We start from the raw sequence: 131,270 nt of genomic DNA, 5'->3' as shown, positions 1-131,270 counted from the left end.
CCCCTCTGTTTCTCGCCCTCTGTTTCAGCCCCTCTGTTTCTCGCCCTCTGTTTCAGCCCCTCTGTTTCACGCCCTCTGTTTCAGCCTCTCTGTTTCTCGCCCTCTGTTTCAGCCCCTCTGTTTCAGCCCCTCTGTTACAGCCCCTCTGTTACAGCCCCTCTGTTTCTCGCCCTCTGTTTCAGCCCCTCTGTTTCCCGCCCTCTGTATCAGCCCCTCTGTTTCAGCCCCTCGGTTTCAGCCCCTCTGTTTCTCGCCCTCTGTTTCTCGCCCTCTGTTTCAGACCCTTTTTCTCGCCCTCTGTTTCAGCCCCTCTGTTTCAGCCCCTCTGATTCAGCCCCTCTGATTCAGCCCCTCGGTTTCTCGCCCTCTGTTTCAGCCCCACTGTTTCAGCCCTTCTGTTTCAGACCCTCTGTTTCAGACCCACTGCTTCTCGCCCTCTGTTTCAGCCCCTCTGTTTCAGCCCCTCTGTTTCAGCCACTCTGTTTCAGCCCCTCTGTTTCAGTTCCTCTGTTTCAGCCCCTCTGTTTTTCGCCCTCTTTTTCAGCCCCTCTGTTTCAGCCCGTCTGTTTCAGCCACTCTGTTTCTCGCCCTCTGTTTCAGCCCCTCTGTTTCTCACCCTCTGTTTCAGCCCCTCTGATTCAGCCCCTCTGTTTCTCGCCCTCTGTTTCAGCCCCTCTGTTTCTCGCCCTCTGTTTCAGCCCCTCTGTTTCTCGCCCACTGTTTCAGCCCTTCTGTTTCTCGCCCTCTGTTTCAGCCCCACTGTTTCAGCCCCTCTGTTTCAGCCCCTCTGTTTCAGCCCCTCTGTTTCAGCCCCTCTGTTTCTAGACCTCTGTTTCAGCCCCTCTGTTTCTCGCCCTCTGTTTCAGCCCCTCTGTTTCAGCCCTTCTGAATCAGCCCCTCTGATTCAGCCCCTCTGTTTCAGCCCCTCTGTTTCAGCCCCGCTGATTCAGCCCCTCTGTTTCAGCCCCTCTGATTCAGCGCCTCTGTTTCAGCCCCTCTGATTCAGCACCTCTGATTTAGCCCCTCTGATTCAGCCCTTCTGTTTCTCGCCCTCTGTTTCAGCCCCTCTGTTTCAGCCCCTCTGTTTCTCACCCTCTGTTTCAGCCCCTCTGATACAGCCCCTCTGATTCAGCCCCACTCATTCAGCCCCTCTGATTCAGCCCCTCTGTTTCCCGCCCCTCTGTTTCAGCCCCTCTGTTTCTCGCCCTCTGTTTCAGCCCCTCTGTTTCAACCCCTCTGTTTATCGCCCTCTGTTTCAGCCCCTCTGTTTCTCGCCCTCTGTTTCACCCCCTCTGTTTCTCGCCTCTGTTTCAGCCCCTGTGATTCAGCCCCTCTGATTTAGCCCCTCTGATTCAGCCCCTTGATTCAGCCCCTCTGATTTAGCCCCTCTGATTCAGCCCCTCTGTTTCAGCCCCTCTGTTTCTCGCCCTCTGTTTCAGCCCCTCTGATTCAGCCCCTCTGTTTCAGCCCCTCTGTTTCTCCCCCACTGTTTCAGCCCCTCTGTTTCAGCCCCTCTGTTTCTCGCCCTCTGTTTCAGCCCCTGTGTTTCTCGCCCTCTGTTTCAGCCCCTCTGTTTCTCGCCCTCTGTTTCAGCCCCTCTGTTTCAGCCCCTCTGATTCTCGCCCTCTGTTTCTGCCCCTCTGTTTCTCGCCCTCTGTGTAAGCCCCTCAGTTTCTCGCCCTCTGTGTAAGCCCCGCTCATTCAGCCCCTCTGTTTCATCCCTTCTGAATCAGCCCCTCTGATTTAGCCCCTATGTTTCTCGCCCTCTGTTTCAGGCTCTCTGTTTCAGTCCCTCTGTTTCAGTCCCTCTGTTTCAGCCCCTCTGTTTCTCGCCCTCTGTTTCAGCCCCTCTGATTCAGCCCCTCTGTTTCAGCCCCTCTGATTCAGCCCCTCTGTTTCTCGCCCTCTGTTTAAGCCCCTCTGTTTCTCGCCCTCTGTTTCAGCCCCTCTGTTTCTCGTCCTCTGTTTCAGCCCCTCTGATTCAGCCCCTCTGTTTCTCCCCCTCTGTTCCAGCCCCTCTGTTTCAGCTCCTCTGATTCAGTCACTCTGTTTCAGCCCCTCTGTTTCAGCCCCTCTTTTTCAGCCTCTCTGTTTCTCGCCCTCTGTTTCAGCCCCTCTGTTTTTCGCTCTCTTGTTCAGCCCCTCTGTTTCAGCCCGTCTGTTTCAGCCACTCTGTTTCTCGCCCTGTGTTTCAGCCCCTCTGTTTCTCACCCTCTGTTTCAGCCCCTCTGATTCAGCCCCTCTGTTTCTCGCCCTCTGTTTCAGCCCCTCTGGTTCTCGCCGTCTGTTTCAGCCCCTCTGTTTCTCGCCCTCTGTTTCAGCCCCACTGTTTCAGCCCCTCTGTTTCAGCCCCTCTGTTTCAGCCCCTCTGTTTCTCGCCCTCTGTTTCAGCCCCTCTGTTTCTCGCCCTCTGTTTCAGCCCCTCTGTTTCAGCCCCTCTGTTTCTCGCCCTCTGTTTCTGCCCCTCTGTCTCTCGCACTCTGTTTCAGCCCCTCAGTTTCTCGCCCTCTGTTTCAGCCCCGCTGATTAAGCCCCTCTGTTTCAGCCCCTCTGAATCAGCCCCTCTGATTCAGCCCCCCTGTTCCAGCCCCTCTGTTTCAGCCCCTCTGTTTCTCGCCCTCTGTTTCAGCCCCTCTGTTTCTCGCCCTCTGTTTCAGCCCCTCTGATTCAGCCCCTCTGTTTCAGCCCCTCTGATTCAGCCCCTCTGATTTAGCCCCTCTGATTCAGCCCCTCTGTTTCTCGCCCTCTTTTCCAGCCCCTCTGTTTCAGCCCCTCTGTTTCAGCCCCTCTGTTTCTCACCCTCTGTTTCAGCCCCTCTGATTCAGCCCCTCTGATTCAACCCCACTCATTCAGCGCCTCTGTTTCAGCCCCTCTGTTTCTCGCCCTCTGTTTCAGCCCCTCTGTTTCAGCCCTTCTGTTTCAGTCCCTCTGTTTCTCGCCCTCTGTATCTCGCCCTCTGTTTCAGCCCCTCTGTTTCTCACCCTCTGTTTCAGCCCCTCTGTTTCTCGCCCTCTGTTTCAGCCCCTCTGTTTCACGCCCTCTGTTTCAGCCTCTCTGTTTCTCGCCCTCTGTTTCAGCCCCTCTGTTTCAGCCCCTCTGTTACAGCCCCTCTGTTACAGCCCCTCTGTTTCTCGCCCTCTGTTTCAGCCCCTCTGTTTCCCGCCCTCTGTATCAGCCCCTCTGTTTCAGTCCCTCGGTTTCAGCCCCTCTGTTTCTCGCCCTCTGTTTCTCGCCCTCTGTTTCAGCCCCTGTTTCTCGCCCTCTGTTTCAGCCCCTCTGTTTCAGCCCCTCTGATTCAGCCCCTCTGATTCAGCCCCTCGGTTTCTCGCCCTCTGTTTCAGCCCCACTGTTTCAGCCCTTCTGTTTCAGACCCTCTGTTTCAGCCTCTCTGTTTCTCGCCCTCTGTTTCAGCCCCTCTGTTTCAGCCCCTCTGTTTCAGCCACTCTGTTTCAGCCCCTCTGTTTCAGTTCCTCTGTTTCAGCGCCTCTGTTTTTCGCCCTCTTTTTCAGCCCCTCTGTTTCAGCCCGTCTGTTTCAGCCCCTCTGTTTCTCGCCCTCTGTTTCAGCCCCTCTGTTCCTCACCTTCTGTTTCAGCCCCTCTGATTCAGCCCCTCTGTTTCTCGCCCTCTGTTTCAGCCCCTCTGTTCCTCACCTTCTGTTTCAGCCCCTCTGATTCAGCCCCTCTGTTTCTCGCCCTCTGTTTCAGCCCATCTGTTTCTCGCCCTCTGTTTCTCGCCCACTGTTTCAGCCCTTCTGTTTCTCGCCCTCTGTTTCAGCCCCACTGTTTCAGCCCCTCTGTTTCAGCCCCTCTGTTTCAGCCCCTCTGTTTCTCTCCCTCTGTTTCAGCCCCACTGTTTCAGCCCCTCTGTTTCAGCCCCTCTGTTTCAGCCCCTCTGTTTCTCGCCCTCTGTTTCAGCCCCTCTGTTTCTCGCCCTCTGTTTCAGCCCCTCTGTTTCAGCCCCTCTGTTTCTCGCCCTCTGTTTCTGCCCCTCTGTCTCTCGCACTCTGTTTCAGCCCCTCAGTTTCTCGCCCTCAGTTTCAGCCCCGCAGATTCAGCCCCTCTGTTTCAGCCCCTCTGAATCAGCCCCTCTGATTCAGCCCCCCTGTTCCAGCCCCTCTGTTTCAGCCCCTCTGTTTCTCGCCCTCTGTTTCAGCCCCTCTGGTTCTCGCCCTTTGTTTCAGCCCCTCTGTTTCTCGCCCTCTGTTTCAGCCCCTCTGTTTCTCGCCCTCTGTTTCAGCCCCTCTGTGTCAGCCCCTCTGTATCAGACCCTCTTTTTCAGCCCCTCTGTTTCTCGCCCTCTGTTTCTGCCCCTCTGATTTAGCCCCTCTGTTTCAGCCCCTCTGTTTCAGCCCCTCTGTTTCTCGCCCTTTGTTTCAGCCCCTCTGTTTCGCGCTCTCTGTTTCAGCTCCTCTGTTTCAGCCCCTCTGTTTCTCGCCCTCTGTTTCTGCCCCTCTGTTTCTCGCCCTCTGTTTCAGCCCCTCTGTTTCTCGCCCTCTGTTTCAGCCCCTCTGATTCAGCCCCTCTGTTTCAGCCCCGCTGAATCAGCCCCTCTGATTCAGCCCCTCTGTTTCAGCCCCTCTGTTTCAGCCCCTCTGTTTCTCGCCCTCTGTTTCAGCCCCACTGTTTCAGCCCCTCTGTTTCAGCCCCTCTGTTTCAGTCTCTCTGTTTCTCGCCCTCTGTTTCTGCCCCTCTGTCTCTCGCCCTCTGTTTCAGCCCCTCAGTTACTCGCCCTCTGTTTCAGCCCCGCTGATTCAGCCCCTCTGTTTCAGCCCCTCTGAATCAGCCCCTCTGATTCAGCCCCTCTGTTTCAGCCCCTCTGTTTCAGCCCCTCTGTTTCAGCCCCTCTGTTTCTCGCCCTCTGATTCAGCCCCTCTGTTTCAGCCCCTCTGTTTCTCGCCCTCTGTTTCAGCCCCTCTGTTTCAGCCCCTCTGATTCAGCCCCTCTGTTTCAGCCCCTCTGATTCAGCCCCTCTGATTTAGCCCCTCTGATTCAGCCCCTCTGTTTCTCGCCCTCTTTTCCAGCCCCTCTGTTTCAGCCCCTCTGTTTCAGCCCCTCTGTTTCTCACCCTCTGTTTCAGCCCCTCTGATTCAGCCCCTCTGATTCAACCCCACTCATTCAGCCCCTCTGTTTCAGCCCCTCTGTTTCAGCCCTTCTGTTTCAGTCCCTCTGTTTCTCGCCCTCTGTATCTCGCCCTCTGTTTGAGCCCCTCTGTTTCTCGCCCTCTCTTTCAGCCCCTCTGTTTCTCGCCCTCTGTTTCAGCCCCTCTGTTTCACGCCCTCTGTTTCAGCCTCTCTGTTTCTCACCCTCTGTTTCAGCCCCTCTGTTTCAGCCCCTCTGTTACAGCCCCTCTGTTACAGCCCCTCTGTTTCTCGCCCTCTGTTTCAGCCCCTCTGTTTCCCGCCCTCTGTATCAGCCCCTCTGTTTCAGCCCCTCGGTTTCAGCCCCTCTGTTTCTCGCCCTCTGTTTCTCGCCCTCTGTTTCAGACCCTTTTTCTCGCCCTCTGTTTCAGCCCCTCTGTTTCAGCCCCTCTGATTCAGCCCCTCTGATTCAGCCCCTCGGTTTCTCGCCCTCTGTTTCAGCCCCACTGTTTCAGCCCTTCTGTTTCAGACCCTCTGTTTCAGACCCACTGCTTCTCGCCCTCTGTTTCAGCCCCTCTGTTTCAGCCCCTCTGTTTCAGCCACTCTGTTTCAGCCCCTCTGTTTCAGTTCCTCTGTTTCAGCCCCTCTGTTTTTCGCCCTCTTTTTCAGCCCCTCTGTTTCAGCCCGTCTGTTTCAGCCACTCTGTTTCTCGCCCTCTGTTTCAGCCCCTCAGTTACTCGCCCTCTGTTTCAGCCCCGCTGATTCAGCCCCTCTGTTTCAGCCCCTCTGAATCAGCCCCTCTGATTCAGCCCCTCTGTTTCAGCCCCTCTGTTTCAGCCCCTCTGTTTCAGCCCCTCTGTTTCTCGCCCTCTGATTCAGCCCCTCTGTTTCAGCCCCTCTGTTTCTCGCCCTCTGTTTCAGCCCCTCTGTTTCAGCCCCTCTGATTCAGCCCCTCTGTTTCAGCCCCTCTGATTCAGCCCCTCTGATTTAGCCCCTCTGATTCAGCCCCTCTGTTTCTCGCCCTCTTTTCCAGCCCCTCTGTTTCAGCCCCTCTGTTTCAGCCCCTCTGTTTCTCACCCTCTGTTTCAGCCCCTCTGATTCAGCCCCTCTGATTCAACCCCACTCATTCAGCCCCTCTGTTTCAGCCCCTCTGTTTCAGCCCTTCTGTTTCAGTCCCTCTGTTTCTCGCCCTCTGTATCTCACCCTCTGTTTGAGCCCCTCTGTTTCTCGCCCTCTGTTTCAGCCCCTCTGTTTCTCGCCCTCTGTTTCAGCCCCTCTGTTTCACGCCCTCTGTTTCAGCCTCTCTGTTTCTCGCCCTCTGTTTCAGCCCCTCTGTTTCAGCCCCTCTGTTACAGCCCCTCTGTTACAGCCCCTCTGTTTCTCGCCCTCTGTTTCAGCCCCTCTGTTTCCCGCCCTCTGTATCAGCCCCTCTGTTTCAGCCCCTCGGTTTCAGCCCCTCTGTTTCTCGCCCTCTGTTTCTCGCCCTCTGTTTCAGACCCTTTTTCTCGCCCTCTGTTTCAGCCCCTCTGTTTCAGCCCCTCTGATTCAGCCCCTCTGATTCAGCCCCTCGGTTTCTCGCCCTCTGTTTCAGCCCCACTGTTTCAGCCCTTCTGTTTCAGACCCTCTGTTTCAGACCCACTGCTTCTCGCCCTCTGTTTCAGCCCCTCTGTTTCAGCCCCTCTGTTTCAGCCACTCTGTTTCAGCCCCTCTGTTTCAGTTCCTCTGTTTCAGCCCCTCTGTTTTTCGCCCTCTTTTTCAGCCCCTCTGTTTCAGCCCGTCTGTTTCAGCCACTCTGTTTCTCGCCCTCTGTTTCAGCCCCTCTGTTTCTCACCCTCTGTTTCAGCCCCTCTGATTCAGCCCCTCTGTTTCTCGCCCTCTGTTTCAGCCCCTCTGTTTCTCGCCCTCTGTTTCAGCCCCTCTGTTTCTCGCCCACTGTTTCAGCCCTTCTGTTTCTCGCCCTCTGTTTCAGCCCCACTGTTTCAGCCCCTCTGTTTCAGCCCCTCTGTTTCAGCCCCTCTGTTTCAGCCCCTCTGTTTCTAGACCTCTGTTTCAGCCCCTCTGTTTCTCGCCCTCTGTTTCAGCCCCTCTGTTTCAGCCCCTCTGTTTCAGCCCTTCTGAATCAGCCCCTCTGATTCAGCCCCTCTGTTTCAGCCCCTCTGTTTCAGCCCCGCTGAATCAGCCCCTCTGATTCAGCCCCTCTGTTTCAGCCCCTCTGTTTCAGCCCCTCTGTTTCTCGCCCTCTGTTTCAGCCCCACTGTTTCAGCCCCTCTGTTTCAGCCCCTCTGTTTCAGTCTCTCTGTTTCTCGCCCTCTGTTTCTGCCCCTCTGTCTCTCGCCCTCTGTTTCAGCCCCTCAGTTACTCGCCCTCTGTTTCAGCCCCGCTGATTCAGCCCCTCTGTTTCAGCCCCTCTGAATCAGCCCCTCTGATTCAGCCCCTCTGTTTCAGCCCCTCTGTTTCAGCCCCTCTGTTTCAGCCCCTCTGTTTCTCGCCCTCTGATTCAGCCCCTCTGTTTCAGCCCCTCTGTTTCTCGCCCTCTGTTTCAGCCCCTCTGTTTCAGCCCCTCTGATTCAGCCCCTCTGTTTCAGCCCCTCTGATTCAGCCCCTCTGATTTAGCCCCTCTGATTCAGCCCCTCTGTTTCTCGCCCTCTTTTCCAGCCCCTCTGTTTCAGCCCCTCTGTTTCAGCCCCTCTGTTTCTCACCCTCTGTTTCAGCCCCTCTGATTCAGCCCCTCTGATTCAACCCCACTCATTCAGCCCCTCTGTTTCAGCCCCTCTGTTTCAGCCCTTCTGTTTCAGTCCCTCTGTTTCTCGCCCTCTGTATCTCGCCCTCTGTTTGAGCCCCTCTGTTTCTCGCCCTCTGTTTCAGCCCCTCTGTTTCTCGCCCTCTGTTTCAGCCCCTCTGTTTCACGCCCTCTGTTTCAGCCTCTCTGTTTCTCGCCCTCTGTTTCAGCCCCTCTGTTTCAGCCCCTCTGTTACAGCCCCTCTGTTACAGCCCCTCTGTTTCTCGCCCTCTGTTTCAGCCCCTCTGTTTCCCGCCCTCTGTATCAGCCCCTCTGTTTCAGCCCCTCGGTTTCAGCCCCTCTGTTTCTCGCCCTCTGTTTCTCGCCCTCTGTTTCAGACCCTTTTTCTCGCCCTCTGTTTCAGCCCCTCTGTTTCAGCCCCTCTGATTCAGCCCCTCTGATTCAGCCCCTCGGTTTCTCGCCCTCTGTTTCAGCCCCACTGTTTCAGCCCTTCTGTTTCAGACCCTCTGTTTCAGACCCACTGCTTCTCGCCCTCTGTTTCAGCCCCTCTGTTTCAGCCCCTCTGTTTCAGCCACTCTGTTTCAGCCCCTCTGTTTCAGTTCCTCTGTTTCAGCCCCTCTGTTTTTCGCCCTCTTTTTCAGCCCCTCTGTTTCAGCCCGTCTGTTTCAGCCACTCTGTTTCTCGCCCTCTGTTTCAGCCCCTCAGTTACTCGCCCTCTGTTTCAGCCCCGCTGATTCAGCCCCTCTGTTTCAGCCCCTCTGAATCAGCCCCTCTGATTCAGCCCCTCTGTTTCAGCCCCTCTGTTTCAGCCCCTCTGTTTCAGCCCCTCTGTTTCTCGCCCTCTGATTCAGCCCCTCTGTTTCAGCCCCTCTGTTTCTCGCCCTCTGTTTCAGCCCCTCTGTTTCAGCCCCTCTGATTCAGCCCCTCTGTTTCAGCCCCTCTGATTCAGCCCCTCTGATTTAGCCCCTCTGATTCAGCCCCTCTGTTTCTCGCCCTCTTTTCCAGCCCCTCTGTTTCAGCCCCTCTGTTTCAGCCCCTCTGTTTCTCACCCTCTGTTTCAGCCCCTCTGATTCAGCCCCTCTGATTCAACCCCACTCATTCAGCCCCTCTGTTTCAGCCCCTCTGTTTCAGCCCTTCTGTTTCAGTCCCTCTGTTTCTCGCCCTCTGTATCTCGCCCTCTGTTTGAGCCCCTCTGTTTCTCGCCCTCTGTTTCAGCCCCTCTGTTTCTCGCCCTCTGTTTCAGCCCCTCTGTTTCACGCCCTCTGTTTCAGCCTCTCTGTTTCTCGCCCTCTGTTTCAGCCCCTCTGTTTCAGCCCCTCTGTTACAGCCCCTCTGTTACAGCCCCTCTGTTTCTCGCCCTCTGTTTCAGCCCCTCTGTTTCCCGCCCTCTGTATCAGCCCCTCTGTTTCAGCCCCTCGGTTTCAGCCCCTCTGTTTCTCGCCCTCTGTTTCTCGCCCTCTGTTTCAGACCCTTTTTCTCGCCCTCTGTTTCAGCCCCTCTGTTTCAGCCCCTCTGATTCAGCCCCTCTGATTCAGCCCCTCGGTTTCTCGCCCTCTGTTTCAGCCCCACTGTTTCAGCCCTTCTGTTTCAGACCCTCTGTTTCAGACCCACTGCTTCTCGCCCTCTGTTTCAGCCCCTCTGTTTCAGCCCCTCTGTTTCAGCCACTCTGTTTCAGCCCCTCTGTTTCAGTTCCTCTGTTTCAGCCCCTCTGTTTTTCGCCCTCTTTTTCAGCCCCTCTGTTTCAGCCCGTCTGTTTCAGCCACTCTGTTTCTCGCCCTCTGTTTCAGCCCCTCTGTTTCTCACCCTCTGTTTCAGCCCCTCTGATTCAGCCCCTCTGTTTCTCGCCCTCTGTTTCAGCCCCTCTGTTTCTCGCCCTCTGTTTCAGCCCCTCTGTTTCTCGCCCACTGTTTCAGCCCTTCTGTTTCTCGCCCTCTGTTTCAGCCCCACTGTTTCAGCCCCTCTGTTTCAGCCCCTCTGTTTCAGCCCCTCTGTTTCAGCCCCTCTGTTTCTAGACCTCTGTTTCAGCCCCTCTGTTTCTCGCCCTCTGTTTCAGCCCCTCTGTTTCAGCCCCTCTGTTTCAGCCCTTCTGAATCAGCCCCTCTGATTCAGCCCCTCTGTTTCAGCCCCTCTGTTTCAGCCCCGCTGAATCAGCCCCTCTGATTCAGCCCCTCTGTTTCAGCCCCTCTGTTTCAGCCCCTCTGTTTCTCGCCCTCTGTTTCAGCCCCACTGTTTCAGCCCCTCTGTTTCAGCCCCTCTGTTTCAGTCTCTCTGTTTCTCGCCCTCTGTTTCTGCCCCTCTGTCTCTCGCCCTCTGTTTCAGCCCCTCAGTTACTCGCCCTCTGTTTCAGCCCCGCTGATTCAGCCCCTCTGTTTCAGCCCCTCTGAATCAGCCCCTCTGATTCAGCCCCTCTGTTTCAGCCCCTCTGTTTCAGCCCCTCTGTTTCAGCCCCTCTGTTTCTCGCCCTCTGATTCAGCCCCTCTGTTTCAGCCCCTCTGTTTCTCGCCCTCTGTTTCAGCCCCTCTGATTCAGCCGCTCTGTTTCAGCCCCTCTGTTTCTCCCCCTCTGTTCCAGCCCCACTGTTTCAGCCCCTCTGATTCAGCCACTCTGTTTCAGCCCCTCTGTTTCAGCCCCTCTGTTTCTGCCCCTCTGTTTCTCGCCCTCTGTTTCAGCCCCTCTGTTTTTCGCCTCTTTTTCAGCCCCTCTGTTTCAGCCCGTCTGTTTCAGCCACTCTGTTTCTCGCCCTCTGTTTCAGCCCCTCTGTTTCTCACCCTCTGTTTCAGCCCCTCTGATTCAGCCCCTCTGTTTCTCGCCCTCTGTTTCAGCCCCTCTGTTTCTCGCCCTCTGTTTCAGCCCCTCTGTTTCTCGCCCTCTGTTTCAGCCCCACTGTTTCAACCCCTCTGTTTCAGCCCCTCTGTTTCAGCCCCTCTGTTTCTCGCCCTCTGTTTCAGCCCCTCTGTTTCTCGCCCTGTGTTTCAGCCCCTCTGTTTCAGCCCCTCTGTTTCTCGCCCTCTGTTTCAGCCCCTCTGTTTCTCGCCCTCTGTTTCAGCCCCTCTGTTTCTCGCCCTCTGTTTCAGCCCCACTGTTTCAACCCCTCTGTTTCAGCCCCTCTGTTTCAGCCCCTCTGTTTCTCGCCCTCTGTTTCAGCCCCTCTGTTTCTCGCCCTGTGTTTCAGCCCCTCTGTTTCAGCCCCTCTGTTTCTCGCCCTCTGTTTCTGCCCCTCTTGTCTCTCGCCCTCTGTTTCAGCCCCTCTGATTCAGCCCCTCTGTTTCAGCCCCTCTGTTTCAGCCCGTCTGTTCCAGCCACTCTGTCTCAGCCCCTCTGTTTCTCGCCCTCTGTTTCTTGCCGCTGTTTCAGCCCCTTTGTTTCTCACCCTCTGTTTCAGCCCCTCTGTTTCAGCCCCTCTGATTCAGCCCCTCTGATTCAGCCCCGCTGTTTCTCGCCCTCTGTTTCAGCCCCTCTGTTTCAGCCCCTCTGTATCAGCCCCTGTGTTTCAGCCCCTCTGTTTCTCGCCCTCTGTTTCAGCCCCGCTGATTCTGGCCCTCTGTTTCAGCCCCTCTGTTTCTCGCACTCTGTTTCAGCCCCTCTGTTTCTCGCCCTCTGTTTCAGCCCCTCTGTTTCTCGCCCTCTGGTTCAGCCCCTCTGATTCAGCCCCTCTGATTCAGCCCCTCTGTTTCTCGCCCTCTGTTTCAGCCCCTCTGTTTCAGACCCTCTGTTTCTCGCCCTCTGTTTCAGCCCCTCTGTTTCTCGCCCTCTGTTTCAACCCCTCTGTTTCAGCCCCTCTGATTCAGCCCCTCTGTTTCACCCTCTCTCATTCAGCCCCTCAGATTCAGCCCCTCTGATTCAGCCCCTCTGTTTCTCGCCCGCTGTTTCAGCACCTCTGTTTCAGCCCCTCTGTTTCAGCCCCTCTGTTTCTTACCCTCTGTTTCAGCCCATCTGATTCAGCCCCTCTGATTCAGCCCCTCTGTTTCCCGCCCCTCTGTTTCAGCCCCTCTGTTTCAGCCCCTCTGTTTCAGGCCCTCTGTTTCTCGCCCTCTGTTTCTCGCCCTCTGTTTCAGCCCCACTGTTTCTCGCCCTCTGTTTCAGCCCCTCTGTTTCCCGCCCTCTGTTTCAGCCCCTCTGTTTCAGCCCCTCTGTTTCAGCCACTCTGTTTCAGCCCCTCTGTTTCAGTTCCTCTGTTTCAGCCCCTCTGTTTTTCGCCCTCTTTTTCAGCCCCTCTGTTTCAGCCCGTCTGTTTCAGCCACTCTTTTTCTCGCCCTCTGTTTCAGCCCCTCTGTTTCTCACCCTCTGTTTCAGCCCCTCTGATTCAGCCCCTCTGTTTCTCGCCCTCTGTTTCAGCCCCTCTGTTTCTCGCCCTCTGTTTCAGCCCCTCTGTTTCTCGCCCACTGTTTCAGCCCTTCTGTTTCTCGCCCTCTGTTTCAGCCCCACTGTTTCAGCCCCTCTGTTTCAGCCCCTCTGTTTCAGCCCCTCTGTTTCAGCCCCTCTGTTTCTAGACCTCTGTTTCAGCCCCTCTGTTTCTCGCCCTCTGTTTCAGCCCCTCTGTTTCAGCCCCTCTGTTTCAGCCCTTCTGAATCAGCCCCTCTGATTCAGCCCCTCTGTTTCAGCCCCTCTGTTTCAGCCCCTCTGTTTCAGCCCCGCTGATTCAGCCCCTCTGTTTCAGCCCCTCTGATTCAGCCCCTCTGTTTCAGCCCCTCTGATTCAGCACCTCTGATTTAGCCCCTCTGATTCAGCCCTTCTGTTTCTCGCCCTCTGTTTCAGCCCCTCTGTTTCAGCCCCTCTGTTTCTCACCCTCTGTTTCAGCCCCTCTGATTCAGCCCCTCTGATTCAGCCCCACTCATTCAGCCCCTCTGATTCAGCCCCTTTGTTTCCCGCCCCTCTGTTTCAGCCCCTCTGTTTCTCGCCCTCTGTTTCAGCCCCTCTGATTCAACCCCTCTGTTTATCGCCCTCTGTTTCAGCCCCTCTGTTTCTCGCCCTCTGTTTCACCCCCTCTGTTTCTCGCCTCTGTTTCAGCCCCTGTGATTCAGCCCCTCTGATTTAGCCCCTCTGATTCAGCCCCTCTGTTTCAGCCCCTCTGTTTCTCGCCCTCTGTTTCAGCCCCTCTGATTCAGCCCCTCTGTTTCAGCCCCTCTGTTTCTCCCCCTCTGTTCCAGCCCCACTGTTTCAGCCCCTCTGATTCAGCCACTCTGTTTCAGCCCCTCTGTTTCAGCCCCTCTTTTTCTGCCCCTCTGTTTCTCGCCCTCTGTTTCAGCCCCTCTGTTTTTCGCCTCTTTTTCAGCCCCTCTGTTTCAGCCCGTCTGTTTCAGCCACTCTGTTTCTCGCCCTCTGTTTCAGCCCCTCTGTTTCTCACCCTCTGTTTCAGCCCCTCTGATTCAGCCCCTCTGTTTCTCGCCCTCTGTTTCAGCCCCTCTGTTTCTCGCCCTCTGTTTCTCGCCCTCTGTTTCAGCCCCACTGTTTCAACCCCTCTGTTTCAGCCCCTCTGTTTCAGCCCCTCTGTTTCTCGCCCTCTGTTTCAGCCCCTTTGTTTCTCGCCCTGTGTTTCAGCCCCTCTGTTTCAGCCCCTCTGTTTCTCGCCCTCTGTTTCTGCCCCTCTTGTCTCTCGCCCTCTGTTTCAGCCCCTCTGTTTCAGCCCCTCTGTTTCAGCCCCGCTGATTCAGCCCCTCTGTTTCAGCCCCTCTGAATCAGCCCCTCTGATTCAGCCCCTCTGTTTCAGCCCCTCTGTTTCAGCCCGTCTGTTCCAGCCACTCTGTCTCAGCCCCTCTGTTTCTCGCCCTCTGTTTCTTGCCGCTGTTTCAGCCCCTTTGTTTCTCGCCCTCTGTTTCAGCCCCTCTGTTTCAGCCCCTCTGATTCAGCCCCTCTGATTCAGCCCCGCTGTTTCTCGCCCTCTGTTTCAGCCCCTCTGTTTCAGCCCCTCTGTATCAGCCCCTGTGTTTCAGCCCCTCTGTTTCTCGCCCTCTGTTTCCGCCCCGCTGATTCTGGCCCTCTGTTTCTCGCACTCTGTTTCAGCCCCTCTGTTTCTCGCCCTCTGTTTCAGCCCCTCTGTTTCTCGCCCTCTGGTTCAGCCCCTCTGATTCAGCCCCTCTGATTCAGCCCCTCTGTTTCTCGCCCTCTGTTTCAGCCCCTCTGTTTCAGACCCTCTGTTTCTCGCCCTCTGTTTCAGCCCCTCTGTTTCTCGCCCTCTGTTTCAACCCCTCTGTTTCAGCCCCTCTGATTCAGCCCCTCTGTTTCACCCTCTCTCATTCAGCCCCTCAGATTCAGCCCCTCTGATTCAGCCCCTCTGTTTCTCGCCCGCTGTTTCAGCACCTCTGTTTCAGCCCCTCTGTTTCAGCCCCTCTGTTTCTTACCCTCTGTTTCAGCCCATCTGATTCAGCCCCTCTGATTCAGCCCCTCTGTTTCCCGCCCCTCTGTTTCAGCCCCTCTGTTTCAGCCCCTCTGTTTCAGGCCCTCTGTTTCTCGCCCTCTGTTTCTCGCCCTCTGTTTCAGCCCCACTGTTTCTCGCCCTCTGTTTCAGCCCCTCTGTTTCCCGCCCTCTGTATCAGCCCCTCTGTTTCAGCCCCTCTGTTTCAGCCCCTCGGTTTCAGCCCCTCTGTTTCTCGCCCTCTGTTTCTCGCCCTCTGTTTCAGCCCCTGTTTCTCGCCCTCTGTTTCAGCCCCTCTGTTTCAGCCCCTCTGATTCAGCCCCTCTAATTCAGCCCCTCTGTTTCTCGCCATCTGTTTCAGCCCCTCTGTTTCAGTCCTTCTGTTTCAGACCCTCTGTTTCAGACTCTCTGCTTCTCGCCCTCTGTTTCAGCCCCTCTGTTTCAGCCCCTCTGTTTCAGCCACTCTGTTTCAGCCCCTCTGTTTCAGTTCCTCTGTTTCAGCCCCTCTGTTTTTCGCCCTCTTTTTGAGCCCCTCTGTTTCAGCCCGTCTGTCTCAGCCACTCTGTTTCTCGCCCTCTGTTTCAGCCCCTCTGTTTCTCACCCTCTGTATCAGCCCCTCTGATTCAGCCCCTCTGTTTCTCGCCCTCTGTTTCTCGCCCTCTGTTTCTCGCCCTCTGTTACAGCCCCTCTGTTTCTCGCCCACTGTTTCAGCCCTTCTGTTTCTCGCCCTCTGTTTCAGCCCCACTGTTTCAGCCCCTCTGTTTCAGCCCCTCTGTTTCAGCCACTCTGTTTCAGCCCCTCTGTTTCAGCCACTCTGTTTCAGCCCCTCTGTTTCAGTTCCTCTGTTTCAGCCCCTCTGTTTTTCGCCCTCTTTTTCAGCCCCTCTGTTTCAGCCCGTCTGTTTCAGCCACTCTGTTTCTCGCCCTCTGTTTCAGCCCCTCTGTTTCTCACCCTCTGTTTCAGCCCCTCTGATTCAGCCCCTCTGTTTCTCGCCCTCTGTTTCAGCCCCTCTGTTTCTCGCCCTCTGTTTCAGCCCCTCTGTTTCTCGCCGACTGTTTCAGCCCTTCTGTTTCTCGCCCTCTGTTTCAGCCCCACTGTTTCAGCCCCTCTGTTTCAGCCCCTCTGTTTCAGCCCCTCTGTTTCAGCCCCTCTGTTTCTAGACCTCTGTTTCAGCCCCTCTGTTTCTCGCCCTCTGTTTCAGCCCCTCTGTTTCAGCCCCTCTGTTTCAGCCCTTCTGAATCAGCCCCTCTGATTCAGCCCCTCTGTTTCAGCCCCTCTGTTTCAGCCCCGCTGATTCAGCCCCTCTGTTTCAGCCCCTCTGATTCAGCCCCTCTGTTTCAGCCCCTCTGATTCAGCACCTCTGATTTAGCCCCTCTGATTCAGCCCTTCTGTTTCTCGCCCTCTGTTTCAGCCCCTCTGTTTCAGCCCCTCTGTTTCTCACCCTCTGTTTCAGCCCCTCTGATTCAGCCCATCTGATTCAGCCCCACTCATTCAGCCCCTCTGATTCAGCCCCTCTGTTTCCCGCCCCTCTGTTTCAGCCCCTCTGTTTCTCGCCCTCTGTTTCAGCCCCTCTGTTTCAACCCCTCTGTTTATCGCCCTCTGTTTCAGCCCCTCTGTTTCTCGCCCTCTGTTTCACCCCCTCTGTTTCTCGCCTCTGTTTCAGCCCCTGTGATTCAGCCCCTCTGATTTAGCCCCTCTGATTCAGCCCCTCTAATTCAGCCCCTCTAATTCAGCCCCTCTGTTTCTCGCCCTCTGTTTCAGCCCCTCTGTTTCAGCCCCTCTGATTCAGCCCCTCTAATTCAGCCCCTCTGTTTCTCGCCATCTGTTTCAGCCCCTCTGTTTCAGTCCTTCTGTTTCAGACCCTCTGTTTCAGACTCTCTGCTTCTCGCCCTCTGTTTCAGCCCCTCTGTTTCAGCCCCTCTGTTTCAGCCACTCTGTTTCAGCCCCTCTGTTTCAGTTCCTCTGTTTCAGCCCCTCTGTTTTTCGCCCTCTTTTTGAGCCCCTCTGTTTCAGCCCGTCTGTCTCAGCCACTCTGTTTCTCGCCCTCTGTTTCAGCCCCTCTGTTTCTCACCCTCTGTATCAGCCCCTCTGATTCAGCCCCTCTGTTTCTCGCCCTCTGTTTCTCGCCCTCTGTTTCTCGCCCTCTGTTACAGCCCCTCTGTTTCTCGCCCACTGTTTCAGCCCTTCTGTTTCTCGCCCTCTGTTTCAGCCCCACTGTTTCAGCCCCTCTGTTTCAGCCCCTCTGTTTCAGCCACTCTGTTTCAGCCCCTCTGTTTCAGCCACTCTGTTTCAGCCCCTCTGTTTCAGTTCCTCTGTTTCAGCCCCTCTGTTTTTCGCCCTCTTTTTCAGCCCCTCTGTTTCAGCCCGTCTGTTTCAGCCACTCTGTTTCTCGCCCTCTGTTTCAGCCCCTCTGTTTCTCACCCTCTGTTTCAGCCCCTCTGATTCAGCCCCTCTGTTTCTCGCCCTCTGTTTCAGCCCCTCTGTTTCTCGCCCTCTGTTTCAGCCCCTCTGTTTCTCGCCCACTGTTTCAGCCCTTCTGTTTCTCGCCCTCTGTTTCAGCCCCACTGTTTCAGCCCCTCTGTTTCAGCCCCTCTGTTTCAGCCCCTCTGTTTCAGCCCCTCTGTTTCTAGACCTCTGTTTCAGCCCCTCTGTTTCTCGCCCTCTGTTTCAGCCCCTCTGTTTCAGCCCCTCTGTTTCAGCCCTTCTGAATCAGCCCCTCTGATTCAGCCCCTCTGTTTCAGCCCCTCTGTTTCAGCCCCGCTGATTCAGCCCCTCTGTTTCAGCCCCTCTGATTCAGCCCCTCTGTTTCAGCCCCTCTGATTCAGCACCTCTGATTTAGCCCCTCTGATTCAGCCCTTCTGTTTCTCGCCCTCTGTTTCAGCCCCTCTGTTTCAGCCCCTCTGTTTCTCACCCTCTGTTTCAGCCCCTCTGATTCAGCCCCTCTGATTCAGCCCCACTCATTCAGCCCCTCTGATTCAGCCCCTCTGTTTCCCGCCCCTCTGTTTCAGCCCCTCTGTTTCTCGCCCTCTGTTTCAGCCCCTCTGTTTCAACCCCTCTGTTTATCGCCCTCTGTTTCAGCCCCTCTGTTTCTCGCCCTCTGTTTCACCCCCTCTGTTTCTCGCCTCTGTTTCAGCCCCTGTGATTCAGCCCCTCTGATTTAGCCCCTCTGATTCAGCCCCTCTGTTTCAGCCCCTCTGTTTCTCGCCCTCTGTTTCAGCCCCTCTAATTCAGCCCCTCTGTTTCAGCCCCTCTGTTTCTCCCCCTCTGTTCCAGCCCCACTGTTTCAGCCCCTCTGATTCAGCCACTCTGTTTCAGCCCCTCTGTTTCAGCCCCTCTGTTTCTGCCCCTCTGTTTCTCGCCCTCTGTTTCAGCCCCTCTGTTTTTCGCCTCTTTTTCAGCCCCTCTGTTTCAGCCCGTCTGTTTCAGCCACTCTGTTTCTCTCCCTCTGTTTCAGCCCCTCTGTTTCTCACCCTCTGTTTCAGCCCCTCTGATTCAGCCCCTCTGTTTCTCGCCCTCTGTTTCAGCCCCTCTGTTTCTCGCCCTCTGTTTCAGCACCTCTGTTTCTCGCCCTCTGTTTCAGCCCCTCTGTTTCAGCCCGTCTGTTTCTCGCCCTCTGTTTCAGCCACTCTGTTTCTCGCCCTCTGTTTCAGGCTCTCTGTTTCTCGCCCTCTGTTTCAGCACCTCTGTTTCTCGCCCTCTGTTTCAGCCCCTCTGATTCAGCCCCTCTGATTCAGCCCCTCTGATTCAGCCCCTCTGTTTCAGCCCCTCTGTTTCAGCCTCTCTGTTTCAGCCCCTCTGTTTCAGCCCGTCTGTTTCTCGCCCTCTGTTTCAGCCCCTCTGTTTCTCGCCCTCTGTTTCAGGCTCTCTGTTTCAGCCCGTCTGATTCAGCCCCTCTGTTTCAGCCCCTCTGTTTCTCACCCTCTGTTTCAGCCCCTCTGTTTCTCGCCCTCGGTTTCAGCCCCTCTGTTTCTCGCCCTCTGTTTCAGCCCCTCTGTTTCAGCCCCTCTGTTTCAGCCCCTCTGTTTCAGCCCCTCTGTTTCAGCCCCTCTGTTTCAGCCCCTCTGTTTCTCACCCTCTGTTTCAGCCCCTCTGTTTCTCGCCCTCTGTTTCAGCCCCACGGATTCAGCCCCTCTCTTTCAGCCCCTCTGATTCAGCCCCTCTGTTTCAGCCCCTCTGTTTCAGCCCCTCTGTTTCAGGCCGTCTGTTTCTCGCCCTATGTTTCAGCCCCTCTGTTTCAGCCCCTCTGTTTCAGCTCCTCTGTTTCTCGCCCTCTGTTTCAGCCCCTCTGTTTCTCGCCCTCTGTTTCAGCCCATTTGTTTCTCGCCCTCTGTTTCAGCCCCTCTGTTTCAGCCCCACTGTTTCTCGACCTCTGTTTCAGCCCGTCTGTTTCTCACCTTCTGTTTCAGCCCCTCTGATTCAGCCCATCTGTTTCAGCCCCTCTGATTCAGCCCCTCTGTTTCAGCCCCTCTGTTTCAGCCCCTCTGTTTCAGCCCCTCTGTTTCTCGCCCTCTGTTTCTCGCCCTCTGTTTCTCGCCCTCTGTTTCAGCCCCTCTGTTTTTCGCCCTCTGTTTCAGCCCCTCTGTTTCAGCCCCTCTGTTTCTCGCCCTCTGTTTCTGCCCCTCTGTTTCTCGCCCTCTGTTTCAGCCCCTCTGTTTCTCGCCCTCTGTTTCAGCCCCTCTGTTTTTCGCCCTCTGTTTCAGCCCCTCTGTTTCAGCCCCTCTGTTTCTCTCCCTCTGTTTCTGCCCCTCTGTTTCTCGCCCTCTGATTCAGCCCCTCTGTTTCAGCCCCTCTGTTTCTCCCCCTCTGTTCCAGCCACTCTGTTTCAGCCCCTCTGATTCAGCCCCTCTGATTCAGCCCCACTCATTCAGCCCCTCTGTATCAGCCCCTCTGTTTCAGCCCCTCTGTTTCTCGGCCTCTGTTTGAGCCCCTCTGTTTTTCGCCCTCTTTTTCAGCCCCTCTGTTTCAGCCCGTCTGTTTCAGCCACTCTATTTCTCGCCCTCTGTTTCAGACCCTCTGTTTCTCACCCTCTGTTTCAGCCCCTCTGTTTCAGCCCCTCTGAATCAGCCCCTCTGATTCAGCCCCTCTGTTTCAGCCCCTCTGTTTCAGCCCCTCTGTTTCTCGCCCTCTTTTTCAGCCCCTCTGTTTCTCGCCCTCTGTTTCAGCCCCTCTGTTTCAGCCGCTCTGTTTCAGCCCCTCTGTTTCTCGCCCTCTGTTTCAGCCCCTCTGTTTCTCGCCCCCTGTTTCAGCCCCTCTGTTTCTCGCCCTCTGTTTCAGCCTCTCTGTTTCTCGCTCTCTGTTTCAGCCCCTCTGTTTCATCCCCTCTGTTTCAGCCCCTCTATTTCAGCCCCTCTGTTTCAGCCCCTCTGTTTCAGCCCCTCTGATTCAGCCCCTCTGTTTCAGCCACTCTGAATCAGCCCCTCTGTTTCAGCCCCTCTTTTTCAGCCCCTCTGTTTCTCGCCCTCTGTTTCAGCCCCTCTGTTTCTCGCCCTCTGTTTCAGCCCCACTGTTTCTCGCCCACTGTTTCAGCCCCTCTGATTCAGCCCCTCTGTTTCAGCCCCTCTGAATCAGCCCCTCTGATTCAGCCCCTCTGTTTCAGACCCTCTGTTTCAGCCCCTCTGTTTCTCGCCCTCTTTTTCAGCGCCTCTGTTTCTCGCACTCTGTTTCAGCCCCGCTGTTTCAGAAGCTCTGTTTCAGCCCCTCTGTTTCTCGCCCTCTGTTTCAGCCCCTCTGTTTCTCGCCCTCTGTTTCAGCCTCTCTGTTTCTCGCCCTCTGTTTCAGCCCCTCTGTTTCATCCCCTCTGTTTCAGCCCCTCTGTTTCAGCCCCTCTGTTTCTCGCCCTCTGTTTCAGACCCTCTGTTTCTCGCCGTCTGTTTCAGCCCCTCTGTTTCTCGCCCTCTGTTTCAGCTCCTCTGATTCAGCCCCTCTGTTTCAGCCCCTCTGATTCAGCCCCTCTGTTTCAGCCCCTCTATTTCAGCCCCTCTGTTTCAGCCGCTCTGTTTCATCCCCTCTGTTTCTCGCCCTCTGTTTCTCACCCTCTGATTCTCGCCCTCTGTTTCAGCCCCTATGTTTCTCGCCCTCTGTTTCAGCCCCTCTGTTTCAGCCCCTCTGTTTCAGCCCCTCTGTTTCTCACCCTCTGTTTCAGCCCCTCTGATTCAGCCCCTCTGATTCAGCCTCACTCATTCAGCCCTTCTGTTTCAGCCCCTTTGTTTCTCGCCCTCTGTTTCAGCCCCTCTGTTTCTCGCCCTCTGTTTCAGCCCCTCTGTTTCAGCCCCTCTGTTTCAGCCCGTTTGTTTCAGCCACTCTGTATCACGCACTCTGCTTCAGCCCCTCTGTTTCTCACCCTCTGTTTCAGCCCCTCTGATTCAGCCCCTCTGTTTCAGCCCCTCTGAATCAGCCCCTCTGATTCAGCCCCTCTGTTTCAGCCCCTCTGTTTCAGCCCCTCTGTTTCTCGCCCTCTTTTTCAGCCACTCTGTTTCTCGCCCTCTGTTTCAGCCCCTCTGTTTCACCGGCTCTGTTTCAGCCCCTCTGTTTCTTGCCCTCTGTTTCAGCCCCTCTGTTTCTCGCCCCCTGTTTCAGCCCCTCTGTTTCTCGCCCTCTGTTTCAGCCTCTCTGTTTCTCGCTCTCTGTTTCAGCCCCTCTGTTTCATCCCCTCTGTTTCAGCCCCTCTATTTCAGCCCCTCTGGTTCAGCCGCTCTGTTTCAGTCCCTCTGATTCAGCACCTCTGTTTCAGCCACTCTGAATCAGCCCCTCTGATTCAGCCCCTCTGTTTCAGCCCCTCTGTTTCAGCCCCTCTGTTTCTCGCCCTCTTTTTCAGCCCCTCTGTTTCTCGCCCTCTGTTTCAGCCCCTCTGATTCAGCCCCTCTGTTTCAGCCCATCTGTTTCTCCCCCTCTGTTCCAGCCCCTCTGTTTCTGCCCCTCTCTTTCAGCCACTCTGTTTCAGCCCCTCTGATTCAGCCCCTCTGATTCAGCCCCACTCATTCAGCCCCTCTGTTTCAGCCCCTCTGTTTCAGCCCCTCTGTTTCTCGCCCTCTGTTTCAGACCCACTGTTTCTCGCCCACTGTTTCAGCCCCTCTGATTCAGCCCCTCTGTTTCAGCCCCTCTGAATCAGCCCCTCTGATTCAGCCCCTCTGTTTCAGCCCCTCTGTTTCAGCCCCTCTGTTTCTCGCCCTCTTTTTCAGCGCCTCTGTTTCTCGCCCTCTGTTTCAGCCCCTCTGTTTCAGCCCCTCTGTTTCAGCCCCTCTGTTTCTTGCCCTCTGTTTCAGCCCCTCTGTTTCTCGCCCTCTGTTTCAGATTCTCTGTTTCTCGCCCTCTGTTTCAGCCCCTCTGTTTCATCCCCTCTGTTTCAGCCCCTCTGTTTCAGCCCCTCTGTTTCTCGCCCTCTGTTTCAGCCCCTCTGTTTCTCGCCGACTGTTTCAGCCCCTCTGTTTCAGCCGCTCTGTTTCATCCCCTCTGTTTCTCGCCCTCTGTTTCTCACCCTCTGATTCTCGCCCTCTGTTTCAGCCCCTATGTTTCTCGCCCTCTGTTTCAGCCCCTCTGTTTCAGCCCCTCTGTTTCAGCCCCTCTGTTTCTCACCCTCTGTTTCAGCCCCTCTGATTCAGCCCCTCTGATTCAGCCCCACTCATTCAGCCCTTCTGTTTCAGCCCCTTTGTTTCTCGCCCTCTGTTTCAGCCCCTCTGTTTCTCGCCCTCTGTTTCAGCCCCTCTGTTTCAGCCCCTCTGTTTCAGTCCCTCTGTTTCTCGCCCACTGTTTCTCGCCCTCGGTTTCAGCCCCTCTGCTTCTCGCCCTCTGTTTCAGCCCCACTGTTTCTCGCCCTCTGTTTCAGCCCCTCTGTTTCAGCCCCTCTGTTTCAGCCCCTCTGTTTTAGCCCCTTTGTTTCTCGCCCTCTGTTTCAGCCCCTCTGTTTCTCGCCCTCTGTTTCAGCCTCTCTGTTTCTCACCCTGTCTTTCAGCCCCACTGTTTCAGCCCGTCTGTTTCAGCCCCTCTGTTTCAGCCCCTCTGTTTCTCGCCCTCTGTTTCAGCCCCTCTGTTTCTCGCCCTCTGTTTCAGCCCCTCTGTTTCTCGCCCTCTGTATCAGCCCCTCTGTTTCGGTCCTTCTGTTTCAGCCCCTCTGTTTCAGCCCCTCTGTTTCTCGCCCTCTGTTTCTCGCCCTCTGTTTCAGCCCCTCTGTTACTCCCCCTCTGTTTCAGCCCCTCTGTTTCAGCCCCTCTGATTCAGCCCCTCTGTTTCAGCCCTTCTGTTTCTCGCCCTCTGTTTCAGCCTCTCTGTTTCTCGCACTCTGTTTCAGCCCCTCTGTTTCAGCCCCTCTGTTTCAGCCTCTCTGATTCAGCCCCTCTGTTTCTCGCCCTCTGTTTCAACCCCTCTGTTTCAGCCCCTCTGTTTCTCGCCCTCTGTTTCAGCCACTCTGTTTTTCGCCCTCTTTTTCAGCCCCTCTGTTTCAGCCCGTCTGTTTCAGCCACTCTGTTTCTCGGCCTCTGTTTCAGCCCCTCTGTTTCCCACCCTCTGTTCAGGCCCTCTGATTCAGCCCCTCTGTTTCTCGCCCTCTGTTTCAGCCCCTCTGTTTCTCGCCCTCTGTTTCAGCCCCACTGTTTCTCGCCCTCTGTTTCAGCCACACTGTTTCAGCTCCTCTGTTTCAGCCCCTCTGTTTCAGACCCTTTGTTTCAGCCCCTCTGTTTCTAGCCCTCTGTTTCAGCCCCTCTGTTTCTCGCCCTCTGTTTCAGCCCCTCTGTTTCAGCCCCTCTCTTTCTCGCCCTCTGTTTCTGCCCCTCTGTTTCTCGCCCTCTGTTTCAGCCCCTCAGTTTCTCGCCCTCTGTTTGAGCCCCGCTGATTCAGCCCCTCTGTTTCAGCCCCACTGAAACAGCCCGTCTGATTCAGCCCCTCTGTTTCAGCCCATCTGTTTCAGCCCCTCTGTTTCTCGCCCTCTGTTTCAGCCCCTCTGTTTCTCGCACTCTGCCTCAGCCCCTCTGTTTCAGCCCCTCTGTTTCAGCCCCTCTGTTTCTCGCCCCCAGTTTCAGCCCCTCTGCTTCTCGCCCTCTGTTTCAGCCTCTCTGTTTCTCGCTCTCTGTTTCAGCCCCTCTGTTTCATCCCCTCTGTTTCAGCCCCTCTATTTCAGCCCCTCTGTTTCAGCCGCTCTGTTTCAGTCCCTCTGATTCAGCCCCTCTGTTTCAGCCACTCTGAATCAGCCCCTCTGATTCAGCCCCTCTGTTTCAGCCCCTCTGTTTCAGCCCCTCTGTTTCTCGCCCTCTTTTTCAGCCCCTCTGTTTCTCGCCCTCTGTTTCAGCCCCTCTGATTCAGCCCCTCTGTTTCAGCCCATCTGATTCTCCCCCTCTGTTCCAGCCCCTCTGTTTCTGCCCCTCTCTTTCAGCCACTCTGTTTCAGCCCCTCTGATTCAGCCCCTCTGATTCAGCCCCACTCATTCAGCCCCTCTGTTTCAGCCCCTCTGTTTCAGCCCCTCTGTTTCTCGCCCTCTGTTTCAGACCCACTGTTTCTCGCCCACTGTTTCAGCCCCTCTGATTCAGCCCCTCTGTTTCAGCCCCTCTGAATCAGCCCCTCTGATTCAGCCCCTCTGTTTCAGCCCCTCTGTTTCAGCCCCTCTGTTTCTCGCCCTCTTTTTCAGCGCCTCTGTTTCTCGCCCTCTGTTTCAGCCCCTCTGTTTCAGCCCCTCTGTTTCAGCCCCTCTGTTTCTCGCCCTCTGTTTCAGCCCCTCTGTTTCTCGCCCTCTGTTTCAGCCTCTCTGTTTCTCGCCCTCTGTTTCAGCCCCTCTGTTTCATCCCCTCTGTCTCAGCCCCTCTGTTTCAGCCCCTCTGTTTCTCGCCCTCTGTTTCAGCCCCTCTGTTTCTCGCCGACTGTTTCAGCCCCTCTGTTTCAGCCGCTCTGTTTCATCCCCTCTGTTTCTCGCCCTCTGTTTCTCACCCTCTGATTCTCGCCCTCTGTTTCAGCCCCTATGTTTCTCGCCCTCTGTTTCAGCCCCTCTGTTTCAGCCCCTCTGTTTCTCACCCTCTGTTTCAGCCCCTCTGATTCAGCCCCTCTGATTCAGCCCCACTCATTCAGCCCTTCTGTTTCAGCCCCTTTGTTTCTCGCCCTCTGTTTCAGCCCCTCTGTTTCTCGCCCTCTGTTTCAGCCCCTCTGTTTCAGCCCCTCTGTTTCAGTCCCTCTGTTTCTCGCCCACTGTTTCTCGCCCTCGGTTTCAGCCCCTCTGCTTCTCGCCCTCTGTTTCAGCCCCACTGTTTCTCGCCCTCTGTTTCAGCCCCTCTGTTTCAGCCCCTCTGTTTCAGCCCCTCTGTTTTAGCCCCTTTGTTTCTCGCCCTCTGTTTCAGCCCCTCTGTTTCTCGCCCTCTGTTTCAGCCTCTCTGTTTCTCACCCTCTCTTTCAGCCCCACTGTTTCAGCCCCTCTGTTTCAGCCCCTCTGTTTCAGCCCCTCTGTTTCTCGCCCTCTGTTTCAGCCCCTCTGTTTCTCGCCCTCTGTATCAGCCCCTCTGTTTCGGTCCTTCTGTTTCAGCCCCTCTGTTTCAGCCCCTCTGTTTCTCGCCCTCTGTTTCTCGCCCTCTGTTTCAGCCCCTCTGTTTCTCCCCCTCTGTTTCAGCCCCTCTGTTTCAGCCCCTCTGATTCAGCCCCTCTGTTTCAGCCCTTCTGTTTCTCGCCCTCTGTTTCAGCCTCTCTGTTTCTCGCACTCTGTTTCAGCCCCTCTGTTTCAGCCCCTCTGTTTCAGCCTCTCTGATTCAGCCCCTCTGTTTCTCGCCCTCTGTTTCAACCCCTCTGTTTCAGCCCCACTGTTTCTCGCCCTCTGTTTCAGCCACTCTGTTTTTCGCCCTCTTTTTCAGCCCCTCTGTTTCAGCCCGTCTGTTTCAGCCACTCTGTTTCTCGGCCTCTGTTTCAGCCCCTCTGTTTCCCACCCTCTGTTTCAGGCCCTCTGATTCAGCCCCTCTGTTTCTCGCCCTCTGTTTCAGCCCCTCTGTTTCTCGCCCTCTGTTTCAGCCCCACTGTTTCAGCCCCTCTGTTTCAGCCCCTCTGTTTCAGACCCTTTGTTTCAGCCCCTCTGTTTCTAGCCCTCTGTTTCAGCCCCTCTGTTTCTCGCCCTCTGTTTCAGCCCCTCTGTTTCAGCCCCTCTTTTTCTCGCCCTACTATTCTGCCCCTCTGTTTCTCGCCCTCTGTTTCAGCCCCTCAGTTTCTCGCCCTCTGTTTGAGCCCCGCTGATTCAGCCCCTCTGTTTCAGCCCCTCTGAAACAGCCCGTCTGATTCAGCCCCTCTGTTTCAGCCCATCTGTTTCAGCCCCTCTGTTTCTCGCCCTCTGTTTCAGCCCCTCTGTTTCTCGCACTCTGCTTCAGCCCCTCTGTTTCAGCCCCTCTGTTTCAGCCCCTCTGTTTCTCGCCCACTTTTTCAGCCACTCTGTTCCTCGCCCTCTGTTTCAGCCCCTCTGTTTCTCGCCCTCTGTTTCAGCCCCTCTGTTTCAGCCCCTCTGTTTCCCACCCTCTGTTTCAGGCCCTCTGATTCAGCCCCTCTGTTTCTCGCCCTCTGTTTCAGCCCCTCTGTTTCTCGCCCTCTGTTTCAGCCACACTGTTTCAGCCCCTCTGTTTCAGCCCCTCTGTTTCAGACCCTTTGTTTCAGCCCCTCTGTTTCTAGCCCTCTGTTTCAGCCCCTCTGTTTCTCGCCCTCTGTTTCAGCCCCTCTGTTTCAGCCCCTCTCTTTCTCGCCCACCTATTCTGCCCCTCTGTTTCTCGCCCTCTGTTTCTGCCCCTCAGTTTCTCGCCCTCTGTTTGAGCCCCGCTGATTCAGCCCCTCTGTTTCAGCCCCTCTGAAACAGCCCGTCTGATTCAGCCCCTCTGTTTCAGCCCATCTGTTTCAGCCCCTCTGTTTCTCGCCCTCTGTTTCAGCCCCTCTGTTTCTCGCACTCTGCTTCAGCCCCTCTGTTTCAGCCCCTCTGTTTCAGCCCCTCTGTTTCTCGCCCACTTTTTCAGCCACTCTGTTCCGCGCCCTCTGTTTCAGCCCCTCTGTTTCTCGCCCTCTTTTTCAGCCCCTCTGTTTCAGCCCTTCTGTTTCAGCCCCTCTGTTTCATCCCCTCTGTTTCTTGCCCTCTGTTTCAGCCCCTCTGTTTCTCGCCCTCTGTTTCAGCCCCTCTGTTTAAGCCCCTCTGTTTCTCACCCTCTGTTTGTGCCCCTCTGTTTCTCGCCCTCTGTTTCAGCCCCTCTGTTTCTCGCCCTCTGATTCAGCCCCTCTGTTTCAGCCACTCTGTTTCAGCCCCTCTGTTTCAGCCCCTCTGTTTCGCACCCTCTGTTTCAGCCCCTCTGATTCAGCATCTCTGATTCAGCCCCTCTGTTTCCCGCCCCTCTGTTTCAGCCCCTCTGTTTCTCACCCTCTCTTTCAGCCCCTCTGTTTCTCGCCCTCTACTTCAGCCCCTCTGATTCAGCCCCTCTGTTTCAGCCCCTCTGTTTCTCCCCCACTGTTCCACCCCCTCTGTTTCAGCCCCTCTGTTTCAGCCCCTCTGTTTCTCGCCCTCTGTTTCAGCCCCTCTGTTTCTCGCCCTCTGTTTCAGCCCCTCTGTTTGTCGCCCTCTTTTTCAGCCCGTCTGTTTCAGCCCGTCTGTTTCAGCCACTCTGTTTCTCGCCCTCTGTTTCAGCCCCTCTGTTTCTCACCTTCTGTTTCAGGCCCTCTGATTCAGCCCCTCTATTTCTCGCCCTCTGTTTCAGCCCCTCTGTTTCTCGCCCTCTGTTTCAGCCCCACAGTTTCAGCCCCTCTGTTTCAGCCCCTCTGTTTCAGCCCCTCTGTTTCAGCCCCTCTGTCTCTAGCCCTCTGTTTCAGCCCCTCTGTTTCTCGCCCTCTGTTTCAGCCCCTCTGTTTCTCGCTCTCTGTATCTGCCCCTCTGTTTCAGCCCCTCAGTTTCTCGACCTCTGTTTCAGCCCCGCTGATTCAGCCCCTCTGTTTCAGCCCCTCTGAATCAGCCCATCTGATTCAGCCCCTCTGTTTCAGCCCCTCTGTTTCAGCCCCTCTGTTTCAGCCCCTCTGTTTCTCGCCCTCTGTTTCAGACCCTCTGTTTCTCGCCCTCTGTTTCAGCCCCTCTGTTTCTCGCCCTCTGTTTCAGCCCCTCTGATTCAGCCCCTCTGATTTAGCCCCTCTGATTCAGCCCCTCTGTTTCTCGCCCTCTGTTTCAGCCCCTCTGTTTCAGCCCCTCTATTTCAGCCACTCTGTTTCTCACCCTCTGTTTCAGCCCCTCTGATTCAGCCCCGCTGATTCATCCCCACTCAGTCAGCCCCTCTGATTCAGCCCCTCTATTTCCCGCCCCTCTGTTTCAGCCCCTCTGTTTCTCGCCCTCTGTTTCTCGCCCGCTGTTAGCCCCTTTGTTTCTCGCCCTCTGTTTCAGCCCCTCTGTTTCAGCCCCTCTGATTCAGCCCCTCTGATTCAGCCCCTCTGTTTCTCACCCTCTGTTTCAGCCCCTCTGTTTCAGCCCCTCTGTTTCAGCCACTCTGTTTCAGCCCCTCTGTTTCTCGCCCTCTGAAATCAGCCCCTCTGTTTCTCGCCCTCTGTTTCAGCCCCTCTGTTTCTCGCCCTCTGTTTCAGCCCGTCTGTTTCAGCACCTCTGTTTCTCGCCCACTGTTTCAACCACTCTGTTTCTCGCCCGCTGTTTCTGCCCCTCTGTTTCTCGCCCTCTGTTTCAGCCCCCCTGTTTCAGCCCCTCTGATTCAGACCCTCTGTTTCTCGCCCTCTGTTTCAGACCCTCTGCTTCTCACCCTCTGTTTCAGCCCCTCTATTTCTCGCCCTCTGTTTCAGCACCTCTGTTTCAGCCCCTCTGTTTCTCGCCCTCTGATTCAGCCCCTCTGTTTCTCGCCCTCTGTTTCAGACCCTCTGTTTCTCGCCCTCTGTTTCAGCCCCTCTGTTTCAGCCCCTCTGTTTCAGCCCCTCTGTTTCTCGTCCGCTGTTTCAGCCCCTTTGTTTCTCGCCCTCTGTTTCAGCCCCTCTGTTTCAGCTCCTCTGATTCAGCCTCTCTGATTCAGCCCCTATGTTTCTCGCCCTCTGTTTCAGCCCCTCTGTTTCAGCCCCTCTGTTTCAGCCGCTCTGTTTCAGCCCCTCTGTTTCTCGCCCTCTGTTTCAGCCCCTCTGTTTCTCGCCCTCTGTTTCAGCCCCTCTGTTTCTCGCCCTCTGTTTCAGCCCCTCTGTTTCAGCGCCTCTGTTTCTCGCCCTCTGTTTCTGCCCATCTGTTTCTCGCCCTCTGTTTCAGCCCCTCTGTTTCTCGCCCTCTGATTCAGCCCCTCTGTTTCAGCCCCTCTGTTTCAGCCCCCCTGTTTCAGCCCCTCTGTTTCGCACCCACTGTTTCAGCCCCTCTGATTCAGCCCCTCTGATTCAGCCCCTCTGATTCAGCCCCTCTTTTTCTCGCCCTCTGTTTCAGCCCCTCTGTTTCAGCCCCTATGTTTCGCACCCTCTGTTTCAGCCCCTCTGATTCAGCCCCTCTGATTCAGCCCCTCTGATTCAGCCCCTCTGTTTCCCGCCCCTCTGTTTCAGCCCCTCTGTTTCTCGCCCTCTGTTTCAGCTCCTCTGTTTCTCGCCCTCTGTTTCAGCCCCTCTGTTTCAGCCCCTCTGTTTCAGAACCTCTCTTTCAGCCACTCTGTTTCTCGCCCTCTTTTTCAGCCCCTCTGTTTCAGCCCCTCTGTTTCAGCCCCTCTGTTTCTCGCCCTCTGTTTCAGCCCCTCTGATTCAGCCCCTCTGTTTCAGCCCCTCTGTTTCTCCCCCACTGTTCCAGCCCCTCTGTTTCAGCCCCTCTGTTTCAGCCACTTTGTTTCAGCCCCTCTGTTTCAGCCCCTCTGTTTCTCGCCCTCTGTTTCAGCCCCTCTGTTTTTCGCCCTCTTTTTCAGCCCCTCTGTTTCAGCCCGTGTGTTTCAGCCACTCTGTTTCCCGCCCTCTGTTTCAGCCCCTCTGTTTCTCACCCTCTGTTTCAGGCCCTCTGATTCAGCCCCTCTGTTTCTCGCCCTCTGTTTCAGCCCTTCTGTTTCTCGCCCTCTGTTTCAGCCCCTCTGTTTCTCGCCCTCTGTTTCAGCCCCACTTTTTCAGCCCCTCTGTTTCAGCCTCTCTGTTTCTCGCCCTCTGTTTCTACCCCTCTGTTTCAGCCCCTCTGTTTCTCCCCCTCTGTTTCAGCCCCTCTGTTTCAGCCCCTCTGTATCTCGCCCTCGGTTTCTGCCCCTCTGTTTCTCGCCCTATGTTTCAGCCCCTCTGTTTCTCGCCCTGTTTCAGCCCCGCTGATTCAGCCCCTCAATTTCAGCCCCGCTGAATCAGCCCGTCTGATTCAGCCCCTCTGTTTCAGCCCCTCTGTTTCAGCCACTCTGTTTCAGCCCCTCTGTTTCTCGCCCTCTGTTTCAGCCCCTCTGTTTCTCGCCCTCTGTTTCAGCCCCTCTGATTCAGCCCCTCTGATTTAGCCCCTCAGATTCAGCCCCTCTGTTTCTCGCCCTCTGTTTCTGCCCCTCTGTTTCAGCCCCTCTGGTTCTCACCCTCTGTTTCAGCCCCTCTGATTCAGCCCCTCTGATTCAGCCCCACTCATTCAGCCCCACTGAATCAGCCCCTCTGTTTCCCGCCCCTCCGTTTCAGCCCCTCTGTTTCTCGCCCTCTGTTTCAGACTCCCTGTTTCGGCCCCTCTGTTTCAGCCCCTCTGTTTCAGCCCCTCTGTTTCTCGCCCTCTGTTTCAGCCCTTCTGTTTCTCGCCCTCTGTTTCAGCCTCTCTGTTTCTCGCACTCTGTTTCAGCCCCTCTGTTTCAGCCCCTCTGTTTCAGCCTCTCTGATTCAGCCCCTGTGTTTCTCGCCCTCTGTTTCAACCCCTCTGTTTCAGCCCCTCTGTTTCTCGCCCTCTGTTTCAGCCACTCTGTTTTTCGCCCTCTTTTTCAGCCCCTCTGTTTCAGCCCGTCTGTTTCAGCCACTCTGTTTCTCGGCCTCTGTTTCAGCACCTCTGTTTCCCACCCTCTGTTTCAGGCCCTCTGATTCAGCCCCTCTGTTTCTCGCCCTCTGTTTCAGCCCCTCTGTTTCTCGCCCTCTGTTTCAGCCCCACTGTTTCTCGCCCTCTGTTTCAGCCACACTGTTTCAGCCCCTCTGTTTCAGCCCCTCTGTTTCAGACCCTTTGTTTCAGCCCCTCTGTTTCTAGCCCTCTGTTTCAGCCCCTCTGTTTCTCGCCCTCTGTTTCAGCCCCTCTGTTTCAGCCCCTCTCTTTCTCGCCCTCTGTTTCTGCCCCTCTGTTTCTCGCCCTCTGTTTCAGCCCCTCAGTTTCTCGCCCTCTGTTTGAGCCCCGCTGATTCAGCCCCTCTGTTTCAGCCCCTCTGAAACAGCCCGTCTGATTCAGCCCCTCTGTTTCAGCCCATCTGTTTCAGCCCCTCTGTTTCTCGCCCTCTGTTTCAGCCCCTCTGTTTCTCGCACTCTGCTTCAGCCCCTCTGTTTCATCCCCTCTGTTTCAGCCCCTCTGTTTCTCGCCCACTTTTTCAGCCACTCTGTTCCTCGCCCTCTGTTTCAGCCCCTCTGTTTCTCGCCCTCTGTTTCAGCCCCTCTGTTTCAGCCCTTCTGTTTCAGCCCCTCTGTTTCATCCCCTCTGTTTCTTGCCCTCTGTTTCAGCCCCTCTGTTTCTCGCCCTCTGTTTCAGCCCCTCTGTTTAAGCCCCTCTGTTTCTCGCCCTCTGTTTCTGCCCCTCTGTTTCTCGCCCTCTGTTTCAGCCCCTCTTTTTCTCGCCCTCTGATTCAGCCCCTCTGTTTCAGCCACTCTGTTTCAGCCCCTCTGTTTCAGCCCCTCTGTTTCGCACCCTCTGTTTCAGCCCCTCTGATTCAGCATCTCTGATTCAGCCCCTCTGTTTCCCGCCCCTCTGTTTCAGCCCCTCTGTTTCTCACCCTCTCTTTCAGCCCCTCTGTTTCTCGCCCTCTACTTCAGCCCCTCTGTTTCAGCCCCTCTGTTTCAGCCCCTCTGTTTCTCGCCCTCTGTTTCAGCCCCTCTGTTTCTCGCCCTCTGTTTCAGCCCCTCTGATTCAGCCCCTCTGTTTCAGCCCCTCTGTTTCTCCCCCACTGTTCCAGCCCCTCTGTTTCAGCCCCTCTGTTTCAGCCCCTCTGTTTGTCGCCCTCTTTTTCAGCCCGTCTGTTTCAGCCCGTCTGTTTCAGCCACTCTGTTTCTCGCCCTCTGTTTCAGCCCCTCTGTTTCTCACCTTCTGTTTCAGGCCCTCTGATTCAGCCCCTCTATTTCTCGCCCTCTGTTTCAGCCCCTCTGTTTCTCGCCCTCTGTTTCAGCCCCTCTGTTTCTCGCCCTCTGTTTCAGCCCCACAGTTTCAGCCCCTCTGTTTCAGCCCCTCTGTTTCAGCCCCTCTGTTTCAGCCCCTCTGTCTCTAGCCCTCTGTTTCAGCCCCTCTGTTTCTCGCCCTCTGTTTCAGCCCCTCTGTTGCAGCCCCTCTGTTTCTCGCTCTCTGTATCTGCCCCTCTGTTTCTCACCCTCTGTTTCAGCCCCTCAGTTTCTCGACCTCTGTTTCAGCCCCGCTGATTCAGCCCCTCTGTTTCAGCCCCTCTGAATCAGCCCGTCTGATTCAGCCCCTCTGTTTCAGCCCCTCTGTTTCAGCCCCTCTGTTTCAGCCCCTCTGTTTCTCGCCCTCTGTTTCAGACCCTGTGTTTCTCGCCCTCTGTTTCAGCCCCTCTGTTTCTCGCCCTCTGTTTCAGCCCCTCTGATTCAGTCCCTCTGATTTAGCCCCTCTGATTCAGCCCCTCTCTTTCTCGCCCTCTGTTTCAGCCCCTCTGTTTCAGCCCCTCTATTTCAGCCACTCTGTTTCTCACCCTCTGTTTCAGCCCCTCTGATTCAGCCCCGCTGATTCATCCCCACTCAGTCAGCCCCTCTGATTCAGCCCCTCTGTTTCCCGCCCCTCTGTTTCAGCCCCTCTGTTTCTCGCCCTCTGTTTCAGCCCCACAGTTTCAGCCCCTCTGTTTCAGCCCCTCTGTTTCAGCCCCTCTGTTTCAGCCCCTCTGTCTCTAGCCCTCTGTTTCAGCCCCTCTGTTTCTCGCCCTCTGTTTCAGCCCCTCTGTTGCAGCCCCTCTGTTTCTCGCTCTCTGTATCTGCCCCTCTGTTTCTCACCCTCTGTTTCAGCCCCTCAGTTTCTCGACCTCTGTTTCAGCCCCGCTGATTCAGCCCCTCTGTTTCAGCCCCTCTGAATCAGCCCGTCTGATTCAGCCCCTCTGTTTCAGCCCCTCTGTTTCAGCCCCTCTGTTTCAGCCCCTCTGTTTCTCGCCCTCTGTTTCAGACCCTGTGTTTCTCGCCCTCTGTTTCAGCCCCTCTGTTTCTCGCCCTCTGTTTCAGCCCCTCTGATTCAGTCCCTCTGATTTAGCCCCTCTGATTCAGCCCCTCTCTTTCTCGCCCTCTGTTTCAGCCCCTCTGTTTCAGCCCCTCTATTTCAGCCACTCTGTTTCTCACCCTCTGTTTCAGCCCCTCTGATTCAGCCCCGCTGATTCATCCCCACTCAGTCAGCCCCTCTGATTCAGCCCCTCTGTTTCAGCCCCTCTGTTTCAGCCCCTCTGATTCAGCCCCTCTGATTCAGCCCCTCTGTTTCTCACCCTTTGTTTCAGCCCCTCTGTTTCAGCCCCTCTGTTTCAGCCCCTCTGTTTCAGCCCCTCTGTTTCTCGCCCTCTGAAATCAGCCCCTCTGTTTCTCGCCCTCTGTTTCAGCCCATCTGTTTCTCGCCCTCTGTTTTAGCCCGTCTGTTTCAGCACCTCTGTTTCTCGCCCACTGTTTCAACCACTCTGTTTCTCGCCCGCTGTTTCTGCCCCTCTGTTTCTCGCCCTCTGTTTCAGCCCCTCTGTTTCAGCCCCTCTGATTCAGCCCCTCTGTTTCTCGCCCTCTGTTTCAGACCCTCTGTTTCTCACCCTCTGTTTCAGCCCCTCTATTTCTCGCCCTCTGTTTCAGCACCTCTGTTTCAGCCCCTCTGTTTCTCGCCCTCTGTTTCAGCCCCTCTGTTTCTCGCCCTCTGTTTCAGACCCTCTGTTTCTCGCCCTCTGTTTCAGCCCCTCTGTTTCAGCCCCTCTGTTTCAGCCCCTCTGTTTCTCGTCCGCTGTTTCAGCCCCTTTGTTTCTCGCCCTCTGTTTCAGCCCCTCTGTTTCAGCTCCTCTGATTCAGCCTCTCTGATTCAGCCCCTATGTTTCTCGCCCTCTGTTTCAGCCCCACTGTTTCAGCCCCTCTGTTTCAGCCGCTCTGTTTCAGCCCCTCTGTTTCTCGCCCTCTGTTTCAGCCCCTCTGTTTCTCGCCCTCTGTTTCAGCCCCTCTGTTTCAGCGCCTCTCTTTCTCGCCCTCTGTTTCTGCCCATCTGTTTCTCGCCCTCTGTTTCAGCCCCTCTGTTTCTCGCCCTCTGATTCAGCCCCTCTGTTTCAGCCCCTCTGTTTCAGCCCCTCTGTTTCAGCCCCCCTGTTTCAGCCCCTCTGTTTCGCACCCACTGTTTCAGCCCCTCTGATTCAGCCCCTCTGATTCAGCCCCTCTTTTTCTCGCCCTCTGTTTCAGCCCCTCTGTTTCAGCCCCTATGTTTCGCACCCTCTGTTTCAGCCCCTCTGATTCAGCCCCTCTGATTCAGCCCCTCTGATTCAGCCCCTCTGTTTCCCGCCCCTCTGTTTCAGCCCCTCTGTTTCTCGCCCTCTGTTTCAGCTCCTCTGTTTCTCGCCCTCTGTTTCAGCCCCTCTGTTTCAGCCCCTCTGTTTCAGAACCTCTCTTTCAGCCACTCTGTTTCTCGCCCTCTTTTTCAGCCCCTCTGTTTCAGCCCCTCTGTTTCAGCCCCTCTGTTTCTCGCCCTCTGTTTCAGCCCCTCTGATTCAGCCCCTCTGTTTCAGCCCCTCTGTTTCTCCCCCACTGTTCCAGCCCCTCTGTTTCAGCCCCTCTGTTTCAGCCACTTTGTTTCAGCCCCTCTGTTTCAGCCCCTCTGTTTCTCGCCCTCTGTTTCAGCCCCTCTGTTTTTCGCCCTCTTTTTCAGCCCCTCTGTTTCAGCCCGTGTATTTCAGCCACTCTGTTTCCCGCCCTCTGTTTCAGCCCCTCTGTTTCTCACCCTCTGTTTCAGGCCCTCTGATTCAGCCCCTCTGTTTCTCGCCCTCTGTTTCAGCCCTTCTGTTTCTCGCCCTCTGTTTCAGCCCCTCTGTTTCTCGCCCTCTGTTTCAGCCCCACTTTTTCAGCCCCTCTGTTTCAGCCTCTCTGTTTCAGCCCCTCTGTTTCTACCCCTCTGTTTCAGCCCCTCTGTTTCTCCCCCTCTGTTTCAGCCCCTCTGTTTCAGCCCCTCTGTATCTCGCCCTCGGTTTCTGCCCCTCTGTTTCTCGCCCTATGTTTCAGCCCCTCTGTTTCTCGCCCTGTTTCAGCCCCGCTGATTCAGCCCCTCAATTTCAGCCCCGCTGAATCAGCCCGTCTGATTCAGCCCCTCTGTTTCAGCCCCTCTGTTTCAGCCACTCTGTTTCAGCCCCTCTGTTTCTCGCCCTCTGTTTCAGCCCCTCTGTTTCTCGCCCTCTGTTTCAGCCCCTCTGATTCAGCCCCTCTGATTTAGCCCCTCAGATTCAGCCCCTCTGTTTCTCGCCCTCTGTTTCTGCCCCTCTGTTTCAGCCCCTCTGGTTCTCACCCTCTGTTTCAGCCCCTCTGATTCAGCCCCTCTGATTCAGCCCCACTCATTCAGCCCCACTGAATCAGCCCCTCTGTTTCCCGCCCCTCCGTTTCAGCACCTCTGTTTCTCGCCCTCTGTTTCAGACTCCCTGTTTCAGCCCCTCTGTTTCAGCCCCTCTGTTTCAGCCCCTCTGTTTCTCGCCCTCTGTTTCAGCCCTTCTGTTTCTCGCCCTCTGTTTCAGCCTCTCTGTTTCTCGCACTCTGTTTCAGCCCCTCGGTTTCAGCCCCTCTGTTTCAGCCTCTCTGATTCAGCCCCTCTGTTTCTCGCCCTCTGTTTCAACCCCTCTGTTTCAGCCCCTCTGTTTCTCGCCCTCTGTTTCAGCCACTCTGTTTTTCGCCCTCTTTTTCAGCCCCTCTGTTTCAGCCCGTCTGTTTCAGCCACTCTGTTTCTCGGCCTCTGTTTCAGCCCCTCTGTTTCCCACCCTCGGTTTCAGGCCCTCTGATTCAGCCCCTCTGTTTCTCGCCCTCTGTTTCAGCCCCTCTGTTTCTCGCCCTCTGTTTCAGCCCCACTGTTTCTCGCCCTCTGTTTCAGCCACACTGTTTCAGCCCCTCTGTTTCAGCCCCTCTGTTTCAGACCCTTTGTTTCAGCCCCTCTGTTTCTAGCCCTCTGTTTCAGCCCCTCTGTTTCTCGCCCTCTGTTTCAGCCCCTCTGTTTCAGCCCCTCTCTTTCTCGCCCTCTGTTTCTGCCCCTCTGTTTCTCGCCCTCTGTTTCAGCCGCTCAGTTTCTCGCCCTCTGTTTGAGCCCCGCTGATTCAGCCCCTCTGTTTCAGCCCCTCTGAAACAGCCCGTCTGATTCAGCCCCTCTGTTTCAGCCCATCTGTTTCAGCCCCTCTGTTTCTCGCCCTCTGTTTCAGCCCCTCTGTTTCTCGCACTCTGCTTCAGCCCCTCTGTTTCAGCCCCTCTGTTTCAGCCCCTCTGTTTCTCGCCCACTTTTTCAGCCACTCTGTTCCTCGCCCTCTGTTTCAGCCCCTCTGTTTCTCGCCCTCTGTTTCAGCCCCTCTGTTTCAGCCCTTCTGTTTCAGCCCCTCTGTTTCATCCCCTCTGTTTCTTGCCCTCTGTTTCAGCCCCTCTGTTTCTCGCCCTCTGTTTCAGCCCCTCTGTTTAAGCCCCTCTGTTTCTCGCCCTCTTTTTCTGCCCCTCTGTTTCTCGCCCTCTGTTTCAGCCCCTCTGTTTCTCGCCCTCTGATTCAGCCCCTCTGTTTCAGCCAATCTGTTTCAGCCCCTCTGTTTAAGCCCCTCTGTTTCGCACCCTCTGTTTCAGCCCCTCTGATTCAGCATCTCTGATTCAGCCCCTCTGTTTCCCGACCCACTGTTTCAGCCCCTCTGTTTCTCACCCTCTCTTTCAGCCCCTCTGTTTCTCGCCCTCTACTTCAGCCCCTCTGTTTCAGCCCCTCTGTTTCAGCCCCTCTGTTTCTCGCCCTCTGTTTCAGCCCCTCTGTTTCTCGCCCTCTGTTTCAGCCCCTCTGTTTCTCGCCCTCTGTTTCAGCCCCTCTGATTCAGCCCCTCTGTTTCAGCCCCTCTGTTTCTCCCCCACTGTTCCAGCCCCTCTGTTTCAGCCCCTCTGTTTCAGCCCCTCTGTTTCTCGCCCTCTGTTTCAGCCCCTCTGTTTCTCGCCCTCTGTTTCAGCCCCTCTGTTTGTCGCCCTCTTTTTCAGCCCGTCTGTTTCAGCCCGTCTGTTTCAGCCACTCTGTTTCTCGCCCTCTGTTTCAGCCCCTCTGTTTCTCACCTTCTGTTTCAGGCCCTCTGATTCAGCCCCTCTATTTCTCGCCCTCTGTTTCAGCCCCTCTGTTTCTCGCCCTCTGTTTCAGCCCCTCTGTTTCTCGCCCTCTGTTTCAGCCCCTCTGTCTCTAGCCCTCTGTTTCAGCCCCTCTGTTTCTCGCCCTCTGTTTCAGCCCCTCTGTTTCAGCCCCTCTGTTTCTCGCTCTCTGTATCTGCCCCTCTGTTTCTCACCCTCTGTTTCAGCCCCTCAGTTTCTCGACCTCTGTTTCAGCCCCACTGATTCAGCCCCTCTGTTTCAGCCCCTCTGAATCAGCCCATCTGATTCAGCCCCTCTGTTTCAGCCCCTCTGTTTCAGCCCCTCTGTTTCAGCCCCTCTGTTTCTCGCCCTCTGTTTCAGACCCTCTGTTTCTCGCCCTCTGTTTCAGCCCCTCTGTTTCTCGCCCTCTGTTTCAGCCCCTCTGATTCAGCCCCTCTGATTTAGCCCCTCTGATTCAGCCCCTCTGTTTCTCGCCCTCTGTTTCAGCCCCTCTGTTTCAGCCCCTCTATTTCAGCCACTCTGTTTCTCACCCTCTGTTTCAGCCCCTCTGATTCAGCCCCTCTGATTCATCCCCACTCAGTCAGCCCCTCTGATTCAGCCCCTCTGTTTCCCGCCCCTCTGTTTCAGCCCCTCTGTTTCTCGCCCTCTGTTTCTCGCCCGCTGTTAGCCCCTTTGTTTCTCGCCCTCTGTTTCAGCCCCTCTGTTTCAGCCCCTCTGATTCAACCCCTCTGATTCAGCCCCTCTGTTTCTCACCCTCTGTTTCAGCCCCTCTGTTTCAGCCCCTCTGTTTCAGCCACTCTGTTTCAGCCCCTCTGTTTCTCGCCCTCTGAAATCAGCCCCTCTGTTTCTCGCCCTCTGTTTCAGCCCCTCTGTTTCTCGCCCTCTGTTTCAGCCCGTCTGTTTCAGCACCTCTGTTTCTCGCCCACTGTTTCAACCACTCTGTTTCTCGCCCGCTGTTTCTGCCCCTCTGTTTCTTGCCCTCTGTTTCAGCCCCTCTGTTTCAGCCCCACTGTTTCAGCCCCTCTGTTTCAGCCCCTCTGTTTCTTGCCCTCTGTTTCAGCCCCTCTGTTTCAGCCCCTCTGTTTCAGCCCCTCTGTTTCAGACCCTCTGTTTCTCGCCCTCTGATTCAGCCCCTCTGCTTCAGCCCCTCTGTTTCAGCCCCTCTGTTTCAGCCCCTCTGTATCTCGTCCTCTGTTTCAGCCCCTCTGTTTCTCGCCCACTGTTTCAGCCCCTCTGATTCAGCCCCTCTGTTTCAGCCCCTCTGATTCAGCCCCTCTGATTCAGCCCCTCTGATTCAGCCCCACTGTTTCTCACCCTCTGTTTCAGCCCCTCTGTTTCAGCCCCTCTGTTTCAAGCCCCTCTGTTTCGCACCCTCTGTTTCAGCCCCTCTGATTCAGTCCCTCTGATTCAGCCCCTCTGATTCAGCCCCTCTGTTTCCCGCCCCTCTGTTTCAGCCCCTCTGTTTCACGCCCTCTGTTTCAGCCCCTCCGTTCAGCCCCTCTGTTTCAGCCCCTCTGTTTCTCGCCATCTGTTTCAGCCCCTCTGTTTTTCGCCCTCTTTTTCAGCCCCTCTGTTTCAGCCCGTCTGTTTCAGCCACTCTGTTTCTCGCTCTCTGTTTCAGCCCCTCTGTTTCTCACCCTCTGTTTCAACCCCTCTGATTCAGCCCCTCTGTTTCTCGCCCTCTGTTTCAGCCCCTCTGTTTCTCGCCCTCTGTTTCAGCCCCTCTGTTTCTCGCCCTCTGTTTCAGCCCCACTGTTTCAGCCCCTCTGTTTCTCGCCCACTGTTTCAGCCCCTCTGTTTCAGCCCCTCTGTTTCTCGCCCTCTGTTTCTGCCCATATGTCTCTCGCCCTCTGTTTCAGCCCCTCTGTTTCTCGCCCTCTGTTTCAGCCCCGCAGATTCAGCCCCTCTGTTTCAGCCACTCTGAATCAGCCCCTCTGATTCAGCCCCTCTGTTTCAGCCCCTCTGTTTCAGCCACTCAGTTTCAGCCCCTCTGTTTCTCGCCCTCTGTTTCAGCCCCTCTGATTCAGCCGCTCTGTTTCAGCTCCTCTGATTCAGCCCCTCTGATTTAGCCCCTCTGATTCAGCCCCTCTGATACAGCCCCACTCATTCAGCCCCTCTGTTTCAGCCCCTCTGTTTCATCCCCTCTGTTTCTCACCCTCTGTTTCAGCCCCTCTGTTTCTCGCCCTCTGTTTCATCCCCTCTGTTTCTCGCCCTCTGTTTCAGCCCCTCTGTTTCTCGCCCTCTGTTTCAGCCCCTCTGTTTCTCGGCCTCTGTTTCAGCCTCTCTGTTTCTCGCCCTCTGTTTTAGCCCCTCTGTTTCAGCCCCTCTGTTTCAGCCCCTCTGTTTCTCGCCCTCTGTTTCAGCCCCTCTGTTTCTCACCCTGTGTTTCAGCCCCTCTGTTTCTCGCCCACTGTTTCAGGCCCTCTGATTCAGCCCCTCTGTTTCAGCCCCTCTTTTTCAGCCCCTCTGATTCAGCCCCTCTGTTTCTCGCCCTCTGTTTCAGCCCCTCTGTTTCAGCCCCTCTGTTTCAGCCCCTCTGTTTCAGCCCCTCTGTTTCTCGCCCTCTGTTTCAGCCCCTCTGTTTCTCGCCCTCTGTTTCAGCCCCTCTGTTTCTCGCCGTCTGTTTCAGCCCCTCTGTTTCAGCCCCTCTGTTTCAGCCACTCTGTTTCAGACCCTCTGTTTCTCGCCCTCTGTTTCAGCCACTCTGTTTCTCCCCCTCTGTTTCAGCCCCTCAGTTTCTCGCCCTCTGTTTCAGCCTCTCTTTTTCAGCCCCTCTGTTTCAGCCCCTCTGTTTCTCGCCCTCTGTTTCAGCCCCTCTGTTTCTAGCCCACTGTTTCAGCCCCTCTGTTTCAGCCCCTCTGTTTCAGCCCCTCTGTTTCTCGCCTCTGTTTCAGCCCTTCTGTTTCTCACCCTCTGTTTCAGCCCCTCTGTTTCAGCCCCACTGTTTCTCGCCCTCTGTTTCAGCCCCTCTGTTTCTCACCCTCTGTTTCAGCCCCTCTGATTCAGCCCCTCTGTTTCTCGCCCCCTGTTTCAGCCCCTCTTTTTCTCGCCCTCTGTTTCAGTCCCTCTGTTTCTCGCCCTCTGTTTCAGCCCCTCTGTTTCAGCCCCTCTGTTTCAGCCCCTCTGTTTCTCGCCCTCTGTTTCAGCCCCTCTGTTTCTCGCCCTCTGTTTCAGCCCCTCTGTTTTTCGCCCACTGTTTCAGCCCCTCTGTTTCTCGCCCTCTGTTTCAGCCCCTCTGTTTCTCGCCCTCTGTTTCAGCCCCTCTGTTTCAGCCCCTCTTTTTCAGCCCCTCTGTTTGTCACCCTCTGTTTCAGCCCCTCTGTTTCTCGCCCTCTGTTTCAGCCCCTCTGTTTCTCGCCCTCTGTTTCAGCCTCTCTGTTTCTCGCCCTCTGTATGAGCCTCTCTGTTTCAGCCCCTCTGTTTCAGCCCCTCTGTTTCTCGCCCTCTGTTTCTCGCCCTCTGTTGCAGCCCCTCTGTTTCTCGCCCTCTGTTTCAGCACCTCTGTTTCAGCCCCTCTGATTCAGCCCCTCTGATTCAGCCCCTCTGTTTCTCGCCCTCTGTTTCAGCCCCTCTGTTTCAGCCCTTCTGTTTCAGCCCCACTGTTTCAGCCCCTCTGTTTCTCGCCCTCTGTTCCAGACCCTCTGTTTCTCGCCCTCTGTTTCAGCCCCTCTGTTTCTCGCCCTCTGTTTCAGCCCCTCTGTTTCAGCCCCTCTGTTTCAGCCCCTCTGTTTCTCGCCCTCTGTTTCAGCCGCTCTGTTTCTCGCCCTCTGTTTCTGCCCCTCTGATTTAGCCCCTCTGTTTCCGCCCCTCTGTTTCAGCCGCTCTGTTTCTCGCCCCCTGTTTCAGCCCCTCTGTTTCGCGCTCTCTGTTTCAGCCCCTCCGTTTCAGACCATCTGTTACTCGCCCTCTGTTTCTGCCCCTCTGTTTCTCGCCCTCTGTTTCAGCCCCTCTGTATCTCGCCTTCTGTTTCAGCCCCTCTGATTCAGCCCCTCTGTTTTAGCCCCTCTGAATCAGCCCCTCTGATTCAGCCCCTCTGATTCAGCCCCTCTGTTTCTCGCCCTCTGTTTCAGCCCCTCTGTTTCAGCCCTTCTGTTTCAGCCCCTCTGTTTCAGCCCCACAGTTTCAGCCCCTCTGTTTCAGCCCCTCTGTTTCTCGCCCTCTGTTTCAGCCCATCTGTTTCTCGCCCTCTGTTTCGGCCCCTCTGTTTCAGCCCCTCTATATCAGCCCCTCTGTTTCAGCCCCTCTGTTTCTCGCCCTCTGTTTCAGCCCCTCTGTTTCTCGCCCTCTGTTTCAGCCCCTCTGTTTCAGCCCTTCAGTTTCAGCCCCTCTGTTTCAGCCCCTCTGTTTCTCGCCCTCTGTTTCAGCCCCTCTGTTTCACGCCCTCTGTTTCAGCCCCTCTGTTTCAGCCCCTCTGTTTCATCCCCTCTGTTTCAGCCCCTCTGTTTCTCGCACTCTGTTTCAGCCCCTCTGTTTCTCGCCCTCTGTTTCAGCCCCTCTGTTTCGCGCTCTCTGTTTCAGCCCCTCTGTTTCAGCGTCTCTGTTTCTCGCACTCTGATTCTGCCCCTCTGTTTCTCGCCCTCTGTTTCAGCCCCTCTGATTCAGCCCCGCTGTTTCAGCAGCTCTGAATCAGCCCCACTTATTCAGCCCGTCTCTTTCAGCCCCTCTGTTTCTCACCCTCTGTTTCAACCCCTCTGATTCAGCCCCTCTGTTTCTCGCCCTCTGTTTCAGCCCCTCAGTTTCTCGCTCTCTGTTTCAGCCCCTCTGTTTCAGCCCCTCTGTTTCAGCCCCTCTGTTTCAGAACCTCTGTTTCTCGTCCGCTGCTTCAGCCCCTCTGTTTCTCGCCATCTGTTTCAGCCCCTCTGTTTCTCGCCCTCTGTTTCAGCCCCTCTGATTCAGCCCCTCTGATTTAGCCCCTCAGATTCAGCCCCTCTGTTTCTCGCCCTCTGTTTCTGCCCCTCTGTTTCAGCCCCTCTGGTTCTCACCCTCTGTTTCAGCCCCTCTGATTCAGCCCCTCTGATTCAGCCCCACTCATTCAGCCCCACTGAATCAGCCCCTCTGTTTCCCGCCCCTCCGTTTCAGCCCCTCTGTTTCTCGCCCTCTGTTTCAGACTCCCTGTTTCAGCCCCTCTGTTTCAGCCCCTCTGTTTCAGCCCCTCTGTTTCTCGCCCTCTGTTTCAGCCCTTCTGTTTCTCGCCCTCTGTTTCAGCCTCTCTGTTTCTCGCACTCTGTTTCAGCCCCTCTGTTTCAGCCCCTCTGTTTCAGCCTCTCTGATTCAGCCCCTCTGTTTCTCGCCCTCTGTTTCAACCCCTCTGTTTCAGCCCCTCTGTTTCTCGCCCTCTGTTTCAGCCACTCTGTTTTTCGCCCTCTTTTTCAGCCCCTCTGTTTCAGCCCGTCTGTTTCAGCCACTCTGTTTCTCGGCCTCTGTTTCAGCCCCTCTGTTTCCCACCCTCTGTTTCAGCCCCTCTGTTTCTCGCCCTCTGTTTCAGCCCCACTGTTTCTCGCCCTCTGTTTCAGCCACACTGTTTCAGCCCCTCTGTTTCAGCCCCTCTGTTTCAGACCCTTTGTTTCAGCCCCTCTGTTTCTAGCCCTCTGTTTCAGCCCCTCTGTTTCTCGCCCTCTGTTTCAGCCCCTCTGTTTCAGCCCCTCTCTTTCTCGCCCTCTGTTTCTGCCCCTCTGTTTCTCGCCCTCTGTTTCAGCCCCTCAGTTTCTCGCCCTCTGTTTGAGCGCCGCTGATTCAGCCCCTCTGTTTCAGCCCCTCTGAAACAGCCCGTCTGATTCAGCCCCTCTGTTTCAGCCCATCTGTTTCAGCCCCTCTGTTTCTCGCCCTCTGTTTCAGCCCCTCTGTTTCTCGCACTCTGCTTCAGCCCCTCTGTTTCAGCCCCTCTGTTTCAGCCCCTCTGTTTCTCGCCCACTTTTTCAGCCACTCTGTTCCTCGCCCTCTGTTTCAGCCCCTCTGTTTCTCGCCCTCTGTTTCAGCCCCTCTGTTTCAGCCCTTCTGTTTCAGCCCCTCTGTTTCATCCCCTCTGTTTCTTGCCCTCTGTTTCAGCCCCTCTGTTTCTCGCCCTCTGTTTCAGCCCCTCTGTTTCTCGCCCTCTGTTTCTGCCCCTCTGTTTCTCGCCCTCTATTTCAGCCCCTCTGTTTCTCGCCCTCTGATTCAGCCCCTCTGTTTCAGCCCCTCTGTTTCTCGCCCTCTGTTTCAGCCCCTCTGTTTCGCACCCTCTGTTTCAGCCCCTCTGATTCAGCATCTCTGATTCAGCCCCTCTGTTTCCCGACCCACTGTTTCAGCCCCTCTGTTTCTCACCCTCTCTTTCAGCCCCTCTGTTTCTCGCCCTCTACTTCAGCCCCTCTGTTTCAGCCCCTCTGTTTCAGCCCCTCTGTTTCTCGCCCTCTGTTTCAGCCCCTCTGTTTCTCGCCCTCTGTTTCAGCCCCTCTGTTTCTCGCCCTCTGTTTCAGCCCCTCTGATTCAGCCCCTCTGTTTCAGCCCCTCTGTTTCTCCCCCACTGTTCCAGCCCCTCTGTTTCAGCCCCTCTGTTTCAGCCCCTCTGTTTCTCGCCCTCTGTTTCAGCCCCTCTGTTTCTCGCCCTCTGTTTCAGCCCCTCTGTTTGTCGCCCTCTTTTTCAGCCCGTCTGTTTCAGCCCGTCTGTTTCAGCCACTCTGTTTCTCGCCCTCTGTTTCAGCCCCTCTGTTTCTCACCTTCTGTTTCAGGCCCTCTGATTCAGCCCCTCTATTTCTCGCCCTCTGTTTCAGCCCCTCTGTTTCTCGCCCTCTGTTTCAGCCCCTCTGTTTCTCGCCCTCTGTTTCAGCCCCACAGTTTCAGCCCCTCTGTTTCAGCCCCTCTGTTTCAGCCCCTCTGTTTCAGCCCCTCTGTCTCTAGCCCTCTGTTTCAGCCCCTCTGTTTCTCGCCCTCTGTTTCAGCCCCTCTGTTTCAGCCCCTCTGTTTCTCGCTCTCTGTATCTGCCCCTCTGTTTCTCACCCTCTGTTTCAGCCCCTCAGTTTCTCGACCTCTGTTTCAGCCCCGCTGATTCAGCCCCTCTGTTTCAGCCCCTCTGAATCAGCCCATCTGATTCAGCCCCTCTGTTTCAGCCCCTCTGTTTCAGCCCCTCTGTTTCAGCCCCTCTGTTTCTCGCCCTCTGTTTCAGACCCTCTGTTTCTCGCCCTCTGTTTCAGCCCCTCTGTTTCTCGCCCTCTGTTTCAGCCCCTCTGATTCAGCCCCTCTGATTTAGCCCCTCTGATTCAGCCCCTCTGTTTCTCGCCCTCTGTTTCAGCCCCTCTGTTTCAGCCCCTCTATTTCAGCCCCTCTGTTTCTCGCCCTCTGATTCAGCCCCTCTGTTTCAGCCCCTCTGTTTCAGCACCTCTGTTTCTCGCCCTCTGTTTCAGCAGCTCTGTTTCTCGCCCTCTGTTTCAGCCCCTCTGTTTCTCCCCCTCTGTTTCAGCCCCTCTGATTCAGCCCCACAGTTTCAGCCCCTCTGATTCAGCCCCTCTGATTCAACCCCTCTGATTCAGCCCCTCTGTTTCTCGCCCTCTGTTTCAGCCCCTCTGTTTCAGCCCCTCTGTTTCAGCCCCTCTGTTTCGCACCCTCTGTTTCAGCCCCTCTGATTCAGCCCCTCTGATTCAGCCCCTCTGATTCAGCCCCTCTGTTTCCCGCCATTCTATTTCAGCCCCTCTGTTTCTCGCCCTCTGTTTCAGCCCCTCTGTTTCTCGCCCTCTGTTTCAGCCCCTCTGTTTCAGCCCCTCTGTTTCAGCCCCTCTGTTTCTCGCCCTCTGTTTCAGCCCCTCTGTTTCTCGCACTCTGTTTCAGCCCCTCTGTTTCTCGCCCTCTTTTTCAGCCCCTCTGTTTCAGCCCGTCTGTTTCAGCCACTCTGTTTCTCGCCCTCTGTTTCAGCCCCTCTGTTTCTAACCCTCTGTTTCAGCCCCTATGATTCAGCCCCTCTGTTTCTCGCCCTCTGTTTCAGCCCCTCTGTTTCTCGCCCTCTGTTTCAGCCCCTCTGTTTCTCGCCCTCTGTTTCATCCCCACTGTTTCAGCCCCTCTGTTTCAGCCCCTCTGTTTCAGCCCCTCTGTTTCAGCCCCTCTGTTTCTAGCCCTCTGTTTCAGCCCCTCTGTTTCTCGGCCTCTGTTACAGCCCCTCTGTTTCAGCCCCTCTGTTTCTCGCCCTCTGTTTCTGCCCCTCTGTTTCTCGCCCTCTGTTTCCGCCCGTCTGTTTCTCGCCCTCTGTTTCAACCACTCTGTTTCTCGCCCTCTGTTTCAGCCCCTCTGTTTCAGCCGCTCTGTTTCAGCCCCTCTGTTTCAGCCCCTCTGTTTCAGCCCCTCTGTTTCAGCCCCTCTGTTTCTTGCCCTCTGTTTCAGCCCCTCTGTTTCAGCCCCTCTGTTTCAGCCCCTCTGTTTCTCGCCCTCTGATTCAGCCCCTATGTTTCAGCCCCGCTGTTTCAGCCCCTCTGTTTCTCGCCCTCTGTTTCAGCCCCTCTGTTACTCCCCCTCTGTTTCAGCCCCTCTGATTCAGCCCCACAGTTCCAGCCCCTCTGATTCAGCCCCTCTGATTCAGCCCCTCTGTTTCCCGCCATTCTGTTTCAGCCCCTCTGTTTCTCGCCCTCTGTTTCAGCCCCTCTGTTTCTCGCCCTCTGTTTCAGCCCCTCTGTTTCAGCCCCTCTGTTTCAGCCCCTCTGTTTCTCGCCCTCTGTTTCAGCCCCTCTGTTTCTCGCACTCTGTTTCAGCCCCTCTGTTTCTCGCCCTCTGTTTCAGCCCCTCTGATTCAGCCCCTCTGTTTCAGCCCCTCTGTTTCTCCCCCACTGTTCCAGCCCCTCTGTTTCAGCACCTCTGTTTCAGCCACTCTGTTTCAGCCCCTCTGTTTCAGCCCCTCTGTTTCTCGCCCTCTGTTTCTCACCCTCTGTTTCTCGCCCTCTTTTTCAGCCCCTCTGTTTCAGCCCGTCTGTTTCAGCCACTCTGTTTCTCGCCCTCTGTTTCAGCCCCTCTATTTCTCACCCTCTGTTTCAGCCCCTATGATTCAGCCCCTCTGTTTCTCGCCCTCTGTTTCAGCCCCTCTGTTTATCGCCCTCTGTTTCAGCCCCTCTGTTTCTCGCCCTCTGTTTCAGCCCCACTGTTTCAGCCCCTCTGTTTCAGCCCCTCTGTTTCAGCCCCTCTGTTTCAGCCCCTCTGTTTCTAGCCCTCTGTTTCAGCCCCTCTGTTTCTCGGCCTCTGTTACAGCCCCTCTGTTTCAGCCCCTCTGTTTCTCGCCCTCTGTTTCTGCCCCTCTGTTTCTCGCCCTCTGTTTCAGCCCCTCTGTTTCTCGCCCACTGTTTCAGCCCCGCTGATTCAGCCCCTCTGTTTCAGCCCCTCTGAATCAGCCCGTCTGATTCAGCCCCTCTGTGTCTCGCCCTCTGTTTCAGCCCCTCTGTTTCTCGCCCTCTGTTTCAGCCCCTCTGTTTCAGCCGCTCTGTTTCTCGCCCTCTGTTTCAGCCCCTCTGTTTCTCGCCCTCTGTTTCAGCCCCGCTGATTCAGCCCCTCTGTTTCAGCCCCTCTGAATCAGCCCGTCTGATTCAGCCCCTCTGTTTCTCGCCCTCTGTTTCAGCCCCTCTGTTTCTCGCCCTCTGTTTCAGCCCCTCTGTTTCAGCCCCTCTGTATCTCGCCCTCTGTTTCTGCCCCTCTGTTTCTCGCCCTCTGTTTCAGCCCCTCTGTTTCTCGCCTTCTGTTTCAGCGCCTCTGTATCAGCCCCTCTGTTTCAGCCCCTCTGATTCAGCCCCTCTGTTTCAGCCTCTCTGTTTCATCCCCTCTGTTTCTCGCCCTCTGTTTCTCACCCTTTGTTTCTCGCCCTCTGTTTATGCCCCTCTGTTTTTCGCCATCTGTTTCAGCCCCTCTGTTTCTCGCCCTCTGTTTCAGGCTCTCTGTTTCAGCCCGTCTGTTTCAACCCCTCTGTTTCTGCCCCTCTGTTTCTCGCCCTCTGTTTCTCGCCCGCTGTTTCAACCCCTTTGTTTCTCGCCCTCTGTTTCAGCCCCTCTGTTTCAGCCCCTCTGATTCAGCCCCTCTGTTTCAGCCCCTCTGTTTCTCGCCCTCTGTTTGAACCACTCTGTATCTCGCCCTCTGTTTCAGCCCCTCTGTTTCTCGCCCTATGTTTCAGCCCCTATGTTTCAGCCCCTCTGTTGCAACCCCTCTGTTTCAGGCCCTCTGTTTCTTGCCCTCTGTTTCAGCCCCTCTGTTTCTCGCCCTCTGTTTCAGCCCCTCTATTTCAGCCCCTCTGTTTCTCGCCCTCTGTTTCAGCCCCTCTGTTTCTCGCCCTCTGATTCAGCCCCTCTGTTTCAGCCCCTCTGTTTCAGCCCCTCTGTTTCAGACCCTCTGTTTCTCGCCCTCTGTTTCAGCCCCTCTGTTTCTCGCCCTCTATTTCAGCCCCTCTGATTCAGCCCCGCTGTTTCAGCCCCTCTGATTCAGCCCCTCTGTTTCACGCCCCGTGTTTCAGCCCCTCTGTTTCTCGCCCTCTGTTTCAGCCCCTCTCTTTCAGCCGCTCTGTTTCAGCCCCTCTGTTTCAGCCCCTCTGTTTCTCGCCCTCTGTTTCAGCCCCTCTGTTTCTCCCCCTCTGTTTCAGCCCCTCTGTTTCTCACCCTCTGTTTCAGCCCCTCTGTTTCAGCCCTTCGGTTTCTTGCCCTCTGTATCTGCGCCTCTGTTTCTCGCCCTCTGTTCCAGCCCCTCTGTTTCAGCCCCTCTGTTTCAGCCCCTCTGTTTCACGCCCTCTGTTTCAGCCCCTCTGATTCAGCCCCGCTGTTTCAGCCCCTCTGATTCAGCCCCTCTGATTCAGCCCTCTGAGTCAGCCCCTCTGTTTCTCGCCCTCTGTTTCAGCCCCTCTCTTTCAGCCCCTCTGTTTCTCGCCCTCTGTTTCAGCCCCTCTGTTTTTCGCCCTCTGTTTCAGCCCCTCTGTTTCAGCCCCTCTGTGTCAGCCCCTCTGTTTCTCACCCTCTGTTTCAGCCCCTCTGTTTCAGCCCTTCGTTTTCTCGCCCTCTGTTTCTGCGCCTCTGTTTCTCGCCCTCTGTTTCAGGCTCTCTGTTTCAGCCCGTCTGTTTCAGCCCCTCTGTTTCAGCCCCTCTGTTTCTCGTCCGCTGTTTCTCACCCGCTGTTCCAGCCCCTCTGTTTCTCGCCCTCTGTTTCAGCCCTTCTGTTTCAGCTCCTCTGATTCAGCCCCTCTGATTCAGCCCCTCTGTTTCTCACCCTCTGTTTCAGCCCCTCTGTTTCAGCCCTTCGGTTTCTCGCCCTCTGTTTCTGCGCCTCTGTTTCTCGCCCTCTGTTCCAGCCCCTCTGTTTCAGCCCCTCTGTTTCAGCCCCTCTGTTTCACGCCCTCTGTTTCAGCCCATCTGATTCAGCCCCGCTGTTTCAGCCCCTCTGATTCAGCCCCTCTGATTCAGCCCTCTGAGTCAGCCCCTCTGTTTCTCGCCCTCTGTTTCAGCCCCTCTCTTTCAGCCCCTCTGTTTCTCGCCCTCTGTTTCAGCCCCTCTGTTTTTCGCCCTCTGTTTCAGCCCCTCTGTTTCAGCCCCTCTGTGTCAGCCCCTCTGTTTCTCACCCTCTGTTTCAGCCCCTCTGTTTCAGCCCTTCGGTTTCTCGCCCTCTGTTTCTGCGCCTCTGTTTCTCGCCCTCTGTTTCAGCCCCTCTGTTTCACGCCCCTCTGTTTCTCGTCCGCTGTTTCTCACCCGCTGTTCCAGCCCCTCTGTTTCTCGCCCTCTGTTTCAGCCCCTCTGATTCAGCCCCTCTGATTCAGCCCTCTGATTCAGCCCCTCTGTTTCTCGCCCTCTGTTTCGGCCCCTCTGTTTCAGCCCCTCTGTTTCAGCCCCTCTGTTTCTCACCCCCTGTTTCAGCCCCTCTGATTCAGCCCCTCTGTTTCAGCCCCTCTGTTTCTTGCCCTCTGTTTCAGCCCCTCTGTTTCCCGCCCTCTGTTTCAGCCCCTCTGTTTCTCGCCCTCTGTTTCAGCCCCTCTGATTCAGCCCCGCTGTTTCAGCCCCTCTGATTCAGCCCCTCTGATTCAGCCCCTCTGATTCAGCTCCTCTGTTTCTCGCCCTCTGTTTCAGCCCCTCTGTTTCAGCCCCTCTGTTTCAGCCCCTCTGTTTCTCACCCTCTGTTTCAGCCCCACTGATTCAGCCCCTCTGTTTCTCGCCATCTGTTTCAGCCCCTCTGTTTCTCGCCCTCTGTTTCAGCGCCTCTGTTTCTCGCCCTCTGTTTCAGCCCTTCTGTTTCAGCCCCTCTCTTTCAGTACCTCTGTTTCCCGCCCTCTGTTTCTCGCCCTCTGTTTCAGCCCCTCTGTTTCTCGCCCTCTGTTTCAGCCCCTCTGTTTCAGCCCCTCTGTTTCTCGCCCTCTGTTTCAGCCCGTCTGTTTCTCGCCCTCTTATTGAGCCCCTCTGTTTCTTGCCCTCTGTTTCAGCCCCTCTGTTTCTCGCCCTCTGTTTCAGCCGCTCTGTTTCAGCCACTCTGTGTCAGCCCCTCTGTTTCAGACCCTCTGTTTCTCGCATTCTGTGTCAGCCCCTCTGTTTCTCGCCCTCTGTTTCAGGCCCTCTGTTTCTCGCCCTCTGTTTAAGCCCCTCTGATTCAGCCCCTCTGTTTCAGCCCCTCTGATTCAGCCCCTCTGTTTCAGCCATTCTGTTTCAGCCCCTCTGTGTCAGCCCCTCTGTTTCTCGCCCTCTGTTTCTCCCCCTCTGTTTCTCGCCCTCTGTTTCAGGCTCTCTGTTTCAGCCCGTCTGTTTCAGCCCCTCTGTTTCAGCCCCTCTGTTTCTCGTCCGCTGTTTCTCACCCGCTGTTCCAGCCCCTCTGTTTCTCGCCCTCTGTTTCAGCCCTTCTGTTTCAGCTCCTCTGATTCAGCCCCTCTGATTCAGCCCCTCTGTTTCTCGCCCTCTGTTTCAGCCCCTCTGTTTCAGCCCCTCTGTTTCTCGCCCTCTGTTTCAGCCCCTCAGTTTCTCACCCTCTGTTTCAGCCCCTCTGTTTCAGCACCTCTGTTTCAGCCCCTCTGCTTCAGCCCCTCTGTTTCTCACCCTCTGTTTCAGCCCCTCTGTTTCTCGCCCTCTTTTTCAGCCCCTCTGTTTCAGCCCCTCTGTTTCTCGCCCTCTGTTTCAGCGCCTCTGTTTCTCGCCCTCTGTTTCAGCCCCTCTGTTTCAGCCCCTCTCTTTCAGTACCTCTGTTTCCCGCCCTCTGTTTCTCGCCCTCTGTTTCAGCCCCTCTGTTTCTCGCCCTCTGTTTCAGCCCCTCTGTTTCAGCCCCTCTGTTTCTCGCCCTCTGTTTCAGCCCGTCTGTTTCTCGCCCTCTGATTGAGCCCCTCTGTTTCTTGCCCTCTGTTTCTCGCCCTCTGTTTCAGCCGCTCTGTTTCAGCCACTCTGTGTCAGCCCCTCTGTTTCAGACCCTCTGTTTCTCGCATTCTGTGTCAGCCCCTCTGTTTCTCGCCCTCTGTTTCAGGCCCTCTGTTTCTCGCCCTCTGTTTCAGCCCCTCTGATTCAGCCCCTCTGTTTCAGCCCCTCTGATTCAGCCCCTCTGTTTCAGCCATTCTGTTTCAGCCCCTCTGCGTCAGCCCCTCTGTTTCTCGCCCTCTGTTTCTCCCCCTCTGTTTCTCGCCCTCTGTTTCAGGCTCTCTGTTTCAGCCCGTCTGTTTCAGCCCCTCTGTGTCAGCCCCTCTGTTTCTCGCCCTCTGTTTCTCCCCCTCTGTTTCTCGCCCTCTGTTTCAGGCTCTCTGTTTCAGCCCGTCTGTTTCAGCCCCTCTGTTTCAGCCCCTCTGTTTCTCGTCCGCTGTTTCTCACCCGCTGTTCCAGCCCCTCTGTTTCTCGCCCTCTGTTTCAGCCCTTCTGTTTCAGCTCCTCTGATTCAGCCCCTCTGATTCAGCCCCTCTGTTTCTCGCCCTCTGTTTCAGCCCCTCTGTTTCAGCCCCTCTGTTTCTCGCCCTCTGTTTCAGCCCCTCAGTTTCTCACCCTCTGTTTCAGCCCCTCTGTTTCAGCACCTCTGTTTCAGCCCCTCTGCTTCAGCCCCTCTGTTTCTCACCCTCTGTTTCAGCCCCTCTGTTTCTCGCCCTCTTTTTCAGCCCCTCTGTTTCAGCCCCTCTGTTTCTCGCCCTCTGTTTCAGCGCCTCTGTTTCTCGCCCTCTGTTTCAGCCCCTCTGTTTCAGCCCCTCTCTTTCAGTACCTCTGTTTCCCGCCCTCTGTTTCTCGCCCTCTGTTTCAGCCCCTCTGTTTCTCGCCCTCTGTTTCAGCCCCTCTGTTTCAGCCCCTCTGTTTCTCGCCCTCTGTTTCAGCCCGTCTGTTTCTCGCCCTCTGATTGAGCCCCTCTGTTTCTTGCCCTCTGTTTCAGCCCCTCTGTTTCTCGCCCTCTGTTTCAGCCGCTCTGTTTGAGCTACTCTGTGTCAGCCCCTCTGTTTCAGACCCTCTGTTTCTCGCATTCTGTGTCAGCCCCTCTGTTTCTCGCCCTCTGTTTCAGGCCCTCTGTTTCTCGCCCTCTGTTTCAGCCGCTCTGTTTCAGCTACTCTGTGTCAGCCCCTCTGTTTCAGCCCCTCTGTTTCTCGCCCTCTGTTTCAGCCCCTCAGTTTCTCACCCTCTGATTCAGCCCCTCTGTTTCAGCCCCTCTGATTCAGCCCCTCTGTTTCAGCCATTCTGTTTCAGCCCCTCTGCGTCAGCCCCTCTGTTTCTCGCCCTCTGTTTCTCCCCCTCTGTTTCTCGCCTTCTGTTTCAGGCTCTCTGTTTCAGCCCGTCTGTTTCAGCCCCTCTGTTTCAGCCCCTCTGTTTCTCGTCCGCTGTTTCTCACCCGCTGTTCCAGCCCCTCTGTTTCTCGCCCTCTGTTTCAGCCCTTCTGTTTCAGCTCCTCTGATTCAGCCCCTCTGATTCAGCCCCTCTGTTTCTCGCCCTCTGTTTCAGCCCCTCTGTTTCAGCCCCTCTGTTTCTCGCACTCTGTTTCAGCCCCTCTGTTTCTCACCCTCTGTTTCAGCCCCTCTGTTTCAGCACCTCTGTTTCAGCCGCTCTGCTTCAGCCCCTCTGTTTCTCACCCTCTGTTTCAGCCCATCTGTTTCTCGCCCTCTTTTTCAACCCCTCTGTTTCAGCCCCTCTGTTTCTCGCCCTCTGTTTCAGCCCCTCTTTTTCTCGCCCTCTGTTTCAGCCCCTCTGTTTCTCGCCCTCTGTTTCAGCCCCTCTGTTTCCCGCCCTCTGTTTCAGCCCCTCTGTTTTTCGCCCGCTGTTTCAGCCCCTCTGATTCAGCCCCGCTGTTTCAGCCCCTCTGATTCAGCCCCTCTGATTCAGCCCTCTGAATCAGCGCCTCTGTTTCTCGCCCTCTGTTTCGGCCCCTCTGTTTCAGCCCCCTGTTTCAGCCTCTCTGTTTCTCACCCTCTGTTTCAGCCCCTCTGATTCAGCCTCTCTGATTCAGCCCCTCTGATTCAGCCCCTCTGAATCAGGCCTTCTGATTCAGCCCCTCTGTTTCAGCCCCTCTGTTTCAGCCCGTCTGTTTCTCGCCCTCTGTTTCAGCCCCTCTGTTTCCCGCCCTCTGCTTCAGCCCCTGTGTTTCTCGCCCTCTGTTTCAGCCCCTCTGATTCAGCCCCGCTGTTTCAGCCCCTCTGATTCAGCCCCTCTGATTCAGCCCCTCTGATTCAGCCCCTCTGATTCTCGCCCTCTGTTTCAGCCCCTCTGTTTCCGCCCCTCTGTTTCAGCCCCTCTGTTTCTCACCCTCTGTTTCAGCCCCTCTGATTCAGCCCCTCTGATTCAGCCGCTCTGATTCAGCCCCCCTGATTCAGCCCCTCTGTTTCCCGCCTCTCTGTTTCCCGCCCCTCTGTTTCCTGCCCCTCTGTTTCAGCCCGTCTGTTTCATGCCCCGTGTTTCAGCCCCTCTGTTTCTCACCCTCTGTTTCAGCCCCTCTGTTTCTCGACCTCTGTTTCAGCCCCTCTGTTTCAGCCCCACTGTTTCAGTCCCTCTGTTTCTCGCCCTCTGTTTCTCGCCCTCTGTTTCAGCCCCTCTGTTTCTCGCCCTCTGTTTCAGCCCCTCTGTTTCAGCCCCTCTGTTTCTCGGCCTCTTTTTCAGCCCCTCTGTTTCTCGCCCTCTGTTTTAGCCCCTCTGTTTCTCGCCCTCTGTTTCTCGCCCTCTGTTTCAGCCCCTCTCTTTCAGCCCCTCTGTTTCAGCCCCTCTGTTTCTCGCCCTCTGTTTCAGCCCCTCTGTTTCTCGCCCTGTGTTTCAGCCCCTCTGTTTCTCACCCTCTGTTTCAGCCCCTCTGATACAGCCCCTCTGTTTCAGCCCCTCTGATTCAGCCCCTCTGTTTCAGCCCCTCTGTTTCAGCCCCTCTGTTTCAGCCCCTCTGTTTCTCGCCTTCTGTTTCTCACCCTCTGTTTTTCGCCCTCTGTTTCAGCCCCTCTGTTTTTCGCCCTCTGTTTCAGCCCCTCTGTTTCTCGCCCTCTGTTTCAGGCTCTCTGTTTCAGCCCGTCTGTTTCAGCCCCTCTGTTTCAGCCCCTCTGTTTCTCGTCCACTGTTTCTCGCCCGCGGTTTCAGCCCCACTGTTTCCCGCCCTCTGTTTCAGCCCCTCCGTTTCAGCCCCTCTGATTCAGCCCCTCTGATTCAGCCCCTCTGTTTCCCGCCCTCTGTTTCAGCCCCTCCGTTTCAGCTCCTCTGATTCAGCCCCTCTGATTCAGCCCCTCTGTTTCTCGCCCTCTGTTTCTCCCCCTCTGTTTCTCGCCCTCTGTTTCAGGCTCTCTGTTTCAGCCCGTCTGTTTCAGCCCCTCTGTTTCAGCCCCTCTGTTTCTCGTCCGCTGTTTCTCACCCGCTGTTCCAGCCCCTCTGTTTCTCGCCCTCTGTTTCAGCCCTTCTGTTTCAGCTCCTCTGATTCAGCCCCTCTGATTCAGCCCCTCTGTTTCTCGCCCTCTGTTTCAGCCCCTCTGTTTCAGCCCCTCTGTTTCTCGCCCTCTGTTTCAGCCCCTCTGTTTCTCGCCCTCTGTTTCAGCCCCTCTGTTTCAGCCCCTCTGTTTCTCGCCCTCTGTTTCAGCCCCTCTGTTTCAGCCCCTCTGTTTCTCGTCCGCTGTTTCTCACCCGCTGTTCCAGCCCCTCTGTTTCTCGCCCTCTGTTTCAGCCCTTCTGTTTCAGCTCCTCTGATTCAGCCCCTCTGATTCAGCCCCTCTGTTTCAGCACCTCTGTTTCAGCCCCTCTGCTTCAGCCCCTCTGTTTCTCACCCTCTGTTTCAGCCCCTCTGTTTCTCGCCTTCTTTTTCAGCCCCTCTGTTTCAGCCCCTCTGTTTCTCGCCCTCTGTTTCAGCGCCTCTGTTTCTCGCCCTCTGTTTCAGCCCCTCTGTTTCAGCCCCTCTCTTTCAGTACCTCTGTTTCCCGCCCTCTGTTTCTCGCCCTCTGTTTCAGCCCCTCTGTTTCTCGCCCTCTGTTTCAGCCCCTCTGTTTCAGCCCCTCTGTTTCTCGCCCTCTGTTTCAGCCCGTCTGTTTCTCGCCCTCTGATTGAGCCCCTCTGTTTCTTGCCCTCTGTTTCAGCCCCTCTGTTTCTCGCCCTCTGTTTCAGCCGCTCTGTTTCAGCTACTCTGTGTCAGCCCCTCTGTTTCAGACCCTCTGTTTCTCGCATTCTGTGTCAGCCCCTCTGTTTCTCGCCCTCTGTTTCAGGCCCTCTGTTTCTCGCCCTCTGTTTCAGCCGCTCTGTTTCAGCTACTCTGTGTCAGCCCCTCTGTTTCAGCCCCTCTGTTTCTCGCCCTCTGTTTCAGCCCCTCAGTTTCTCACCCTCTGATTCAGCCCCTCTGTTTCAGCCCCTCTGATTCAGCCCCTCTGTTTCAGCCATTCTGTTTCAGCCCCTCTGCGTCAGCCCCTCTGTTTCTCGCCCTCTGTTTCTCCCCCTCTGTTTCTCGCCCTCTGTTTCAGGCTCTCTGTTTCAGCCCGTCTGTTTCAGCCCCTCTGTTTCAGCCCCTCTGTTTCTCGTCCACTGTTTCTCACCCGCTGTTCCAGCCCCTCTGTTTCTCGCCCTCTGTTTCAGCCCTTCTGTTTCAGCTCCTCTGATTCAGCCCCTCTGATTCAGCCCCTCTGTTTCTCGCCCTCTGTTTCAGCCCCTCTGTTTCAGCCCCTCTGTTTCTCGCACTCTGTTTCAGCCCCTCTGTTTCTCACCCTCTGTTTCAGCCCCTCTGTTTCAGCACCTCTGTTTCAGCCGCTCTGCTTCAGCCCCTCTGTTTCTCACCCTCTGTTTCAGCCCATCTGTTTCTCGCCCTCTTTTTCAACCCCTCTGTTTCAGCCCCTCTGTTTCTCGCCCTCTGTTTCAGCCCCTCTTTTTCTCGCCCTCTGTTTCAGCCCCTCTGTTTCTCGCCCTCTGTTTCAGCCCCTCTGTTTCCCGCCCTCTGTTTCAGCCCCTCTGTTTTTCGCCCGCTGTTTCAGCCCCTCTGATTCAGCCCCGCTGTTTCAGCCCCTCTGATTCAGCCCCTCTGATTCAGCCCTCTGAATCAGCGCCTCTGTTTCTCGCCCTCTGTTTCGGCCCCTCTGTTTCAGCCCCCTGTTTCAGCCTCTCTGTTTCTCACCCTCTGTTTCAGCCCCTCTGATTCAGCCTCTCTGATTCAGCCCCTCTGATTCAGCCCCTCTGAATCAGGCCTTCTGATTCAGCCCCTCTGTTTCAGCCCCTCTGTTTCAGCCCGTCTGTTTCTCGCCCTCTGTTTCAGCCCCTCTGTTTCCCGCCCTCTGTTTCAGCCCCTGTGTTTCTCACCCTCTGTTTCAGCCCCTCTGATTCAGCCCCGCTGTTTCAGCCCCTCTGATTCAGCCCCTCTGATTCAGCCCCTCTGATTCAGCCCCTCTGATTCTCGCCCTCTGTTTCAGCCCCTCTGTTTCCGCCCCTCTGTTTCAGCCCCTCTGTTTCTCACCCTCTGTTTCAGCCCCTCTGATTCAGCCCCTCTGATTCAGCCGCTCTGATTCAGCCCCCCTGATTCAGCCCCTCTGTTTCCCGCCTCTCTGTTTCCCGCCCCTCTGTTTCCTGCCCCTCTGTTTCAGCCCCTCTGTTTCAGCCCCTCTGTTTCAGCCCCTCTGTTTCTGGCCCTCTGTTTCAGCCCCTCAGTTTCACACCCTCTGTTTCAGCCCCACTGATTCAGCCCCTCTGATTCAGCCCCTCTGTTTCAGCCCCTCTGATTCCCGCCCCTCTGTTTCCCGCCCCTCTGTTTCAGCCCCTCTGTTTCACGCCCCGTGTTTCAGCCCCTCTGTTTCTCGCCCTCTGTTTCAGCGCCTCTGTTTCTCGCCCTCTGTTTCAGCCCCTCTGTTTCAGCCCCTCTGTTTCAGTACCTCTGTTTCCCGCCCTCTGTTTCTCGCCCTCTGTTTCAGCCCCTCTGTTTCTCGCCCTCTGTTTCAGCCCCTCTGTTTCAGCCCCTCTGTTTCTAGCCCTCTGTTTCAGCCCGTCTGTTTCTCGCCCTCTGTTTCAGCCCCTCTGTTTCTTGCCCTCTGTTTCAGCCCCTCTGTTTCTCGCCCTATGTTTCAGCCGCTCTGTTTCAGCCCCTCTGTTTCTCGCCTTCTGTGTCAGCACCTCTGTTTCTCGCCCTCTGTTTCAGCCCCTCTGTTTCTCGCGCTTTGTTTCAGGCTCTCTGTTTCGGCCCGTCTGTTTCAGCCCCTCTGATTCAGCCCCTCTGTTTCTCGCCCTCTGTTTCAGCCCCTCTGTTTCAGCCCCTCTGTTTCAGCACCTCTGTTTCTCACCCTCTGTTTCAGCCCCTCTGTTTCTCGCCCTCTGTTTAAGCCCCTCTGTTTCAGCCCCTCTGTTTCAGCCCCTCTGTTTCATCCCCTCTGTTTCTCGCCCTCTCTTTCAGCCCCTCTGTTTCTCGCCCTCTGTTTCAGCCCCTCTGTTTCAGCCCCTCTGTTTCAGCCCCTCTGTTTCTCGCCCTCTGTTTCAGCCCCTCAGTTTCTCACCCTCTGTTTCAGCCCCTCTGATTCAGCCCCTCTGATTCAGCCCCTCTGTTTCAGCCCCTCTGATTCCCGCCCCTCTGTTTCCCGCCCCACTGTTTCAGCCCCTCTGTTTCACGCCCCGTGTTTCAGCCCCTCTGTTTCTCGCCCTCTGTTTCAGCCCCTCTCTTTCAGCCCCTCTGTTTCAGCCCTTCTGTTTCAGCCCCTCTGTTTCTCGCCCTCTGTTTCAGCCCCTCTGTTTCTCGCCCTCTGTTTCAGCCCCTCTGTTTCTCACCCTCTGTTTCAGCCCCTCTGATACAGCCCCTCTGTTTCAGCCCCTCTGATTCAGCCCCTCTGTTTCAGCCCCTCTGTTTCAGCCCCTCTGTTTCAGCCCCTCTGTTTCTCGCCTTCTGTTTCTCACCCTCTGTTTTTCGCCCTCTGTTTCAGCCCCTCTGTTTTTCGTCCTCTGTTTCAGCCCCTCTGTTTCTCGCCCTCTGTTTCAGGCTCTCTGTTTCAGCCCGTCTGTTTCAGCCCCTCTGTTTCAGCCCCTCTGTTTCTCGTCCACTGTTTCTCGCCCGCGGTTTCAGCCCCTCTGTTTCCCGCCCTCTGTTTCAGCCCCTCCGTTTCAGCCCCTCTGATTCAGCCCCTCTGATTCAGCCCCTCTGTTTCTCGCCCTCTGTTTCAGCCCCTCTGTTTCAGCCCCTCTGTTTCAGCCCCTCTGTTTCTGGCCCTCTGTTTCAGCCCCTCAGTTTCACACCCTCTGTTTCAGCCCCTCTGATTCAGCCCCTCTGATTCAGCCCCTCTGTTTCAGCCCCTCTGATTCCCGCCCCTCTGTTTCCCGCCCCTCTGTTTCAGCCCCTCTGTTTCTCGCCCTCTGTTTCAGCGCCTCTGTTTCTCGCCCTCTGTTTCAGCCCCTCTGTTTCAGCCCCTCTGTTTCAGTACCTCTGTTTCCCGCCCTCTGTTTCTCGCCCTCTGTTTCAGCCCCTCTGTTTCTCGCCCTCTGTTTCAGCCCCTCTGTTTCAGCCCCTCTGTTTCTAGCCCTCTGTTTCAGCCCGTCTGTTTCTCGCCCTCTGTTTCAGCCCCTCTGTTTCTTGCCCTCTGTTTCAGCCCCTCTGTTTCTCGCCCTATGTTTCAGCCGCTCTGTTTCAGCCCCTCTGTTTCTCGCCTTCTGTGTCAGCACCTCTGTTTCTCGCCCTCTGTTTCAGCCCCTCTGTTTCTCGCGCTTTGTTTCAGGCTCTCTGTATCAGCCCGTCTGTTTCAGCCCCTCTGATTCAGCCCCTCTGTTTCTCGCCCTCTGTTTAAGCCCCTCTGTTTCAGCCCCTCTGTTTCAGCCCCTCTGTTTCATCCCCTCTGTTTCTCGCCCTCTCTTTCAGCCCCTCTGTTTCTCGCCCTCTGTTTCTGCCCCTCTGATTTAGCCACTCTGTTTCAGCCCCTCTGTTTCAACCCCTTTGTTTCTCGCCCTCTGTTTCAGCCCCACTGTTCCGCGCTCTCTGTTTCAGCCCCTCTGTTTCAGCCCCTCTGTTTCTCGCCCTCTGTTTCTGCCCCTCTGTTTCACGCCCTCTGATTCAGCCCCTCTGTTTCAGCCCCTCTGAATCAGCCCCTCTGATTCAGCCCCTCTGTTTCAGCCCCTCTGTTTCAGCCCCTCTGTTTCTCGCCTTCTGTTTCAGCCCCTCTGTTTCTCACCATCTCTTTCAGCCCCTCTGTTTCGCGCTCTCTGTTTCAGCCCCGCTGTTTCAGCCCCCCTGTATCTCTCCCTCTGTTTCAGCCCCTCTGATTCAGCCCCTCTGTTTCAGCCCCTCTGAATCAGCCCCTCTGATTCAGCCCCTCTGTTTCAGCTCCTCTGTTTCAGCCCCTCTGTTTCTCGCCCTCTCTTTCAGCCCCTCTGTTTCTCGCCCTCTGTTTCTGCCCCTCTGATTTAGCCACTCTGTTTCAGCCCCTCTGTTTCAACCCCTTTGTTTCTCGCCCTCTGTTTCAGCCCCACTGTTCCGCGCTCTCTGTTTCAGCCCCTCTGTTTCAGCCCCTCTGTTTCTCGCCCTCTGTTTCTGCCCCTCTGTTTCACACCCTCTGATTCAGCCCCTCTGTTTCAGCCCCTCTGAATCAGCCCCTCTGATTCAGCCCCTCTGTTTCAGCCCCTCTGTTTCTCGCCTTCTGTTTCAGCCCCTCTGTTTCTCACCATCTCTTTCAGCCCCTCTGTTTCGCGCTCTCTGTTTCAGCCCCTCTGTTTCAGCCCCCCTGTATCTCTCCCTCTGTTTCAGCCCCTCTGATTCAGCCCCTCTGTTTCAGCCCCTCTGAATCAGCCCCTCTGATTCAGCCCCTCTGTTTCAGCTCCTCTGTTTCAGCCCCTCTGTTTCTCGCCCTCTGTTTCAGCCGCTCTGTTTCTCACCCTCTGTTTCAGCCCGTCTGTTTCAGCCCCTCTGTTTCTCGCCCTCTGTTTCAGCCCCTCTGTTTCAGCCCCTCTGTTTCATGCCCATCTGTTTCAGCCCCTATGTTTCAGCCCCTATGTTTCAGCCCCTCTGTTTCTCGCCCTCTGTTCCAGCCCCTCTGTTTCTCGCCCTCTGTTTCTGCCCCTCTGATTTAGTCCCACTGTCTCAGCCCCTCTGTTTCAGCCCCTCTGTTTCTCACCCTCTGTTTCAGCCCCTCTGTTTCACGCTCTCTGTTTCAGCCCCTCTGTTTCAGCCCCTCTGTATCTCTCCCTCTGTTTCAGCCCCTCTGATTCAGCGCCTCTGTTTCAGCCCCTCTGAATCAGCCCCTCTGATTCAGCCCCTCTGTTTCAGCTCCTCTGTTTCAGCCCCTCTGTTTCTCGCCCTCTGTTTCAGCCGCTCTGTTTCTCACCCTCTGTTTCAGCCCGTCTGTTTCAGCCCCTCTGTTTCTCGCCCTCTGTTTCAGCCCCTCTGTTTCTCGCCCTCGGTTTCAGCCCCTCTGTTTCTCGCCCTCTGTTTCAGCCCCTCTGTTTCAGCCCCTCTGTTTCAGCGCCTCTGTTTCAGCCCCTCTGTTTCTCGCCCTCTGTTTCAGCCCCTCTGTTTCTCGCCCTCTGTTTCAGCCCCTCTGTTTCTCGCCCTCTGTTTCAGCCCCTCTGTTTCAGCCCCTCTGTTTCAGCCCCTCTGTTTCAGCCCCTCTGTTTCTCGCCCTCTGTTTCAGCCCCTCTGTTTCTCGCCCTCTGTTTCAGCCTCTCTGTTTCTTGCCCTCTCGTTCAGCCCCTCTGTTTCAGACCCTCTGATTCAGCCCCTCTGATTCAGCCCCTCTGATTCAGCCCCTCTGTTTCTCGCCTCTGTTTCAGCCATTCTGTTTCAGCCCCTCTGTTTCAGCCCCTCTGTTTCTCACCCTCTGTTTCAGCCCCTCTGTTTCAGCCTGTCTGTTTCAGCCCCTCTGTTTCTCGCCCTCTGTATCAGCCCCTCTGTTTCAGCCCCTCTGTTTCAGCACGTCTGATTCTCGCCCTCTGTTTCTCGCCCTCTGTTTCAGCCCCTCTGTTTCTCGCCCTCTGTTACAGCCACTCTGTTTCAGCCCCTCTGATTCAGCCCCTCTGTTTCAGCCCCTCTGTTTCTCGCCCTCTGTTTCAGCCCCTCTGTTTCAGCCTCTCTATTTCAGCCCCTCTGTTTCAGCCCCTCTGTTTCTCGCCCTCTCTTTCAGCCCCTCTGTTTCTCGCCCTCTGTTTCTGCCCCTCTGATTTAGCCACTCTGTTTCAGCCCCTCTGTTTCAACCCCTTTGTTTCTCGCCCTCTGTTTCAGCCCCACTGTTCCGCGCTCTCTGTTTCTGCTCCTCTGTTTCAGCCCCTCTGTTTCTCGCCCTCTCTTTCTGCCCCTCTGTTTCTCGCCCTCTGATTCAGCCCCTCTGTTTCAGCCCCTCTAAATCAGCCCCTCTGATTCAGCCCCTCTGTTTCAGCCCCTCTGTTTCAGCCCCTCTGTTTCTCGCCTTCTGTTTCAGCCCCTCTGTTTCTCACCATCTGTTTCAGCCCCTCTGTTTCAGCCCCTCTGTTTCTCGCCCTCTGTTTCAGCCCACCTGTTTCTCGCCCTCTGTTTCAGCCCCTCTGATTCAGCCCCTCTGTTTCTCGCCCTCTGTTTCAGCCACTCTGTTTCTCGCCCTCTGTTTCAGACGTTCTGTTTCAGCCCCTCTGTTTCAGCCCCTCTCTTTCTCGCCCTTTGTTTCAGCCCCTCTGTTTCAGCCCCTCTGTTTCAGCCCCTCTGTTTCTCGCCCTCTGTTTCACCCCCTCTGTTTCATGCCCATCTGTTTCAGCCCCTATGTTTCAGCCCCTCTGTTTCTTGCCCTCTGTTCCAGCCCCTCTGTTTCTCGCCCTCTGTTTCTGCCCCTCTGATTTAGTCCCACTGTTTCAGCCCCTCTGATTCAGCCCCTCTGTTTCTCACCCTCTGTTTCAGCCCCTCTGTTTCGCGCTCTCTGTTTCAGCCCCTCTGTTTCAGCCCCTCTGTATCTCTCCCTCTGTTTCAGCCCCTCTGATTCAGCCCTCTGTTTCAGCCCCTCTGAATCAGCCCATCTGATTCAGCACCTCTGTTTCAGCTCCTCTGTTTCAGCCCCTCTGTTTCTCGCCCTCTGTTTCAGCCGCTCTGTTTCTCACCCTCTGTTTCAGCCCGTCTGTTTCAGCCCCTCTGTTTCTCGCCCTCTGTTTCAGCCCCTCTGGTTCTCGCCCTCTGTTTCAGCCCCTCTGTTTCTCGCCCTCTGTTTCAGCCCCTCTGTTTCAGCCCCTCTGTTTCAGCCCCTCTGTTTCAGCCCCTCTGTATCTCGCCCTCTGTTTCAGCCCCTCTGTTTCTCGCCCTCTGTTTCAGCCCCTCTGTTTCTCGCCCTCTGTTTCAGCCCCTCTGTTTCAGCCCCTCTGTTTCAGATCCTCTGTTTCAGCCCCTCTGTTTCTCGCCCTCTGTTTCAGCCCCTCTGTTTCAGCCCCCCTGTTTCTCGCCATCTGTTTCAGCCCCTCTGTATCTCGCCCTCTGTTTCAGCTCCTCTGTTTCAGCCCCCTTTGTTTCTCGCCCTCTGTTTCAGCCCCTCTGTTTCAGCCCCTCTGATTCTCACCCTCTGTTTCAGCCCCTCTGTTTCTCACCCTCTGTTACAGCCCCTCTGTTTCAGCCCCTCTGTTTCAGCCCCTCTGTTTCAGCACCTCTGATTCAGCTCCTCTGATTCAGCCCCTCTATTTCAGCCCCTCTGTTTCAGCCCCTCTGTTTCATCCCCTCTGTTTCTCGCCCTCTGTTTCTCACCCTCTGTTTCTCGCCCTCTGTTTCTCACCCTCTGTTTCTCGCCCTCTGTTTCAGCCCCTCTGTTTTTCGCCCTTTTTATCAGCCCCTCTGTTTCTCGCCCTTTGGTTCAGGCTCTCTGTTTCAGCCCATCTGTTTCAGCCCCTCTGTTTCTCGCCTTCTGTTTCCCGCCCGCTGTTTCAGCCCCTCTGTTTCAGCCCCTCTGTTTCTCGCCCTCTGTTTCATCCCCTCGGTTTCAGCCCCTCTGTTTCAGCCCCTCTGTTTCAGCCCCTCTGTTTCAGCCCCTCTGTTTCTCGCCCTCTGTTTCAGCCCCTCTGTTTCAGCCCCTCTGTTTCTCGCCCTCTGTTTCAGCCCATCTGTTTCTCGCCCTCTGTTTCAGCCCCTCTGTTTCAGGCCCCTCTGTTTCAGCCCCTCTATTTCTCGCCCTCTGTTTCAGCCCCTCTGTTTCTCACCCTCTGTTTCAGCCCCTCTGTTTCTCGCCCTCTGTTTCAGCGTCTCTGTTTCTTGCCCTCTGTTTCAGCCCCTCTGTTTCAGCCCCTCTGTTTCAGCCCCTCTGTTTCTCACCCTCTGTTTCAGCCCCTCTGTTTCTCGCAATCTGTTTCAGCCCCTCTGTTTCAGCCCCTCTGATTCAGCCCCTCTGTTTCAGCCCCTCTGTTTCAGCCCCTCTGATTCAGCCCCTCTGATTCAGCCCCTCTGATTCAGCCCCTCTGTTTCTCGCCCTCTGTTTCAGCCGTTCTGTTTCAGCCCCTCTGTTTCAGCCCCTCTGTTTCTCACCCTCTGTTTCAGCCCCTCTGTATCAGCCCCTCTGTTTCAGCCCCTCTGATTCAGCCCCTCTGTTTCTCGCCCTCTGTTTCAGCCACTCTGTTTCAGCCCCTCTGATTCAGCCCCTCTGATTCAGCCCCTCTGTTTCTCGCCCTCTGTTTCAGCCCCTCTGTTTCAGCCCTTCTGTTTCAGCCCCTCTGTTTCAGCCCCTCTGTTTCTCGCCATCTGTTTCAGCCCCTCTGTTTCCCGCCCTCTGTTTCGGCCCCTCTGTTTCTCGCCCTCTGTTTCAGCCCCTCTATTTCTCGGCCTCTGTTTCTCCCCCTCTCTTTCAGCCCCTCTGTTTCTCGCCCTCTGTTTCAGCCCCTCTGATTTAGCCACTCTGTTTCAGCCCCTCTGTTTCAACCCCTTTGTTTCTCGCCCTCTGTTTCAGCCCCACTGTTCCGCGCTCTCTGTTTCAGCCCCTCTGTTTCAGCCCCTCTGTTTCTCGCCCTCTGTTTCTGCCCCTCTGTTTCTCGCCCTCTGATTCAGCCACTCTGTTTCAGCCCCTCTGAATCAGCCCCTCTGATTCAGCCCCTCTGTTTCAGCCCCTCTGTTTCACCCCCTCTGTTTCTCGCCTTCTGTTTCAGCCCCTCTGTTTCTCACCATCTGTTTCAGCCCCTCTGTTTCAGCCCCTCTGTTTCTCGCCCTCTGTTTCAGCCCCTCTGTTTCTCGCCCTCTGTTTCAGCCCCTCTGATTCAGCCCCTCTGTTTCTCGCCCTCTGTTTCAGCCCCTCTGTTTCTCGCCCTCTGTTTCAGCCCCTCTGTATCTCGCCCTCTGTTTCAGCCCCTCTGTTTCAGCCCCTCTTTTTCTCGCCCTCTGTTCCAGCCCCTCTGTTTCTCGCCCTCTGTTTCTGCCCCTCTGATTTAGTCCCACTGTTTCAGCCCCTCTGTTTCAGCCCCTCTGTTTCTCACCCTCTGTTTCAGCCCCTCTGTTTCGCGCTCTCTGTTTCAGCCCCTCTGTTTCAGCCCCTCTGTATCTCTCCCTCTGTTTCAGCCCCTCTGATTCAGCCCCTCTGTTTCAGCCCCTCTGAATCAGCACCTCTGATTCAGCCCCTCTGTTTCAGCTCCTCTGTTTCAGCCCCTCTGTTTCTCGCCCTCTGTTTCAGCCCCTCTGTATCTCGCCCTCTGTTTCAGCCCCTCTGTTTCAGCCCCTCTGATTCAGCTCCTCTGATTCAGCTCCTCTGTTTCTCACCCTCTGTTTCAGCCCCTCTGTTTCAGCCCCTCTGTTTCTCGCCCTCTGTTTCAGCCCATCTGTTTCTCGCCCTCTGTTTCAGCCCCTCTGTTTCAGCCCCTCTGTTTCAGCCCCTCTGTTTCAGCCCCTCTGTTTCAGCCCCTCTGTTTCTCGCCCTCTGTTTCAGCCCCTCTGTTTCTCGCCTTCTGTTTCAGTCCCTCTATTTCTCGCCCTCTGTTTCAGCCCCTCTGTTTCAGCCCTCCTGTTTCTCGCCATCTGTTTCAGCCCCTCTGTATCTCGCCCTCTGTTTCAGCTCCTCTGTTTCAGCCCCTTTGTTTCTCGCCCGCTGTTTCTCGCCCGCTGTTTCAGCCCCCTTTGTTTCTCGCCCTCTGTTTCAGCCCCTCTGTTTCAGCCCCTCTGATTCAGCTCCTCTGATTCAGCCCCTCTGTTTCTCACCCTCTGTTTCAGCCCCTCTGTTTCAGCCCCTCTGTTTCAGCCCCTCTGTTTCTCCCCCTCTGTTTCAGCCACTCTGTTTCTCCCCCTCTGTTTCAGCCCCTCTGTTTCTCGCCCTCTGTTTCAGCCCCTCTGTTTCAGCCCCTCTGTTTCTCGCCCTCTGTTTCAGCCCATCTGTTTCTCGCCCTCTGTTTCAGCCCCTCTGTTTCAGCCCCTCTGTTTCAGCACCTCTGTTTCAGCCCCTCTATTTCTCGCCCTCTGTTTCAGCCCCTCTGTTTCTCGCCCTCTGTTTCAGCCCCTCTGTTTCTCGCCCTCTGATTCAGCCTCTCTGTATCTCGCCCTCTGTTTCAGCCCCTCTGTTTCAGCCCCTCTGTTTCAGCCCCTCTGTTTCTTGCCCTCTGTTTCAGCCTCTCTGTTTCTTGCCCTCTCGTTCAGCCCCTCTGTTTCAGCCCCTCTGATTCAGCCCCTCTGATTCAGCCCCTCTGATTCAGCCCCTCTGTTTCTCGCCTCTGTTTCAGCCATTCTGTTTCAGCCCCTCTGTTTCTTCCCCTCTGATTCAGCTCCTCTGATTCAGCCCCTCTATTTCAGCCCCTCTGTTTCAGCCCCTCTGTTTCATCCCCTCTGTTTCTTGCCCTCTGTTCCAGCCCCTCTGTTTCTCGCCCTCTGTTTCTGCCCCTCTGATTTAGTCCCACTGTTTCAGCCCCTCTGATTCAGCCCCTCTGTTTCTCACCCTCTGTTTCAGCCCCTCTTTTTCGCGCTCTCTGTTTCAGCCCCTCTGTTTCAGCCCCTCTGTTTCAGCCTCTCTGTTTCAGCCCCTCTGTTTCGCGCTCTCTGTTTCATCCCCTCTGTTTCTTGCCCTCTGTTCCAGCCCCTCTGTTTCTCGCCCTCTGTTTCTGCCCCTCTGATTTAGTCCCACTGTTTCAGCCCCTCTGTTTCAGCCCCTCTGTTTCAGCCCCTCTGTTTCGCGCTCTCTGTTTCATCCCCTCTGTTTCTTGCCCTCTGTTCCAGCCCCTCTGTTTCTCGCCCTCTGTTTCTGCCCCTCTGATTTAGTCCCACTGTTTCAGCCCCTCTGATTCAGCCCCTCTGTTTCTCACCCTCTGTTTCAGCCCCTCTGTTTCAGCCCCTCTGTTTCTCCCCCTCTGTTTCAGCCCCTCTGTTTCTCGCCCTCTGTTTCAGCCCCTCTGTTTCAGCCCCTCTGTTTCTCGCCCTCTGTTTCAGCCCATCTGTTTCTCGCCCTCTGTTTCAGCCCCTCTGTTTCAGCCCCTCTGTTTCAGCACCTCTGTTTCAGCCCCTCTATTTCTCGCCCTCTGTTTCAGCCCCTCTGTTTCTCGCCCTCTGTTTCAGCCCCTCTGTTTCTCGCCCTCTGATTCAGCCTCTCTGTATCTCGCCCTCTGTTTCAGCCCCTCTGTTTCAGCCCCTCTGTTTCAGCCCCTCTGTTTCTTGCCCTCTGTTTCAGCCTCTCTGTTTCTTGCCCTCTCGTTCAGCCCCTCTGTTTCAGCCCCTCTGATTCAGCCCCTCTGATTCAGCCCCTCTGATTCAGCCCCTCTGTTTCTCGCCTCTGTTTCAGCCATTCTGTTTCAGCCCCTCTGTTTCTTCCCCTCTGATTCAGCTCCTCTGATTCAGCCCCTCTATTTCAGCCCCTCTGTTTCAGCCCCTCTGTTTCATCCCCTCTGTTTCTTGCCCTCTGTTCCAGCCCCTCTGTTTCTCGCCCTCTGTTTCTGCCCCTCTGATTTAGTCCCACTGTTTCAGCCCCTCTGATTCAGCCCCTCTGTTTCAGCCCCTCTGATTCAGCCCCTCTGATTCAGCCCCTCTGTTTCTCGCCCTCTGTTTCAGCCCCTCTGTTTCAGCCTCTCTATTTCAGCCCCTCTGTTTCAGCCCCTCTGTTTCTCGCCCTCTCTTTCAGCCCCTCTGTTTCTCGCCCTCTGTTTCTGCCCCTCTGATTTAGCCACTCTGTTTCAGCCCCTCTGTTTCAACCCCTTTGTTTCTCGCCCTCTGTTTCAGCCCCACTGTTCCGCGCTCTCTGTTTCTGCTCATCTGTTTCAGCCCCTCTGTTTCTCGCCCTCTCTTTCTGCCCCTCTGTTTCTCGCCCTCTGATTCAGCCCCTCTGTTTCAGCCCCTCTAAATCAGCCCCTCTGATTCAGCCCCTCTGTTTCAGCCCCTCTGTTTCAGCCCCTCTGTTTCTCGCCTTCTGTTTCAGCCCCTCTGTTTCTCACCATCTGTTTCAGCCCCTCTGTTTCAGCCCCTCTGTTTCTCGCCCTATGTTTCAGCCCACCTGTTTCTCGCCCTCTGTTTCAGCCCCTCTGATTCAGCCCCTCTGTTTCTCGCCCTCTGTTTCAGCCCCTCTGTTTCTCGCCCTCTGTTTCAGACGTTCTGTTTCAGCCCCTCTGTTTCAGCCCCTCTGTTTCTCGCCCTTTGTTTCAGCCCCTCTGTTTCAGCCCCTCTGTTTCAGCCCCTCTGTTTCTCGCCCTCTGTTTCACCCCCTCTGTTTCATGCCCATCTGTTTCAGCCCCTATGTTTCAGCCCCTCTGTTTCTTGCCCTCTGTTCCAGCCCCTCTGTTTCTCGCCCTCTGTTTCTGCCCCTCTGATTTAGTCCCACTGTTTCAGCCCCTCTGATTCAGCCCCTCTGTTTCTCACCCTCTGTTTCAGCCCCTCTGTTTCGCGCTCTCTGTTTCAGCCCCTCTGTTTCAGCCCCTCTGTATCTCTCCCTCTGTTTCAGCCCGTCTGATTCAGCCCTCTGTTTCAGCCCATCTGAATCAGCCCCTCTGATTCAGCCCCTCTGTTTCAGCTCCTCTGTTTCAGCCCCTCTGTTTCTCGCCCTCTGTTTCAGCCGCTCTGTTTCTCACCCTCTGTTTCAGCCCGTCTGTTTCAGCCCCTCTGTTTCTCGCCCTCTGTTTCAGCCCCTCTGTTTCTCGCCCTCTGTTTCAGCCCCTCTGTTTCTCGCCCTCTGTTTCAGTCCCTCTGTTTCAGCCCCTCTGTTTCAGCCCCTCTGTTTCAGCCCCTCTGTATCTTGCCCTCTGTTTCAGCCCCTCTGTTTCTCGCCCTCTGTTTCAGCCCCTCTGTTTCTCGCCCTCTGTTTCAGCCCCTCTGTTTCAGCCCCTCTGTTTCAGATCCTCTGTTTCAGCCCCTCTGTTTCTCGTCCTCTGTTTCAGCCCCTCTGTTTCAGCCCCCCTGTTTCTCGCCATCTGTTTCAGCCCCTCTGTATCTCGCCCTCTGTTTCAGCTCCTCTGTTTCAGCCCCCTTTGTTTCTCGCCCTCTGTTTCAGCCCCTCTGTTTCAGCCCCTCTGATTCTCACCCTCTGTTTCAGCCCCTCTGTTTCTCACCCTCTGTTACAGCCCCTCTGTTTCAGACCCTCTGTTTCAGCCCCTCTGTTTCTTCCCCTCTGATTCAGCTCCTCTGATTCAGCCCCTCTATTTCAGCCCCTCTGTTTCAGCCCCTCTGTTTCATCCCCTCTGTTTCTTGCCCTCTGTTCCAGCCCCTCTGTTTCTCGCCCTCTGTTTCTGCCCCTCTGATTTAGTCCCACTGTTTCAGCCCCTCTGATTCAGCCCCTCTGTTTCTCACCCTCTGTTTCAGCCCCTCTGTTTCGCGCTCTCTTTTTCAGCCCCTCTGTTTCAGCCCCTCTGTATCTCTCCCTCTGTTTCAGCCCCTCTGATTCAGCCCTCTGTTTCAGCCCCTCTGAATCAGCCCCTCTGATTCAGCCCCTCTGTTTCAGCTCCTCTGTTTCAGCCCCTCTGTTTCTCACCCTCTGTTTCAGCCGCTCTGTTTCTCACCCTCTGTTTCAGCCCGTCTGTTTCAGCCCCTCTGTTTCTCGCCCTCTGTTTCAGCCCCTCTGTTTCTCGCCCTCTGTTTCAGCCCCTCTGTTTCTCGCCCTCTGTTTCAGTCCCTCTGTTTCAGCCCCTCTGTTTCAGCCCCTCTGTTTCAGCCCCTCTGTATCTTGCCCTCTGTTTCAGCCCCTCTGTTTCTCGCCCTCTGTTTCAGCCCCTCTGTTTCTCGCCCTCTGTTTCAGCCCCTCTGTTTCAGCCCCTCTGTTTCAGATCCTCTGTTTCAGCCCCTCTGTTTCTCGTCCTCTGTTTCAGCCCCTCTGTTTCAGCCCCCCTGTTTCTCGCCATCTGTTTCAGCCCCTCTGTATCTCGCCCTCTGTTTCAGCTCCTCTGTTTCAGCCCCCTTTGTTTCTCGCCCTCTGTTTCAGCCCCTCTGTTTCAGCCCCTCTGATTCTCACCCTCTGTTTCAGCCCCTCTGTTTCTCACCCTCTGTTACAGCCCCTCTGTTTCAGCCCCTCTGTTTCAGCCCCTCTGTTTCTTCCCCTCTGATTCAGCTCCTCTGATTCAGCCCCTCTATTTCAGCCCCTCTGTTTCAGCCCCTCTGTTTCATCCCCTCTGTTTCTCGCCCTCTGTTTCTCACCCTCTGTTTCTCGCCCTCTGTTTCTCACCCTCTGTTTCTCGCCCTCTGTTTCAGCCCCTCTGTTTTTCGCCCTCTGTTTCAGCCCCTCGGTTTCTCGCCCTTTGGTTCAGGCTCTCTGTTTCAGCCCATCTGTTTCAGCCCCTCTGTTTCAGCCCCTCTGTTTCTCGCCTTCTGTTTCCCGCCCGCTGTTTCAGCCCCTCTGTTTCAGCCCCTCTGTTTCTCGCCCTCTGTTTCATCCCCTCGGTTTCAGCCCCTCTGTTTCAGCCCCTCTGTTTCAGCCCCTCTGTTTCAGCCCCTCTGTTTCAGCCCCTCTGTTTCTCGCCCTCTGTTTCAGCCCCTCTGTTTCAGCCCCTCTGTTTCTCGCCCTCTGTTTCAGCCCATCTGTTTCTCGCCCTCTGTTTCAGCCCCTCTGTTTCAGCCCCTCTGTTTCAGCCCCTCTATTTCTCGCCCTCTGTTTCAGCCCCTCTGTTTCTCACCCACTGTTTCAGCCCCTCTGTTTCTCGCCCTCTGTTTCAGCCTCTCTGTTTCTTGCCCTCTGTTTCAGCCCCTCTGTTTCAGCCCCTCTGTTTCAGCCCCTCTGTTTCAGCCCCTCTGTTTCTCGCCCTCTGTTTCTCGCAATCTGTTTCAGCCCCTCTGTTTCAGCCCCTCTGATTCAGCCCCTCTGTTTCAACCCCTCTGTTTCAGCCCCTCTGATTCAGCCCCTCTGATTCAGCCCCTCTGATTCAGCCCCTCTGTTTCTCGCCCTCTGTTTCAGCCGTTCTGTTTCAGCCCCTCTGTTTCAGCCCCTCTGTTTCTCACCCTCTGTTTCAGCCCCTCTGTTTCAGCCCGTCTGTTTCAGACCCTCTGTTTCTCGCCCTCTGTATCAGCCCCTCTGTTTCAGCCCCTCTGTTTCAGCCCCTCTGTTTCAGCACATCTGATTCTCGCCCTCTGTTTCTCGCCCTCTGTTTCAGCCCCTCTGTTTCTCGCCCTCTGTTTCAGCCACTCTGTTTCAGCCCCTCTGATTCAGCCCCTCTGATTCAGCCCCTCAGTTTCTCGCCCTCTGTTTCAGCCCCTCTGTTTCAGCCCTTCTGTTTCAGCCCCTCTGTTTCAGCCCCTCTGTTTCTCGCCATCTGTTTCAGCCCCTCAGTTTCCCGCCCTCTGTTTCGGCCCCTCTGTTTCTCGCCCTCTGTTTCAGCCCCTCTATTTCTCGGCCTCTGTTTCTCCCCCTCTCTTTCAGCCCCTCTGTTTCTCGCCCTCTGTTTCTGCCCCTCTGATTTAGCCACTCTGTTTCAGCCCCTCTCTTTCAACCCCTTTGTTTCTCGCCCTCTGTTTCAGCCCCACTGTTCCGCGCTCTCTGTTTCAGCCCCTCTGTTTCAGCCCCTCTGTTTCTCGCCCTCTGTTTCTGCCCCTCTGTTTCTCGCCCTCTGATTCAGCCACTCTGTTTCAGCCCCTCTGAATCAGCCCCTCTGATTCAGCCCCTCTGTTTCAGCCCCTCTGTTTCACCCCCTCTGTTTCTCGCCTTCTGTTTCAGCCCCTCTGTTTCTCACCATCTGTTTCAGCCCCTCTGTTTCAGCCCCTCTGTTTCTCGCCCTCTGTTTCAGCCCACCTGTTTCTCACCCTCTGTTTCAGCCCGTCTGTTTCAGCCCCTCTGTTTCTCGCCCTCTGTTTCAGCCCCTCTGTTTCTCGCCCTCTGTTTCAGCCCCTCTGTTTCTCGCCCTCTGTTTCAGTCCCTCTGTTTCAGCCCCTCTGTTTCAGCCCCTCTGTTTCAGCCCCTCTGTATCTTGCCCTCTGTTTCAGCCCCTCTGTTTCTCGCCCTCTGTTTCAGCCCCTCTGTTTCTCGCCCTCTGTTTCAGCCCCTCTGTTTCAGCCCCTCTGTTTCAGATCCTCTGTTTCAGCCCCTCTGTTTCTCGTCCTCTGTTTCAGCCCCTCTGTTTCAGCCCCCCTGTTTCTCGCCATCTGTTTCAGCCCCTCTGTATCTCGCCCTCTGTTTCAGCTCCTCTGTTTCAGCCCCCTTTGTTTCTCGCCCTCTGTTTCAGCCCCTCTGTTTCAGCCCCTCTGATTCTCACCCTCTGTTTCAGCCCCTCTGTTTCTCACCCTCTGTTACAGCCCCTCTGTTTCAGCCCCTCTGTTTCAGCCCCTCTGTTTCTTCCCCTCTGATTCAGCTCCTCTGATTCAGCCCCTCTATTTCAGCCCCTCTGTTTCAGCCCCTCTGTTTCATCCCCTCTGTTTCTCGCCCTCTGTTTCTCACCCTCTGTTTCTCGCCCTCTGTTTCTCACCCTCTGTTTCTCGCCCTCTGTTTCAGCCCCTCTGTTTTTCGCCCTCTGTTTCAGCCCCTCGGTTTCTCGCCCTTTGGTTCAGGCTCTCTGTTTCAGCCCATCTGTTTCAGCCCCTCTGTTTCAGCCCCTCTGTTTCTCGCCTTCTGTTTCCCGCCCGCTGTTTCAGCCCCTCTGTTTCAGCCCCTCTGTTTCTCGCCCTCTGTTTCATCCCCTCGGTTTCAGCCCCTCTGTTTCAGCCCCTCTGTTTCAGCCCCTCTGTTTCAGCCCTTCTGTTTCAGCCCCTCTGTTTCTCGCCCTCTGTTTCAGCCCCTCTGTTTCAGCCCCTCTGTTTCTCGCCCTCTGTTTCAGCCCATCTGTTTCTCGCCCTCTGTTTCAGCCCCTCTGTTTCAGCCCCTCTGATTCAGCCCCTCTGTTTCAGCCCCTCTGTTTCAGCCCCTCTGATTCAGCCCCTCTGATTCAGCCCCTCTGATTCAGCCCCTCTGTTTCTCGCCCTCTGTTTCAGCCGTTCTGTTTCAGCCCCTCTGTTTCAGCCCCTCTGTTTCTCACCCTCTGTTTCAGCCCCTCTGTTTCAGCCCGTCTGTTTCAGACCCTCTGTTTCTCGCAATCTGTTTCAGCCCCTCTGTTTCAGCCCCTCTGATTCAGCCCCTCTGTTTCAGCCCCTCTGTTTCAGCACATCTGATTCTCGCCCTCTGTTTCTCGCCCTCTGTTTCAGCCCCTCTGTTTCTCGCCCTCTGTTTCAGCCACTCTGTTTCAGCCCCTCTGATTCAGCCCCTCTGATTCAGCCCCTCAGTTTCTCGCCCTCTGTTTCAGCCCCTCTGTTTCAGCCCTTCTGTTTCAGCCCCTCTGTTTCAGCCCCTCTGTTTCTCGCCATCTGTTTCAGCCCCTCTGTTTCCCGCCCTCTGTTTCGGCCCCTCTGTTTCTCGCCCTCTGTTTCAGCCCCTCTATTTCTCGGCCTCTGTTTCTCCCCCTCTCTTTCAGCCCCTCTGTTTCTCGCCCTCTGTTTCTGCCCCTCTGATTTAGCCACTCTGTTTCAGCCCCTCTCTTTCAACCCCTTTGTTTCTCGCCCTCTGTTTCAGCCCCACTGTTCCGCGCTCTCTGTTTCAGCCCCTCTGTTTCAGCCCCTCTGTTTCAGATCCTCTGTTTCAGCCCCTCTGTTTCTCGTCCTCTGTTTCAGCCCCTCTGTTTCAGCCCCCCTGTTTCTCGCCATCTGTTTCAGCCCCTCTGTATCTCGCCCTCTGTTTCAGCTCCTCTGTTTCAGCCCCCTTTGTTTCTCGCCCTCTGTTTCAGCCCCTCTGTTTCAGCCCCTCTGATTCTCACCCTCTGTTTCAGCCCCTCTGTTTCTCACCCTCTGTTACAGCCCCTCTGTTTCAGACCCTCTGTTTCAGCCCCTCTGTTTCTTCCCCTCTGATTCAGCTCCTCTGATTCAGCCCCTCTATTTCAGCCCCTCTGTTTCAGCCCCTCTGTTTCATCCCCTCTGTTTCTTGCCCTCTGTTCCAGCCCCTCTGTTTCTCGCCCTCTGTTTCTGCCCCTCTGATTTAGTCCCACTGTTTCAGCCCCTCTGATTCAGCCCCTCTGTTTCTCACCCTCTGTTTCAGCCCCTCTGTTTCGCGCTCTCTGTTTCAGCCCCTCTGTTTCAGCCCCTCTGTATCTCTCCCTCTGTTTCAGCCCCTCTGATTCAGCCCTCTGTTTCAGCCCCTCTGAATCAGCCCCTCTGATTCAGCCCCTCTGTTTCAGCTCCTCTGTTTCAGCCCCTCTGTTTCTCACCCTCTGTTTCAGCCGCTCTGTTTCTCACCCTCTGTTTCAGCCCGTCTGTTTCAGCCCCTCTGTTTCTCGCCCTCTGTTTCAGCCCCTCTGTTTCTCGCCCTCTGTTTCAGCCCCTCTGTTTCTCGCCCTCTGTTTCAGTCCCTCTGTTTCAGCCCCTCTGTTTCAGCCCCTCTGTTTCAGCCCCTCTGTATCTTGCCCTCTGTTTCAGCCCCTCTGTTTCTCGCCCTCTGTTTCAGCCCCTCTGTTTCTCGCCCTCTGTTTCAGCCCCTCTGTTTCAGCCCCTCTGTTTCAGATCCTCTGTTTCAGCCCCTCTGTTTCTCGTCCTCTGTTTCAGCCCCTCTGTTTCAGCCCCCCTGTTTCTCGCCATCTGTTTCAGCCCCTCTGTATCTCGCCCTCTGTTTCAGCTCCTCTGTTTCAGCCCCCTTTGTTTCTCGCCCTCTGTTTCAGCCCCTCTGTTTCAGCCCCTCTGATTCTCACCCTCTGTTTCAGCCCCTCTGTTTCTCACCCTCTGTTACAGCCCCTCTGTTTCAGCCCCTCTGTTTCAGCCCCTCTGTTTCTTCCCCTCTGATTCAGCTCCTCTGATTCAGCCCCTCTATTTCAGCCCCTCTGTTTCAGCCCCTCTGTTTCATCCCCTCTGTTTCTCGCCCTCTGTTTCTCACCCTCTGTTTCTCGCCCTCTGTTTCTCACCCTCTGTTTCTCGCCCTCTGTTTCAGCCCCTCTGTTTTTCGCCCTCTGTTTCAGCCCCTCGGTTTCTCGCCCTTTGGTTCAGGCTCTCTGTTTCAGCCCATCTGTTTCAGCCCCTCTGTTTCAGCCCCTCTGTTTCTCGCCTTCTGTTTCCCGCCCGCTGTTTCAGCCCCTCTGTTTCAGCCCCTCTGTTTCTCGCCCTCTGTTTCATCCCCTCGGTTTCAGCCCCTCTGTTTCAGCCCCTCTGTTTCAGCCCCTCTGTTTCAGCCCCTCTGTTTCAGCCCCTCTGTTTCTCGCCCTCTGTTTCAGCCCCTCTGTTTCAGCCCCTCTGTTTCTCGCCCTCTGTTTCAGCCCATCTGTTTCTCGCCCTCTGTTTCAGCCCCTCTGTTTCAGCCCCTCTGTTTCAGCCCCTCTATTTCTCGCCCTCTGTTTCAGCCCCTCTGTTTCTCACCCACTGTTTCAGCCCCTCTGTTTCTCGCCCTCTGTTTCAGCCTCTCTGTTTCTTGCCCTCTGTTTCAGCCCCTCTGTTTCAGCCCCTCTGTTTCAGCCCCTCTGTTTCAGCCCCTCTGTTTCTCGCCCTCTGTTTCTCGCAATCTGTTTCAGCCCCTCTGTTTCAGCCCCTCTGATTCAGCCCCTCTGTTTCAACCCCTCTGTTTCAGCCCCTCTGATTCAGCCCCTCTGATTCAGCCCCTCTGATTCAGCCCCTCTGTTTCTCGCCCTCTGTTTCAGCCGTTCTGTTTCAGCCCCTCTGTTTCAGCCCCTCTGTTTCTCACCCTCTGTTTCAGCCCCTCTGTTTCAGCCCGTCTGTTTCAGACCCTCTGTTTCTCGCCCTCTGTATCAGCCCCTCTGTTTCAGCCCCTCTGTTTCAGCCCCTCTGTTTCAGCACATCTGATTCTCGCCCTCTGTTTCTCGCCCTCTGTTTCAGCCCCTCTGTTTCTCGCCCTCTGTTTCAGCCACTCTGTTTCAGCCCCTCTGATTCAGCCCCTCTGATTCAGCCCCTCAGTTTCTCGCCCTCTGTTTCAGCCCCTCTGTTTCAGCCCTTCTGTTTCAGCCCCTCTGTTTCAGCCCCTCTGTTTCTCGCCATCTGTTTCAGCCCCTCAGTTTCCCGCCCTCTGTTTCGGCCCCTCTGTTTCTCGCCCTCTGTTTCAGCCCCTCTATTTCTCGGCCTCTGTTTCTCCCCCTCTCTTTCAGCCCCTCTGTTTCTCGCCCTCTGTTTCTGCCCCTCTGATTTAGCCACTCTGTTTCAGCCCCTCTCTTTCAACCCCTTTGTTTCTCGCCCTCTGTTTCAGCCCCACTGTTCCGCGCTCTCTGTTTCAGCCCCTCTGTTTCAGCCCCTCTGTTTCTCGCCCTCTGTTTCTGCCCCTCTGTTTCTCGCCCTCTGATTCAGCCACTCTGTTTCAGCCCCTCTGAATCAGCCCCTCTGATTCAGCCCCTCTGTTTCAGCCCCTCTGTTTCACCCCCTCTGTTTCTCGCCTTCTGTTTCAGCCCCTCTGTTTCTCACCATCTGTTTCAGCCCCTCTGTTTCAGCCCCTCTGTTTCTCGCCCTCTGTTTCAGCCCACCTGTTTCTCACCCTCTGTTTCAGCCCGTCTGTTTCAGCCCCTCTGTTTCTCGCCCTCTGTTTCAGCCCCTCTGTTTCTCGCCCTCTGTTTCAGCCCCTCTGTTTCTCGCCCTCTGTTTCAGTCCCTCTGTTTCAGCCCCTCTGTTTCAGCCCCTCTGTTTCAGCCCCTCTGTATCTTGCCCTCTGTTTCAGCCCCTCTGTTTCTCGCCCTCTGTTTCAGCCCCTCTGTTTCTCGCCCTCTGTTTCAGCCCCTCTGTTTCAGCCCCTCTGTTTCAGATCCTCTGTTTCAGCCCCTCTGTTTCTCGTCCTCTGTTTCAGCCCCTCTGTTTCAGCCCCCCTGTTTCTCGCCATCTGTTTCAGCCCCTCTGTATCTCGCCCTCTGTTTCAGCTCCTCTGTTTCAGCCCCCTTTGTTTCTCGCCCTCTGTTTCAGCCCCTCTGTTTCAGCCCCTCTGATTCTCACCCTCTGTTTCAGCCCCTCTGTTTCTCACCCTCTGTTACAGCCCCTCTGTTTCAGCCCCTCTGTTTCAGCCCCTCTGTTTCTTCCCCTCTGATTCAGCTCCTCTGATTCAGCCCCTCTATTTCAGCCCCTCTGTTTCAGCCCCTCTGTTTCATCCCCTCTGTTTCTCGCCCTCTGTTTCTCACCCTCTGTTTCTCGCCCTCTGTTTCTCACCCTCTGTTTCTCGCCCTCTGTTTCAGCCCCTCTGTTTTTCGCCCTCTGTTTCAGCCCCTCGGTTTCTCGCCCTTTGGTTCAGGCTCTCTGTTTCAGCCCATCTGTTTCAGCCCCTCTGTTTCAGCCCCTCTGTTTCTCGCCTTCTGTTTCCCGCCCGCTGTTTCAGCCCCTCTGTTTCAGCCCCTCTGTTTCTCGCCCTCTGTTTCATCCCCTCGGTTTCAGCCCCTCTGTTTCAGCCCCTCTGTTTCAGCCCCTCTGTTTCAGCCCTTCTGTTTCAGCCCCTCTGTTTCTCGCCCTCTGTTTCAGCCCCTCTGTTTCAGCCCCTCTGTTTCTCGCCCTCTGTTTCAGCCCATCTGTTTCTCGCCCTCTGTTTCAGCCCCTCTGTTTCAGCCCCTCTGATTCAGCCCCTCTGTTTCAGCCCCTCTGTTTCAGCCCCTCTGATTCAGCCCCTCTGATTCAGCCCCTCTGATTCAGCCCCTCTGTTTCTCGCCCTCTGTTTCAGCCGTTCTGTTTCAGCCCCTCTGTTTCAGCCCCTCTGTTTCTCACCCTCTGTTTCAGCCCCTCTGTTTCAGCCCGTCTGTTTCAGACCCTCTGTTTCTCGCCCTCTGTATCAGCCCCTCTGTTTCAGCCCCTCTGTTTCAGCCCCTCTGTTTCAGCACATCTGATTCTCGCCCTCTGTTTCTCGCCCTCTGTTTCAGCCCCTCTGTTTCTCGCCCTCTGTTTCAGCCACTCTGTTTCAGCCCCTCTGATTCAGCCCCTCTGATTCAGCCCCTCAGTTTCTCGCCCTCTGTTTCAGCCCCTCTGTTTCAGCCCTTCTGTTTCAGCCCCTCTGTTTCAGCCCCTCTGTTTCTCGCCATCTGTTTCAGCCCCTCTGTTTCCCGCCCTCTGTTTCGGCCCCTCTGTTTCTCGCCCTCTGTTTCAGCCCCTCTATTTCTCGGCCTCTGTTTCTCCCCCTCTCTTTCAGCCCCTCTGTTTCTCGCCCTCTGTTTCTGCCCCTCTGATTTAGCCACTCTGTTTCAGCCCCTCTCTTTCAACCCCTTTGTTTCTCGCCCTCTGTTTCAGCCCCACTGTTCCGCGCTCTCTGTTTCAGCCCCTCTGTTTCAGCCCCTCTGTTTCTCGCCCTCTGTTTCTGCCCCTCTGTTTCTCGCCCTCTGATTCAGCCACTCTGTTTCAGCCCCTCTGAATCAGCCCCTCTGATTCAGCCCCTCTGTTTCAGCCCCTCTGTTTCACCCCCTCTGTTTCTCGCCTTCTGTTTCAGCCCCTCTGTTTCTCACCATCTGTTTCAGCCCCTCTGTTTCAGCCCCTCTGTTTCTCGCCCTCTGTTTCAGCCCACCTGTTTCTCACCCTCTGTTTCAGCCCGTCTGTTTCAGCCCCTCTGTTTCTCGCCCTCTGTTTCAGCCCCTCTGTTTCTCGCCCTCTGTTTCAGCCCCTCTGTTTCTCGCCCTCTGTTTCAGTCCCTCTGTTTCAGCCCCTCTGTTTCAGCCCCTCTGTTTCAGCCCCTCTGTATCTTGCCCTCTGTTTCAGCCCCTCTGTTTCTCGCCCTCTGTTTCAGCCCCTCTGTTTCTCGCCCTCTGTTTCAGCCCCTCTGTTTCAGCCCCTCTGTTTCAGATCCTCTGTTTCAGCCCCTCTGTTTCTCGTCCTCTGTTTCAGCCCCTCTGTTTCAGCCCCCCTGTTTCTCGCCATCTGTTTCAGCCCCTCTGTATCTCGCCCTCTGTTTCAGCTCCTCTGTTTCAGCCCCCTTTGTTTCTCGCCCTCTGTTTCAGCCCCTCTGTTTCAGCCCCTCTGATTCTCACCCTCTGTTTCAGCCCCTCTGTTTCTCACCCTCTGTTACAGCCCCTCTGTTTCAGCCCCTCTGTTTCAGCCCCTCTGTTTCTTCCCCTCTGATTCAGCTCCTCTGATTCAGCCCCTCTATTTCAGCCCCTCTGTTTCAGCCCCTCTGTTTCATCCCCTCTGTTTCTCGCCCTCTGTTTCTCACCCTCTGTTTCTCGCCCTCTGTTTCTCACCCTCTGTTTCTCGCCCTCTGTTTCAGCCCCTCTGTTTTTCGCCCTCTGTTTCAGCCCCTCGGTTTCTCGCCCTTTGGTTCAGGCTCTCTGTTTCAGCCCATCTGTTTCAGCCCCTCTGTTTCAGCCCCTCTGTTTCTCGCCTTCTGTTTCCCGCCCGCTGTTTCAGCCCCTCTGTTTCAGCCCCTCTGTTTCTCGCCCTCTGTTTCATCCCCTCGGTTTCAGCCCCTCTGTTTCAGCCCCTCTGTTTCAGCCCCTCTGTTTCAGCCCTTCTGTTTCAGCCCCTCTGTTTCTCGCCCTCTGTTTCAGCCCCTCTGTTTCAGCCCCTCTGTTTCTCGCCCTCTGTTTCAGCCCATCTGTTTCTCGCCCTCTGTTTCAGCCCCTCTGTTTCAGCCCCTCTGTTTCAGCCCCTCTGTTTCTCGCCTTCTGTTTCAGCCCCTCTGTTTCTCACCATCTGTTTCAGCCCCTCTGTTTCAGCCCCTCTGTTTCTCGCCCTATGTTTCAGCCCACCTGTTTCTCGCCCTCTGTTTCAGCCCCTCTGATTCAGCCCCTCTGTTTCTCGCCCTCTGTTTCAGCCCCTCTGTTTCTCGCCCTCTGTTTCAGACGTTCTGTTTCAGCCCCTCTGTTTCAGCCCCTCTGTTTCTCGCCCTTTGTTTCAGCCCCTCTGTTTCAGCCCCTCTGTTTCAGCCCCTCTGTTTCTCGCCCTCTGTTTCACCCCCTCTGTTTCATGCCCATCTGTTTCAGCCCCTATGTTTCAGCCCCTCTGTTTCTTGCCCTCTGTTCCAGCCCCTCTGTTTCTCGCCCTCTGTTTCTGCCCCTCTGATTTAGTCCCACTGTTTCAGCCCCTCTGATTCAGCCCCTCTGTTTCTCACCCTCTGTTTCAGCCCCTCTGTTTCGCGCTCTCTGTTTCAGCCCCTCTGTTTCAGCCCCTCTGTATCTCTCCCTCTGTTTCAGCCCCTCTGATTCAGCCCTCTGTTTCAGCCCATCTGAATCAGCCCCTCTGATTCAGCCCCTCTGTTTCAGCTCCTCTGTTTCAGCCCCTCTGTTTCTCGCCCTCTGTTTCAGCCGCTCTGTTTCTCACCCTCTGTTTCAGCCCGTCTGTTTCAGCCCCTCTGTTTCTCGCCCTCTGTTTCAGCCCCTCTGTTTCTCGCCCTCTGTTTCAGCCCCTCTGTTTCTCACCCTCTGTTTCAGTCCCTCTGTTTCAGCCCCTCTGTTTCAGCCCCTCTGTTTCAGCCCCTCTGTATCTTGCCCTCTGTTTCAGCCCCTCTGTTTCTCGCCCTCTGTTTCAGCCCTTCTGTTTCTCGCCCTCTGTTTCAGCCCCTCTGTTTCAGCCCCTCTGTTTCAGATCCTCTGTTTCAGCCCCTCTGTTTCTCGTCCTCTGTTTCAGCCCCTCTGTTTCAGCCCCCCTGTTTCTCGCCATCTGTTTCAGCCCCTCTGTATCTCGCCCTCTGTTTCAGCTCCTCTGTTTCAGCCCCCTTTGTTTCTCGCCCTCTGTTTCAGCCCCTCTGTTTCAGCCCCTCTGATTCTCACCCTCTGTTTCAGCCCCTCTGTTTCTCACCCTCTGTTACAGCCCCTCTGTTTCAGACCCTCTGTTTCAGCCCCTCTGTTTCTTCCCCTCTGATTCAGCTCCTCTGATTCAGCCCCTCTATTTCAGCCCCTCTGTTTCAGCCCCTCTGTTTCATCCCCTCTGTTTCTTGCCCTCTGTTCCAGCCCCTCTGTTTCTCGCCCTCTGTTTCTGCCCCTCTGATTTAGTCCCACTGTTTCAGCCCCTCTGATTCAGCCCCTCTGTTTCTCACCCTCTGTTTCAGCCCCTCTGTTTCGCGCTCTCTGTTTCAGCCCCTCTGTTTCAGCCCCTCTGTATCTCTCCCTCTGTTTCAGCCCCTCTGATTCAGCCCTCTGTTTCAGCCCCTCTGAATCAGCCCCTCTGATTCAGCCCCTCTGTTTCAGCTCCTCTGTTTCAGCCCCTCTGTTTCTCGCCCTCTGTTTCAGCCGCTCTGTTTCTCACCCTCTGTTTCAGCCCGTCTGTTTCAGCCCCTCTGTTTCTCGCCCTCTGTTTCAGCCCCTCTGTTTCTCGCCCTCTGTTTCAGCCCCTCTGTTTCTCGCCCTCTGTTTCAGTCCCTCTGTTTCAGCCCCTCTGTTTCAGCCCCTCTGTTTCAGCCCCTCTGTATCTTGCCCTCTCTTTCAGCCCCTCTGTTTCTCGCCCTCTGTTTCAGCCCCTCTGTTTCTCGCCCTCTGTTTCAGCCCCTCTGTTTCAGCCCCTCTGTTTCAGATCCTCTGTTTCAGCCCCTCTGTTTCTCGTCCTCTGTTTCAGCCCCTCTGTTTCAGCCCCAGTGTTTCTCGCCATCTGTTTCAGCCCCTCTGTATCTCGCCCTCTGTTTCAGCTCCTCTGTTTCAGCCCCCTTTGTTTCTCGCCCTCTGTTTCAGCCCCTCTGTTTCAGCCCCTCTGATTCTCACCCTCTGTTTCAGCCCCTCTGTTTCTCACCCTCTGTTACAGCCCCTCTGTTTCAGCCCCTCTGTTTCAGCCCCTCTGTTTCTTCCCCTCTGTTTCTTCCCCTCTGATTCAGCTCCTCTGATTCAGCCCCTCTGTTTCAGCCCCTCTGTTTCATCCCCTCTGTTTCTCGCCCTCTGTTTCTCACCCTCTGTTTCTCGCCCTCTGTTTCTCACCCTCTGTTTCTCGCCCTCTGTTTCAGCCCCTCTGTTTTTCGCCCTCTGTTTCAGCCCCTCGGTTTCTCGCCCTTTGGTTCAGGCTCTCTGTTTCAGCCCATCTGTTTCAGCCCCTCTGTTTCAGCCCCTCTGTTTCTCGCCTTCTGTTTCCCGCCCGCTGTTTCAGCCCCTCTGTTTCAGCCCCTCTGTTTCTCGCCCTCTGTTTCATCCCCTCGGTTTCAGCCCCTCTGTTTCAGCCCCTCTGTTTCAGCCCCTCTGTTTCAGCCCTTCTGTTTCAGCCCCTCTGTTTCTCACCCTCTGTTACAGCCCCTCTGTTTCAGCCCCTCTGTTTCAGCCCCTCTGTTTCTTCCCCTCTGTTTCTTCCCCTCTGATTCAGCTCCTCTGATTCAGCCCCTCTGTTTCAGCCCCTCTGTTTCATCCCCTCTGTTTCTCGCCCTCTGTTTCTCACCCTCTGTTTCTCGCCCTCTGTTTCTCACCCTCTGTTTCTCGCCCTCTGTTTCAGCCCCTCTGTTTTTCGCCCTCTGTTTCAGCCCCTCGGTTTCTCGCCCTTTGGTTCAGGCTCTCTGTTTCAGCCCATCTGTTTCAGCCCCTCTGTTTCAGCCCCTCTGTTTCTCGCCTTCTGTTTCCCGCCCGCTGTTTCAGCCCCTCTGTTTCAGCCCCTCTGTTTCTCGCCCTCTGTTTCATCCCCTCGGTTTCAGCCCCTCTGTTTCAGCCCCTCTGTTTCAGCCCCTCTGTTTCAGCCCTTCTGTTTCAGCCCCTCTGTTTCTCGCCCTCTGTTTCAGCCCCTCTGTTTCAGCCCCTCTGTTTCTCGCCCTCTGTTTCAGCCCATCTGTTTCTCGCCCTCTGTTTCAGCCCCTCTGTTTCAGCCCCTCTGTTTCAGCCCCTCTGTTTCTCGCCTTCTGTTTCAGCCCCTCTGTTTCTCACCATCTGTTTCAGCCCCTCTGTTTCAGCCCCTCTGTTTCTCGCCCTATGTTTCAGCCCACCTGTTTCTCGCCCTCTGTTTCAGCCCCTCTGATTCAGCCCCTCTGTTTCTCGCCCTCTGTTTCAGCCCCTCTGTTTCTCGCCCTCTGTTTCAGACGTTCTGTTTCAGCCCCTCTGTTTCAGCCCCTCTGTTTCTCGCCCTTTGTTTCAGCCCCTCTGTTTCAGCCCCTCTGTTTCAGCCCCTCTGTTTCTCGCCCTCTGTTTCACCCCCTCTGTTTCATGCCCATCTGTTTCAGCCCCTCTGTTTCATCCCCTCTGTTTCTTGCCCTCTGTTCCAGCCCCTCTGTTTCTCGCCCTCTGTTTCTGCTCCTCTGATTTAGTCCCACTGTTTCAGCCCCTCTGATTCAGCCCCTCTGTTTCTCACCCTCTGTTTCAGCCCCTCTGTTTCGCGCTCTCTGTTTCAGCCCCTCTGTTTCAGCCCCTCTGTATCTCTCCCTCTGTTTCAGCCCCTCTGATTCAGCCCTCTGTTTCAGCCCCTCTGAATCAGCCCCTCTGATTCAGCCCCTCTGTTTCAGCTCCTCTGTTTCAGCCCCTCTGTTTCTCACCCTCTGTTTCAGCCGCTCTGTTTCTCACCCTCTGTTTCAGCCCGTCTGTTTCAGCCCCTCTGTTTCTCGCCCTCTGTTTCAGCCCCTCTGTTTCTCGCCCTCTGTTTCAGCCCCTCTGTTTCTCGCCCTCTGTTTCAGTCCCTCTGTTTCAGCCCCTCTGTTTCAGCCCCTCTGTTTCAGCCCCTCTGTATCTTGCCCTCTCTTTCAGCCCCTCTGTTTCTCGCCCTCTGTTTCAGCCCCTCTGTTTCTCGCCCTCTGTTTCAGCCCCTCTGTTTCAGCCCCTCTGTTTCAGATCCTCTGTTTCAGCCCCTCTGTTTCTCGTCCTCTGTTTCAGCCCCTCTGTTTCGGCCCCCCTGTTTCTCGCCATCTGTTTCAGCCCCTCTGTATCTCGCCCTCTGTTTCAGCTCCTCTGTTTCAGCCCCCTTTGTTTCTCGCCCTCTGTTTCAGCCCCTCTGTTTCAGCCCCTCTGATTCTCACCCTCTGTTTCAGCCCCTCTGTTTCTCACCCTCTGTTACAGCCCCTCTGTTTCAGCCCCTCTGTTTCAGCCCCTCTGTTTCTTCCCCTCTGATTCAGCCCCTCTGTTTCATCCCCTCTATTTCTCGCCCTCTGTTTCAGCCCCTCTGTTTCATCCCCTCTGTTTCTCGCCCTCTGTTTCTCACCCTCTGTTTCTCGCCCTCTGTTTCTCACCCTCTGTTTCTCGCCCTCTGTTTCAGCCCCTCTGTTTTTCGCCCTCTGTTTCAGCCCCTCGGTTTCTCGCCCTTTGGTTCAGGCTCTCTGTTTCAGCCCATCTGTTTCAGCCCCTCTGTTTCAGCCCCTCTGTTTCTCACCCTCTGTTACAGCCCCTCTGTTTCAGCCCCTCTGTTTCAGCCCCTCTGTTTCTTCCCCTCTGATTCAGCTCCTCTGATTCAGCCCCTCTATTTCAGCCCCTCTGTTTCAGCCCCTCTGTTTCATCCCCTCTGTTTCTCGCCCTCTGTTTCTCACCCTCTGTTTCTCGCCCTCTGTTTCTCACCCTCTGTTTCTCGCCCTCTGTTTCAGCCCCTCTGTTTTTCGCCCTCTGTTTCAGCCCCTCGGTTTCTCGCCCTTTGGTTCAGGCTCTCTGTTTCAGCCCATCTGTTTCAGCCCCTCTGTTTCAGCCCCTCTGTTTCTCGCCTTCTGTTTCCCGCCCGCTGTTTCAGCCCCTCTGTTTCAGCCCCTCTGTTTCTCGCCCTCTGTTTCATCCCCTCGGTTTCAGCCCCTCTGTTTCAGCCCCTCTGTTTCAGCCCCTCTGTTTCAGCCCTTCTGTTTCAGCCCCTCTGTTTCTCGCCCTCTGTTTCAGCCCCTCTGTTTCAGCCCCTCTGTTTCTCGCCCTCTGTTTCAGCCCATCTGTTTCTCGCCCTCTGTTTCAGCCCCTCTGTTTCAGCCCCTCTGTTTCAGCCCCTCTGTTTCTCGCCTTCTGTTTCAGCCCCTCTGTTTCTCACCATCTGTTTCAGCCCCTCTGTTTCAGCCCCTCTGTTTCTCGCCCTATGTTTCAGCCCACCTGTTTCTCGCCCTCTGTTTCAGCCCCTCTGATTCAGCCCCTCTGTTTCTCGCCCTCTGTTTCAGCCCCTCTGTTTCTCGCCCTCTGTTTCAGACGTTCTGTTTCAGCCCCTCTGTTTCAGCCCCTCTGTTTCTCGCCCTTTGTTTCAGCCCCTCTGTTTCAGCCCCTCTGTTTCAGCCCCTCTGTTTCTCGCCCTCTGTTTCACCCCCTCTGTTTCATGCCCATCTGTTTCAGCCCCTCTGTTTCATCCCCTCTGTTTCTTGCCCTCTGTTCCAGCCCCTCTGTTTCTCGCCCTCTGTTTCTGCCCCTCTGATTTAGTCCCACTGTTTCAGCCCCTCTGATTCAGCCCCTCTGTTTCTCACCCTCTGTTTCAGCCCCTCTGTTTCGCGCTCTCTGTTTCAGCCCCTCTGTTTCAGCCCCTCTGTATCTCTCCCTCTGTTTCAGCCCCTCTGATTCAGCCCTCTGTTTCAGCCCCTCTGAATCAGCCCCTCTGATTCAGCCCCTCTGTTTCAGCTCCTCTGTTTCAGCCCCTCTGTTTCTCACCCTCTGTTTCAGCCGCTCTGTTTCTCACCCTCTGTTTCAGCCCGTCTGTTTCAGCCCCTCTGTTTCTCGCCCTCTGTTTCAGCCCCTCTGTTTCTCGCCCTCTGTTTCAGCCCCTCTGTTTCTCGCCCTCTGTTTCAGTCCCTCTGTTTCAGCCCCTCTGTTTCAGCCCCTCTGTTTCAGCCCCTCTGTATCTTGCCCTCTCTTTCAGCCCCTCTGTTTCTCGCCCTCTGTTTCAGCCCCTCTGTTTCTCGCCCTCTGTTTCAGCCCCTCTGTTTCAGCCCCTCTGTTTCAGATCCTCTGTTTCAGCCCCTCTGTTTCTCGTCCTCTGTTTCAGCCCCTCTGTTTCAGCCCCCCTGTTTCTCACCATCTGTTTCAGCCCCTCTGTATCTCGCCCTCTGTTTCAGCTCCTCTGTTTCAGCCCCCTTTGTTTCTCGCCCTCTGTTTCAGCCCCTCTGTTTCAGCCCCTCTGATTCTCACCCTCTGTTTCAGCCCCTCTGTTTCTCACCCTCTGTTACAGCCCCTCTGTTTCAGCCCCTCTGTTTCAGCCCCTCTGTTTCTTCCCCTCTGATTCAGCTCCTCTGATTCAGCCCCTCTATTTCAGCCCCTCTGTTTCAGCCCCTCTGTTTCATCCCCTCTGTTTCTCGCCCTCTGTTTCTCACCCTCTGTTTCTCGCCCTCTGTTTCTCACCCTCTGTTTCTCGCCCTCTGTTTCAGCCCCTCTGTTTTTCGCCCTCTGTTTCAGCCCCTCGGTTTCTCGCCCTTTGGTTCAGGCTCTCTGTTTCAGCCCATCTGTTTCAGCCCCTCTGTTTCAGCCCCTCTGTTTCTCGCCTTCTGTTTCCCGCCCGCTGTTTCAGCCCCTCTGTTTCAGCCCCTCTGTTTCTCGCCCTCTGTTTCATCCCCTCGGTTTCAGCCCCTCTGTTTTAGCCCCTCTGTTTCAGCCCCTCTGTTTCAGCCCTTCTGTTTCAGCCCCTCTGTTTCTCGCCCTCTGTTTCAGCCCCTCTGTTTCAGCCCCTCTGTTTCTCGCCCTCTGTTTCAGCCCATCTGTTTCTCGCCCTCTGTTTCAGCCCCTCTGTTTCAGCCCCTCTGTTTCAGCCCCTCTGTTTCTCGCCCTCTGTTTCTGCCCCTCTGTTTCTCGCCCTCTGATTCAGCCACTCTGTTTCAGCCCCTCTGAATCAGCCCCTCTGATTCAGCCCCTCTGTTTCAGCCCCTCTGTTTCAGCCCCTCTGTCTCTCTCCCTCTGTTTCAGCCCCTCTGATTCAGCCCTCTGTTTCAGCCCCTCTGAATCAGCCCCTCTGATTCAGCCCCTCTGTTTCAGCTCCTCTGTTTCAGCCCCTCTGTTTCTCACCCTCTGTTTCAGCCGCTCTGTTTCTCACCCTCTGTTTCAGCCCGTCTGTTTCAGCCCCTCTGTTTCTCGCCCTCTGTTTCAGCCCCTCTGTTTCTCGCCCTCTGTTTCAGCCCCTCTGTTTCTCGCCCTCTGTTTCAGTCCCTCTGTTTCAGCCCCTCTGTTTCAGCCCCTCTGTTTCAGCCCCTCTGTATCTTGCCCTCTGTTTCAGCCCCTCTGTTTCTCGCCCTCTGTTTCAGCCCCTCTGTTTCTCGCCCTCTGTTTCAGCCCCTCTGTTTCAGCCCCTCTGTTTCAGATCCTCTGTTTCAGCCCCTCTGTTTCTCGTCCTCTGTTTCAGCCCCTCTGTTTCAGCCCCCCTGTTTCTCGCCATCTGTTTCAGCCCCTCTGTATCTCGCCCTCTGTTTCAGCTCCTCTGTTTCAGCCCCCTTTGTTTCTCGCCCTCTGTTTCAGCCCGTCTGTTTCAGCCCCTCTGATTCTCACCCTCTGTTTCAGCCCCTCTGTTTCTCACCCTCTGTTACAGCCCCTCTGTTTCAGCCCCTCTGTTTCAGCCCCTCTGTTTCTTCCCCTCTGATTCAGCTCCTCTGATTCAGCCCCTCTATTTCAGCCCCTCTGTTTCAGCCCCTCTGTTTCATCCCCTCTGTTTCTCGCCCTCTGTTTCTCACCCTCTGTTTCTCGCCCTCTGTTTCTCACCCTCTGTTTCTCGCCCTCTGTTTCAGCCCCTCTGTTTTTCGCCCTCTGTTTCAGCCCCTCGGTTTCTCGCCCTTTGGTTCAGGCTCTCTGTTTCAGCCCATCTGTTTCAGCCCCTCTGTTTCAGCCCCTCTGTTTCTCGCCTTCTGTTTCCCGCCCGCTGTTTCAGCCCCTCTGTTTCAGCCCCTCTGTTTCTCGCCCTCTGTTTCATCCCCTCGGTTTCAGCCCCTCTGTTTCAGCCCCTCTGTTTCAGCCCCTCTGTTTCAGCCCTTCTGTTTCAGCCCCTCTGTTTCTCGCCCTCTGTTTCAGCCCCTCTGTTTCAGCCCCTCTGTTTCTCGCCCTCTGTTTCAGCCCATCTGTTTCTCGCCCTCTGTTTCAGCCCCTCTGTTTCTCGCCCTCTGTTTCAGCCCCTCTGTTTCAGCCCCTCTGTTTCTCGCCCTCTGTTTCAGCCCATCTGTTTCTCGCCCTCTGTTTCAGCCCCTCTGTTTCAGCCCCTCTGTTTCAGCCCCTCTATTTCTCGCCCTCTGTTTCAGCCCCTCTGTTTCTCACCCACTGTTTCAGCCCCTCTGTTTCTCGCCCTCTGTTTCAGCCTCTCTGTTTCTTGCCCTCTGTTTCAGCCCCTCTGTTTCAGCCCCTCTGTTTCAGCCCCTCTGTTTCTCGCCCTCTGTTTCAGCCCCTCTGTTTCTCGCAATCTGTTTCAGCCCCTCTGTTTCAGCCCCTCTGATTCAGCCCCTCTGTTTCAGCCCCTCTGTTTCAGCCCCTCTGATTCAGCCCCTCTGATTCAGCCCCTCTGATTCAGCCCCTCTGTTTCTCGCCCTCTGTTTCAGCCGTTCTGTTTCAGCCCCTCTGTTTCAGCCCCTCTGTTTCTCACCCTCTGTTTCAGCCCCTCTGTTTCAGCCCGTCTGTTTCAGACCCTCTGTTTCTCGCCCTCTGTATCAGCCCCTCTGTTTCAGCCCCTCTGTTTCAGCCCCTCTGTTTCAGCACATCTGATTCTCGCCCTCTGTTTCTCGCCCTCTGTTTCAGCCCCTCTGTTTCTCGCCCTCTGTTTCAGCCACTCTGTTTCAGCCCCTCTGATTCAGCCCCTCTGATTCAGCCCCTCAGTTTCTCGCCCTCTGTTTCAGCCCCTCTGTTTCAGCCCTTCTGTTTCAGCCCCTCTGTTTCAGCCCCTCTGTTTCTCGCCATCTGTTTCAGCCCCTCTGTTTCCCGCCCTCTGTTTCGGCCCCTCTGTTTCTCGCCCTCTGTTTCAGCCCCTCTATTTCTCGGCCTCTGTTTCTCCCCCTCTCTTTCAGCCCCTCTGTTTCTCGCCCTCTGTTTCTGCCCCTCTGATTTAGCCACTCTGTTTCAGCCCCTCTCTTTCAACCCCTTTGTTTCTCGCCCTCTGTTTCAGCCCCACTGTTCCGCGCTCTCTGTTTCAGCCCCTCTGTTTCAGCCCCTCTGTTTCTCGCCCTCTGTTTCTGCCCCTCTGTTTCTCGCCCTCTGATTCAGCCACTCTGTTTCAGCCCCTCTGAATCAGCCCCTCTGATTCAGCCCCTCTGTTTCAGCCCCTCTGTTTCAGCCCCTCTGTCTCTCTCCCTCTGTTTCAGCCCCTCTGATTCAGCCCTCTGTTTCAGCCCCTCTGAATCAGCCCCTCTGATTCAGCCCCTCTGTTTCAGCTCCTCTGTTTCAGCCCCTCTGTTTCTCACCCTCTGTTTCAGCCGCTCTGTTTCTCACCCTCTGTTTCAGCCCGTCTGTTTCAGCCCCTCTGTTTCTCGCCCTCTGTTTCAGCCCCTCTGTTTCTCGCCCTCTGTTTCAGCCCCTCTGTTTCTCGCCCTCTGTTTCAGTCCCTCTGTTTCAGCCCCTCTGTTTCAGCCCCTCTGTTTCAGCCCCTCTGTATCTTGCCCTCTGTTTCAGCCCCTCTGTTTCTCGCCCTCTGTTTCAGCCCCTCTGTTTCTCGCCCTCTGTTTCAGCCCCTCTGTTTCAGCCCCTCTGTTTCAGATCCTCTGTTTCAGCCCCTCTGTTTCTCGTCCTCTGTTTCAGCCCCTCTGTTTCAGCCCCCCTGTTTCTCGCCATCTGTTTCAGCCCCTCTGTATCTCGCCCTCTGTTTCAGCTCCTCTGTTTCAGCCCCCTTTGTTTCTCGCCCTCTGTTTCAGCCCCTCTGTTTCAGCCCCTCTGATTCTCACCCTCTGTTTCAGCCCCTCTGTTTCTCACCCTCTGTTACAGCCCCTCTGTTTCAGCCCCTCTGTTTCAGCCCCTCTGTTTCTTCCCCTCTGATTCAGCTCCTCTGATTCAGCCCCTCTATTTCAGCCCCTCTGTTTCAGCCCCTCTGTTTCATCCCCTCTGTTTCTCGCCCTCTGTTTCTCACCCTCTGTTTCTCGCCCTCTGTTTCTCACCCTCTGTTTCTCGCCCTCTGTTTCAGCCCCTCTGTTTTTCGCCCTCTGTTTCAGCCCCTCGGTTTCTCGCCCTTTGGTTCAGGCTCTCTGTTTCAGCCCATCTGTTTCAGCCCCTCTGTTTCAGCCCCTCTGTTTCTCGCCTTCTGTTTCCCGCCCGCTGTTTCAGCCCCTCTGTTTCAGCCCCTCTGTTTCTCGCCCTCTGTTTCATCCCCTCGGTTTCAGCCCCTCTGTTTCAGCCCCTCTGTTTCAGCCCCTCTGTTTCAGCCCTTCTGTTTCAGCCCCTCTGTTTCTCGCCCTCTGTTTCAGCCCCTCTGTTTCAGCCCCTCTGTTTCTCGCCCTCTGTTTCAGCCCATCTGTTTCTCGCCCTCTGTTTCAGCCCCTCTGTTTCTCGCCCTCTGTTTCAGCCCCTCTGTTTCAGCCCCTCTGTTTCTCGCCCTCTGTTTCAGCCCATCTGTTTCTCGCCCTCTGTTTCAGCCCCTCTGTTTCAGCCCCTCTGTTTCAGCCCCTCTATTTCTCGCCCTCTGTTTCAGCCCCTCTGTTTCTCACCCACTGTTTCAGCCCCTCTGTTTCTCGCCCTCTGTTTCAGCCTCTCTGTTTCTTGCCCTCTGTTTCAGCCCCTCTGTTTCAGCCCCTCTGTTTCAGCCCCTCTGTTTCTCGCCCTCTGTTTCAGCCCCTCTGTTTCTCGCAATCTGTTTCAGCCCCTCTGTTTCAGCCCCTCTGATTCAGCCCCTCTGTTTCAGCCCCTCTGTTTCAGCCCCTCTGATTCAGCCCCTCTGATTCAGCCCCTCTGATTCAGCCCCTCTGTTTCTCGCCCTCTGTTTCAGCCGTTCTGTTTCAGCCCCTCTGTTTCAGCCCCTCTGTTTCTCACCCTCTGTTTCAGCCCCTCTGTTTCAGCCCGTCTGTTTCAGACCCTCTGTTTCTCGCCCTCTGTATCAGCCCCTCTGTTTCAGCCCCTCTGTTTCAGCCCCTCTGTTTCAGCACATCTGATTCTCGCCCTCTGTTTCTCGCCCTCTGTTTCAGCCCCTCTGTTTCTCGCCCTCTGTTTCAGCCACTCTGTTTCAGCCCCTCTGATTCAGCCCCTCTGATTCAGCCCCTCAGTTTCTCGCCCTCTGTTTCAGCCCCTCTGTTTCAGCCCTTCTGTTTCAGCCCCTCTGTTTCAGCCCCTCTGTTTCTCGCCATCTGTTTCAGCCCCTCTGTTTCCCGCCCTCTGTTTCGGCCCCTCTGTTTCTCGCCCTCTGTTTCAGCCCCTCTATTTCTCGGCCTCTGTTTCTCCCCCTCTCTTTCAGCCCCTCTGTTTCTCGCCCTCTGTTTCTGCCCCTCTGATTTAGCCACTCTGTTTCAGCCCCTCTCTTTCAACCCCTTTGTTTCTCGCCCTCTGTTTCAGCCCCACTGTTCCGCGCTCTCTGTTTCAGCCCCTCTGTTTCAGCCCCTCTGTTTCTCGCCCTCTGTTTCTGCCCCTCTGTTTCTCGCCCTCTGATTCAGCCACTCTGTTTCAGCCCCTCTGAATCAGCCCCTCTGATTCAGCCCCTCTGTTTCAGCCCCTCTGTTTCACCCCCTCTGTTTCTCGCCTTCTGTTTCAGCCCCTCTGTTTCTCACCATCTGTTTCAGCCCCTCTGTTTCAGCCCCTCTGTTTCTCGCCCTCTGTTTCAGCCCACCTGTTTCTCACCCTCTGTTTCAGCCCGTCTGTTTCAGCCCCTCTGTTTCTCGCCCTCTGTTTCAGCCCCTCTGTTTCTCGCCCTCTGTTTCAGCCCCTCTGTTTCTCGCCCTCTGTTTCAGTCCCTCTGTTTCAGCCACTCTGTTTCAGCCCCTCTGTTTCAGCCCCTCTGTATCTTGCCCTCTGTTTCAGCCCCTCTGTTTCTCGCCCTCTGTTTCAGCCCCTCTGTTTCTCGCCCTCTGTTTCAGCCCCTCTGTTTCAGCCCCTCTGTTTCAGATCCTCTGTTTCAGCCCCTCTGTTTCTCGTCCTCTGTTTCAGCCCCTCTGTTTCAGCCCCCCTGTTTCTCGCCATCTGTTTCAGCCCCTCTGTATCTCGCCCTCTGTTTCAGCTCCTCTGTTTCAGCCCCCTTTGTTTCTCGCCCTCTGTTTCAGCCCCTCTGTTTCAGCCCCTCTGATTCTCACCCTCTGTTTCAGCCCCTCTGTTTCTCACCCTCTGTTACAGCCCCTCTGTTTCAGCCCCTCTGTTTCAGCCCCTCTGTTTCTTCCCCTCTGATTCAGCTCCTCTGATTCAGCCCCTCTATTTCAGCCCCTCTGTTTCAGCCCCTCTGTTTCATCCCCTCTGTTTCTCGCCCTCTGTTTCTCACCCTCTGTTTCTCGCCCTCTGTTTCTCACCCTCTGTTTCTCGCCCTCTGTTTCAGCCCCTCTGTTTTTCGCCCTCTGTTTCAGCCCCTCGGTTTCTCGCCCTTTGGTTCAGGCTCTCTGTTTCAGCCCATCTGTTTCAGCCCCTCTGTTTCAGCCCCTCTGTTTCTCGCCTTCTGTTTCCCGCCCGCTGTTTCAGCCCCTCTGTTTCAGCCCCTCTGTTTCTCGCCCTCTGTTTCATCCCCTCGGTTTCAGCCCCTCTGTTTCAGCCCCTCTGTTTCAGCCCCTCTGTTTCAGCCCTTCTGTTTCAGCCCCTCTGTTTCTCGCCCTCTGTTTCAGCCCCTCTGTTTCAGCCCCTCTGTTTCTCGCCATCTGTTTCAGCCCATCTGTTTCTCGCCCTCTGTTTCAGCCCCTCTGTTTCAGCCCCTCTGTTTCAGCCCCTCTGTTTCTCGCCTTCTGTTTCAGCCCCTCTGTTTCTCACCATCTGTTTCAGCCCCTCTGTTTCAGCCCCTCTGTTTCTCGCCCTATGTTTCAGCCCACCTGTTTCTCGCCCTCTGTTTCAGCCCCTCTGATTCAGCCCCTCTGTTTCTCGCCCTCTGTTTCAGCCCCTCTGTTTCTCGCCCTCTGTTTCAGACGTTCTGTTTCAGCCCCTCTGTTTCAGCCCCTCTGTTTCTCGCCCTTTGTTTCAGCCCCTCTGTTTCAGCCCCTCTGTTTCAGCCCCTCTGTTTCTCGCCCTCTGTTTCACCCCCTCTGTTTCATGCCCATCTGTTTCAGCCCCTATGTTTCAGCCCCTCTGTTTCTTGCCCTCTGTTCCAGCCCCTCTGTTTCTCGCCCTCTGTTTCTGCCCCTCTGATTTAGTCCCACTGTTTCAGCCCCTCTGATTCAGCCCCTCTGTTTCTCACCCTCTGTTTCAGCCCCTCTGTTTCGCGCTCTCTGTTTCAGCCCCTCTGTTTCAGCCCCTCTGTATCTCTCCCTCTGTTTCAGCCCCTCTGATTCAGCCCTCTGTTTCAGCCCATCTGAATCAGCCCCTCTGATTCAGCCCCTCTGTTTCAGCTCCTCTGTTTCAGCCCCTCTGTTTCTCGCCCTCTGTTTCAGCCGCTCTGTTTCTCACCCTCTGTTTCAGCCCGTCTGTTTCAGCCCCTCTGTTTCTCGCCCTCTGTTTCAGCCCCTCTGTTTCTCGCCCTCTGTTTCAGCCCCTCTGTTTCTCGCCCTCTGTTTCAGTCCCTCTGTTTCAGCCCCTCTGTTTCAGCCCCTCTGTTTCAGCCCCTCTGTATCTTGCCCTCTGTTTCAGCCCCTCTGTTTCTCGCCCTCTGTTTCAGCCCCTCTGTTTCTCGCCCTCTGTTTCAGCCCATCTGTTTCAGCCCCTCTGTTTCAGATCCTCTGTTTCAGCCCCTCTGTTTCTCGTCCTCTGTTTCAGCCCCTCTGTTTCAGCCCCCCTGTTTCTCGCCATCTGTTTCAGCCCCTCTGTATCTCGCCCTCTGTTTCAGCTCCTCTGTTTCAGCCCCCTTTGTTTCTCGCCCTCTGTTTCAGCCCCTCTGTTTCAGCCCCTCTGATTCTCACCCTCTGTTTCAGCCCCTCTGTTTCTCACCCTCTGTTACAGCCCCTCTGTTTCAGACCCTCTGTTTCAGCCCCTCTGTTTCTTCCCCTCTGATTCAGCTCCTCTGATTCAGCCCCTCTATTTCAGCCCCTCTGTTTCAGCCCCTCTGTTTCATCCCCTCTGTTTCTTGCCCTCTGTTCCAGCCCCTCTGTTTCTCGCCCTCTGTTTCTGCCCCTCTGATTTAGTCCCACTGTTTCAGCCCCTCTGATTCAGCCCCTCTGTTTCTCACCCTCTGTTTCAGCCCCTCTGTTTCGCGCTCTCTGTTTCAGCCCCTCTGTTTCAGCCCCTCTGTATCTCTCCCTCTGTTTCAGCCCCTCTGATTCAGCCCTCTGTTTCAGCCCCTCTGAATCAGCCCCTCTGATTCAGCCCCTCTGTTTCAGCTCCTCTGTTTCAGCCCCTCTGTTTCTCGCCCTCTGTTTCAGCCGCTCTGTTTCTCACCCTCTGTTTCAGCCCGTCTGTTTCAGCCCCTCTGTTTCTCGCCCTCTGTTTCAGCCCCTCTGTTTCTCGCCCTCTGTTTCAGCCCCTCTGTTTCTCGCCCTCTGTTTCAGTCCCTCTGTTTCAGCCCCTCTGTTTCAGCCCCTCTGTTTCAGCCCCTCTGTATCTTGCCCTCTCTTTCAGCCCCTCTGTTTCTCGCCCTCTGTTTCAGCCCCTCTGTTTCTCGCCCTCTGTTTCAGCCCCTCTGTTTCAGCCCCTCTGTTTCAGATCCTCTGTTTCAGCCCCTCTGTTTCTCGTCCTCTGTTTCAGCCCCTCTGTTTCAGCCCCCCTGTTTCTCGCCATCTGTTTCAGCCCCTCTGTATCTCGCCCTCTGTTTCAGCTCCTCTGTTTCAGCCCCCTTTGTTTCTCGCCCTCTGTTTCAGCCCCTCTGTTTCAGCCCCTCTGATTCTCACCCTCTGTTTCAGCCCCTCTGTTTCTCACCCTCTGTTACAGCCCCTCTGTTTCAGCCCCACTGTTTCAGCCCCTCTGTTTCTTCCCCTCTGATTCAGCTCCTCTGATTCAGCCCCTCTATTTCAGCCCCTCTGTTTCAGCCCCTCTGTTTCATCCCCTCTGTTTCTCGCCCTCTGTTTCTCACCCTCTGTTTCTCGCCCTCTGTTTCTCACCCTCTGTTTCTCGCCCTCTGTTTCAGCCCCTCTATTTTTCGCCCTCTGTTTCAGCCCCTCGGTTTCTCGCCCTTTGGTTCAGGCTCTCTGTTTCAGCCCATCTGTTTCAGCCCCTCTGTTTCAGCCCCTCTGTTTCTCGCCTTCTGTTTCCCGCCCGCTGTTTCAGCCCCTCTGTTTCAGCCCCTCTGTTTCTCGCCCTCTGTTTCATCCCCTCGGTTTCAGCCCCTCTGTTTCAGCCCCTCTGTTTCAGCCCCTCTGTTTCAGCCCTTCTGTTTCAGCCCCTCTGTTTCTCGCCCTCTGTTTCAGCCCCTCTGTTTCAGCCCCTCTGTTTCTCGCCATCTGTTTCAGCCCATCTGTTTCTCGCCCTCTGTTTCAGCCCCTCTGTTTCAGCCCCTCTGTTTCAGCCCCTCTGTTTCTCGCCTTCTGTTTCAGCCCCTCTGTTTCTCACCATCTGTTTCAGCCCCTCTGTTTCAGCCCCTCTGTTTCTCGCCCTATGTTTCAGCCCACCTGTTTCTCGCCCTCTGTTTCAGCCCCTCTGATTCAGCCCCTCTGTTTCTCGCCCTCTGTTTCAGCCCCTCTGTTTCTCGCCCTCTGTTTCAGACGTTCTGTTTCAGCCCCTCTGTTTCAGCCCCTCTGTTTCTCGCCCTTTGTTTCAGCCCCTCTGTTTCAGCCCCTCTGTTTCAGCCCCTCTGTTTCTCGCCCTCTGTTTCACCCCCTCTGTTTCATGCCCATCTGTTTCAGCCCCTCTGTTTCATCCCCTCTGTTTCTTGCCCTCTGTTCCAGCCCCTCTGTTTCTCGCCCTCTGTTTCTGCCCCTCTGATTTAGTCCCACTGTTTCAGCCCCTCTGATTCAGCCCCTCTGTTTCTCACCCTCTGTTTCAGCCCCTCTGTTTCGCGCTCTCTGTTTCAGCCCCTCTGTTTCAGCCCCTCTGTATCTCTCCCTCTGTTTCAGCCCCTCTGATTCAGCCCTCTGTTTCAGCCCCTCTGAATCAGCCCCTCTGATTTAGCCCCTCTGTTTCAGCTCTTCTGTTTCAGCCCCTCTGTTTCTCACCCTCTGTTTCAGCCGCTCTGTTTCTCACCCTCTGTTTCAGCCCGTCTGTTTCAGCCCCTCTGTTTCTCGCCCTCTGTTTCAGCCCCTCTGTTTCTCGCCCTCTGTTTCAGCCCCTCTGTTTCTCGCCCTCTGTTTCAGTCCCTCTGTTTCAGCCCCTCTGTTTCAGCCCCTCTGTTTCAGCCCCTCTGTATCTTGCCCTCTGTTTCAGCCCCTCTGTTTCTCGCCCTCTGTTGCAGCCCCTCTGTTTCTCGCCCTCTGTTTCAGCCCCTCTGTTTCAGCCCCTCTGTTTCAGATCCTCTGTTTCAGCCCCTCTGTTTCTCGTCCTCTGTTTCAGCCCCTCTGTTTCAGCCCCCCTGTTTCTCGCCATCTGTTTCAGCCCCTCTGTATCTCGCCCTCTGTTTCAGCTCCTCTGTTTCAGCCCCCTTTGTTTCTCGCTCTCTGTTTCAGCCCCTCTGTTTCAGCCCCTCTGATTCTCACCCTCTGTTTCAGCCCCTCTGTTTCTCACCCTCTGTTACAGCCCCTCTGTTTCAGCCCCTCTGTTTCAGCCCCTCTGTTTCTTCCCCTCTGATTCAGCTCCTCTGATTCAGCCCCTCTATTTCAGCCCCTCTGTTTCAGCCCCTCTGTTTCATCCCCTCTGTTTCTCGCCCTCTGTTTCTCACCCTCTGTTTCTCGCCCTCTGTTTCTCACCCTCTGTTTCTCGCCCTCTGTTTCAGCCCCTCTGTTTTTCGCCCTCTGTTTCAGCCCCTCGGTTTCTCGCCCTTTGGTTCAGGCTCTCTGTTTCAGCCCATCTGTTTCAGCCCCTCTGTTTCAGCCCCTCTGTTTCTCGCCTTCTGTTTCCCGCCCGCTGTTTCAGCCCCTCTGTTTCAGCCCCTCTGTTTCTCGCCCTCTGTTTCATCCCCTCGGTTTCAGCCCCTCTGTTTCAGCCCCTCTGTTTCAGCCCCTCTGTTTCAGCCCCTCTGTTTCAGCCCCTCTGTTTCTCGCCCTCTGTTTCAGCCCCTCTGTTTCAGCCCCTCTGTTTCTCGCCCTCTGTTTCAGCCCATCTGTTTCTCGCCCTCTGTTTCAGCCCCTCTGTTTCAGCCCCTCTGTTTCAGCCCCTCTATTTCTCGCCCTCTGTTTCAGCCCCTCTGTTTCTCACCCACTGTTTCAGCCCCTCTGTTTCTCGCCCTCTGTTTCAGCCTCTCTGTTTCTTGCCCTCTGTTTCAGCCCCTCTGTTTCAGCCCCTCTGTTTCAGCCCCTCTGTTTCTCGCCCTCTGTTTCAGCCCCTCTGTTTCTCGCAATCTGTTTCAGCCCCTCTGTTTCAGCCCCTCTGATTCAGCCCCTCTGTTTCAGCCCCTCTGTTTCAGCCCCTCTGATTCAGCCCCTCTGATTCAGACCCTCTGATTCAGCCCCTCTGTTTCTCGCCCTCTGTTTCAGCCGTTCTGTTTCAGCCCCTCTGTTTCAGCCCCTCTGTTTCTCACCCTCTGTTTCAGCCCCTCTGTTTCAGCCCGTCTGTTTCAGACCCTCTGTTTCTCGCCCTCTGTATCAGCCCCTCTGTTTCAGCCCCTCTGTTTCAGCCCCTCTGTTTCAGCACATCTGATTCTCGCCCTCTGTTTCTCGCCCTCTGTTTCAGCCCCTCTGTTTCTCGCCCTCTGTTTCAGCCACTCTGTTTCAGCCCCTCTGATTCAGCCCCTCTGATTCAGCCCCTCAGTTTCTCGCCCTCTGTTTCAGCCCCTCTGTTTCAGCCCTTCTGTTTCAGCCCCTCTGTTTCAGCCCCTCTGTTTCTCGCCATCTGTTTCAGCCCCTCTGTTTCCCGCCCTCTGTTTCGGCCCCTCTGTTTCTCGCCCTCTGTTTCAGCCCCTCTATTTCTCGGCCTCTGTTTCTCCCCCTCTCTTTCAGCCCCTCTGTTTCTCGCCCTCTGTTTCTGCCCCTCTGATTTAGCCACTCTGTTTCAGCCCCTCTCTTTCAACCCCTTTGTTTCTCGCCCTCTGTTTCAGCCCCACTGTTCCGCGCTCTCTGTTTCAGCCCCTCTGTTTCAGCCCCTCTGTTTCTCGCCCTCTGTTTCTGCCCCTCTGTTTCTCGCCCTCTGATTCAGCCACTCTGTTTCAGCCCCTCTGAATCAGCCCCTCTGATTCAGCCCCTCTGTTTCAGCCCCTCTGTTTCACCCCCTCTGTTTCTCGCCTTCTGTTTCAGCCCCTCTGTTTCTCACCATCTGTTTCAGCCCCTCTGTTTCAGCCCCTCTGTTTCTCGCCCTCTGTTTCAGCCCACCTGTTTCTCACCCTCTGTTTCAGCCCGTCTGTTTCAGCCCCTCTGTTTCTCGCCCTCTGTTTCAGCCCCTCTGTTTCTCGCCCTCTGTTTCAGCCCCTCTGTTTCTCGCCCTCTGTTTCAGTCCCTCTGTTTCAGCCCCTCTGTTTCAGCCCCTCTGTTTCAGCCCCTCTGTATCTTGCCCTCTGTTTCAGCCCCTCTGTTTCTCGCCCTCTGTTTCAGCCCCTCTGTTTCTCGCCCTCTGTTTCAGCCCCTCTGTTTCAGCCCCTCTGTTTCAGATCCTCTGTTTCAGCCCCTCTGTTTCTCGTCCTCTGTTTCAGCCCCTCTGTTTCAGCCCCCCTGTTTCTCACCATCTGTTTCAGCCCCTCTGTATCTCGCCCTCTGTTTCAGCTCCTCTGTTTCAGCCCCCTTTGTTTCTCGCCCTCTGTTTCAGCCCCTCTGTTTCAGCCCCTCTGATTCTCACCCTCTGTTTCAGCCCCTCTGTTTCTCACCCTCTGTTACAGCCCCTCTGTTTCAGCCCCTCTGTTTCAGCCCCTCTGTTTCTTCCCCTCTGATTCAGCTCCTCTGATTCAGCCCCTCTATTTCAGCCCCTCTGTTTCAGCCCCTCTGTTTCATCCCCTCTGTTTCTCGCCCTCTGTTTCTCACCCTCTGTTTCTCGCCCTCTGTTTCTCACCCTCTGTTTCTCGCCCTCTGTTTCAGCCCCTCTGTTTTTCGCCCTCTGTTTCAGCCCCTCGGTTTCTCGCCCTTTGGTTCAGGCTCTCTGTTTCAGCCCATCTGTTTCAGCCCCTCTGTTTCAGCCCCTCTGTTTCTCGCCTTCTGTTTCCCGCCCGCTGTTTCAGCCCCTCTGTTTCAGCCCCTCTGTTTCTCGCCCTCTGTTTCATCCCCTCGGTTTCAGCCCCTCTGTTTCAGCCCCTCTGTTTCAGCCCCTCTGTTTCAGCCCTTCTGTTTCAGCCCCTCTGTTTCTCGCCCTCTGTTTCAGCCCCTCTGTTTCAGCCCCTCTGTTTCTCGCCCTCTGTTTCAGCCCATCTGTTTCTCGCCCTCTGTTTCAGCCCCTCTGTTTCAGCCCCTCTGTTTCAGCCCCTCTGTTTCTCGCCTTCTGTTTCAGCCCCTCTGTTTCTCACCATCTGTTTCAGCCCCTCTGTTTCAGCCCCTCTGTTTCTCGCCCTATGTTTCAGCCCACCTGTTTCTCGCCCTCTGTTTCAGCCCCTCTGATTCAGCCCCTCTGTTTCTCGCCCTCTGTTTCAGCCCCTCTGTTTCTCGCCCTCTGTTTCAGACGTTCTGTTTCAGCCCCTCTGTTTCAGCCCCTCTGTTTCTCGCCCTTTGTTTCAGCCCCTCTGTTTCAGCCCCTCTGTTTCAGCCCCTCTGTTTCTCGCCCTCTGTTTCACCCCCTCTGTTTCATGCCCATCTGTTTCAGCCCCTCTGTTTCATCCCCTCTGTTTCTTGCCCTCTGTTCCAGCCCCTCTGTTTCTCGCCCTCTGTTTCTGCCCCTCTGATTTAGTCCCACTGTTTCAGCCCCTCTGATTCAGCCCCTCTGTTTCTCACCCTCTGTTTCAGCCCCTCTGTTTCGCGCTCTCTGTTTCAGCCCCTCTGTTTCAGCCCCTCTGTATCTCTCCCTCTCTTTCAGCCCCTCTGATTCAGCCCTCTGTTTCAGCCCCTCTGAATCAGCCCCTCTGATTCAGCCCCTCTGTTTCAGCTCCTCTGTTTCAGCCCCTCTGTTTCTCACCCTCTGTTTCAGCCGCTCTGTTTCTCACCCTCTGTTTCAGCCCGTCTGTTTCAGCCCCTCTGTTTCTCGCCCTCTGTTTCAGCCCCTCTGTTTCTCGCCCTCTGTTTCAGCCCCTCTGTTTCTCGCCCTCTGTTTCAGTCCCTCTGTTTCAGCCCCTCTGTTTCAGCCCCTCTGTTTCAGCCCCTCTGTATCTTGCCCTCTGTTTCAGCCCCTCTGTTTCTCGCCCTCTGTTTCAGCCCCTCTGTTTCTCGCCCTCTGTTTCAGCCCCTCTGTTTCAGCCCCTCTGTTTCAGATCCTCTGTTTCAGCCACTCTGTTTCTCGTCCTCTGTTTCAGCCCCTCTGTTTCAGCCCCCCTGTTTCTCGCCATCTGTTTCAGCCCCTCTGTATCTCGCCCTCTGTTTCAGCTCCTCTGTTTCAGCCCCCTTTGTTTCTCGCCCTCTGTTTCAGCCCCTCTGTTTCAGCCCCTCTGATTCTCACCCTCTGTTTCAGCCCCTCTGTTTCTCACCCTCTGTTACAGCCCCTCTGTTTCAGCCCCTCTGTTTCAGCCCCTCTGTTTCTTCCCCTCTGATTCACCTCCTCTGATTCAGCCCCTCTATTTCAGCCCCTCTGTTTCAGCCCCTCTGTTTCATCCCCTCTGTTTCTCGCCCTCTGTTTCTCACCCTCTGTTTCTCGCCCTCTGTTTCTCACCCTCTGTTTCTCGCCCTCTGTTTCAGCCCCTCTGTTTTTCGCCCTCTGTTTCAGCCCCTCGGTTTCTCGCCCTTTGGTTCAGGCTCTCTGTTTCAGCCCATCTGTTTCAGCCCCTCTGTTTCAGCCCCTCTGTTTCTCGCCTTCTGTTTCCCGCCCGCTGTTTCAGCCCCTCTGTTTCAGCCCCTCTGTTTCTCGCCCTCTGTTTCATCCCCTCGGTTTCAGCCCCTCTGTTTCAGCACCTCTGTTTCAGCCCCTCTGTTTCAGCCCCTCTGTTTCAGCCCCTCTGTTTCTCGCCCTCTGTTTCAGCCCCTCTGTTTCAGCCCCTCTGTTTCTCGCACTCTGTTTCAGCCCATCTGTTTCTCGCCCTCTGTTTCAGCCCCTCTGTTTCAGCCCCTCTATTTCTCGCCCTCTGTTTCAGCCCCTCTGTTTCTCACCCTCTGTTTCAGCCCCTCTGTTTCTCGCCCTCTGTTTCAGCCTCTCTGTTTCTTGCCCTCTGTTTCAGCCCCTCTGTTTCAGCCCCTCTGTTTCAGCCCCTCTGTTTCTCGCCCTCTGTTTCAGCCCCTCTGTTTCTCGCAATCTGTTTCAGCCCCTCTGTTTCAGCCCCTCTGATTCAGCCCCTCTGTTTCAGCCCCTCTGTTTCAGCCCCTCTGATTCAGCCCCTCTGATTCAGCCCCTCTGATTCAGCCCCTCTGTTTCTCGCCCTCTGTTTCAGCCGTTCTGTTTCAGCCCCTCTGTTTCAGCCCCTCTGTTTCTCACCCTCTGTTTCAGCCCCTCTGTTTCAGCCCGTCTGTTTCAGACCCTCTGTTTCTCGCCCTCTGTATCAGCCCCTCTGTTTCAGCCCCTCTGTTTCAGCCCCTCTGTTTCAGCACATCTGATTCTCGCCCTCTGTTTCTCGCCATCTGTTTCAGCCCCTCTGTTTCTCGCCCTCTGTTTCAGCCACTCTGTTTCAGCCCCTCTGATTCAGCCCCTCTGATTCAGCCCCTCAGTTTCTCGCCCTCTGTTTCAGCCGCTCTGTTTCAGCCCTTCTGTTTCAGCCCCTCTGTTTCAGCCCCTCTGTTTCTCGCCATCTGTTTCAGCCCCTCTGTTTCCCGCCCTCTGTTTCGGCCCCTCTGTTTCTCGCCCTCTGTTTCAGCCCCTCTATTTCTCGGCCTCTGTTTCTCCCCCTCTCTTTCAGCCCCTCTGTTTCTCGCCCTCTGTTTCTGCCCCTCTGATTTAGCCACTCTGTTTCAGCCCCTCTCTTTCAACCCCTTTGTTTCTCGCCCTCTGTTTCAGCCCCACTGTTCCGCGCTCTCTGTTTCAGCCCCTCTGTTTCAGCCCCTCTGTTTCTCGCCCTCTGTTTCTGCCCCTCTGTTTCTCGCCCTCTGATTCAGCCACTCTGTTTCAGCCCCTCTGAATCAGCCCCTCTGATTCAGCCCCTCTGTTTCAGCCCCTCTGTTTCACCCCCTCTGTTTCTCGCCCTCTGTTTCAGCCCCTCTGTTTCTCGCCCTCTGTTTCAGCCGTTCTGTTTCAGCCTCTCTGTTTCTTGCCCTCTGTTTCAGCCCCTCTGTTTCAGCCCCTCTGTTTCAGCCCCTCTGTTTCTCGCCCTCTGTTTCAGCCCCTCTGTTTCTCGCAATCTGTTTCAGCCCCTCTGTTTCAGCCCCTCTGATTCAGCCCCTCTGTTTCAGCCCCTCTGTTTCAGCCCCTCTGATTCAGCCCCTCTGATTCAGACCCTCTGATTCAGCCCCTCTGTTTCTCGCCCTCTGTTTCAGCCGTTCTGTTTCAGCCCCTCTGTTTCAGCCCCTCTGTTTCTCACCCTCTGTTTCAGCCCCTCTGTTTCAGCCCGTCTGTTTCAGACCCTCTGTTTCTCGCCCTCTGTATCAGCCCCTCTGTTTCAGCCCCTCTGTTTCAGCCCCTCTGTTTCAGCACATCTGATTCTCGCCCTCTGTTTCTCGCCCTCTGTTTCAGCCCCTCTGTTTCTCGCCCTCTGTTTCAGCCACTCTGTTTCAGCCCCTCTGATTCAGCCCCTCTGATTCAGCCCCTCAGTTTCTCGCCCTCTGTTTCAGCCCCTCTGTTTCAGCCCTTCTGTTTCAGCCCCTCTGTTTCAGCCCCTCTGTTTCTCGCCATCTGTTTCAGCCCCTCTGTTTCCCGCCCTCTGTTTCGGCCCCTCTGTTTCTCGCCCTCTGTTTCAGCCCCTCTATTTCTCGGCCTCTGTTTCTCCCCCTCTCTTTCAGCCCCTCTGTTTCTCGCCCTCTGTTTCTGCCCCTCTGATTTAGCCACTCTGTTTCAGCCCCTCTCTTTCAACCCCTTTGTTTCTCGCTCTCTGTTTCAGCCCCACTGTTCCGCGCTCTCTGTTTCAGCCCCTCTGTTTCAGCCCCTCTGTTTCTCGCCCTCTGTTTCTGCCCCTCTGTTTCTCGCCCTCTGATTCAGCCACTCTGTTTCAGCCCCTCTGAATCAGCCCCTCTGATTCAGCCCCTCTGTTTCAGCCCCTCTGTTTCACCCCCTCTGTTTCTCGCCCTCTGTTTCAGCCCCTCTGTTTCTCGCCCTCTGTTTCAGCCGTTCTGTTTCAGCCCCTCTGTTTCAGCCCCTCTGTTTCTCGCCCTTTGTTTCAGCCCCTCTGTTTCATCCCCTCTGTTTCAGCCCCTCTGTATCTCGCCCTCTGTTTCAGCCCCTCTGTTTCATGCCCATCTGTTTCAGCCCCTATGTTTCAGCCCCTCTTTTTCTCGCCCTCTGTTCCAGCCCCTCTGTTTCTCGCCCTCTGTTTCTGCCCCTCTGATTTAGTCCCACTGTTTCAGCCCCTCTGTTTCAGCCCCTCTGTTTCTCACCCTCTGTTTCAGCCCCTCTGTTTCGCGCTCTCTGTTTCAGCCCCTCTGTTTCAGCCCCTCTGTATCTCTCCCTCTGTTTCAGCCCCTCTGATTCAGCCCCTCTGTTTCAGCCCCTCTGAATCAGCACCTCTGATTCAGCCCCTCTGTTTCAGCTCCTCTGTTTCAGCCCCTCTGTTTGTCGCCCTCTGTTTCAGCCCCTCTGTATCTCGCCCTCTGTTTCAGCTCCTCTGTTTCAGCCCCCTCTGTTTCTCGCCCTCTGTTTCAGCCCCTCTGTTTCAGCCCTTCTGTTTCAGCCCCTCTGTTTCAGCCCCTCTGTTTCTCGCCATCTGTTTCAGCCCCTCTGTTTCCCGCCCTCTGTTTCGGCCCCTCTGTTTCTCGCCCTCTGTTTCAGCCCCTCTATTTCTCGGCCTCTGTTTCTCCCCCTCTCTTTCAGCCCCTCTGTTTCTCGCCCTCTGTTTCTGCCCCTCTGATTTAGTCACTCTGTTTCAGCCCCTCTGTTTCAACCCCTTTGTTTCTCGCCCTCTGTTTCAGCCCCACTGTTCCGCGCTCTCTGTTTCAGCCCCTCTGTTTCAGCCCCTCTGTTTCTCGCCCTCTGTTTCTGCCCCTCTGTTTCTCGCCCTCTGATTCAGCCACTCTGTTTCAGCTCCTCTGAATCAGCCCCTCTGATTCAGCCCCTCTGTTTCAGCCCCTCTGTTTCACCCCCTCTGTTTCTCGCCTTCTGTTTCAGCCCCTCTGTTTCTCACCATCTGTTTCAGCCCCTCTGTTTCAGCCCCTCTGTTTCTCGCCCTCTGTTTCAGCCCACCTGTTTCTCGCCCTCTGTTTCAGCCCCTCTGATTCAGCCCCTCTGTTTCTCGCCCTCTGTTTCAGCCCCTCTGTTTCTCGCCCTCTGTTTCAGCCGTTCTGTTTCAGCCCCTCTGTTTCAGCCCCTCTGTTTCTCGCCCTTTGTTTCAGCCCCTCTGTTTCATCCCCTCTGTTTCAGCCCCTCTGTATCTCGCCCTCTGTTTCAGCCCCTCTGTTTCATGCCCATCTGTTTCAGCCCCTATGTTTCAGCCCCTCTTTTTCTCGCCCTCTGTTCCAGCCCCTCTGTTTCTCGCCCTCTGTTTCTGCCCCTCTGATTTAGTCCCACTGTTTCAGCCCCTCTGTTTCAGCCCCTCTGTTTCTCACCCTCTGTTTCAGCCCCTATGTTTCGCGCTCTCTGTTTCAGCCCCTCTGTATCTCTCCCTCTGTTTCAGCCCCTCTGATTCAGCCCCTCTGTTTCAGCCCCTCTGAATCAGCACCTCTGATTCAGCCCCTCTGTTTCTCGCCCTCTGTTTCAGCCCCTCTGTATCTCGCCCTCTGTTTCAGCTCCTCTGTTTCAGCCCCCTTTGTTTCTCGCCCTCTGTTTCAGCCCCTCTGTTTCAGCCCCTCTGATTCAGCTCCTCTGATTCAGCCCCTCTGTTTCTCACCCTCTGTTTCAGCCCCTCTGTTTCAGCCCCTCTGTTTCTCGCACTCTGTTTCAGCCCATCTGTTTCTCGCCCTCTGTTTCAGCCCCTCTGTTTCAGCCCCTCTGTTTCAGCCCCTCTGTTTCAGCCTCTCTGTTTCAGCCCCTCTGTTTCTCGCCCTCTGTTTCAGCCCCTCTGTTTCTCGACTTCTGTTTCAGTCCCTCTATTTCTCGCCTTCTGTTTCAGCCCCTCTGTTTCAGCCCTCCTGTTTCTCGCCATCTGTTTCAGCCCCTCTGTATCTCGACCTCTGTTTCAGCTCCTCTGTTTCAGCCCCTTTGTTTCTCGCCCGCTGTTTCTCGCCCGCTGTTTCAGCCCCCTTTGTTTCTCCCCCTCTGTTTCAGCCCCTCTGTTTCAGCCCCTCTGATTCAGCTCCTCTGATTCAGCCCCTCTGTTTCTCACCCTCTGTTTCAGCCCCTCTGTTTCAGCCCCTCTGTTTCAGCCCCTCTGTTTCAGCCCCTCTGTTTCTCGCCCTCTGTTTCAGCCCCTCTGTTTCTCGCCTTCTGTTTCAGTCCCTCTATTTCTCGCCCTCTGTTTCAGCCCCTCTGTTTCAGCCCTCCTGTTTCTCGCCATCTGTTTCAGCCCCTCTGTATCTCGACCTCTGTTTCAGCTCCTCTGTTTCAGCCCCTTTGTTTCTCGCCCGCTGTTTCTCGCCCGCTGTTTCAGCCCCCTTTGTTTCTCCCCCTCTGTTTCAGCCCCTCTGTTTCAGCCCCTCTGATTCAGCTCCTCTGATTCAGCCCCTCTGTTTCTCACCCTCTGTTTCAGCCCCTCTGTTTCAGCCCCTCTGTTTCAGCCCCTCTGTTTCTCCCCCTCTGTTTCAGCCACTCTGTTTCTCCCACTCTGTTTCAGCCCCTCTGTTTCTCGCCCTCTGTTTCAGCCCCTCTGTTTCAGCCCCTCTGTTTCTCGCCCTCTGTTTCAGCCCATCTGTTTCTCGCCCTCTGTTTCAGCCCCTCTGTTTCAGCCCCTCTGTTTCAGCACCTCTGTTTCAGCCCCTCTATTTCTCGCCCTCTGTTTCAGCCCCTCTGTTTCTCGCCCTCTGTTTCAGCCCCGCTGTTTCTCGCCCTCTGATTCAGCCTCTCTGTATCTCGCCCTCTGTTTCAGCCCCTCTGTTTCAGCCCCTCTGTTTCAGCCCCTCTGTTTCCCGCCCTCTGTTTCAGCCCCTCTGTTTCTCGCACTCTGTTTCAGCCGTTCTGTTTCAGCCCCTCTGTTTCAGCCCCTCTGTTTCTCACCCTCTGTTTCAGCCCCTCTGTTTCAGCCCCTCTGTTTCAGCCCCTCTGTTTCTCGCCCTCTGTATCAGCCCCTCTGTTTCAGCCCCTCTGTTTCAGCCCCTCTGTTTCAGCACGTCTGATTCTCGCCCTCTGTTTCTCGCCCTCTGTTTCTGCCCCTCTGTTTCTCGCCCTCTGTTTCAGCCACTCTCTTTCAGCCCCTCTGATTCAGCCCCTCTGATTCAGCCCCTCTGTTTCTCGCCCTCTGTTTCAGCCCCTCTGTTTCAGCCCTTCTGTTTCAGCCCCTCTGTTTCAGCCCCTCTGTTTCTCGCCCTCTGTTTCGGCCCCTCTGTTTCTCGCCTTCTGTTGCAGCCCCTCTGTTTCTCACCATCTGTTTGAGCCCCTCTGTTTCAGCCCCTCTGTATCTCGCCCTCTGTTTCAGCCCCTCTGTTTCTCGCCCTCTGTTTCAGCCCCTCTGATTCAGCCCCTCTGTTTCTCGCCCTCTATTTCAGCCCCTCTGTTTCTCGCCCTCTGTTACAGCCCCTCTGTTTCAGCCCCTCTGTTTCAGCCCCTCTGTTTTTCGCCCTCTGTTTCAGCCCCTCTGTTTCTCGCCCTCTGTTTCAGCCCCTCTATTTCTCGGCCTCTGTTTCAGCCCCTCTGTTTCAGCCCCTCTGTTTCTTGCCCTCTCTTTCTGCCCCTCTGTTTCTCACCCTCTGTTTCAGCCCCTCAGTTTCTCGCCCTGTGTTTCAGACCCGCTGATTCAGCCCCTCTGTTTCAGCCCCTCTGTTTCAGCCCCACTGTTTCAGCCCCTCTGTTTCTCGCCCTCTGTTCCAGCCCCTCTGTTTCTCGCCCTCTGTTTCTGCCCCTCTGATTTAGTCCTACTGTTTCAGCCCCTCTGTTTCAGCCCCTCTGTTTCTCACCCTCTGATTCAGCCCCTCTGTTTGGCGCTCTCTGTTTCAGCCCCTCTGTTTCAGCCCCTCTGTATCTCTCCCTCTGTTTCAGCCCCTCTGATTCAACCACTCTGTTTCAGCCCCTCTGAATCAGCCCCTCTGATTCAGCCCCTCTGTTTCAGCTCCTCTGTTTCAACCCCTCTGTTTCTCGCCCTCTGTTTCAGCCGCTCTGTTTCTCACCCTCTGTTTCAGCCCGTCTGTTTCAGCCCCTCTGTTTCTCGCCCTCTGTTTCAGCCCCACTGTTTCTCGCCCTCTGTTTCAGCCCCTGTGTTTCTCGCCCTCTGTTTCAGCCCCTCTGTTTCAGCCCCTCTGTTTCAGCCCCTCTGTTTCTCGCCCTCCGTTTCAGCCCCTCTGTTTCTCGCCCTCTGTTTCAGCCCCTCTGTTTCTCGCCCTCTGTTTCAGCCCCTCTGTTTCAGCCCCCCTGTTTCTCGCCATCTGTTTCAGCCCCTCTGTATCTCGCCCTCTGTTTCAGCTCCTCTGTTTCAGCCCCTCTGTTTCTCGCCCTCTGTTTCTCGCCCGCTGTGTCAGCCCCCTTTGTTTCTCGCCCTCTGTTTCAGCCCTTCTGTTTCAGCCCCTCTGATTCAGCTCCTCTGATTCAGCCCCTCTGTTTCAGCCCCTCTGTTTCAGCCCCTCTGTTTCAGCCCCTCTGTTTCAGCCCCTCTGTTTCATCCCCTCTGTTTCTCGCCCTCTGTTTCTCACCCTCTGTTTCTCGCCCTCTGTTTCAGCCCCTCTGTTTTTCGCCCTCTGTTTCAGCCCCTCTGTTTCTCGCCCTGTGGTTCAGGCTCTCTGTTTCAGCCCATCTGTTTCAGCCCCTCTGTTTCAGCCCCTCTGTTTCTCGCCTTCTGTTTCCCGCCCGCTGTTTCAGCCCCTTTGTTTCTCGCCCTCTGTTTCAGCCCCTCTGTTTCTCGCCCTCTGTTTCAGCCCCTCTGTATCTCGCCCTCTGTTTCAGCTCCTCTGTTTCAGCCCCCTTTGTTTCTCGCCCTCTGTTTCAGCCCCTCTGTTTCAGCCCCTCTGATTCAGCTCCTCTGATTCAGCCCCTCTGTTTCTCACCCTCTGTTTCAGCCCCTCTGTTTCAGCCCCTCTGTTTCTCGCACTCTGTTTCAGCCCATCTGTTTCTCGCCCTCTGTTTCAGCCCCTCTGTTTCAGCCCCTCTGTTTCAGCCCCTCTGTTTCAGCCTCTCTGTTTCAGCCCCTCTGTTTCTCGCCCTCTGTTTCAGCCCCTCTGTTTCTCGACTTCTGTTTCAGTCCCTCTATTTCTCGCCTTCTGTTTCAGCCCCTCTGTTTCAGCCCTCCTGTTTCTCGCCATCTGTTTCAGCCCCTCTGTATCTCGACCTCTGTTTCAGCTCCTCTGTTTCAGCCCCTTTGTTTCTCGCCCGCTGTTTCTCGCCCGCTGTTTCAGCCCCCTTTGTTTCTCCCCCTCTGTTTCAGCCCCTCTGTTTCAGCCCCTCTGATTCAGCTCCTCTGATTCAGCCCCTCTGTTTCTCACCCTCTGTTTCAGCCCCTCTGTTTCAGCCCCTCTGTTTCAGCCCCTCTGTTTCAGCCCCTCTGTTTCTCGCCCTCTGTTTCAGCCCCTCTGTTTCTCGCCTTCTGTTTCAGTCCCTCTATTTCTCGCCCTCTGTTTCAGCCCCTCTGTTTCAGCCCTCCTGTTTCTCGCCATCTGTTTCAGCCCCTCTGTATCTCGCCCTCTGTTTCAGCTCCTCTGTTTCAGCCCCTTTGTTTCTCGCCCGCTGTTTCTCGCCCGCTGTTTCAGCCCCCTTTGTTTCTCGCCCTCTGTTTCAGCCCCTCTGTTTCAGCCCCTCTGATTCAGCTCCTCTGATTCAGCCCCTCTGTTTCTCACCCTCTGTTTCAGCCCCTCTGTTTCAGCCCCTCTGTTTCAGCCCCTCTGTTTCTCCCCCTCTGTTTCAGCCACTCTGTTTCTCCCACTCTGTTTCAGCCCCTCTGTTTCTCGCCCTCTGTTTCAGCCCCTCTGTTTCAGCCCCTCTGTTTCAGCACCTCTGTTTCAGCCCCTCTATTTCTCGCCCTCTGTTTCAGCCCCTCTGTTTCTCGCCCTCTGTTTCAGCCCCGCTGTTTCTCGCCCTCTGATTCAGCCTCTCTGTATCTCGCCCTCTGTTTCAGCCCCTCTGTTTCAGCCCCTCTGTTTCAGATCCTCTGTTTCCCGCCCTCTGTTTCAGCCCCTCTGTTTCTCGCACTCTGTTTCAGCCGTTCTGTTTCAGCCCCTCTGTTTCAGCCCCTCTGTTTCTCACCCTCTGTTTCAGCCCCTCTGTTTCAGCCCATCTGTTTCAGCCCCTCTGTTTCTCGCCCTCTGTATCAGCCCCTCTGTTTCAGCCCCTCTGTTTCAGCCCCTCTGTTTCAGCACGTCTGATTCTCGCCCTCTGTTTCTCGCCCTCTGTTTCTGCCCCTCTGTTTCTCGCCCTCTGTTTCAGCCACTCTCTTTCAGCCCCTCTGATTCAGCCCCTCTGATTCAGCCCCTCTGTTTCTCGCCCTCTGTTTCAGCCCCTCTGTTTCAGCCCTTCTGTTTCAGCCCCTCTGTTTCAGCCCCTCTGTTTCTCGCCCTCTGTTTCGGCCCCTCTGTTTCTCGCCTTCTGTTGAAGCCCCTCTGTTTCTCACCATCTGTTTGAGCCCCTCTGTTTCAGCCCCTCTGTATCTCGCCCTCTGTTTCAGCCCCTCTGTTTCTCGCCCTCTGTTTCAGCCCCTCTGATTCAGCCCCTCTGTTTCTCGCCCTCTATTTCAGCCCCTCTGTTTCTCGCCCTCTGTTACAGCCCCTCTGTTTCAGCCCCTCTGTTTCAGCCCCTCTGTTTTTCGCCCTCTGTTTCAGCCCCTCTGTTTCTCGCCCTCTGTTTCAGCCCCTCTATTTCTCGGCCTCTGTTTCAGCCCCTCTGTTTCAGCCCCTCTGTTTCTTGCCCTCTCTTTCTGCCCCTCTGTTTCTCACCCTCTGTTTCAGCCCCTCAGTTTCTCGCCCTCTGTTTCAGACCCGCTGATTCAGCCCCTCTGTTTCAGCCCCTCTGTTTCAGCCCCTCTGTTTCAGCCCCTCTGTTTCTCGCCCTCTGTTCCAGCCCCTCTGTTTCTCGCCCTCTGTTTCTGCCCCTCTGATTTAGTCCTACTGTTTCAGCCCCTCTGTTTCAGCCCCTCTGTTTCTCACCCTCTGATTCAGCCCCTCTGTTTGGCGCTCTCTGTTTCAGCCCCTCTGTTTCAGCCCCTCTGTATCTCTCCCTCTGTTTCAGCCCCTCTGATTCAACCACTCTGTTTCAGCCCCTCTGAATCAGCCCCTCTGATTCAGCCCCTCTGTTTCAGCTCCTCTGTTTCAACCCCTCTGTTTCTCGCCCTCTGTTTCAGCCGCTCTGTTTCTCACCCTCTGTTTCAGCCCGTCTGTTTCAGCCCCTCTGTTTCTCGCCCTCTGTTTCAGCCCCACTGTTTCTCGCCCTCTGTTTCAGCCCCTGTGTTTCTCGCCCTCTGTTTCAGCCCCTCTGTTTCAGCCCCTCTGTTTCAGCCCCTCTGTTTCTCGCCCTCCGTTTCAGCCCCTCTGTTTCTCGCCCTCTGTTTCAGCCCCTCTGTTTCTCGCCCTCTGTTTCAGCCCCTCTGTTTCAGCCCCTCTGTTTCAGCCCCTCTGTTTCAGCCCCTCTGTTTCTCGCCCTCTGTTTCAGCCCCTCTGTTTCTCGCCCTCTGTTTCAGTCCCTCTATTTCTCGCCCTCTGTTTCAGCCCCTCTGTTTCAGCCCCCCTGTTTCTCGCCATCTGTTTCAGCCCCTCTGTATCTCGCCCTCTGTTTCAGCTCCTCTGTTTCAGCCCCTCTGTTTCTCGCCCTCTGTTTCTCGCCCGCTGTGTCAGCCCCCTTTGTTTCTCGCCCTCTGTTTCAGCCCTTCTGTTTCAGCCCCTCTGATTCAGCTCCTCTGATTCAGCCCCTCTGTTTCAGCCCCTCTGTTTCAGCCCCTCTGTTTCAGCCCCTCTGTTTCAGCCCCTCTGTTTCATCCCCTCTGTTTCTCGCCCTCTGTTTCTCACCCTCTGTTTCTCGCCCTCTGTTTCAGCCCCTCTGTTTTTCGCCCTCTGTTTCAGCCCCTCTGTTTCTCGCCCTGTGGTTCAGGCTCTCTGTTTCAGCCCATCTGTTTCAGCCCCTCTGTTTCAGCCCCTCTGTTTCTCGCCTTCTGTTTCCCGCCCGCTGTTTCAGCCCCTTTGTTTCTCGCCCTCTGTTTCAGCCCCTCTGTTTCAGCCCCACTGATTCAGCCCCTCTGATTCAGCCCCTCTGTTTCTCGCCCTCTGTTTCAGCCCCTCTGTTTCAGCCCCTCTGTTTCAGCCCCTCTGTTTCAGCCCCTCTGTTTCTCGCCCTCTGTTTCAGCCCCTCGGTTTCAGCCCCTCTGTTTCTCCCCCTCTGTTTCAGCCCCTCTGTTTCTCGCCCTCTGTTTCAGCCCCTCTGTTTCTCGCCCTCTGTTTCAGCCCCTCTGTTTCAGCCCCTCTGTTTCTCGCCCTCTGTTTCAGCCCATCTGTTTCTCGCCCTCTGTTTCAGCCCCTCTGTTTCAGCCCCTCTATTTCTCGCACTCTGTTTCTGCCCCTCTGTTTCTCGCCCTCTGTTTCAGCCCCTCTGTTTCAGCCCCTCTATTTCAGCCCCTCTGTTTCTCGCCCTCTGTTTCAGCCCCTCTGTTTCTCGCACTCTGTTTCAGCCCCTCTGTTTCAGCCCCTCTGTTTCAGCCCCTCTGTTTCTCGCCCTCCGTTTCAGCCCCTCTGTTTCTCGCCCTCTGTTTCAGCCCCTCTGTTTCTCGCCCTCTGTTTCAGCCCCTCTGTTTCAGCCCCTCTGTTTCAGCCCCTCTGTTTCAGCCCCTCTGTTTCTCGCCCTCTGTTTCAGCCCCTCTGTTTCTCGCCCTCTGTTTCAGTCCCTCTATTTCTCGCCCTCTGTTTCAGCCCCTCTGTTTCAGCCCCCCTGTTTCTCGCCATCTGTTTCAGCCCCTCTGTATCTCGCCCTCTGTTTCAGCTCCTCTGTTTCAGCCCCTCTGTTTCTCGCCCTCTGTTTCTCGCCCGCTGTGCCAGCCCCCTTTGTTTCTCGCCCTCTGTTTCAGCCCTTCTGTTTCAGCCCCTCTGATTCAGCTCCTCTGATTCAGCCCCTCTGTTTCAGCCCCTCTGTTTCAGCCCCTCTGTTTCAGCCCCTCTGTTTCAGCCCCTCTGTTTCATCCCCTCTGTTTCTCGCCCTCTGTTTCTCACCCTCTGTTTCTCGCACTCTGTTTCAGCCCATCTGTTTCTCGCCCTCTGTTTCAGCCCCTCTGTTTCAGCCCCTCTGTTTCAGCCCCTCTGTTTCAGCCTCTCTGTTTCAGCCCCTCTGTTTCTCGCCCTCTGTTTCAGCCCCTCTGTTTCTCGACTTCTGTTTCAGTCCCTCTATTTCTCGCCTTCTGTTTCAGCCCCTCTGTTTCAGCCCTCCTGTTTCTCGCCATCTGTTTCAGCCCCTCTGTATCTCGACCTCTGTTTCAGCTCCTCTGTTTCAGCCCCTTTGTTTCTCGCCCGCTGTTTCTCGCCCGCTGTTTCAGCCCCCTTTGTTTCTCCCCCTCTGTTTCAGCCCCTCTGTTTCAGCCCCTCTGATTCAGCTCCTCTGATTCAGCCCCTCTGTTTCTCACCCTCTGTTTCAGCCCCTCTGTTTCAGCCCCTCTGTTTCAGCCCCTCTGTTTCTCGCCCTCTGTTTCAGCCCCTCTGTTTCTCGCCTTCTGTTTCAGTCCCTCTATTTCTCGCCCTCTGTTTCAGCCCCTCTGTTTCAGCCCTCCTGTTTCTCGCCATCTGTTTCAGCCCCTCTGTATCTCGCCCTCTGTTTCAGCTCCTCTGTTTCAGCCCCTTTGTTTCTCGCCCGCTGTTTCTCGCCCGCTGTTTCAGCCCCCTTTGTTTCTCGCCCTCTGTTTCAGCCCCTCTGTTTCAGCCCCTCTGATTCAGCTCCTCTGATTCAGCCCCTCTGTTTCTCACCCTCTGTTTCAGCCCCTCTGTTTCAGCCCCTCTGTTTCAGCCCCTCTGTTTCTCCCCCTCTGTTTCAGCCACTCTGTTTCTCCCACTCTGTTTCAGCCCCTCTGTTTCTCGCCCTCTGTTTCAGCCCCTCTGTTTCAGCCCCTCTGTTTCTCGCCCTCTGTTTCAGCCCATCTGTTTCTCGCCCTCTGTTTCAGCCCCTCTGTTTCAGCCCCTCTGTTTCAGCACCTCTGTTTCAGCCCCTCTATTTCTCGCCCTCTGTTTCAGCCCCTCTGTTTCTCGCCCTCTGTTTCAGCCCCGCTGTTTCTCGCCCTCTGATTCAGCCTCTCTGTATCTCGCCCTCTGTTTCAGCCCCTCTGTTTCAGCCCCTCTGTTTCAGCCCCTCTGTTTCCCGCCCTCTGTTTCAGCCCCTCTGTTTCTCGCACTCTGTTTCAGCCGTTCTGTTTCAGCCCCTCTGTTTCAGCCCCTCTGTTTCTCACCCTCTGTTTCAGCCCCTCTGTTTCAGCCCCTCTGTTTCAGCCCCTCTGTTTCTCGCCCTCTGTATCAGCCCCTCTGTTTCAGCCCCTCTGTTTCAGCCCCTCTGTTTCAGCACGTCTGATTCTCGCCCTCTGTTTCTCGCCCTCTGTTTCTGCCCCTCTGTTTCTCGCCCTCTGTTTCAGCCACTCTCTTTCAGCCCCTCTGATTCAGCCCCTCTGATTCAGCCCCTCTGTTTCTCGCCCTCTGTTTCAGCCCCTCTGTTTCAGCCCTTCTGTTTCAGCCCCTCTGTTTCAGCCCCTCTGTTTCTCGCCCTCTGTTTCGGCCCCTCTGTTTCTCGCCTTCTGTTGCAGCCCCTCTGTTTCTCACCATCTGTTTGAGCCCCTCTGTTTCAGCCCCTCTGTATCTCGCCCTCTGTTTCAGCCCCTCTGTTTCTCGCCCTCTGTTTCAGCCCCTCTGATTCAGCCCCTCTGTTTCTCGCCCTCTATTTCAGCCCCTCTGTTTCTCGCCCTCTGTTACAGCCCCTCTGTTTCAGCCCCTCTGTTTCAGCCCCTCTGTTTTTCGCCCTCTGTTTCAGCCCCTCTGTTTCTCGCCCTCTGTTTCAGCCCCTCTATTTCTCGGCCTCTGTTTCAGCCCCTCTGTTTCAGCCCCTCTGTTTCTTGCCCTCTCTTTCTGCCCCTCTGTTTCTCACCCTCTGTTTCAGCCCCTCAGTTTCTCGCCCTCTGTTTCAGACCCGCTGATTCAGCCCCTCTGTTTCAGCCCCTCTGTTTCAGCCCCTCTGTTTCAGCCCCTCTGTTTCTCGCCCTCTGTTCCAGCCCCTCTGTTTCTCGCCCTCTGTTTCTGCCCCTCTGATTTAGTCCTACTGTTTCAGCCCCTCTGTTTCAGCCCCTCTGTTTCTCACCCTCTGATTCAGCCCCTCTGTTTGGCGCTCTCTGTTTCAGCCCCTCTGTTTCAGCCCCTCTGTATCTCTCCCTCTGTTTCAGCCCCTCTGATTCAACCACTCTGTTTCAGCCCCTCTGAATCAGCCCCTCTGATTCAGCCCCTCTGTTTCAGCTCCTCTGTTTCAACCCCTCTGTTTCTCGCCCTCTGTTTCAGCCGCTCTGTTTCTCACCCTCTGTTTCAGCCCGTCTGTTTCAGCCCCTCTGTTTCTCGCCCTCTGTTTCAGCCCCACTGTTTCTCGCCCTCTGTTTCAGCCCCTGTGTTTCTCGCCCTCTGTTTCAGCCCCTCTGTTTCAGCCCCTCTGTTTCAGCCCCTCTGTTTCTCGCCCTCCGTTTCAGCCCCTCTGTTTCTCGCCCTCTGTTTCAGCCCCTCTGTTTCTCGCCCTCTGTTTCAGCCCCTCTGTTTCAGCCCCTCTGTTTCAGCCCCTCTGTTTCAGCCCCTCTGTTTCTCGCCCTCTGTTTCAGCCCCTCTGTTTCTCGCCCTCTGTTTCAGTCCCTCTATTTCTCGCCCTCTGTTTCAGCCCCTCTGTTTCAGCCCCCCTGTTTCTCGCCATCTGTTTCAGCCCCTCTGTATCTCGCCCTCTGTTTCAGCTCCTCTGTTTCAGCCCCTCTGTTTCTCGCCCTCTGTTTCTCGCCCGCTGTGTCAGCCCCCTTTGTTTCTCGCCCTCTGTTTCAGCCCTTCTGTTTCAGCCCCTCTGATTCAGCTCCTCTGATTCAGCCCCTCTGTTTCAGCCCCTCTGTTTCAGCCCCTCTGTTTCAGCCCCTCTGTTTCATCCCCTCTGTTTCTCGCCCTCTGTTTCTCACCCTCTGTTTCTCGCCCTCTGTTTCAGCCCCTCTGTTTTTCGCCCTCTGTTTCAGCCCCTCTGTTTCTCGCCCTGTGGTTCAGGCTCTCTGTTTCAGCCCATCTGTTTCAGCCCCTCTGTTTCAGCCCCTCTGTTTCTCGCCTTCTGTTTCCCGCCCGCTGTTTCAGCCCCTTTGTTTCTCGCCCTCTGTTTCAGCCCCTCTGTTTCAGCCCCACTGATTCAGCCCCTCTGATTCAGCCCCTCTGTTTCTCGCCCTCTGTTTCAGCCCCTCTGTTTCAGCCCCTCTGTTTCAGCCCCTCTGTTTCAGCCCCTCTGTTTCTCGCCCTCTGTTTCAGCCCCTCGGTTTCAGCCCCTCTGTTTCTCCCCCTCTGTTTCAGCCCCTCTGTTTCTCGCCCTCTGTTTCAGCCCCTCTGTTTCTCGCCCTCTGTTTCAGCCCCTCTGTTTCAGCCCCTCTGTTTCTCGCCCTCTGTTTCAGCCCATCTGTTTCTCGCCCTCTGTTTCAGCCCCTCTGTTTCAGCCCCACTATTTCTCGCACTCTGTTTCTGCCCCTCTGTTTCTCGCCCTCTGTTTCAGCCCCTCTGTTTCAGCCCCTCTATTTCAGCCCCTCTGTTTCTCGCCCTCTGTTTCAGCCCCTCTGTTTCTCGCACTCTGTTTCAGCCCCTCTGTTTCAGCCCCTCTGTTTCAGCCCCTCTGTTTCTCGCCCTCCGTTTCAGCCCCTCTGTTTCTCGCCCTCTGTTTCAGCCCCTCTGTTTCTCGCCCTCTGTTTCAGCCCCTCTGTTTCAGCCCCTCTGTTTCAGCCCCTCTGTTTCAGCCCCTCTGTTTCTCGCCCTCTGTTTCAGCCCCTCTGTTTCTCGCCCTCTGTTTCAGTCCCTCTATTTCTCGCCCTCTGTTTCAGCCCCTCTGTTTCAGCCCCCCTGTTTCTCGCCATCTGTTTCAGCCCCTCTGTATCTCGCCCTCTGTTTCAGCTCCTCTGTTTCAGCCCCTCTGTTTCTCGCCCTCTGTTTCTCGCCCGCTGTGTCAGCCCCCTTTGTTTCTCGCCCTCTGTTTCAGCCCTTCTGTTTCAGCCCCTCTGATTCAGCTCCTCTGATTCAGCCCCTCTGTTTCAGCCCCTCTGTTTCAGCCCCTCTGTTTCAGCCCCTCTGTTTCAGCCCCTCTGTTTCTCGCCCTCTGTTTCTCACCCTCTGTTTCTCGCCCTCTGTTTCAGCCCCTCTGTTTTTCGCCCTCTGTTTCAGCCCCTCTGTTTCTCGCCCTGTGGTTCAGGCTCTCTGTTTCAGCCCATCTGTTTCAGCCCCTCGGTTTCAGCCCCTCTGTTTCTCCCCCTCTGTTTCAGCCCCTCTGTTTCTCGCCCTCTGTTTCAGCCCCTCTGTTTCTCGCCCTCTGTTTCAGCCCCTCTGTTTCAGCCCCTCTGTTTCTCGCCCTCTGTTTCAGCCCATCTGTTTCTCGCCCTCTGTTTCAGCCCCTCTGTTTCAGCCCCTCTATTTCTCGCACTCTGTTTCTGCCCCTCTGTTTCTCGCCCTCTGTTTCAGCCCCTCTGTTTCTCGCCCTCTGTTTCAGCCTCTCTGTTTCTTGCCCTCTGTTTCAGCCCCTCTGTTTCAGCCCCTCTATTTCAGCCCCTCTGTTTCTCGCCCTCTGTTTCAGCCCCTCTGTTTCTCGCACTCTGTTTCAGCCCCTCTGTTTCAGCCCTTCTGATTCAGCCCCTCTGTTTCAGCCCCTCTGTTTCAGCCCCTCTGATTCAGCCCCTCTGATTCAGCCCCTCTGATTCAGCCCCTCTGTTTCTCGCCCTCTGTTTCAGCCGTTCTGTTTCAGCCCCTCTGTTTCAGCCCCTCTGTTTCTCACCCTCTGTTTCAGCCCCTCTGTTTCAGCCCGTCTGTTTCAGCCCCTCTGTTTCTCGCCCTCTGTATCAGCCCCTCTGTTTCAGCCCCTCTGTTTCAGCACATCTGATTCTCGCCCTCTGTTACTCGCCCTCTGTTTCAGCCCCTCTGTTTCTCGCCCTCTGTTTCAGCCACTCTGTTTCAGCCCCTCTGATTCAGCCCCTCTGATTCAGCCCCTCTGTTTCTCGCCCTCTGTTTCAGCCCCTCTGTTTCAGCCTCTCTATTTCAGCCCCTCTGTTTCAGCCCCTCTGTTTCTCCCCCTCTCTTTCAGCCCCTCTGTTTCTCGCCCTCTGTTTCTGCCCCTCTGTTTTAGCCACTCTGTTTCAGCCCCTCTGTTTCAACCCCTTTGTTTCTCGCCCTCTGTTTCAGCCCCACTGTTCCGCGCTCTCTGTTTGAGCCCCTCTGTTTGAGCCCCTCTGTTTCTCGCCCTCTGTTTCTGCCCCTCTGTTTCTCGCCCTCTGTTTCAGCCCCTCTGAATCAGCCCCTCTGATTCAGCCCCTCTGTTTCAGCCCCTCTGTTTCAGCCCCTCTGTTTCTCGCCTTCTGTTTGAGCCCCTCTGTTTCTCACCATCTGTTTCAGCCCCTCTGTTTCAGCTCCTCTGTTTCTCGCCCTCTGTTTCAGACCCTCTGATTCAGCCCCTCTGATTCAGCCCCTCTGTTTCAGCTCCTCTGTTTCAACCCCTCTGTTTCTCGCCCTCTGTTTCAGCCCCTCTGTTTCAGCCCCTCTGTTTCTCGCCCTCTGTTTCAGCCCATCTGTTTCTCGCCCTCTGTTTCAGCCCCTCTGTTTCAGCCCCTCTGTTTCAGCACCTCTGTTTCAGCCCCTCTATTTCTCGCCCTCTGTTTCAGCCCCTCTGTTTCTCGCCCTCTGTTTCAGCCCCGCTGTTTCTCGCCCTCTGATTCAGCCTCTCTGTATCTCGCCCTCTGTTTCAGCCCCTCTGTTTCAGCCCCTCTGTTTCAGCCCCTCTGTTTCCCGCCCTCTGTTTCAGCCCCTCTGTTTCTCGCACTCTGTTTCAGCCGTTCTGTTTCAGCCCCTCTGTTTCAGCCCCTCTGTTTCTCACCCTCTGTTTCAGCCCCTCTGTTTCAGCCCCTCTGTTTCAGCCCCTCTGTTTCTCGCCCTCTGTATCAGCCCCTCTGTTTCAGCCCCTCTGTTTCAGCCCCTCTGTTTCAGCACGTCTGATTCTCGCCCTCTGTTTCTCGCCCTCTGTTTCTGCCCCTCTGTTTCTCGCCCTCTGTTTCAGCCACTCTCTTTCAGCCCCTCTGATTCAGCCCCTCTGATTCAGCCCCTCTGTTTCTCGCCCTCTGTTTCAGCCCCTCTGTTTCAGCCCTTCTGTTTCAGCCCCTCTGTTTCAGCCCCTCTGTTTCTCGCCCTCTGTTTCGGCCCCTCTGTTTCTCGCCTTCTGTTGCAGCCCCTCTGTTTCTCACCATCTGTTTGAGCCCCTCTGTTTCAGCCCCTCTGTATCTCGCCCTCTGTTTCAGCCCCTCTGTTTCTCGCCCTCTGTTTCAGCCCCTCTGATTCAGCCCCTCTGTTTCTCGCCCTCTATTTCAGCCCCTCTGTTTCTCGCCCTCTGTTACAGCCCCTCTGTTTCAGCCCCTCTGTTTCAGCCCCTCTGTTTTTCGCCCTCTGTTTCAGCCCCTCTGTTTCTCGCCCTCTGTTTCAGCCCCTCTATTTCTCGGCCTCTGTTTCAGCCCCTCTGTTTCAGCCCCTCTGTTTCTTGCCCTCTCTTTCTGCCCCTCTGTTTCTCACCCTCTGTTTCAGCCCCTCAGTTTCTCGCCCTCTGTTTCAGACCCGCTGATTCAGCCCCTCTGTTTCAGCCCCTCTGTTTCAGCCCCTCTGTTTCAGCCCCTCTGTTTCTCGCCCTCTGTTCCAGCCCCTCTGTTTCTCGCCCTCTGTTTCTGCCCCTCTGATTTAGTCCTACTGTTTCAGCCCCTCTGTTTCAGCCCCTCTGTTTCTCACCCTCTGATTCAGCCCCTCTGTTTGGCGCTCTCTGTTTCAGCCCCTCTGTTTCAGCCCCTCTGTATCTCTCCCTCTGTTTCAGCCCCTCTGATTCAACCACTCTGTTTCAGCCCCTCTGAATCAGCCCCTCTGATTCAGCCCCTCTGTTTCAGCTCCTCTGTTTCAACCCCTCTGTTTCTCGCCCTCTGTTTCAGCCGCTCTGTTTCTCACCCTCTGTTTCAGCCCGTCTGTTTCAGCCCCTCTGTTTCTCGCCCTCTGTTTCAGCCCCACTGTTTCTCGCCCTCTGTTTCAGCCCCTGTGTTTCTCGCCCTCTGTTTCAGCCCCTCTGTTTCAGCCCCTCTGTTTCAGCCCCTCTGTTTCTCGCCCTCCGTTTCAGCCCCTCTGTTTCTCGCCCTCTGTTTCAGCCCCTCTGTTTCTCGCCCTCTGTTTCAGCCCCTCTGTTTCAGCCCCTCTGTTTCAGCCCCTCTGTTTCAGCCCCTCTGTTTCTCGCCCTCTGTTTCAGCCCCTCTGTTTCTCGCCCTCTGTTTCAGTCCCTCTATTTCTCGCCCTCTGTTTCAGCCCCTCTGTTTCAGCCCCCCTGTTTCTCGCCATCTGTTTCAGCCCCTCTGTATCTCGCCCTCTGTTTCAGCTCCTCTGTTTCAGCCCCTCTGTTTCTCGCCCTCTGTTTCTCGCCCGCTGTGTCAGCCCCCTTTGTTTCTCGCCCTCTGTTTCAGCCCTTCTGTTTCAGCCCCTCTGATTCAGCTCCTCTGATTCAGCCCCTCTGTTTCAGCCCCTCTGTTTCAGCCCCTCTGTTTCAGCCCCTCTGTTTCATCCCCTCTGTTTCTCGCCCTCTGTTTCTCACCCTCTGTTTCTCGCCCTCTGTTTCAGCCCCTCTGTTTTTCGCCCTCTGTTTCAGCCCCTCTGTTTCTCGCCCTGTGGTTCAGGCTCTCTGTTTCAGCCCATCTGTTTCAGCCCCTCTGTTTCAGCCCCTCTGTTTCTCGCCTTCTGTTTCCCGCCCGCTGTTTCAGCCCCTTTGTTTCTCGCCCTCTGTTTCAGCCCCTCTGTTTCAGCCCCACTGATTCAGCCCCTCTGATTCAGCCCCTCTGTTTCTCGCCCTCTGTTTCAGCCCCTCTGTTTCAGCCCCTCTGTTTCAGCCCCTCTGTTTCAGCCCCTCTGTTTCTCGCCCTCTGTTTCAGCCCCTCGGTTTCAGCCCCTCTGTTTCTCCCCCTCTGTTTCAGCCCCTCTGTTTCTCGCCCTCTGTTTCAGCCCCTCTGTTTCTCGCCCTCTGTTTCAGCCCCTCTGTTTCAGCCCCTCTGTTTCTCGCCCTCTGTTTCAGCCCATCTGTTTCTCGCCCTCTGTTTCAGCCCCTCTGTTTCAGCCCCACTATTTCTCGCACTCTGTTTCTGCCCCTCTGTTTCTCGCCCTCTGTTTCAGCCCCTCTGTTTCAGCCCCTCTATTTCAGCCCCTCTGTTTCTCGCCCTCTGTTTCAGCCCCTCTGTTTCTCGCACTCTGTTTCAGCCCCTCTGTTTCAGCCCCTCTGTTTCAGCCCCTCTGTTTCTCGCCCTCCGTTTCAGCCCCTCTGTTTCTCGCCCTCTGTTTCAGCCCCTCTGTTTCTCGCCCTCTGTTTCAGCCCCTCTGTTTCAGCCCCTCTGTTTCAGCCCCTCTGTTTCAGCCCCTCTGTTTCTCGCCCTCTGTTTCAGCCCCTCTGTTTCTCGCCCTCTGTTTCAGTCCCTCTATTTCTCGCCCTCTGTTTCAGCCCCTCTGTTTCAGCCCCCCTGTTTCTCGCCATCTGTTTCAGCCCCTCTGTATCTCGCCCTCTGTTTCAGCTCCTCTGTTTCAGCCCCTCTGTTTCTCGCCCTCTGTTTCTCGCCCGCTGTGTCAGCCCCCTTTGTTTCTCGCCCTCTGTTTCAGCCCTTCTGTTTCAGCCCCTCTGATTCAGCTCCTCTGATTCAGCCCCTCTGTTTCAGCCCCTCTGTTTCAGCCCCTCTGTTTCAGCCCCTCTGTTTCAGCCCCTCTGTTTCTCGCCCTCTGTTTCTCACCCTCTGTTTCTCGCCCTCTGTTTCAGCCCCTCTGTTTTTCGCCCTCTGTTTCAGCCCCTCTGTTTCTCGCCCTGTGGTTCAGGCTCTCTGTTTCAGCCCATCTGTTTCAGCCCCTCTGTTTCAGCCCCTCTGTTTCTCGCCTTCTGTTTCCCGCCCGCTGTTTCAGCCCCTTTGTTTCTCGCCCTCTGTTTCAGCCCCTCTGTTTCAGCCCCACTGATTCAGCCCCTCTGATTCAGCCCCTCTGTTTCTCGCCCTCTGTTTCAGCCCCTCTGTTTCAGCCCCTCTGTTTCAGCCCCTCTGTTTCAGCCCCTCTGTTTCTCGCCCTCTGTTTCAGCCCCTCGGTTTCAGCCCCTCTGTTTCTCCCCCTCTGTTTCAGCCCCTCTGTTTCTCGCCCTCTGTTTCAGCCCCTCTGTTTCTCGCCCTCTGTTTCAGCCCCTCTGTTTCAGCCCCTCTGTTTCTCGCCCTCTGTTTCAGCCCATCTGTTTCTCGCCCTCTGTTTCAGCCCCTCTGTTTCAGCCCCTCTATTTCTCGCACTCTGTTTCTGCCCCTCTGTTTCTCGCCCTCTGTTTCAGCCCCTCTGTTTCTCGCCCTCTGTTTCAGCCTCTCTGTTTCTTGCCCTCTGTTTCAGCCCCTCTGTTTCAGCCCCTCTATTTCAGCCCCTCTGTTTCTCGCCCTCTGTTTCAGCCCCTCTGTTTCTCGCACTCTGTTTCAGCCCCTCTGTTTCAGCCCTTCTGATTCAGCCCCTCTGTTTCAGCCCCTCTGTTTCAGCCCCTCTGATTCAGCCCCTCTGATTCAGCCCCTCTGATTCAGCCCCTCTGTTTCTCGCCCTCTGTTTCAGCCGTTCTGTTTCAGCCCCTCTGTTTCAGCCCCTCTGTTTCTCACCCTCTGTTTCAGCCCCTCTGTTTCAGCCCGTCTGTTTCAGCCCCTCTGTTTCTCGCCCTCTGTATCAGCCCCTCTGTTTCAGCCCCTCTGTTTCAGCACATCTGATTCTCGCCCTCTGTTACTCGCCCTCTGTTTCAGCCCCTCTGTTTCTCGCCCTCTGTTTCAGCCACTCTGTTTCAGCCCCTCTGATTCAGCCCCTCTGATTCAGCCCCTCTGTTTCTCGCCCTCTGTTTCAGCCCCTCTGTTTCAGCCTCTCTATTTCAGCCCCTCTGTTTCAGCCCCTCTGTTTCTCCCCCTCTCTTTCAGCCCCTCTGTTTCTCGCCCTCTGTTTCTGCCCCTCTGTTTTAGCCACTCTGTTTCAGCCCCTCTGTTTCAACCCCTTTGTTTCTCGCCCTCTGTTTCAGCCCCACTGTTCCGCGCTCTCTGTTTGAGCCCCTCTGTTTGAGCCCCTCTGTTTCTCGCCCTCTGTTTCTGCCCCTCTGTTTCTCGCCCTCTGTTTCAGCCCCTCTGAATCAGCCCCTCTGATTCAGCCCCTCTGTTTCAGCCCCTCTGTTTCAGCCCCTCTGTTTCTCGCCTTCTGTTTGAGCCCCTCTGTTTCTCACCATCTGTTTCAGCCCCTCTGTTTCAGCTCCTCTGTTTCTCGCCCTCTGTTTCAGACCCTCTGATTCAGCCCCTCTGATTCAGCCCCTCTGTTTCAGCTCCTCTGTTTCAACCCCTCTGTTTCTCGCCCTCTGTTTCAGCCGCTCTGTTTCTCACCCTCTGTTTCAGCCCGTCTGTTTCAGCCCCTCTGTTTCTCGCCCTCTGTTTCAGCCCCTCTGTTTCTCGCCCTCTGTTTCAGCCCCTCTGTTTCTCGCCCTCTGTTTCAGTCCCTCTATTTCTCGCCCTCTGTTTCAGCCCCTCTGTTTCAGCCCCCCTGTTTCTCGCCATCTGTTTCAGCCCCTCTGTATCTCGCCCTCTGTTTCAGCTCCTCTGTTTCAGCCCCTCTGTTTCAGCCCCACTGATTCAGCCCCTCTGATTCAGCCCCTCTGTTTCTCGCCCTCTGTTTCAGCCCCTCTGTTTCAGCCCCTCTGTTTCAGCCCCTCTGTTTCAGCCCCTCTGTTTCTCGCCCTCTGTTTCAGCCCCTCGGTTTCAGCCCCTCTGTTTCTCCCCCTCTGTTTCAGCCCCTCTGTTTCTTGCCCTCTGTTTCAGCCCCTCTGTTTCTCGCCCTCTGTTTCAGCCCCTCTGTTTCAGCCCCTCTGTTTCTCGCCCTCTGTTTCAGCCCATCTGTTTCTCGCCCTCTGTTTCAGCCCCTCTGTTTCAGCCCCTCTATTTCTCGCACTCTGTTTCTGCCCCTCTGTTTCTCGCCCTCTGTTTCAGCCCCTCTGTTTCAGCCCCTCTATTTCAGCCCCTCTGTTTCTCGCCCTCTGTTTCAGCCCCTCTGTTTCTCGCACTCTGTTTCAGCCCCTCTGTTTCAGCCCCTCTGTTTCAGCCCCTCTGTTTCAGCCCCTCTGTTTCTCGCCCTCCGTTTCAGCCCCTCTGTTTCTCGCCCTCTGTTTCAGCCCCTCTGTTTCTCGCCCTCTGTTTCAGCCCCTCTGTTTCAGCCCCTCTGTTTCAGCCCCTCTGTTTCAGCCCCTCTGTTTCTCGCCCTCTGTTTCAGCCCCTCTGTTTCTCGCCCTCTGTTTCAGTCCCTCTATTTCTCGCCCTCTGTTTCAGCCCCTCTGTTTCAGCCCCCCTGTTTCTCGCCATCTGTTTCAGCCCCTCTGTATCTCGCCCTCTGTTTCAGCTCCTCTGTTTCAGCCCCTCTGTTTCTCGCCCTCTGTTTCTCGCCCGCTGTGTCAGCCCCCTTTGTTTCTCGCCCTCTGTTTCAGCCCTTCTGTTTCAGCCCCTCTGATTCAGCTCCTCTGATTCAGCCCCTCTGTTTCAGCCCCTCTGTTTCAGCCCCTCTGTTTCAGCCCCTCTGTTTCAGCCCCTCTGTTTCTCGCCCTCTGTTTCTCACCCTCTGTTTCTCGCCCTCTGTTTCAGCCCCTCTGTTTTTCGCCCTCTGTTTCAGCCCCTCTGTTTCTCGCCCTGTGGTTCAGGCTCTCTGTTTCAGCCCATCTGTTTCAGCCCCTCTGTTTCAGCCCCTCTGTTTCTCGCCTTCTGTTTCCCGCCCGCTGTTTCAGCCCCTTTGTTTCTCGCCCTCTGTTTCAGCCCCTCTGTTTCAGCCCCACTGATTCAGCCCCTCTGATTCAGCCCCTCTGTTTCTCGCCCTCTGTTTCAGCCCCTCTGTTTCAGCCCCTCTGTTTCAGCCCCTCTGTTTCAGCCCCTCTGTTTCTCGCCCTCTGTTTCAGCCCCTCGGTTTCAGCCCCTCTGTTTCTCCCCCTCTGTTTCAGCCCCTCTGTTTCTCGCCCTCTGTTTCAGCCCCTCTGTTTCTCGCCCTCTGTTTCAGCCCCTCTGTTTCAGCCCCTCTGTTTCTCGCCCTCTGTTTCAGCCCATCTGTTTCTCGCCCTCTGTTTCAGCCCCTCTGTTTCAGCCCCTCTATTTCTCGCACTCTGTTTCTGCCCCTCTGTTTCTCGCCCTCTGTTTCAGCCCCTCTGTTTCTCGCCCTCTGTTTCAGCCTCTCTGTTTCTTGCCCTCTGTTTCAGCCCCTCTGTTTCAGCCCCTCTATTTCAGCCCCTCTGTTTCTCGCCCTCTGTTTCAGCCCCTCTGTTTCTCGCACTCTGTTTCAGCCCCTCTGTTTCAGCCCTTCTGATTCAGCCCCTCTGTTTCAGCCCCTCTGTTTCAGCCCCTCTGATTCAGCCCCTCTGATTCAGCCCCTCTGATTCAGCCCCTCTGTTTCTCGCCCTCTGTTTCAGCCGTTCTGTTTCAGCCCCTCTGTTTCAGCCCCTCTGTTTCTCACCCTCTGTTTCAGCCCCTCTGTTTCAGCCCGTCTGTTTCAGCCCCTCTGTTTCTCGCCCTCTGTATCAGCCCCTCTGTTTCAGCCCCTCTGTTTCAGCACATCTGATTCTCGCCCTCTGTTACTCGCCCTCTGTTTCAGCCCCTCTGTTTCTCGCCCTCTGTTTCAGCCACTCTGTTTCAGCCCCTCTGATTCAGCCCCTCTGATTCAGCCCCTCTGTTTCTCGCCCTCTGTTTCAGCCCCTCTGTTTCAGCCTCTCTATTTCAGCCCCTCTGTTTCAGCCCCTCTGTTTCTCCCCCTCTCTTTCAGCCCCTCTGTTTCTCGCCCTCTGTTTCTGCCCCTCTGTTTTAGCCACTCTGTTTCAGCCCCTCTGTTTCAACCCCTTTGTTTCTCGCCCTCTGTTTCAGCCCCACTGTTCCGCGCTCTCTGTTTGAGCCCCTCTGTTTGAGCCCCTCTGTTTCTCGCCCTCTGTTTCTGCCCCTCTGTTTCTCGCCCTCTGTTTCAGCCCCTCTGAATCAGCCCCTCTGATTCAGCCCCTCTGTTTCAGCCCCTCTGTTTCAGCCCCTCTGTTTCTCGCCTTCTGTTTGAGCCCCTCTGTTTCTCACCATCTGTTTCAGCCCCTCTGTTTCAGCTCCTCTGTTTCTCGCCCTCTGTTTCAGACCCTCTGATTCAGCCCTTCTGTTTCTCGCCCTCTGTTTCAGCCCCTCTGTTTCTCGCCCTCTGTTTCAGCCGTTCTGTTTGAGCCCCTCTGTTTCAGCCCCTCTGTATCTCTCCCTCTGTTTCAGCCCCTCTGATTCAGCCCCTCTGTTTCAGCCCCTCTGAATCAGCCCCTCTGATTCAGCCCCTCTGTTTCAGCTCCTCTGTTTCAACCCCTCTGTTTCTCGCCCTCTGTTTCAGCCGCTCTGTTTCTCACCCTCTGTTTCAGCCCGTCTGTTTCAGCCCCTCTGTTTCTCGCCCTCTGTTTCAGCCCCTCTGTTTCTCGCCCTCTGTTTCAGCCCCTCTGTTTCTCGCCCTCTGTTTCAGTCCCTCTATTTCTCGCCCTCTGTTTCAGCCCCTCTGTTTCAGCCCCCCTGTTTCTCGCCATCTGTTTCAGCCCCTCTGTATCTCGCCCTCTGTTTCAGCTCCTCTGTTTCAGCCCCTCTGTTTCTCGCCCTCTGTTTCTCGCCCGCTGTTTCAGCCCCCTTCGTTTCTCGCCCTCTGTTTCAGCCCCTCTGTTTCAGCCACTCTGATTCAGCTCCTCTGATTCAGCCCCTCTGTTTCTCACCCTCTGTTTCAGCCCCTCTGTTTCAGCCCCTCTGTTTCAGCCCCTCTGTTTCTCCCCCTCTGTTTCAGCCCCTCTGTTTCTCTCCCTCTGTTTCAGCCCCTCTGTTTCTCGCCCTCTGTTTCTGCCCCTCTGTTTCAGCCCCTCTGTTTCTCGCCCTCTGTTTCAGCCCATCTGTTTCTCGCCCTCTGTTTCAGACGTTCTGTTTCAGCCCCTCTGTTTCAGCCCCTCTGTTTCAGCCCCTCTATATCTCGCCCTCTGTTTCAGCCCCTCTGTTTCTCGCCCTCTGTTTCAGCCCCTCTGTTTGTCGCCCTCTGTTTCAGCCTCTCTGTTTCTCGCCCTCTGTTTCAGCCCCTCTGTGTCAGCCCCTCTGTTTCAGCCCCTCTGTTTCTCGCCCTCTGTTTCAGCCCCTCTGTTTCTCGCACTCTGTTTCAGCCCCTCTGTTTCAGCCCCTCTGATTCAGCCCCTCTGTTTCAGCCCCTCTGTTTCAGCCCCTCTGTTTCAGCTCCTCTGTTTCAGCCCCTCTGTTTCTCGCCCTCTGTTTCTCGCCCGCTGTGTCAGCCCCCTTTGTTTCTCGCCCTCTGTTTCAGCCCTTCTGTTTCAGCCCCTCTGATTCAGCTCCTCTGATTCAGCCCCTCTGTTTCAGCCCCTCTGTTTCAGCCCCTCTGTTTCAGCCCCTCTGTTTCAGCCCCTCTGTTTCTCGCCCTCTGTTTCTCACCCTCTGTTTCTCGCCCTCTGTTTCAGCCCCTCTGTTTTTCGCCCTCTGTTTCAGCCCCTCTGTTTCTCGCCCTGTGGTTCAGGCTCTCTGTTTCAGCCCATCTGTTTCAGCCCCTCTGTTTCAGCCCCTCTGTTTCTCGCCTTCTGTTTCCCGCCCGCTGTTTCAGCCCCTTTGTTTCTCGCCCTCTGTTTCAGCCCCTCTGTTTCAGCCCCACTGATTCAGCCCCTCTGATTCAGCCCCTCTGTTTCTCGCCCTCTGTTTCAGCCCCTCTGTTTCAGCCCCTCTGTTTCAGCCCCTCTGTTTCTCGCCCTCTGTTTCAGCCCCTCGGTTTCAGCCCCTCTGTTTCTCCCCCTCTGTTTCAGCCCCTCTGTTTCTCGCCCTCTGTTTCAGCCCCTCTGTTTCTCGCCCTCTGTTTCAGCCCCTCTGTTTCAGCCCCTCTGTTTCTCGCCCTCTGTTTCAGCCCATCTGTTTCTCGCCCTCTGTTTCAGCCCCTCTGTTTCAGCCCCTCTATTTCTCGCACTCTGTTTCTGCCCCTCTGTTTCTCGCCCTCTGTTTCAGCCCCTCTGTTTCTCGCCCTCTGTTTCAGCCTCTCTGTTTCTTGCCCTCTGTTTCAGCCCCTCTGTTTCAGCCCCTCTATTTCAGCCCCTCTGTTTCTCGCCCTCTGTTTCAGCCCCTCTGTTTCTCGCACTCTGTTTCAGCCCCTCTGTTTCAGCCCTTCTGATTCAGCCCCTCTGTTTCAGCCCCTCTGTTTCAGCCCCTCTGATTCAGCCCCTCTGATTCAGCCCCTCTGATTCAGCCCCTCTGTTTCTCGCCCTCTGTTTCAGCCGTTCTGTTTCAGCCCCTCTGTTTCAGCCCCTCTGTTTCTCACCCTCTGTTTCAGCCCCTCTGTTTCAGCCCGTCTGTTTCAGCCCCTCTGTTTCTCGCCCTCTGTATCAGCCCCTCTGTTTCAGCCCCTCTGTTTCAGCACATCTGATTCTCGCCCTCTGTTACTCGCCCTCTGTTTCAGCCCCTCTGTTTCTCGCCCTCTGTTTCAGCCACTCTGTTTCAGCCCCTCTGATTCAGCCCCTCTGATTCAGCCCCTCTGTTTCTCGCCCTCTGTTTCAGCCCCTCTGTTTCAGCCTCTCTATTTCAGCCCCTCTGTTTCAGCCCCTCTGTTTCTCCCCCTCTCTTTCAGCCCCTCTGTTTCTCGCCCTCTGTTTCTGCCCCTCTGTTTTAGCCACTCTGTTTCAGCCCCTCTGTTTCAACCCCTTTGTTTCTCGCCCTCTGTTTCAGCCCCACTGTTCCGCGCTCTCTGTTTGAGCCCCTCTGTTTGAGCCCCTCTGTTTCTCGCCCTCTGTTTCTGCCCCTCTGTTTCTCGCCCTCTGTTTCAGCCCCTCTGAATCAGCCCCTCTGATTCAGCCCCTCTGTTTCAGCCCCTCTGTTTCAGCCCCTCTGTTTCTCGCCTTCTGTTTGAGCCCCTCTGTTTCTCACCATCTGTTTCAGCCCCTCTGTTTCAGCTCCTCTGTTTCTCGCCCTCTGTTTCAGACCCTCTGATTCAGCCCTTCTGTTTCTCGCCCTCTGTTTCAGCCCCTCTGTTTCTCGCCCTCTGTTTCAGCCGTTCTGTTTGAGCCCCTCTGTTTCAGCCCCTCTGTATCTCTCCCTCTGTTTCAGCCCCTCTGATTCAGCCCCTCTGTTTCAGCCCCTCTGAATCAGCCCCTCTGATTCAGCCCCTCTGTTTCAGCTCCTCTGTTTCAACCCCTCTGTTTCTCGCCCTCTGTTTCAGCCGCTCTGTTTCTCACCCTCTGTTTCAGCCCGTCTGTTTCAGCCCCTCTGTTTCTCGCCCTCTGTTTCAGCCCCTCTGTTTCTCGCCCTCTGTTTCAGCCCCTCTGTTTCTCGCCCTCTGTTTCAGTCCCTCTATTTCTCGCCCTCTGTTTCAGCCCCTCTGTTTCAGCCCCCCTGTTTCTCGCCATCTGTTTCAGCCCCTCTGTATCTCGCCCTCTGTTTCAGCTCCTCTGTTTCAGCCCCTCTGTTTCTCGCCCTCTGTTTCTCGCCCGCTGTTTCAGCCCCCTTTGTTTCTCGCCCTCTGTTTCAGCCCCTCTGTTTCAGCCCCTCTGATTCAGCTCCTCTGATTCAGCCCCTCTGTTTCTCACCCTCTGTTTCAGCCCCTCTGTTTCAGCCCCTCTGTTTCAGCCCCTCTGTTTCTCCCCCTCTGTTTCAGCCCCTCTGTTTCTCTCCCTCTGTTTCAGCCCCTCTGTTTCTCGCCCTCTGTTTCTGCCCCTCTGTTTCAGCCCCTCTGTTTCTCGCCCTCTGTTTCAGCCCATCTGTTTCTCGCCCTCTGTTTCAGACGTTCTGTTTCAGCCCCTCTGTTTCAGCCCCTCTGTTTCAGCCCCTCTATATCTCGCCCTCTGTTTCAGCCCCTCTGTTTCTCGCCCTCTGTTTCAGCCCCTCTGTTTGTCGCCCTCTGTTTCAGCCTCTCTGTTTCTCGCCCTCTGTTTCAGCCCCTCTGTGTCAGCCCCTCTGTTTCAGCCCCTCTGTTTCTCGCCCTCTGTTTCAGCCCCTCTGTTTCTCGCACTCTGTTTCAGCCCCTCTGTTTCAGCCCCTCTGATTCAGCCCCTCTGTTTCAGCCCCTCTGTTTCAGCCCCTCTGATTCAGCCCCTCTGATTCAGCCCCTCTGTTTCTCGCACTCTGTTTCAGCCGTTCTGTTTCAGCCCCTCTGTTTCAGCCCCTCTGTTTCTCACCCTCTGTTTCAGCCCCTCTGTTTCAGGACCCTCTGTTTCAGCCCCTCTGTTTCTCGCCCTCTGTATCAGCCCCTCTGTTTCAGCCCCTCTGTTTCAGCCCCTCTGTTTCAGCACGTCTGATTCTCGCTCTCTGTTTCTCGCCCTCTGTTTCAGCCCCTCTGTTTCTCGCCCTCTGTTTCAGTCACTCTGTTTCAGCCCCTCTGATTCAGCCCCTCTGATTCAGCCCCTCTGTTTCTCGCCCTCTGTTTCAGCCCCTCTGTTTCAGCCCTTCTGTTTCAGCCCCTCTGTTTCAGCCCCTCTGTTTCTCGCCTTCTGTTTCAGCACCTCTGTTTCTCGACCTCTGTTTCGGCCCCTCTGTTTCTCGCCCTCTGTTTCAGCCCCTCTGTTTCAGCCTCTCTATTTCAGCCCCTCTGTTTCAGCCCCTCTCTTTCTCCCCCTCTCTTTCAGCCCCTCTGTTTCTCGCCCTCTGTTTCTGCCCCTCTGATTTAGCCACTCTGTTTCAGCCCCTCTGTTTCAACCCCTTTGTTTCTACCCCTCTGTTTCAGCCCCACTGTTCCGCGCTCTCTGTTTCAGCCCCTCTGTTTCAGCCCCTCTGTTTCTCGCCCTCTGTTTCTGCCCCTCTGTTTCTCGCCCTCTGATTCAGCCCCTCTTTTTCAGCCCCTCTGAATCAGCCCCTCTGATTCAGCCCCTCTGTTTCAGCCCCTCTGTTTCAGCCCCTCTGTTTCTCGCCTTCTGTTTCAGCCCCTCTGTTTCTCACCATCTGTTTCAGCCCCTCTGTTTCAGCCCCTCTGTTTCTCGCCCTCTGTTTCAGCCCCTCTGTTTCTCGCCCTCTGTTTCAGCCCCTCTGATTCAGCCCCTCTGTTTCTCGCCCTCTGTTTCAGCCCCTCTGTTTCTCGCCCTCTGTTTCAGCCCCTCTGTTTCAGCCCCTCTGTTTCAGCCCCTCTGTTCTTCGCCCTCTGTTTCAGCCCCTCTGTTTCTCGCCCTCTGTTTCAGCCCCTCTATTACTCGGCCTCTGTTTCAGCCCCTCTGTTTCAGCCCCTCTGTTTCTCGCCCTCTGTTTCTACCCCTCTGATTCAGCCCCTCTGTTTCAGCCCCTCTGTTTCTCGCCCTCAGTTTCAGCCCCTCTGTTACTCGCCCTCTGTTTCAGCCCCTCTGATTCAGCCCCTCTGTTTTAGCCCCTCTGATTCAGCCCCTCTGTTTCAGCCCCTCTATTTCAGCCCCTCTGTTTCAGCCCCTCTGTTTCATCCCCTCTGTTTCTCGCCCTCTGTTTCTCACCCTCAGTTTCTCGCTCTCTGTTTCAGCCCCTCTGTTTTTCGCCCTCTGTTTCAGCCCCTCTGTTTCATCCCCTCTGTTTCTCGCCCTCTGTTTCTCACCCTCAGTTTCTCGCTCTCTGTTTCAGCCCCTCTGTTTTTCGCCCTCTGTGTCAGCCCCTCTGTTTCAGCCCCTCTGTTTCTCGCCCTCTGTTTCAGCCCCTCTGTTTCTCGCACTCTGTTTCAGCCCCTCTGTTTCAGCCCCTCTGATTCAGCCCCTCTGTTTCAGCCCCTCTGTTTCAGCCCCTCTGATTCAGCCCCTCTGATTCAGCCCCTCTGTTTCTCGCACTCTGTTTCAGCCGTTCTGTTTCAGCCCCTCTGTTTCAGCCCCTCTGTTTCTCACCCTCTGTTTCAGCCCCTCTGTTTCAGGACCCTCTGTTTCAGCCCCTCTGTTTCTCGCCCTCTGTATCAGCCCCTCTGTTTCAGCCCCTCTGTTTCAGCCCCTCTGTTTCAGCACGTCTGATTCTCGCTCTCTGTTTCTCGCCCTCTGTTTCAGCCCCTCTGTTTCTCGCACTCTGTTTCAGCCCCTCTGTTTCAGCCCCTCTGATTCAGCCCCTCTGTTTCAGCCCCTCTGTTTCAGCCCCTCTGATTCAGCCCCTCTGATTCAGCCCCTCTGTTTCTCGCACTCTGTTTCAGCCGTTCTGTTTCAGCCCCTCTGTTTCAGCCCCTCTGTTTCTCACCCTCTGTTTCAGCCCCTCTGTTTCAGGACCCTCTGTTTCAGCCCCTCTGTTTCTCGCCCTCTGTATCAGCCCCTCTGTTTCAGCCCCTCTGTTTCAGCCCCTCTGTTTCAGCACGTCTGATTCTCGCTCTCTGTTTCTCGCCCTCTGTTTCAGCCCCTCTGTTTCTCGCCCTCTGTTTCAGTCACTCTGTTTCAGCCCCTCTGATTCAGCCCCTCTGATTCAGCCCCTCTGTTTCTCGCCCTCTGTTTCAGCCCCTCTGTTTCAGCCCTTCTGTTTCAGCCCCTCTGTTTCAGCCCCTCTGTTTCTCGCCTTCTGTTTCAGCACCTCTGTTTCTCGACCTCTGTTTCGGCCCCTCTGTTTCTCGCCCTCTGTTTCAGCCCCTCTGTTTCAGCCTCTCTATTTCAGCCCCTCTGTTTCAGCCCCTCTCTTTCTCCCCCTCTCTTTCAGCCCCTCTGTTTCTCGCCCTCTGTTTCTGCCCCTCTGATTTAGCCACTCTGTTTCAGCCCCTCTGTTTCAACCCCTTTGTTTCTACCCCTCTGTTTCAGCCCCACTGTTCCGCGCTCTCTGTTTCAGCCCCTCTGTTTCAGCCCCTCTGTTTCTCGCCCTCTGTTTCTGCCCCTCTGTTTCTCGCCCTCTGATTCAGCCCCTCTTTTTCAGCCCCTCTGAATCAGCCCCTCTGATTCAGCCCCTCTGTTTCAGCCCCTCTGTTTCAGCCCCTCTGTTTCTCGCCTTCTGTTTCAGCCCCTCTGTTTCTCACCATCTGTTTCAGCCCCTCTGTTTCAGCCCCTCTGTTTCTCGCCCTCTGTTTCAGCCCCTCTGTTTCTCGCCCTCTGTTTCAGCCCCTCTGATTCAGCCCCTCTGTTTCTCGCCCTCTGTTTCAGCCCCTCTGTTTCTCGCCCTCTGTTTCAGCCCCTCTGTTTCAGCCCCTCTGTTTCAGCCCCTCTGTTCTTCGCCCTCTGTTTCAGCCCCTCTGTTTCTCGCCCTCTGTTTCAGCCCCTCTATTACTCGGCCTCTGTTTCAGCCCCTCTGTTTCAGCCCCTCTGTTTCTCGCCCTCTGTTTCTACCCCTCTGATTCAGCCCCTCTGTTTCAGCCCCTCTGTTTCTCGCCCTCAGTTTCAGCCCCTCTGTTACTCGCCCTCTGTTTCAGCCCCTCTGATTCAGCCCCTCTGTTTTAGCCCCTCTGATTCAGCCCCTCTGTTTCAGCCCCTCTATTTCAGCCCCTCTGTTTCAGCCCCTCTGTTTCATCCCCTCTGTTTCTCGCCCTCTGTTTCTCACCCTCAGTTTCTCGCTCTCTGTTTCAGCCCCTCTGTTTTTCGCCCTCTGTTTCAGCCCCTCTGTTTCATCCCCTCTGTTTCTCGCCCTCTGTTTCTCACCCTCAGTTTCTCGCTCTCTGTTTCAGCCCCTCTGTTTTTCGCCCTCTGTGTCAGCCCCTCTGTTTCAGCCCCTCTGTTTCTCGCCCTCTGTTTCAGCCCCTCTGTTTCTCGCACTCTGTTTCAGCCCCTCTGTTTCAGCCCCTCTGATTCAGCCCCTCTGTTTCAGCCCCTCTGTTTCAGCCCCTCTGATTCAGCCCCTCTGATTCAGCCCCTCTGTTTCTCGCACTCTGTTTCAGCCGTTCTGTTTCAGCCCCTCTGTTTCAGCCCCTCTGTTTCTCACCCTCTGTTTCAGCCCCTCTGTTTCAGGACCCTCTGTTTCAGCCCCTCTGTTTCTCGCCCTCTGTATCAGCCCCTCTGTTTCAGCCCCTCTGTTTCAGCCCCTCTGTTTCAGCACGTCTGATTCTCGCTCTCTGTTTCTCGCCCTCTGTTTCAGCCCCTCTGTT

This window comes from Chiloscyllium punctatum, chromosome 22 (genome assembly GCF_047496795.1).
Source record: "Chiloscyllium punctatum isolate Juve2018m chromosome 22, sChiPun1.3, whole genome shotgun sequence".
NCBI classification, from domain to species: Eukaryota; Metazoa; Chordata; class Chondrichthyes; order Orectolobiformes; family Hemiscylliidae; genus Chiloscyllium; species Chiloscyllium punctatum.
The sequence above is the reverse complement of the archived record's forward strand: the minus strand, read 5'-3'. Positions refer to the sequence as shown.